This window comes from Pogona vitticeps, chromosome 6 (genome assembly GCF_051106095.1).
Source record: "Pogona vitticeps strain Pit_001003342236 chromosome 6, PviZW2.1, whole genome shotgun sequence".
Classification (NCBI taxonomy): domain Eukaryota; kingdom Metazoa; phylum Chordata; class Lepidosauria; order Squamata; family Agamidae; genus Pogona; species Pogona vitticeps.
In genome coordinates this window covers 90,131,098-90,271,913 of record NC_135788.1, presented here as the reverse complement: position 1 = coordinate 90,271,913, position 140,816 = coordinate 90,131,098, and the positions used below count along the sequence as shown (strand labels likewise).

Genomic DNA, 140,816 nt, shown 5'->3' with positions numbered 1-140,816 from the left:
TGGATCTTTAGTACAGCTTGCCATGGTACCGGCAACCTAGATAGCAAATGCAAACAAGAGGCTTAAATATCTGATACAGAAATAGGTTAATGTTTCAGGATTTGCACAAGTTACCAAGGGTATGGCAAGGGAGCTGAAATACAGGCATGGCAGCAAAAATTGGACACTTTCGTTTAGCTCTGGATATTTTAAAGTGTCAGGGTCCCTATCCAGAACTGGAGACAGGTGTCAACCACAAATTGCACAAATAGGTCAAAATGGTCCCAGGTTGTTAAAAGACAAGGTCAGTTACTCATAATGTCCTCCTGGACTGCCAGGTTCATAAATCCTAAATAAGACAAGGTGCCACAGGATGCCACTGTTTTATGGAAATTGCTGTGTAAAATTATTCTCTTATTTTAACTATATCAATGAAACAATTTATTTGGAGTTAGAGTATTTGTTTCCCCAAAGCCCCCAAGAAAAATTAAAAGATACACTTCTCTATATCTTGTACCCATGTGTTCAAAAAAAAAGTTCACTGACTGCAGTCTAGAAATATGGCTGGTATTTTCTAGTGCCATCTAGAGGTTAAAAGAGCATTGAGTAATTTCTAGAGCGCTTGAGGTCTTTCCCTTTCTTTCAGTCCTCATCTAGGAATGGAAAGGTAGACAAGAAAAGCTCAAATGGGGACTTTAGGTTTTGTTTTTATTTTGAGAAGGCTGAGTGAGCCATTAGAGAGCCTATGAAGTAAAAACAGTTTTTCTAGGGTTTTTTTTTTTAAATTTAAAATGGGGGGGATTTTTATTGGGGGTTTACATGTAACCTATGGGCCCCACTTAATTTTTGATCACAAATGTTCTGATATTGCTCCTTTCATTCTCTCATTTGCTGTATGGGTCCCCATGGTGCAATCCAGTGCCACTGGAGAGTAAGTGGGAGCATTTGAACCATGTGGGGAAACTAATTTTCCAGGATTCAGGTTTGCATTTCCTCCTGGTTTTTCCCCTGTCTTTCACCTTGCTAGGTAGGGCTGACTGCATGGCCATCCCCACCACAATGAAGTTGTGCACATGCCTCTATATTGCATAGTGAGGAAAACTGATATGCCTGCTCTTTGATCCCATACATAAAAAAATTGAGACCAAAGTGACAGAGCAGAAAAATAATCTGCATTATGAGGTTACCGAAACGTCAAGCATCATTCCCATCCTCCCAAAACCCCTTGCCAGTGTATTTATTCATAATGCCAATAAACCACAATTTCCTAACGTCTTTTTAGAATAACAGCTTTGCATAGGATGAAAGCTTGCCAAGTTCTTGGGTTTTTAGTGTTAATTCCCATTTCTGTTACACACATTTCTTTTAAATGCAGCAAGAAGACAAATCTATAAGCATGTCATATGGGGAAGTATAGATATGTATCACTACCTTCCTAGAAGGCTAAATAACCCTATAATCCAGCTACTTGCATAGGCAGATCCTTAGGAAGTTTGGACTTGAGAGAGCAGCGTTCATGTCTGCTGCAGCCTTTGAGTTTTTTCCAGCTTTAATCTGTGTGCACATCTTGGGCTTTGTACTGATGGCAGTGTAGCACATTCTCACTACCACACATGCACAGAACCTGGACGTAATTCTGTTTTCAGAAGCCTTTGAACTTAGAAGCTACAAAAGCACAATACTTGTTTTTAAGCTAAGACACCAAAAAGCCAAATATTCTCATTCCATTATTTCCATCTATTTTCATACATAATTTTAAACAAGAATCAACATTGGTTGTTGAGAATAGACTTTTCAAAGCTAGGACACCTATGTATTCTTGATGTTTAGGACAAGGGTAGGGCATAAAGATAATATTTTTAGGAAGTGATGTGAATAATAATTTTGGAATGTGTAGTAACCCTTTCATAGATAGCTGTTATAAATTGCACTATGTCATCAATCTGTCCTGTTCTCTGATAGGTTTCTTATGTTTGTGTGATTGCTACAGATCTGTGTGTGTGAAAGAGCGCAAGCTGCACGCACATTTTTGAAGATTATGAAAATGTAGTAGGTGTCCAGACTGCTGGGGCCAATGCATGAGTGAAAGTGTTGAGGAAGGATTTATTAACCATATTGGTAAATACTTGTTCCAAAAAACTGTGCCAAATTCATTATCAAAAGAAAAATTATGGTCCTCTGCCTCTTCAGGTTCCAGTTACAGGTGGGTTACTTGTGTACAAGTATTGTAATCCAAAGGCCATTGTGACTGATGTAATTTTCATAGAATCATAGAAAAGTGAAGATGGAAGGGGGCCTACAAGGCCGTCAAGTCCAACCCTCTGCTCAATGCAGGAATATATTTTATTTATTATATTCCCTCCTTTCCTATCTGCTTATTCAACTAGAAACTTAAAATCCCAGTTGTCAAACGGTAGCATCACCGCCAACTACTCTTGTGCTGGAATAGTATTAAGTTCTGCTACAATAGAAGCTGCATGTGTGTCAGTGTTCAGCCATATCTGGTCACATCATATGGAAAGTTAGGTCATTATCCATCAGCTAGTGCCTGCTTGTCTTGAGAGCGGAGTGAAGATGGTGTCAATGATGTTAGAAATACAGCCAAGCAGTCTGGAATAACCCCAGTCTTTTAAAAAAATGCTGAGGCAGCCATCTCATAGATTTTGAAGGTGCAATAACACAGCCATAAGTCATAGTTGTTAAACAGCACCTACAGTGGATGCATAGGTAATTTTGCACCATACTGTTAAAAACATATGTTAAGAACTCCATATTTCTTGTTTATTGAAATGTGAACATGGCAGGTCCATGGTACAGTGTGATTGGGATAGATGGTGGAAAAGGAGTCGTGTTCCTTAGCCAAAAAAAAAGGCCTGTTTCAAGAGGAAGGAACTGTAAGAGGCATCCTAGACTACCCTTAATCTGTGGGTTGTTACATGGCTAAGGTTTGGAACTTGAAGACAGAAACAAGTATATCAATGTATTAGATAGGCAAGAGAAGAGTTGCATTTTCTGACAGAATTGCAAAGGTGCCAGTATTTTTGGCCGTGACTATAGGCGGTCCCATTTAGTAAATTCCATCAGGAAACGCATGGCATCATGTTAATATGTATGAACACTTTTTATACAAAAAACTATTAGTGAAAGATTGATGGAGATCCCTTATATTACTTTTTCTGCTTTCCTGATTAGTTTAAAAAGCTACTTCAGATTAGTGGAGCACAGTTCTCTTGTTCTGTGTCATATTGGGTAGTTGTGGTCAAAACATTTTTTGGTAATGAGATTTCTAGAGTTTCCCCCACCCCACCCCAAAAAAAAACCCCAGTATATTGGAGACCCAAATTCAAACCATTCAGTCTCCTAACTATATACAGAGAAAGATCAGAGAAATATTTTAATAATTCTGTCCTTTTCCCCCTACTGGGCACTTTAGTGTGGATATAATGCCAAATCGCTAAAAGTAAAGTGCTCTGAGGGGGTGGAGAACCAACCTTTATTTCCTTGTCCATCTTATAATATTGTTGTAATCTTGGCAATGTTTGTACAGTATTGTGGAAAAAATAGTTTCAAAAAAGAAAAACATGTTTCCAAATCCTTGCTATTTTGTGGCTGGGAAGGGTAACACAATATGATTTTTTTGTGGAGGAGGAGGTGTATTACTTACATTTTTAAGGTAAGTCCACAGTCAGCATCTGAATTTCATCTTGCTGATGCATTTTATGATAATTAGTTCAAGACCAATTGGTTGTGTTCTTAGAAATGTGAAAAATGAACCAAAGCCATTATATAGTTGACAGGATATACAGGTGGCATGCTATAGAAGCATTAACTCTTGTAGGGATTTTATCTACAATCCTGCACCATAGTAATTTATGTTGGTGGCACATGAAATGATTTTGATGACTACAAGAAGCAGTATGTCACCACTTTAACATGCTATTGTCATAGGTGGACACTAAGATTAGAGTGGACATTGGGAATGTTATGTTTAAAAGACTGTATATTTACATATTCAGAAAACTATCTGTGTTCACACAGTGCAAATCTTGGTTCATTTCATACATATTTCAAGGTGTTAACTTTACAATGCTGTGTACAACAAGGCCTGTGGACTAAAAGATCATAATGGTCTGTATAGAGACCTTTGTGATGCTGTGATTTGTTTAAAAGACTGGGAGTGAGATTCAGCCAAGTTTGTTTGTGTAAATTCAGAAAGGTTTTACCAGAGTTTCCTTTGTGTGGGAATGGAAAGAGTTCTGTGGACTGCCAGAAGGTTCTGGATTACAAGCTTAAATGTTTTAAGAGATTACTGTGCACTAAACAGCCTTTCCTTCTCAGCCAAAGAAATAACACTTCATATGTGTTTGCACTAATACATTCTGTGTATCTGGCACAAAAATAAGACATTCTTGATTACTTTGTAATTATGTTGCTGATTCCCTGCAGTGCAGAAGGATTTAGACCACTTTTTTAAAACTTCCCAGCTGGTAACAGATGGCAGTAAGACACAGACATGTTTTAATACAAAAAGGCTTAGACAAATACAGTACAGCAACACCAAAATAAAAATATCTCTTTTTTTTTCTTTTAAGGTCGCAGTTAATACTAAAAGGTAAAAAGGAAGCGTTAATGCATATACATTTCTTAGGAAGAGACTTTTGAAAGCTAATTGGAAAGAAAATATTGTGTTTCTAGTCTGCAAATTATTTGCAGCTTAGGACTCAGTAACAGCATGATCCTGTACAGGTGTGTTCCAGGGTTCATCCCGAAACGTTGGAATGAGTGCCCCCTCTGCCCTGGTCACAAGTCATCTGTGGTATATTTTGAAGCAAACTTCGTTGGGTTCAGTGGGGCTTATACTTAAAGAAATGATTTAGCTACCTCTCTATAGCTTTCTCTCTTAAAACTAGCAAAATAATATCCACAGTTCTACAATCTGAGCTTGGAAGGCAAATGAAAGAAATGTTACTGTTATTTCTTTAGTGACTGGAGCAGTGACCTTGCTTTGTCCTGGAAGTTGGACTGCAGGTTGGAGAACTTTCAAGTGTTCAGGAAAGATATTGTTACACAGTTCCCCTTCTGCCAGGTGTGTGACCTTGGATTGCCCTGCTAGCTTCCAGCATACCTCAAGGAAATGTGATAGATCGTTCCAGGAAGACTGCTACCAAAACTTGTCAACTGTTGGTTGCAACTCTCAGCAGAAATTGAGTGTAATGGGTACCGCCACCCCTTCTCCCCAAAATAAAATGGTAGTTGAGGCTGTTGCATTCACCATACTTTGTCTTAGACGTCACCTGCTCTTTGGCAGGGATGGGCAGCTACACTCTTCCATTGGAAATGGTGGAGGTGCTCAAAGCAGAAGATGAAGAGGTTCTGAGTAAGTCCTGATGGTCACCACCATGCAGCAGCATCTATTGGACAGAAACTCAGGACTGAGGCAGACTGAATTTCTTCAGTGACTCATTACATAAGGCAGGAGGTGGGTGACACTTCTTTGACCCAGTGGTGAAACATGCCCCCAAGAGGCACCACTACTGGCATGTGTCCCCAGTATGAGTTCCTAGGCCCTGTTCACTAATGTAACACACACTCTGTACACAATACATTCTCATGTTGCCCTACTCTCTGTGGCAATTGGACTTTTTAAAAAAGACTCCACTAGTGTCAGTGGATGCTTCCTAAATGCCTGATTACAACAGCAGAGGGTGATTTATAATGGGTTGTTAGTCCCAAACAGCAACCCACCCTAGACTACAATGAGAGTTTTGAAAGCTTCATTACAAATTTCTTTATTGGTATAAGGTGCAACATATTCTAGTTGTTCTGTAAAGTTACTTTTTAAAGGTGTTTAGGATTTTTCAACTTCTATACCATTTTCTTATCAGTCCTAAGGGTTTTCACCTCTTAAAAGTAACCATAAATAATAGAAAAGTAACAAGCAGCCCAACAAGTAACATAAAGGGTTACTTTTCAAATGAACAGCATAATTTAATTATTTTTAAAAGTAATTTTCCAAGCTCTTTCATTCTCCAATGAGTAGAGGCTTTGCCTTTCCTTGTGTCAGTACCCCCTGGCAGGTCCCTCCCAACCAGGCTGACTGGAAATAGGCTTGGCTTTGGGGAGCATGATGAAGAGTTTGCAGGAGATACTCAGTCCAAAGGGTAAAGTAACTTTTCTGCCTTACTGATTGTCCTGCTTAAATGTACCTAGCATGTTCACATTAAACTAATGTGTAGTTCCAATTGTTGTGCCCTTACCAGTAGAGAATTTGAGAATTATACACAAATCCATTCTTTTTTTTTAAAGAGGGCTTGTAACCGTCTGTCGATACTTATTAATTTTAAAAAAGAAGTCAGGTTCCACATTCCAATAAAACCTATGTTTACAAACCAGCAACCTCTTTCACCCTATGCACTTCTGTCACAATATCTCTGGCTAGAGCTCTCACTTTGCAAAGTATCATCATGAGTGTGCCACTGCTCCTTCTGTCCTTCAATAGCTCTTTGGCAAGACTATTCACTCCACCCCACCCTGTAAATTTCACAGTAGAAAACTGCATGCAGCAGTTTAGTGCACTGCCAGTGCCTTCCTCCTGGCAGAAACCTGCTTGCTCCTTCAGTTCCAGATCTAGAAGAGTTTAGCCTTGGGAAATCTTGCACTCATTGGAATACAGTGATTTTCTGGGTTGCTTGTTTTTCATGCTTAGTATTATTGCACCTGCCTTTGAATCACTGATCCACACCTTCTTGCAGACCAGCAACACATCTTCTAGAAGGTCCAAGTCTTATTTTAGAACTAAGTGATAGCCTTCTGTGTTCTGCACTGTAAGGACACACAACAGAAGACAAAGGAGTCACTTTCAGTATCTTTGCTACTCCTACAAACTTACAGAATAATTTACACTGGATAGATCACAAAGAAAGAACCTGGAGCATCTTGAATTCTACCCAGGGCCAAACCCAACTCATTCAAACAGTCCTATTTCCCACTACCAGCGGTTACCAGTATAGTGCATATGGTGCAGGGCAAGCTGGGTGGTAGCTATTGCTCTCTTCAAGAAGAAGGCTGAAAAGAATGGCTGGAAAGTTGATGTCTCTGCTGCCTGAGACAGTTTTCTTATTATATCTAGTGGGAGGTGTAAGCCACTCCAAAAGAGGCCCAGAAGACATCGAACAGAAATCAGGTTTTTCTTGGTAATGGCTGTCCCACTCTTTTCCCATGGAGATGCAAATGACCCCCACCTCCTGAACTTTCAGAAGTAAATTAAAGCCTAGCTTTTTGTTCAGACCTTTACAAACCTCACCCCTTTGTGATAATAATTTAGTAGTAAGTTTGTGCTAGCCCATGGTTGGCTGTTCTGAGTTTTGGATTATTTGCTAGACTGGAATTTGATGATTTTTTGTTTTTATATGTTCATTTTTAAAATTTTGTTTGTTTCTTCTTGTTAATTGTTTGAAAGCTGACCAGAGTAGTGGCTAGTCCACTAAATGGGCAGGTAATAAGTCTAAACAAATAAAAAAGGAAGCCTCCTTTTACCATCAGAGGCTGCTTTATTAGACTAAGCTTGTGTCCTCCAATTTGCCAGAAGTCTTTATAAGTGCTTGGCTCAAACCAGACTACAGTATTTCAAGCCAGCTTTTGGATTTAATGAGGCCTTGTCTAAGAGGGCCACAGCAAACAGACCAAAGAAATGTCATCACTCTCCTTTATCAGCATTCAGCCAGTCCAGCTTACTCTTGCACACTCGCACTCTGAGTAAATCAGTTACTTTTTTCTCTTTAACCTTGTGGAGTTGAGGGTAGCATTTGCATGTCGCAATCTATAAAAAATCAACTCTGAAAACTTCTGGTGGGCGTTTCACCTAGATCTCAGTGCTACCTACCACAAATGGAAAAATGTTTTCTATTCCTGTTGGGAACTAGATCTGATGTATTTATTATAAATAGCTGTCCTCTTTTGCTCATCTCACACTCACAGATTTGGTCACCTGAGGACAAGCTTTTCAAGTGACACAAGACTGCTCATTATACTCGCAAGTTCACCTACCTTTTGTTACAGTTGCTACAAAGCATGTTTCGTCTGAGAGATTTCTGACCATCTGTGACAACCCAGAAAAGAACAACACAAGATTACATGTTGGCCTGACTTTTCAGATTTTTTAAAAAGAAAGTTAACTGGGAGTTATCAGGTTTGTTTTTTAAAAAAAAATCTTATTTTTTAATCCCCATTGAGTTCAGTGACAAAGAACAATGATGAATTACTAACTGTGGATGGGCAGAAGAGGTTGGAGGAGTCTACATTAGACTGTAGTATCCTCCAACAGTTCCTGATGTATGGTGTGGGGGGGATTTGAAGTGCAAAGTCAAATACATTAATCAGCCCCTCCCCCATCATCCACCTCCAACTTTTGTGCACTGAGCAGATACCCAGAAGGTGGAATCCGTGCTTTTTCAACTTAATGCACATACAGTCTTGCTGTGCAGCTGGGATCCCAAAGGATTCCTAAGCACAATCAGCCAATATGTTTTTCAGCCTTTCCACTCAATGCAGGGTCAGCAGGAACAGCAATGTTGGGGTGGATCAAATTGTAGATTTACCCTCACTCCACCTGGTTCCTGAATGCCCACAGAAGAATCATTTGTAAAGGGTGTTCTGGCTAGATAGAAAACAAGCTGTTACAGTATATACAGTGGTGCCTCGCACAACGATGTTAATTGGTTCCAAAAAATTCATCGCTGTGTGAAACATCGTTCTGCGAAACACCATTTCCCATAGAGATGCATTGAAAACCGGTTAATCCGTTCCAATTGGAACGGATTGCCATCGTTCAGTGAAAATCCCCATAGGAAACATCGTTGAGTGAAACAATGTTTCCTATACTGTATTGGAATGTATTGAAGCCGACTCAATACATTTCAATGGCATTCCGATGTCTCTTTTCCCTCATTTAAAAGTGCCTTAAACTGTTAGGAAACTGTTTTAAATGCTTGGCATCGATAGTCCAGCTTGTGAAAGGTATGCAAACTTAATTTGGTGTTGTTCTGAGTCTTCGTTCATTTTTGCTGATTTTTTTATTTTTCCTCATTGAAATGTATTGGACAGTCCGTCCAATACATTGCAATGGAGAAAACAAAAAATCAGCAAAAATGAACGAAGACTCAGAACAACACCAAATTAAGTTTGCATGCCTTTCACAAGCTGGACTATCGATGCCAAGCATTTAAAACAGTTTCCTAACAGTTTAAGACACTTTTAAATGAGGGAAAAGGGACATCAGAAAGAGCTTTAAAAGGGAAACGGAGATCAAAGAGCTGTTTCCGATCTCCATTTTCGCTCCTGTAAAAGTGTCTTAAACTGTTAGAAAACTGTTTTAAATGCTTGGCATCGATAGTCCAGCTTGTGAAAGGCATGCAAACTTAATTTGGTGTTGTTCTGAGTCTTCGTTCATTTTTGCTGATTTTTTGTTTTCTCCATTGCAATGTATTGGACGGACCGTCCAATACATTCCAATGAGGAAAAATAAAAAAATCAGCAAAAATGAACGAAGACTCAGAACAACACCAAATTAAGTTTGCATGCCTTTCACAAGCTGGACTATCGATGCCAAGCATTTAAAACAGTTTCCTAACAGTTTAAGACACTTTTAAATGAGGGGATAGGGACATCGTTATGTGAAAATCCCCCATAGGAAACATCGCTGTGTGAGGCAGCAACTTGATCAGAAAAAGACATCGTTATGTGAATTCATCGTTGTGTGAGGCACTCGTTGTGCGAGGCACCACTGTACTATACATAGTTTTTATATTAGCAAAGTTCTTGAATTTTGGGAATGCTCTGTGTAAATGTGAATTACAGCACTTACCCTGTCTTTGTGTTTGACTCCCACCCAGTGTGACCTGTCTGTTGCCCAAACCCCTTGATGCCATTCCCTGGGAAGTATCTCTTGTAGTCCACCTACTTTCTAATTAGAGCACTCTGTGGTCCTACTTGTATATATTGCTCAGATGAGTGGCTGATCTGCATGGTGCTGTGGGCTGAGCCCTGGACCAGGGCTATCTATGGTTATGAAGATTTCAAATTCCCACTCAACTAGAATCTTATTGGCTGAACTCAGCTAGGGAGTGCCTCAGTTTGACCTACTTCATGTGATTGCTGTGAGGATGAAGAAAAGAAGAGGACTGCACATCAACTTGCGTTTTTTGGAGAAAACACAACATCTAAACATAGAATAATAGGTAATTATTGCTGTCTGAATTCACATTTATATTATCAACAATTACAAGCTAGGCCTTCTGAGTAAGAGGGTCTGACATACGCTGTTGACCCCAGGCAGTCCCCTTGTAAGTTGTAGAATAATGCACAAGCCAAAAAATATAAGCTTGATTGGGTCTTCTGAACAAGTCACTCCCGGTTTGAAATCACTTCTCTGTCAAAAAGTCACCTCAGACAAGCTTTTTGAGAGCTCTTTGAGGCAGAAGCCTGGATCACCCAGCATTAGTTGCCATAGTAAAATGAAATGCATTAAAGAATGACTTCTAAGAAGGTGCTGTAATTCATTGGTGGTGGATATGTTTGAATCGTACTAAATTCAGTGTCATAAGGTGTACTAATGGTCTGACTGAACATAACTTCTTATTACATCTATCTGTTGTCTGGGAGATTCTGAGGCTTGTAGTCCAAGAAAGTAACTTTTCCCAGCTCAAGTTCTAAGTTTCAGACATTTTGTGCTGGAGAATTGCAAGGTCACAGAAATTAGACGATATTTAAACAAACATTTGCAGACAAGCATATTCACTTTGGATTTTTGGTGTCGAATCAAGATGACCAAGTGTCTGTGTTTTACAAGCTGTGCTGGCATGAGGATCCTGGGATTTATAATTTACCAAAGGAAGTTTTCCAATATCTCATTTTAGGCATTGCCTGGTGGTGTCATAAGGTTCATCCTTACCTGGTCACTGACAAGGATGTGAATTCCTGTAGGCCCCTGTCTAGAAACTTGCTGAATCTGATTGGCTGGAAGGCTAAGCAGTTCTGCCAGCTTATTGGTTAGCTCAGTGGCACTCAGTTCTTCCAGGTACAACTCCTGGTATATAGCTTCTGGAAATGGGGAAATAACAAATAGTATATGAATATTTACAGAGAAAATGGCAGATTTTAAAGTAATATTTAAATAGATGCCTTATATATAGGGGAAAAACATGTTTAATGATATGCCCATTCTCCTGTCACTATGAGAGAAGAAAATGAAAATTCTAATTCAGGTTCTCATGCTATGTCAAAAAAATTTTGCTCTCCTAAATGTTATATCCCATCTCTCAAAATAATCTTCCAAACTAGTTTACATTAAAATGAGTCAGCAACTGTGACATTGTTGGCCTGCAGTTCTGTGTGTCCATCACCATTGGCTCTGATGGCCAGGGTAGATGGGGGTTGTAGTCCACCCTGTGTTGAAAGAATCTTTGCACCACACAGTATGAGAAATTACACAAGAATCTGGAATCTCTTCTTAAGACACATCTTTGCTGACACCTCTTGGCAGGTGTACATAAAGTTAGGTTATCTCAGGTGAAAATCTCTCAGTGCTCAACCTGATAGAGTAATGTCCACTCACCAGATGCATTATTGGGGGAGCCATTTCTCCCACTCACTTCAGCCTCTTTGGACACATAAAGGATGAGTCGAGGGCGCACACATCTGTGTGAAGAAAGGGAAGTGAAGTAACGTTCTGTGGCTTATCTGGACTCGGTTTTGTGGCTAAGAAGACCCATTGGAAAGTTCCCCTCTCAAATCTCCTAACAATTGTAGTTCAGCTGATCTCTCAACCTAAGCCCTGCCATGTTGTCACAGGGAATAAAACTTATCTGATAACGAGGGTGGCCAGAAGGTACAGCCTGGCTTATAGTGAGGTGGGGGGTGAGGGGGTCTGACCCTCCAGGTATTGAAATGAGTTTCCATCAACTTGTGCTAGCCTAACCAGTAGTGAGAGAATTGGGAGTAGCAGTTTGTTAACATCTGCAGAGGGCTAGGTTTCACACTTGGGGGAATTGCAGTTGACGGATATGAATGCCTGAATTCCAGTGGTTAAAAGCATTACTCTCCTGCTCTAATCCACAAATTTGTTTGCTCAAATGAAGAAAACTTAGAATAATCAGGCATGTGGATTTTTGTATGGAATGACTGGGAACTCCATTTAGTGCTAGTACTCAAAACAAATTCCTGGGCTCAGAATTATTTGCCTTTGAGGAGCTGTTTTTGCACCTGACTCCTGTTGGTGGGTCCAGAGCTTCTAATAAGGAAAAAAAAACAAGGTAGACACTACCAAGCAAAACTAAAGCAAGGCTACCTGCCTTTCATTCATACAAGTGGCCCAATTAAAAATCAACCTAGCTGATCTCTGAAAGATTCCCCCATCTGCACTCTTTATACTATTTCACAATTGTTGTTTAGTTGTTAAGTTGTGATCAACTCTTCGTGACCCCATGGACCAGAGCACGCCAGGCCCTCCTGTCTTCCACTGCCTCCCGGAGTTTGGTCAGATTCACATTCGTAGCTTCAATGACACTATCCAACCATCTCGTCTTCTGTCGTCCCCTTCTTCTCTTGCCCTCACAACTTTCTCAACATCAGGGGCTTTTCCAGGGAGTCTTCTCTTCTCATGAGATGGCCAAAGTATTGGAGCCTCAGCTTCAGGATCTGTCCTTCCAGTGAGCAATACAGAAGGGGAAAGGAGCAGACCCTTCAAACCAAACCAAACTCTCACGAGGAGGTTCCAGAGCTGAGCTATTTGCAAATATTATGCTCAGGTATGTGGGAAATGAGTAAGGGTTGTCTAGAAAAAGGCATTGCTCTTAAGACTGGAGTGCTATGGAAAGCGGACTGGATAAGGATGAATGAATGTTTCTTTAAGGCAGAAGGGGAGTTGTTTCAGACAGTATGTTTACCTGGGTTTTATGAATGAAGGGAAGGAAGGTAATGATTTGGTGGGATGTGCCATGCCCTCATTTTCCCTTGTCCTTGGCTTTCTACCCACTCCCTGCTGCCCCACAACCACTTTGCCCCCCTACATTCACCCTCTCATTCTGGATGTCATCAGGAGCATGGAAAATGCAGCCCACACAAAACGAAAAAGTTCCATTTTTGGACCATAGCTCCCAAATGTAACTTTCTCCATCTCCCCCACTATTCCCTAATCTGTTTCTCGCTGTGAGGTTCAATTCTGACTGAAGTAGGGAATGGTAAAGAGAGAGGGCTGGGTAAAGAGAGCGAGGGCCTCATCCACCCTCATTCCCACCCTTTAGTCTCACTCTAGGCAACACAGAGAGAACTGGCCAAGTGGCTTCTGGATTTAGCTCATTGTGTTATCTGTGCCAGGCCTCCAGGGTGGGGCTTGCTCAAGGCATTATGCTCCCTGATGCAAATGGCACCCCCTACGCACATATCCAAGTCAAGGTGCATAGCATTCAAAGAGAGCAGTGTTATTTTGGCACACGAAAGAGAGAAACCCACTAAGCACCTTCCTCTGACTCCCTGCAATGCACATTTAGTAATAAAAGAAATGACTGATCATTTGCTGTCCTTTCATAATCCCCTAAATCTGCTGCCTGAGCTGGCCACCTGAATTTGCTTAACGACAGGACTGGCCCCTTTTACTGGGGTGAGTTGGAACACGCAAACACAACTCCTGCCTTTCAAAATGAGAGGTTCAGTTTGTTTATTTCAATGACAAACTGCGGTGCAATCTAATCCTAGAGTAATCCTGCAATGTGACAGTGTGCACCTCATCATCCTCACTCCTGTTTTTAATCTTGCATTCTGGGGTTGAGCATAGCACCATGGACATAAGGAGGAAAGATAGACTACAATGAGTCTCGCTGGCTCCTGTTGGTGCACAGGTCAAGGCAAGAGAGAGATGCACAGGTCAAGGCGAGAGAGAGAGAAGGCAGAAGCAAAGGATGGCTCTGTTTAGTTGCAGGAGACCGGTTCAGCTTTCTAACACAGAGTGCAGCGAAGCATTAAAATCCCAGAGTTGTAAAGTAGAATTGGGCATAACATTGGTATTATTATAAATCCTACTTTATAATGATATAAACAAAAATGCAACAGAGCTGAGCCATAAAGCACAACTGCAGTCAGTGTGCACTTTTTTGTTGTGTGGAAAGGAACAGGAACAGTCTTAGTAAGGAGAATGGGTGCAAGAAGAGGAAGTTTTGCTCCCTGCCACAGTCCTGGCAGAAGCTGCCTTGAGAAGCTAGTTGCTATTTGCATTTCAAGGAAAGTTCCTTGCAGCCTTTGAAGCAGGTGAACTTGAGGGCAAAACTACCAGAGAAATCTGCTCCTAAGAGGAGTGCTTGTTGAAGTGGTAAAAAAAGGTGTAATAGTGAAAACACATTTAAAAGTGGAAGCATGTGTGTCATCTGCATCAGCTCTGGCATGTAAACAGTGACTTCTTTTGCATGTATAACTTGAGAGTCACAAACAATAAAGCAGATCACATTGCTGGGAAGAAAATCAAAGAGCAGTGGAGATGCAATTCTTTGAACATGTCTTTTTTGCCCTCGGAAAAGGTGAATGACCTGCAAGCCTACTGTACCTTGTAGCAAACTAGAAGTTTCACTCTAGTTTTCCTAGTCCACTATACCAGGGAGGGGGAAAGATGTGGTGGTAAAAACTGTGCTGAACAAAAAATTCCCATCATTCTTCACCATTGCTTATGCTGCCTAAGGCTGATGTGAGTCATCCAGCAATGTCTGAAGGGTCATACCTTCTCCACCCCTGTGCCTCCTATCTACTACTGTATATACTTCTGGGTGGTACTGTATATCTTGCCCCGTGAATACTGAGATACAAAGTTATTCTGAAGGTCTGCAAGCACTTTCTTGTAGATGACCACTGGATCATCAGGAGATGGGTGCAGGACATGCAGGTCCCTAAAACAACCCCAGCATTGTAGGGCAAAGCAAAGTGATAAGAATCACCATTCTCATGGCAATTAGCCCAGTTTCACCCCAGCGCCCCCAGCTAAAAGGATTATGGGCATCTCTCAGCCAATCACAACCCCCGGGGGGGGGGTGACTAATGAATCTAAACGTATGTTGTGTATTCTGGTAAAATTTTCTCATGCTCCCTATCGCCACCTGGAGGCCAGAAAGGGCAAGGACAGAATTGCAGGAGAAAAGCAAGGCTTTAAGCTTTTCTGTTTCTCTACACTTAATCTAAAGAATAAATGATCTTTTTCTTCCTCTGTCCACTTCCCCCTCAGCCAGTCACAAACCCATTGGGCAGGGGGATGACTAGTGAATGTTTTCATGCTTGCCAAGGAATTCTGGGAGTTGTAGTTTTAAAAAATAACTTCATCTCTGTAGCTACATTTCCTGATCGTTTCCCTTCTATCTAGCTGTTAAGGATGCACAGTTAGATAGAAGGGAAAACATTAGGAAATGTAGCTACAGAGATGAAGTTATTTTAAAATAACTTCAACTTTAATATAACGGATATATAAGTCAGTTCTGCCATAGCTTTGTTTGTTTTTTAAACTAAGACCTTTCATAATAATCCATAAATCTTCTCCCTCTCTTTCTACTTTCATACCTGGCCTTTAGGGCATTTGAGAGTCGGATTCCATCTGCCGTTCCACAGATCTGTACTAGATCCGTACGGGAGAGCTTGAGCAGATCAGCTCCTGTAAGAGAAAGAAAGATGGTCAAAAGCAAGTGAAAAATTCAGAACGTGTTTTCATGGGTCTTTAATAAGAACAGAGTAACTTCGCTGGGTTCAAGAGCGAATGGGCCAAATTTTCATTCTGATATCTTATTCTGACCCAATGGGGTTAAAGGTTTGCAGCCTCAGTATGATTTGAAATTCCTTGGTCTCATCCCCAGTAGGAACAACACTTTTGAAAGTCTCGTCCCCAGTGCTTTGGAATTCCTCTCTTCATATATCTTGGATATCAACATCTGGTGTGTGTGTTTTATCATAATCTCTCTCATGTTCCTCAGCAACTGGCATTCAAAGACATAACTGCCTCTGTTTCTAGAAAACAGATGGACAGACACCTATCTTGTCTAGTAGCCATTGTTTACCTCCTCCTCCTCCTCCATGAATCCATCCAGTCCTCACTTAAAGGCAGCCATAGTGACTACTTGTGGTAGCAAATCTCAACATCTGACTATACTTCATGTGAAGAAGTACTTCTGTTTTCTGTGTCCTTAGTTTCCACCATATGGCTTCAGTGCAGGACCCTCAGCTTCTATAATTATGTGAGGAGAAAAGGAAACTGCCCACATGCATCACATTTATCTGCTTCTCCATACCATGCATAATTTCATGTATTCTTAAATGTTTTCTCAGAACTTTTTAAAATGGAAGTTAGAGTGAGAGAGGACCCAGGTTTGTTTGTTTTTTAAATTGTGAATGCTCCCCACCTAGCTAAAAGAGAATTGGTCTGGAGAAAATGCAAAATTGCAATAGGATGGTACATCTTTATGGACAACTTTCAGGGACAAAGAGTGACCTCACCTGTATAGCTGGAGAAAACCCGGGAGTAATTGGAGAACCTGTTTTTGTGCAACCACTGTTGAGTCTCCAAGATGGAGGCACTTGGGCTCAGGGTCTGGAAAGAACCAACCAATGGAGAAACCATCATCCTTAGTTACAACCTACAAACACTCTTGGAAGGAATCTTTGTGTGTAATAAATTCCAAGCCCAAGGGTAGTATATGAGTGGGAGTTCTAATCCTCTTATTTTTACTTCAGCTCCCATAGACAGATGCCTCATTTCAATTAAAAAAAAACAAAGCTAGTATTTTTACTTGCTCGCCTTTTCTGTGATTGCCTGTTTCAGTAGAAAAAAATGTAATTAGCTTTCTGGAACCGCAGGAGGAAAATCTTATTTAGCTTGTAAGGCACCTCGGGAATATCCAGTTATTTAGTACTTTTTTGTGTTTGGAATGTACATATTCGTCAATATGAATCGCATGTGTCTTTTTATTATTATTATTATTTTTAGTGCCAGACATCAAGGCCACTTTGCCACCAGGAGGCAACCTTGGACTGTTTTTGATCAGCTGGAGTGGCACCACAGAGCTACATACCATTTGTCCTCGTCTCAGCCAGCCTCTTATGGTGGATTGCATTTCATGAATCACATCTATTTTATCTCCCATTCTGCCACAATTCAAACCCAAAACAGACTGTAGCCTCGCTTTCCCTCATGCTGCTGCTCCTGCCATTACTTGCTTACTAATCCCTCTCCTAGAGCAAAGGTTTTCAGATCTGCTACCTTAAGAGAGCATTTTCCAAGGCGGCGTGTCAGCCCGAAAGGCTTAGCTTTTCAGTTCTGACTTATCCCACCTTGCTGCTGTGCAAACCTTGGATAACTTAATTTTTTGGGGGGGGAGGGTCTACAAATCCCGAGATCTACCAAACAGTATAACCAAGAGTCGAAGCTTTGCTTCAGTTCCTCCTTTGGATTAACAGCATGACCTAGAATGCTTTTTGATTTTCTTCTTCAGGATCAGCCCAAGAAATCTTACTTCCTAAGCCACAGGCACAAACCTTGGCCACCCGCTGTGGTCAAAGTCCATATCACCTACAGCCACCCAAGGACATGTGGCACACAAGACAGAAACTCTCACAAGCACTTGTTCTCACCCAGCACAACAGTAATACCTTTAAAAACTAGCAGGCTGTTGTCCTCTTATGAATCTGATGCACCAGATGGCCATCTCATCCTGACTCGTGGTACAAGTGGCCCTGCTCTTCTATGACTGACTATGGGAGAAACCAAATTCCATTGGGTTGGAATTCTTGGGCACCTCAGAGTTACGCACACATCCCAGAGAAAAGAACAAAGTTTGAAAACTGCTGAGTGGAATATTCAAAATATTTTGCTTTTAATTGCAGAAAAAGAATCTGCACAAATGCAGTGCATTAGAACAGTGGTCCCCAACCTTGAGTAACCCAGGTGTTCTTGGACAACAACTCCCAGAAATCCCAGCCAGCAGAGCTAGTGGGGAAGGCTTCTGGGAACTGCAGTCCAAGAACACCTGGGTTACACAGGATTGGAGACCACTGCATTCGAAGTTCCATTCTGGTTCGGTTTCCTCATCTGATGAACCAAGCAAGCGAGGACTTGCAACGCAGCCCTGCTAACCATTCATGGGTTTTAAAGGTGATCCCTTTTTCTTACCTCTGCTGTGCTTTCTGATGAGCTGTCCAAAGCATAGCCAGGTGAGGAACAGACCCTACCAAGGAAGAGTGACCAAGATGGTTATTCTGTTGGGCTGCCAAAGTTTCAGAAATGTGAGGATAGGCCTGGTGCAAAAGATGCTGAGCTTTCCCAACTGACCTTTCTGGTGTCTGAAGCTTGAAAGGGTGTGGAGAGACAAGACCAGGAGTGCTGGGAGGACTGTGAAGGCTGCTGGAAGCTTCTGGCCATGGAGCACACTGGGGGGAAAGGACAGGAAGAAATAGATGCCAGACTCCGGGAGTTGCATCTCACACTTTTACCAGTCATCAATAGCTATCTGGCTTCGAGTACAACATTTTGAACACTTAACTTTTTTTTTGTGGACGATCTACTTTTTTTTCCAGACGACAGCTCCCAGAAATCCTCAGCTGGCACAGCCATTGGCTATTATGGCTGGGATATTCTAGAAGCTGTAGTCCTCCCCAGAGATGAAAGCTGGGCTCATCCCAAATCACATGAACATCCACAGAAGAGCTGTGCATATGGCACCCCAAAATTAAAGCATGCTTTCAGGATTTTTTAAAACCACCCTTCTAGCCCTCATGGGTGTGAAGTTCAGCACAAACTTAGGTAGGTGATGCTAATGTTCCTCTTGCCATGGTGTCACAGGGAAGCAGAAACTCCTCATTGGATTACTCTGCTCTGAAACATGGTCAAAAAGCCTGCAGCTACTCCCCCTTTCCTGGCTTCTCCTTCTGAACATCTTGGGAGAAGAAAAGGAGAACCTCCAGATGTCTTCCTTCTTGACTCCTCCTTATTCTGTCATCTCCTACTGCAAAACACAAGCTTGCTTGGAGATATATTTAGCAACAGCTTGCTAAGTGCCGTACAAATTATAATTCTGGGAACAGACAACTTCAACTTAATGAGCCAAGGAGGGATGAGGGACACTAGGAACGGGTAAATTAGTAGCGTCGTGGAAATTTTGGGTCAAACTATACATGGCAGATAACAGGTTATTAGAAAGGGGATATCTGTATCTATCTCTGTCTGCCAATAAATGTCTGATTAATATGACACCTCCACTGTTTTACAAATTACTTCGCTTTGTTTTGTGATTGGTTATCACAGGTAAACACACAATTACTTTGCAAGTATGATTGATAAAACACAAACGTATGAACACCAGTGCACCTAATGATGTGCTATCTGCAATGTCTAGTTTGACCCTAAGTAGGAGCCGGGTGGGTTAAGGAAATGGGCCACACTTTACATCTTTCTATCTGTGTGCCCACACAAGTGTATGCAGATACATCAGAAATGTTTTTATATAAGTTGATGGGAAATGGGTTTATCATCACCAACATCATCACCACTGCTATATTCTAACGAGGAGCTCAGGTTAAAGTTAAAGCAGCTACATAGCCAAAACTGGGCTAGTGAGAAACAAGGCAGTGTTATAAGCTGGTTCAGGGAAACTGCAAGGTTTTGAGAAGTAGGCGAACATCTTTAGAATGGGAATTTAAATTGGGTGGAGGTTGATCCCACTAGAAAGCTATCTAGTGAGGATTTTTTTTCAGAGCAAAGTTAGTGGCCAAAAAACACTGACCAACAGTTGGAGGAGGAGGAACAACCAGGAAAGGGAAGCTGATAGGGAGTGGAAAAATGGGATGGGATATGAATTCCATTCCATATGGCTTCCTGGCAGGCAGACAACCTGAATACAATCTGTCATCACTGACAGCTATGTTGTGTACTACTTGTCAATGGCTATAAGCCAAGGCAGGGAAACCGAACCTTGTCTTGCAAGGGCAGTATCGGTGACGTAGTGGAACTAAAGCTCACAGAGGTCCTGGGACTTTCTGAGGAGCAAGGACCATCACATAGTATGCCACCCCTGTTAAGGTTCCCTGTGCTCTCTACATTTACAGTACCAGGGAGAGAAAGTGGATTTTCCGAGGAATAATATATTGTTGTAGACTATCCCTGTCATAATGCAAAGTCTTTGAAGGTGACATGGTCTTGAATTAGCAGTTAAGAGAGCCTTAAAGACAGACTGTTCTATATTTGTTAGCATGAATTCATGCAACTACCTGTATTTTTTATTTTTCTCCTAATGGGGGGGGTTTTCGTTACAGGGACTGAGCATCTGTACTTCCAGATTTATCACAATATCATTGGGCAGCAAAAAGATAGTAGTAAATTGGTTAAAAACATTTTTTAAAAATCTCATCAACAGCTGACCTGTAGAAGAAGGTTGGGTTTTCAAAACATGTTTCAGCTTTTCGCATTATGCAGGTGAATGCATTCCATCGGGAAAGTGATATGCTAAGGTTGCAAATAACATTCTGCTCTAAGGAAATTAGGGATAACATAATGCTTTAAATGTATTTCAAGCTCTGCTTTTCCTCCTATAAAGCAGTTACTGTTGTTTCCATGACCAGCTTCTGGTGTTGACAGATAATCAGAATGAAAGCAAGCTTTCAAGTTAAACAGAGCTCTTTGGCAACCAGGCAGCTGCAAATGAAGAGATGTCATTCATACCTCAGTCAGCATTGTGCTTTCATATGAAGACTGGTACTTCTCACGTTCCTGAAGGGATTGCTTCTCAATCTTTTCTCTGTCTGTTTTTTGCTTCCGGTCTGCTCCTTTTGGCTAAAAATATAAAAATTAAAATAGCAATTGAAAAATATATCAGATTTTCAAACACACTTGCACATGCACAAGAAGCAGATCTAGATTCTCTGCATTGCTCAAGTTTTCTACACTTGCCTTTATGCTGCAGCATTTTAGAGAGAACCTCTTATGTTGTTAAACCAGTTAAGAACGATGTATCACCCAGTTTCTCTGAACTTGATTATTACACACTAGGTAACAGGCAACTGAATGTGTGAAGTATAATAATAATCTCAGAAATCACACAGTCAGAGCTACAATAAATGGCAATATTAGGAACAGCATACATTCTGCACAGATCTTTAACAGATACTTAGGTTTCTGGTTAAAACTTGTATCTGTTTGTTATATAATACCAGTCAGTGTTTTTATAATGTTAACAGTGCCTGGTGTTTCACAATAATATTAATAGTAAATATATACGCCATCATGTCAATTCCAACTTGTGGCAACCATCCCAGGGTTTTCTAGGGGTGACGAATCAGAAATGGTTGGTCAGTTCTTCCCTGCGGTGGTGCAGCTTCCCCAAGGCCACACAGACGGCAGGGCTGGGAACCTCATGAGCAACACACATTACATTCCAGATTATTTCACCTGATCCCTCTCTTGGGAGTTATAGTGGAAATTTAACCTCCTGTTCCTTGGCTCCACAGTCAGGCATTCCAACTCACTGAGCTATACCAGTGAGTCTCCTGAAAAAAGGATGTGGGGTGTGTGTGTGTGTGTGTGTGTGTTCTGGGCATAAATAAAGGACAGGGAATTGTCACTTGTTAAACTTGCTTTTATGGTATCCTTATTGCCAGAGACAGAGAGATGAGCTTGTTTGATTCCCCACCCCCAACCCCAATGTGCCAGAACCAATGGCCTGGCTCTGTGTCCTGTGCCTCTTGCTCTGAGTCTTGTTAGGAGACCCATTTGCTGCTCTTGGGTCTGACGACACAATACTGAGTGATGATGCTGGGGAGGTGGGCTTGGTCTCTTGGTCCTGCAGCACAAAACAGTTGTTACCTTGAAGACTTTGATGAGGCAGCTGGCCGAGTGCAAATGCTCCACCTGTTCCTCCTTCTCACTGTGCCTGAACGTGTCTACCTGGATGCGGAAGGGAACTCCTTTCTCCCCACCATTCTTGCGTAGTGTGAACTCAGTACTGATGCAGTGGACCTGGTGCAGTAAGAAAGATGGGGTGGGGGGGGGAGAAGCTGAGCCACCTCCTCTGACCTAGCTTCTTCCATGCATTTTAAAACTACAACTCAGAGCACCACAGAGTCAGCACGAGCAGCAGACCAGCAGACCTGCTAGATTGAGGAAGACTGAGATGAAGCCATATCAGTTGGAAATAGTGGGCGCAGGGCAGAAACATCCATACGAAGAGCAGTGCTAGGTGAGACCTACAAGCCTATCCAACCTAATATATGGTGCCTACAGTGGCAAAAGGAAAACAACAGGCAGGACATCACACAAGAACACCCAATGCAGGTGTGTTCCCAAGCAACTGCTGTGCACAATCATACTGTCTCTGATACTGGAGGTAACATGCAGCCATCATCATGACTAGAAGTGACTGAGAGACCCATTATCCATGAATTTCTCACATCTTTTCTAAAGTAATATAAACTGTCCAGTATCACTACCTCTTGCAGTGGTGGATTTCTTTGTTAGAAGACAACAGTTTTTTCCCTGTTTCAGCTGATCCCCAAAAACTATTTATGTAACTGTGTTTACTTGTGTGCATGCATTGCTTAACTGGCATTCAGGTCTACTCAAAGCAGCCTATAATGCATCAGCCATGTCTATCACTGCTATAGTCTTTTCACACCAACTTTGCTCTTCCCACATTCAAAGCCAACTTCGATCTAATTCTCTTTCTTTCCTGTGTGGATCAGATTGCTTGTGCATCCAAAGAAACAGCAACCCTTAACCCCTGCAGCATCCACACAGAAAAGAGAGGCATCAGCACAATGTGAGTGCAACAAGACCACTATTCCCCAAAAAGCGGGGGGGGGGGGAAGAGATCCAATGCGAAGGAGAAGACCTTAAAACAAGCCAGTGGGGACACTGAACACATCCATAGGCCAAGGAATGGTGAGGTGCAGAGGAAGAAAGGGCTGGACTGTGTGCACCGCAACATTTTATTGCAGATCTGACTTCTACCACCACCACTGTGTTTACACACATTCAAGTAACTATATTAACATGACACCATTCACCTAATATACAGTTGCTAGAGGCACTAAATCTTCCCTCATTTAAAAGGAAATGGTGGTGGCCTTCCTTAGAAAACAAGGCAGGAAGCAACACCGCAGTTGTTGAGAGCCCTCCGCACAGGATCTTGCATGCCTACCTGGACAAAGACCGAAGTCCGCTTAGTTGGATCCCACAGGAATTCCACAGTGTTGAGCAAGGTGGGATGAATGTGGGGTTCGAGGATGCCTACAGACATGGGGATATCTACAGAGGGCCATAAAAAGGGAGAGGAAGTGCCATTTTATAACAGAAACAATCACTGCTGACAGGAAATCTATTTGGATCAGAACAACTCATGGTGTAGGCACAGAATTCTCTCTCTCTGCCTACCTATATCAGGCTCCAGTTCTCCAGAGATGTTGGACTAGACTCATCATCCCCATCCAATATGATGATGGCATTTACAGTGTAACACAACTGGAGCGTGCTGGATCACAGAAAACCAGTATTTACTGCCTTTTTCAAATCCCTTCTCTAAACCCCAGCTATTTTTTTCCAGGGAAACTTTGCCTTGATAAACCTTCACATCAAACAAACTGGACACCAAGCAACTTTCCTGGGGGGCTCACACCACCATATAACATTTAAAATGGAGAGGGGGAGTTCATTCAGAAAGTCCCCTTCTGCTATCTTTTCCTGCTGTTTTGAGGGCCCTTGAAACACCCATTTTAGCTTATTTTTGGCCACTAGAGGATGCAAGAGGGATTTTTAAGATTTTTAAAGAAAGACATTTTTGTAAGAGAAAAATTGGGGTAGAGTAGGGTGTCATAGAATTACATAATATGGACCTTCAAGGGCCTCTGTCTCAAATGCTGGAGGTTGCACCCACTTTGTATTTAAGACCTGATTCCCACTTGCAACCAAGATATAACTGCATGTCTCTGCAAGGTCCCACTATTTTTGCATTGCATATTTCACACATTGCAAGCTCTTTGCAGGCAAGGAGCTCTGTGTTTTTGCTTGTGAACCTTTCTCTATATCATTTAGCATGTCTAAATTGAAAAAGGGGGGTGGAATCATAAACTAAACAGAGATCATTGAGGCGTTGGAGAGGTAAAGGTTTGTTGTGGGAGGCCTAGGAAATTGGGTTCTCTGCAAGGGAGAACCAAAATATTTTCTCACCTGAAAGAACGTTTCACTTCCTCTCAGAAGTGATATTCAGGATTATTTTTTGTCCAGGTTGGATTTTTAAATTTTTATTTTTAAATGTGGGAGTTATCAGTCTGTTGGGGTCTGGAGTTATGTGTGCATGATGCGTTGTAAACATCATGATACGTTGTAAACAAATCAGGCATACTGAAATTTTTTATACATATTTATATTTGAAATCTTTTTTAAACTGTACTTTATTTTATGATACATAGACCAGAGCAATTTCTGAAATATAATTTTTTAAAAAATCTTTAAAAGCCACAGTAAAATACAACAAAAGAGGAAATTTCATAAACTAGATCGCGACATCAGCTTCATAAACAAATCTAATATGACCAGACAAATAAATAGGATTATACCTGGTACTGAAAAAAATAGATAATGTTGCCACTAAGTCACAGCTCCGTGGGAAGGGTGACCCAAAATTGGAGCGACACAACAGAGAAGGTACTCTCCTCTCTTGTTAACACACAGTGTGTTGGCATTTTTGCAGCCTCGCATGCTGCTGTTAGCAAGTTTGTCTGGGAGGGACCTTTCTGAGTTGGGGTGATTGTCAATCCACCCAGCACTAAACAATTGTTTCTTCCCTACTTCTGAAGAAAAAGAGAGCCCTGCCTCTCTGCTCTGCATCTCTTTTCCCTCTCTAGAATCCGTTGAAGTCTGTTTCTGAAAACAGTCATGTTTGTCAGTTTGCTGTTTGATCTCTTCAATTGTAAGTATCCTTTCTACTACTAATGTCACAGAGTGAGTTACTGAGACTATAAGTGCCAGTTAATGAGAAAAGGGGTAGACTAATCGGATGTCGAAACTATTCTGCTCTCTGAATCCCTGCACTTCGCAGCTAGAAGAGTTCAACCAAAAATTCAACACTCTGCAACATAAGGAACCTCCACTAGTCTCTTCAAAGTCCAAATGAAAAAGATATTCCTTCTAGGTTCAATACTGGTTAATTCCCCAATTACCAATATCCAAGATGCGATCACCAGGTCGGTTCCACCTCCATCCTTCCAGCTGCTGGTGTTCTGTATATTGCAATCTTCGGTCATGGAACACAACCCTGACCACACTCTGAAGGGCAAAAAGAGGAATCTCAAATTTCCCTGGGCCCATTTGAACTAGTAGTTCAAGTTTCACTTGCTAAATGCAAATATTCTATTTTTAAAATAATTTTCTCTTAAATAGCCTAAGTCCAAAAGCATTCGTAAGAATTAAGAATATTGAAAACATGTGGATAGAGGGAAGCTCTTTTCAGTCTCGCACAATATCAGAGCCGTCAGGATTTTGTTCTTTTGGTGAACAGGGAGTTAAATTTTAATACTGTAATGGAAGTGCAGAGTCACAAATGTAGAGTAAAAGCCAATGCAATGGCTAACAACATACAGATGTAACACGATGATGTAATGCTTGATTGTTAAGCAGGACCAGCTGTAAATGGTGAAATGTGATTGGTTGTTCTGGGTATAAATGTAACAGAGACAGAACAGATCTTTGCCATTCAGCAGTAAGTCTGGTGGTCATTTGTTTCTATGTTATTACTGTTCTGAATGTTGTTACGCTAAATGTATATTGCCATGTATATATGTGTAGCCATATCCAATATACTATATTGCAATCACAAAGAACTCTCTCATGTTGTTTTCACCCCACGTCTAAAGCTCTAAGTCTCTTACTTAGCTATATTTAAGTGGGAAGAATGGAAGCAGTTTGATAAGAGGCTCTGTATAACTAGTGTCCTTAGTTTTCAAGGCTTGTCTTTTAGATAGAGTGCTCTTGCCAACCTTCACATTCAACCGGACTCTAAGAAGTTTTCTTGAGGCCAGAGCCTTGTTAAGCCTCTGAAGTTTTGGCCCCATGCCAACAGGAACCCCTTGCCACAGGATGTGGTGATGACATCTGGCCTAGACACCTTTAAAAACGGATTGCTTAAACCTAGGGGTGGACAAAAATGCATTCTGTCGGCCATATGCAGCCCCCCCCCCATGCTCAAATGTGACACCCCGCCCGATCAAATATTCCAAAAAAGTTTTTTTAAAAACCACACCCCTTTTTAAAAATTGCTCATTGGGGGCCCTTCTGATCTTTAAGGGGTGTGGGGAGGTAATTTTCTCTCCCAGCATACACCCTAATATTTATTTATTTTTAACTGCCACTAGAGGGGGTCAGGGGTTGTTTCCAGTCGAAAAAGGTTGTGCTGGGAGCCAACAGAAAAGACAAAGACACAACCTTTAAAGGTCTGAGTATCAGCTTGCTCAGCCCTCTCATCCACTCCAGCAACTGCTCTGGACATTGCCCAATACTGCTTTGAACTGTTGTTTGTTAAGTTTCTCACAGGCCAAAATGTTCAGAGAATGAAGAGCAAGGAGAGGAGATTTCCCCCCTTCTTGTCCCACCCTGTCTTCTCCTCCTCCTTTTTTGAAGGAAACTTTCAGTTTTAATTTTTTAAAAAAACTAAAAGGCAGAGCACATCAGTGCTGCCTTACAGGGCTTTAAAACAACAACTTTGCTTCCTCTCCCTCCCCCTCCACAAAGGAGCGGGAGGAAGCTTTCAATTTCTCAATACCATCAAGTAGCTTAAGCACGGCAGCCGTAAGCCCTTGGCTGTGGTTCGATACCAGGAATTGCACATGCTGGGGAACTGAACCAGGATGGAGTGATCCTGCCCATACACAAAATAGCTCCTGGCAGGGACCCAAAAAAGATGCTTGTACAGGCTGGTTTGTGATGTCACAGATGTTGTGTGGTCACTCAGAAAAGGAATGAATCAGCTCATTGCCAGAGCAAATCAAACCCTAGTACAGATCTCCGTCCAGTTTCATCCTCATGCAGCAGAACCTAGAAAAGTTCCTTTTGGGGGGGTTAAAGTCCCAAGAAACCCTCATCCTGACTACAGAAGGAATGTGGAAGTTGCAGTCTGAAAAAAGAACGTTCTGAAGTTCTACACAAACCAAAGTGGTATTGAGAAAACACGAGAAAGCTGTAAGCTGTGAGGCTGACAGTTCAGACCCTACCTCACATACACATTCAGTAAATGGCTTTATGTGAGGGGATTCTGTTAAGAGTTTTTACAATCTCACATGCTGTCTTTAGCAGGTATGACTGGGATGACTGTCAATCTATCCAGCACTAACCAATCATTCCCTCCTACCTCTGAATTCAAAGAGAGCCCCATCTCTCTGCTCTGGTTCTTTTCCCCTCTCTTTAGTCTGTTGAAGCAGTCAGCTGTTGATTGTACTACTATTGTCTCAGTGTGATTTACTGAGATTGTAAGTGTTAGTTAATGAGAAAGGGGTGGACTACCTGGGGAACTTGATGCTATTCAGCTCTGACAACCTTTGCTCCTCCACAGCACAGCTAGAGGAATTTAACAACAAGTGCAAAACTCTGCAACAAATTATTCTTTAAACTTGCACATCCACATTAATGCACAAACACACACAAAGCCACTTACCATAGGACAATAATAGCAGCCTATATTATAAGCCTATAGTAAGGATAGCTGTGGTAACATTTGAAGTTATTTGAACCCTAATAGCACAATACAAACACTATTGTTCACTTTTATATTATCACTAGTAGCTACTCCTCCTTAACTGTGAGAGTCTTTAGGAGGTCAGATTAGTGTTTTACCATCCTTAGCTTTTATCCACAGATTCCATATGTAAAGCATGATCGTAATTTCTTTGTTCTGCTCATACCAGTCAGAGTTTTAATTCTTCAGCAGAAATAAACTATCCAGCTGGTAGTTGTGACTAGTGGTTGGATCCATAATCTATGTCATTATTGGATCAATTTTTGCCATATTCTGTGTCCATGCACTGTGTCCATACAGTGTGAGACAAAGCATCTTGGGTACCGCATATCTTTAAAAACATCCATCCCTTCTCCCTTCTGGTCCCTCACCTTCAGCAGCCTGCGCCCCTCTGAAAATTCTCCCATCTTGGGGTTACACAGCATGCGGATTTCATATGATTGCCCTGGGGGAAAAAGAAGACTGGGTCAGGAATGGGAGGCTGGTGAGTAAAAAGCATGTTGAAAATGCAAAATATCAAACCAAACTCTTCAGTTACATTTACATTAGCAGACTTTCTGAGCTTACTGCTATGATAGCAATTTTTCAAAAGCTGGAGCTCTGTGTGACACTATCCATAACCACATCCCCAAGGGGGATCCATCATCCATACTCCCAGAAGAGGAGACACATGAATGTAGAGGAGGAGAGTGTGCTAGATGTGTTTTTCTATTCCTGAAAGAGTGAGACACAGTCCACAAAAACCTATGCCAAGTAAAAGGTGTTCAACACGAAGGTGACACAAGACCTTTGTCGTCCATCCTTCCTTCAATGGAGGCACTAACAATCTATTTAAAACCTGTTTGAAAAAATATCCAACAACTAATAACTTCCCTCACATTTACAGAGCACGACTGTGCAGAATAGGTGGGAGTGAGTTCTACTGAACCCCCAAGGTGTTTGCTTCCTGGTATATCTAAGATCAACTGATCAAATATGTTGCCCTTTCACCAATCACCTTCCATCAGCTTAAATGCAATCTATGGCTTCTATTAAGATGAACAGTCTTCAAAAGAAGTGTTGGCATTTGAACAAGACTTCTCCATCCTGCTCTCCTAGAAAGTGTTGGGCTACAAACCCCATCATCCCCAGTCATTATGGCCAGATTGACTGAGGATGATGGTGCCATAGTCAAATGTATCTACAGGGCAGCAGGTCAGGGAAGACTGGTTCAAATGCTAACATATTAATTACTAACACCTTGGAAGCCTTGACTTGAAGCAAAACCAACCAAGAGTTCCATCGCACACAACAGACTCACTTTTGTGGACTATTTTTTTCATGCAGAGCCCAAAGGAAAATAATAATTATAACATTAAATAAAATAAAAAAGACAAAAATCTGTAGCACCTTAAAGACTAACTGTTATATTTCATTGTGAACTTTCATGAACAAGTCCACTCCTTCAGACATACAGTAAAATAGGGACTTCACAAGCAAAACATTCATGCCAGTTTTGAGAGTTGGTGGTGTACGGTTGCATCTCACATTTGCAGTAATTTATGACCTGTGTTTTCTGTTCAGCTCTTTTGCCGTCTGGTTTGTAAACATTCCCACAAGCAAAAGAAAACAGAATACAGGTCACGTGTGTTCTTATATTGTGGACTATAATCCAGTTAATCGGCAACTAGTTTTGCAAATGGCTGGCGTTAACAATGTACCTGTCACTGTTATTTTTCCCTGTCTTTAATTTCTCTGTAATCTCACTGCCTACAATCCCACCTCCTATGTACATATAGATATACATGCATACATAAAAATCTGGGTAACACTCAATGCATCTGATCACATGAGCTATAACCCACAAAGGTTTATGCTGTAATAAATGCGTTACTCCTTAAGGTGCTGAAGGATTCTTGTTATAATCATATTCCCTTGCCACAGAGCAGTGGGTTCATCTATCACTCTAGTACTTCATCAGATAATGTCATTGCTCCTACAGTGGAAAAAAAATGATGCCCTAGAGCTACACCCTCATTTGGTCTTCCTCTGTTACGCCACAGCATGAACTTTGCTGTACACGGTTCACTTACTGTAGTGTTAAGAGAAAAAGCTAGGAATGGCTCCATTCACATCTCATCCCAGCTCTTATGCCGACTTCTTGATTATACAAAAGCCATTCTCCTAAAGCAAACCCTCCCCCATTTGTAGTATGGGGGTTTTTATAGTTATAGCAAAGGTCAGGATTTCTGAGATCATGGGAAAGTTCTGTATGAATGCTAACGGTTATTACCTGGTGAAAATCTGTGGCGGGGGGAAAACTGTCTGAAATATTAGGAGTTGTTCTCAGAATTCTGGTGGGGGTATGTTTGCCCCCAAATTTCAGGTAACACTGCAACATAACTGTGCCAAACATGCCCTTTCTGTCTGGAACAGAAAATAATTAGGATGCAGAAATGTCATGCTTTGTTCACAAGGAACGCCTTTTGATAAACAGGTACTGTATTCTATAGTGCATTGGGGTACAACTTCCATGAGCCCCGCCAACACAGAAAGTGACAGTGGATCATGGGAAATATAATTCAACAATGGGTGGGAGCAACATGTTATCTAGTTCTGGCATAAGTTGTTATGTGCTACCACTGCTCCCATTTTTAGTCACATGAAGTGGTTTATCTAAGGAACAGTGTATATGTGTTCAAAAAGGAATAAGAGAGTGCACACAAAATAGCAGCATAAAATCATGAACATACTACCCCCCCAGCACTGACCCATGTTGCAGTTAGAGGAGGATCTTTCAGCCCATGATTTCAGAGCATGTTTTCTCTGCTGAGACCATGGGCCATTGCTCTGTGTTATATCATAATAAAAACCTCAAGAGGGACAATTGCTTCTTCTGCATTTATTAAACATCTTTATTCATTAAACAGCCTCATTAATTAAACTGTTTTTCATGGATTTATTGAATCACTTGATCTTAATTCCTTACAGTGAGAGTGGAATACCTCTAAACCTTCTGCTTTCCTGGTGGAAATATAAGTAAAATTCCAGATGAATTTAAAGTCCAAACAAGGAACTGATTTGCATTTCTAAACTCAATTGACAAGAAGAACTGTGTATTGAGCCGCAGATATTATTAGGCAAGAATGCAAAACTACAATTCTTGTAGGAATAAGAAAAGAAAAACCTAGATGGAAGTGCAAGGGAACACTTAAAATTGTAAAGGACAGGCAAGAAACAAAAGTAAAAGGTGACAGAAATAGGGTCAGAACTCTTTTCAGTGACTGTCACATAGAGACAAAAAGAGGTAATATTACAACCAGTGCAAAGAAAACAAGAAAAGAGTAAAACAGAGATCTCTTCCAGAAGGTCCATGAAACCAAAGAAAAATTTAAGTGTAGATGAGGAATGTTGAATGACCAACAGGGAAGCACACTATCCGACCAGGAGAAATTATAGAGACGATGGAAACAATATACTGAAAACTTGTAGATAACAGATAAAAAGATGACAGACTCTTTTGAAGAGGAATCCTAGGACAAAGAACCTACCACTCTAGAAAAATAAGTGAAAGCTGCTCTGAAAGAACTAGGAAGAAATAAATCATCAGGTTAGATGGAATACTGATAGAACTATTTCAAATCACAGAGACTGAATCTGTCAAAATCCTAATAAGAATATGCCAACAAATATAGAAAAGAAAACAATGGCTCACAGACTGGAAATTTTTAATATACATTCCTGTCTGCAAGAAAGGAGATGCCAAGAAGTGCAGTAACTATAGGACCATTACTTTAATTTCCCATGCAAGCAAAATGATGCTCAAGGGATTGCAACAAAGACTTTTATCTTATGCAGATTGAGAAATGCCTGATGTCCAAGCTGGATTCCAAAAGGGAAGAAGCACTTGAGATCATATTACAAATATCTGTTGGTTACTGGACTGTACCAAAGAATTTCAGAAGATCATCCTAGGTTTTATAGATTACAGCAAAGTCTTTTGACTGTGTGGCTCATGAAAAACTATGGATTGTTCTGAAAGAAATGTATGTGCCTCAGTACTTGATCGTCCCGATGTGTTGTTGTGGACAAGAAATTACTGTTAAGACAGAATATGGAGATACAGAATGATTTCTTATTGATGAAGGAGGCAGATAAGGGTGCATTTTATCCCCTTATATGTTCAATCTGTAGGATGTGTCCCTAGAAACGAAGGCCAAGTCCATCCACACTCATGCATTTATCATCACTATGTGTGGATGTGAAAGCTGGACAGTAAAAGCTGAGAGGGGAAAAACCTGAATCATTTGAAATGAAGTGCTGGATACTCTGGACTGCCAAAAAGATGAATAGGTGGGAGCTAGAGCAACTTAGGTCTGAACTATCTCTGGAGGCAAAAAAATTATGAAACTGAGGCTGTCCTACTTTGGGCATATTATGCGAAGGCAGGATTCTCTGGAAAAGACAATAATTCTGAGAAAGATTGAAGGTAGCAGGAAAAAAAGAAGACTAACTGTGAAATAGATTGACTTTCTAAAGGAAAGCACAGGTTTGAATTTACAGGAGTTGAGCAGAGCTGTTGAGGATAGCACATTTCAGAGATCATTTATCAGTTGCCATAAGCTAGAGACAACTTGATGGAACATAACAATAACAAGAAGATTTGTATCAGCTTACACTGTAAGTCATTTGTAGGGCTGCCTGAACAGCTGGTAGAAAGCAAGGAAGGAATTGAACTTTTATGAAATGGTTTGTTCATCAAATGAATAGAGCAAACAAACAGGTTATTGTGAAAGGAATGCTTGTACAGCATGATCTTAGGCATCTTTATGCAGATTTAAGGGACATGTGGTGAATGACAAAAAATAAGAATAAAAACAAGATAAGCAACGCAGTGTACAGATTAGCTGATTTATTTCAGTGTGAGCTTTTGAGGATCACAATCCACTTCTTCAGATAAAAGTTGGCAAAACTAACAAAGGTACTTCATTTGACACTCCCAAATAAGTATGAATCAAATTCCAGACTTAAATTACCACGTTTTCATTCTTTTTCTTTGAGTAAAAGAACATTAACATTAACAAAATAAATAGAGAAGGCCAATTATTTTGTTTGCTTTGCATAAAATGAGAACTGCTATCAGTATCTTTGGTATTCATTTTTGTCCCAGTAATTGAATATATCTAGATCAGTGATTCCCAACCCTGGGTCCCCATATGTTCTTGGACTACAAATCCCAGAAATCCTGATCAGTACAGCTAGTGGTGAAAGCTTCTGGGAATTTTAGTCCAAGAATATTTAGGGACCCGAGGTTCAGAACCATTGGTATCTATATCATCAATAGGGTGAATCCTATACTCAGTGACCTGGGAATAAGCCCTGTTCCAATTAACGGGACTTGAATATTAATGTAAAAAAATGTGGCGGTGGAATTGAGCATCAAATATCTGGATCAAATCTTGATACTGAACTCCAAGTGGCAATGTTTTTAGATATATGGAATTTCTCCTCCTTGAGAACCGCATTCACAGAACTCCATTTCCAAACCATGCCAACCGCTGTCTTAGAAGGCAGGTATATGAATGTCGCTAAACATCTAAAGCTATGTATTTACGGGGCAGGTGAGATAGAGGATGTTGTCCAGTATTTACTCTACTGTCAGCTCTATCAAAACCCCAGAGAAAAGCTCATAGGTAACATTTTGGCTGCTCTACAGGAGGAAAGGCCGCAGGTAAAGGTGGTCAGGTTACTTTTGGACTGTGACCCTTATGTTACATACAGAACAATGCTGTTTGCAAAAGCGGTCAGAAATATTAGAGCTAATTTCCTGAAAGCCATCGCGATCAATTGTGCAGGGGACTCCCCGATATGAAGGGTCTCTTATTATTTTATATGTCTGTGATTTTATCATGATTTTATTTGATCATATTTGTATTTTAAACAATTGTGATGGCTTTTACCTAATACAATAAACTTGAACTTGACTTGATATATGGAATTTTTAAATGTTTACTTCAGTTCTATTGTGATGCCTATTGAAATGTTAGGAAACGTCCACCCCTGAAACCTCTTGGCTTTTTTTCTGGGTACATGGCATCCTCCTGAACTGCACATGTTTGCCTAGGGTTTTCTTTTTAATCTTAATATTGTTACCATCTAAATGTGCATTTTGAAGAGTTTCCTGCTATGCAAGGACTGTGCCTTCTCAGACCTGCAAAGGCCGACGGAGAAACCTGCTCGTGGCAGATGCATGTTGCTGTCGTTGTTTCTCTCTTGTCCCCTCCCCAGTGCCAGCGATACCTGCATGACCACCAGACCCATCAAGCCCAACTTTCCAATTTGGGATTCCCAAACCTCACCCCACGCCGCTTCTCCATGGTTTGAAACACCGGGCCATAGATTTGGGCTTCCACGTCTTTTCTCTGCTCCCTTATGTTTGACTTAGAAGATTTCCATACTGCTCAAAAGTGTGGGATTTCATCCATTTACAGTTTATATACTAATAAAGGTCTTGTCCACCTGTAGATTTTGGCATTTGGATTTCGTGTTTCTCCTATGGGTCAACACAGCCTCACCTTTTTTGGAGACATGTTTTGAAGCCATAATACATCTAATTTATGCAGTCTAGCGAATATGCCTTATATGCACCACTAGGGGGTAATATGGAGGCAAGCCTTGATCCGTCTTCCTCCCTTACCTTGGTTGAGATAGGTGAGGGTCTCCTCATGCTGTTTCACAGCCGGAGAAGTAGCCGCACACAGGATGTACTGGAAAGATGGACAGTGTTGTTCAGCTGAGGTTGAAATACTGTTTGGTTCCTCTTGTTTCAGGAACGGCAATGCCAAGGGCTCCCTGCAGGTAGCAAGAGAAGGTGTGGACAGAGGAGACTGAGGCTGTGTTCCCAAGTGACACCTGGCTTAGGCACAAGTGAGGTTATAACATTCTTTTGCCCATCCATGAAGGAAGAGGCATGCAAATCGGCAGTTATCTATGGCAACTGAATTGCAACATGTAAGTTCATCAATATCATCACCACTGCCTTCACCACCATCATGACCACTACATATAAAGTGTCCAGGGTCTTCTAAATGCTAGACAGATATTGACAGACAGTCCCTGTTTTGCAGGTTCACAATCCAAGAGACACAATAAAAAAAAGGAGAAAGGAGTGAAGAGTGAAAAGGAAAGTAAACACGGGACCAGATGTTCCTTTACTGGTTGATGTTTGGGAGACTCAAAGGTTCTCTCAGTTGCCTTGATGTTCTTCCTGGGAGACAGGAGATGCTGTCTGCCGGCAGCCTTTGGTCCCTTGGATGCTGGATGATTATGCAAAACTATGCTGTCCAGTCTTAAGAGGCAAAGTATGAGAATATTCCTTCTTGGACTACAACTTCCAAAATCCCCCAGGCCGCTTGGCTACTGGCAGGAGCAATCCCTGGTCTTGGACATTTCATGTTAAAGTAGTTCTCATTCACTTTCTGTTCCACATCAAGAACATTCATGCCCACTTCACAAATAAATACGCAAATGTCACTAGACTGCAAAATGTATTATTTTGCCTGCCTGCTGCCAGGCTAAACCTACATGAGTTCTGAAGGAAAGGGTAGAGAGCCAGCTGTTTTTCAGATTAAGAAAGCTTACATGCCTGTTGCTCAAGAGGGAATTCCCATCACAATATGAGAGTCTGGAAAAAAGTTACTTTTGTGCGCTGTAGCTCCCAGAATTGCCTAGCCAGAATCTTCCTATCTAATGGAAGCACTGGTCGGGCTGGTTGGAGTATTCTGAGCGCTGTAGACTCAAAAAGCAAATTTTCCCAGCTCTGCACAAAATATCAGATAAATGCCAACACAGGACCTAGTTCACCCACCATTGCTGATTATAAAAAGACTCTTTAAACCCCATTATAAAAAGACACTACAAAAGAAGACCTTTGAAAACATCTTCTATATTTAGCCATATTGCGCACTCGATGGCTTTGGCAAGTCAATGCCTTGATGCCTCATGCACTTTACAAAAACAGCTCAGCCTCCCTGCATGTTGCATTGCTGACCTTCAACTCTCAATAATAAAATGGGCCATTTCACACACCAGGTTCTGCGGTAGCTGCACACCTGCCTTTCAAAAGCCTTGCTCAGGACTTCCCAAGTATATTCATGATAGAATCGTGCTGGTAGGGTGAACTGTGTACACTTCAAGGATTGTTTTGGTGCTTGAACGCGGGTGTTGAGAGGGAGACAAACTGGCGGAAAAAAGTGCTCCAGGCACAGCAAGCAGCAGGCAGAAGACAGAGATAAAGACCATGAAGAAGGATACAAAGGGGACTGTCAGTTCATGACACAAAGTGGGCCAAATGCAAAGAAGGACATCTGCTCCAATTGTAGCAAATGCAGGGTTCCCTGTCCTACAGACCCATTAAAGGTGTTGAAGCCACCATTAATACCCAAAGATGCTGGAGTGGAGAAAACAGGAGAGGCAAAAGAGAGAAATAAAACGTGAAGCTCTTCGAGTAACAGAAGAAATGTTACAGGTGAGAGACGTTCCTGAAAGAGGATGACTGGGTGGAACCAAGAAGGGAAGCATGGAAGACCCATCAGATCTTAAAGCATCCTAGCGCAGCTGGATCTCACTGTCATTCAATGCCACAGATTAATTTTCTTAATATATTCAGAGAACTTGATGTGACAAGGCAGAGTGATGATACAAGAAGACATGACTTTCAGTTGATGGTGCAAATTCTTTAAGGAGAAGTTTTGTGATGGGTTTCAACCAGGAAAACAAATTGGAGCATCCCTGTTCGAAAGCAATAAGAGCAGACCGGTGGACACACAAGTCTAGCCTATCACCATTATACTTTGCTTGTGAACCTCAAGAGTTGTCTCAAGTGGCTGCTGGTACAGAGCTTGAGAAAACAACTCTTTTGGACTACAACTCCCAAAAAAAGTTGGGGTGCTGTAATCCAAAAGGGTGACTTTTTCCAAACTCTTCATAGAAGAATCAGAATGCTAGACCTGATGAACCTTGTGCTGAGCCAGAAAGACACCGTTTATGTTCCAAGCAAGATATGTAGCCGCTGCTGGAAGAACTGGCGTATTGGTGCAATGCAGCTATAACATAAATATAATATTGGGAAGTTTCACTTGCTGAGTGCAATGTTGAAAACAACTTTTTTACAGCGACCCTCCCATCCAAATGTGATCCGATCCCAAATATTCAAGCCTGTTCCAAAAAAAGAGCAACCCTACTGCTCGATCAGAAAGGTCCAAACTGGTCACGGAATAGGGTTGGACTGGTTCACAATCTCATCTATATCATCTGGCCGCCGGCAAACAGAGGCAACTAAACCATGCCCTCAATGTTCTGAAACACCATTTCAAATTCAGATGCAAACAACCTTCTGATTGCACTCTTGTTCTATACATCCTTTCCCAAACAATGCTAGGCCTCTCTGGGAACCTGGCCTTTTTCCAAGTCTCTCTAATTTGCAGGAAGGGCAAGACATATATAAAAGAAGGCCTCTCACCTTAACAGATTGCTGCCAGAGCAAGGATACATTTCGCCTGGGCTTGGCCAGTAATGGTCAGGTTGGCTGTGCCAGAAAAGCATGATTGGTGAATCCAAAAAAAAAAGATGGATAGAATGGCAGAAGCACAAAGAGAGAAAGAAAGAAAGAAGGGAAAAAAGAGGTCTCTGTCCTGCAGAAGTCTGTTCCTGTTCTGGAGTGCAAGGGCCATCTCTTTCTTTTTATGGACCTGCTGGCCAGGTGGGTGTGTACAGGGTGTGGTGTCCTCCAATTGGCCGAGGCTGAGATGCTTTGGATAACAGCATTTTTACATTTTTGCCTTTGCACAGGTTGGCCAGGGGTGTGGAGAGCCCTTTTCACCACCTGCTTTTTCCCCCTCTGGGGCCAAGGAACCCAGCATAGATTTCTTTAGTCATAACATTGTTAAAAAGAGGTCCAGGTGGATGCCTTTGAGTGGGGGAGAGACACACATAAAAAAGCCCAGATAGGTAAAGGGACCTGATGGACTGATCCTAGCATCAGTCTGGAAGGAAAAAAAAACGGGGGGGGGGGCTGTTTGAGTCTGATAAATTACAACCACATCTACAGAGTCTCAGCAGTTCTCACTGCTTTAAGAAAAGGCCTGTCGCCAGAAATGTGAAGGTCCAATGAGTGCTGAAGAGGACGACAAAAGTGGAACCTTTTGTATGTATACACACTTGCATAGGGACACACACATATATACACAAACATGGATAAAGTAGATGTTACCCCCACATCTTCACATCTCTCTCCATTTATGTTATTGTTGTTATGTGCTATCAAGTCAGGACTTACAGCAACCCTAATAGGGCTTTCAAAATAAGTGAGATATTTTAAAGAGTGGTTCTACCAGTTTCACCTTTCCCCTGCCCGCTCCCAGCTTTCCACGGCCACTATAGTTTCCTGAGTCCCAGTCAGCCACTTCACTAAACCATACTGGGTATCTCTCCCTATTTATTTCTCTATTACAATTCAATTAAACAGACAGAAATAAGATTGTTTAAAATTGCTGAATAATTGTTATCAGGACAAGCAAAATAAATTCTGTTAAAACCAATTGGTTTTAGCATTAGTATGCTATTGATTGCTAGAGGAAAATGTGTTATAGTTTTTATTGTGAATAAAAATTCATTCCTTCACAAAATGTTCTCTATTTTCAGATACTGGTCATTTAGAAAAGCAAGGAGTGGCATGGACAGAGCATGCCTCTTATGTCAAACTGGAGCAGATTTATCAATCCACAATATTAAAAGGTTATGGTTCTCCACAGTGGTAGGATGATGGTGTGATATTTTTGTCTCTCAGTGCACATGCACACACATAGATACACATACATGTACACATAACAAAAGCTCCCCAAAATGTTGTTTATTTGCTTGTATATTTGTGTAACACACTTTTACCTCACTGTTTAACTGAAAACAATCCCAGAACAGTTCACAAATATCAGCAGAGATTAGGCCCTCAGGCTAAAAGTCTAAAAGACATGACTCATAAGGTATAGAGGAGGGGGGGAATAAATTTTAGGCAACAGATCTGAAATTTAATTTTTTCTAACTCATTTTTGGGATGGAAGCTACTCTGATGTGCGTCACCCTACATGTGCAAAAACAGAAACTGATTGTTGTGAGGAGAGTTTTGTGGATACCCTTGATTGTCAGAAAGTGGATCCTGGATCAAATCAAGCCTGAGCTATTCTGAAAGCAAAAATGTTGAAACTGAGGCACATCATGAGAAGACATAATTCTCTGGAAAAGACTATAATGCTGAGAAAGTCTGAAGGCAGCAGGAAATGAGGAAGGCCAAATATGAAATGAACTGGCTCCCTAAAGGGAGCCACAGGCTTGAGTTTAGAAGAACTGAGCAGAGCTGTTGAAGATGGGACATTTTGGAGATCACTTATTCATAGGGTCAGCGTGAGTCAAAAGGGCGACTTGAAGAACATAACAACAACAACAACTCCTTTTCTTGGCATCCCAAAAGCCCTATCAAAAAGTGTCTGGGATTGAACAGCGGCTAGCCATGTAGTCATCTTGCCCAAGGAGGCGATACTTGCCATGGACCAATGGTAACTGTAACCCAACCGTCACCAACCTGTTGTTTTGAACTACAACTCCCATCATCCTCACTTGTTGGCCAATTGCAGTTGGTGAAGACTGCATAATCTCTGGGGCACAGGAAAGACTTTTGCAGGAGTGGTTTCACAGTCATCTCTTCCAGGACAACTGTAAGAAACTTCTCTCACCAGGAAATATTTAGCGTGAGCTGGACCCAGCCAAATAGACCGTTTCTATCAAGTGCTCATGTGGATATATAACACACCTGATACTTCTCATGAGTTTTGTCCACTTGCACAGCCTATGGCTACTGCAATTCACCCCATGATCACAGCATAGTGCTCTGGGTGTGTCCCTTACCCAATCTGCACTAACTGTTGCACCCAGGCTCCAGATTTTATCCTCAAAGCAACGAGGAAATGTATTGCAGCATGGTTGGATTATAGGCCCTACCCTGAAACAGAGCGAGGTGATGGTCTCCGCTGGTTAGTTGCTTTGTATGTTGTTACTATATTTTTATCTCAGGTATAGCAGAAGTACTTGTAGAGTGTTCTGGCTCCAGAGCCAAAACAAGTTAGCTGGCTTCGGCTCCTGTGTGTTGAGTTTGGTGGGCTGTTCCACTTCAGACACCCAAATGTCTTGGACCAGCCATGAGATACTCTAAAGGTGAGAGGAAATGCTTCCCTCTACCCCTCACGAAGGGTAAAGCTGGTCCCATTTGGACAAAGCCCTTTTTATATTTAATATCTCATTTGATTGACAGATCTCTAACTGGTAAGAATAATGCTTACCATTATATAACACTTTTAGGGCACTTAGAGCACCTCACATATGTTACCTCAGTACAGGTGTCCCATAAAGTAAGCTCATGTTACCCTCATGTTATGCAGTATTTCGGGACCAAACTTCCTGTGTTAAATCCACGCACCCAATGTTATTACAATATATATTAAAACCATCCAGTAAAGCTGAGCATCTATTTCAAAGTAAGAGTGTGCAGACCACCTCTAAATCAGGATTATAAGATATATGGGCATTAACAAGGGTAATATTTTCATCCCATGATTCCCCCCTGAAATTCACATCCTTCATGTGGGAGGCCTGCACCCCTTTGCTGTCAATCGAGTTCTTTCTTCTTCCTATACACTTGCACAGAAACAAGGTCTGAATTGGGAGCGTTACATCTCACCCTGTCATCTCTAGATTTCCCACACACACACTCAAGATGGGATGGTACAATGACCACATTGATGGGGTTAATGTTGGGGAAGTGTTCTGGGGGGCACTAGGTTAGGAAGGGCTTCAATCAAAGGTGGAGGACATGTGAGTACAGTATCTAGATGTTAATTAACTTGTACATCCATCATTCCCAGCCACTAACCAGGTTGGTTGGGGCTAGTGGAAAATGGACTCGAGTAACAGAAGCACTTTGTATGTCCCCAGTCCTGACTTAAAACTCTGCCCAGTTCTGTCTTGTAAAATATGTTGTCTTCCTGTGCTAAGGGGAAGCTGGCTCAGAAGGGGTTAACTCATGAGGCAACGGTTGATATTAATGACTGTTGCATTGGAAAACACACAGTTGCTTGGAGTGTGTAGGAGGTCAAGGGAAAAGGAGAGAGAGAGAGAGAGGTCTGACGCAATTAGGAAAGGATGAATTATTTCTGTTCTTGCCCAATCTTGCTGGAAACATTTCCTTATTACGAAGAAGTGTTATAAATGTATCATTATATAAACCGTGGAGTTGGACAATCACCCTCGGAAAGAAAAAGGCAGCAGGTGGGAGGGGTGGGGGGATAGTTGCTACCTCCCCAGCTGTTGCCAGATGGTTTCCAATTGTGCTCCAGTTTGTACCGTCATCTTCAGCGCGTCAGAAGGAGCTCCCAGGACATGGTAGAGCCAGAGTGAGACAGCCAAATTGTACCTGTACATCTGACATCAAATCTGCAGGGGACATCACTCTGTGCTGCTTAACACATTCTTGACACAGCTAAGGATCCGGACTCAACCCTCCTCTGACCATCTCCAGGATCCTGGGAAGCATGAGAAGATGGCTGGAAGGCTGTCCCGGATATTTGGCAGCCTGAGACAGAGCAGCGAATGTGACACAGACATCTTGCCACTCCGGTGTGCATTGCACCCAATTAAGGTGTAATCATACTCAAAGCCAGCCAAGCTATTCCAGCACTGAAACTTCTGCAAAACACTTCTCCCTATGCCCAAATCCAACAATAGCAAACAAACAACTAAACATTCCATGCGCAGGTAGCTAGTGGATCAGGCAAAGGGGCAGCCTTATTCCTTCAGTGACAACCTGTCCATGCTTCCCTAATGTCCCATATCTCATATCTGATGCGAGAGTCATCCTTTTCCAATAACAGGACCGGACAGATTTTGCTGGAACCTTAGAATACCACTGCCATTCAGTAGAAACTGCAGCTTTGCTATGTTACATTTTTGGACTGCAGCCACCAGAACCTCCAGCCACATGGCCGTTGTAGTCCAAAAAGTAGTAATTCCAAGTTCTGGTGCAGATGAGGAGCAGACAAACTTCTGGTTCGCTGCGGGATCTATTCTGGTTGGTTAGTTGTTTTTTGCTAGATCTCTGAGATCCACCATCCACACAGAAATAACATCCACTTACAAGTAAAGAATTAAGAACCCATATAACGTCTTCTGAATAATAGCAGTAAACAGGGTTCACATTCCTTCCACATGAAAACTTTTGTTACCTGAAAGCTCTCTACATTTCAGCCACATTGGTCATGTTAAGCAGCTGAGCATATTAGACAGCCTTAGCAATCTACAACAGCTCCCATTAGCAGATCCCAGTCCATTGTTGTCCCATTAGAAGTCACACATTCTGCTACAGTGGTTCTCAGACCTGGAGCCCCAGTTGTCCTTGAACTATAATTTCCAAAGGTCCTAATCAGCACTACCTAAGGCCCCAGCTTCTGGTAGAACCTCTAGACCCCAAGTGTGAAGACTATTGGTCTATTGGAAATCATGTCACTAGGTCACCATTTATAATTAAACAAATAAATCCTTGCTAGAGATGCACCCAAAAATTCAGATCCAAATCTACACTTTCTGCCTATCTGTGGGATAATCAATGTGCAAAAATGTCTGATTTTGTTTAAGTCAACTTAGCATGTTCTGCACAGTGTATGAACAGATATGCCAAACATCTCCTTCTTGTGCAACTCCCTACCGAACCATGCATTGTTGTGGCACAGCAGATATGTTTTCTCCCTCTGCAATGGCTAAATCTTTAAAACTATTCAGAACTGGCATGTTCTATGAAACTCTAGTTCAAGTGTGGGCAGCTGGTTGTGTATCTCACCTCAAACCTGGAGTGGGGGGGAAGAAGCATCCCTCTGCTCAGACAGCTATGGATTTAAAGGAACTGAAATGTGATTTTTAAGTGACTTTTAACTTCCTAGAATTAGGAAAATTTGGGGTAATTTTTCTTCTCCACTTGTTGCTGCCAAAGTAATTTCACCATATCATGGTGCAGAAGGTTCTGGGTTGGTTGTTTGGTTTTCCTTTTGTAATAATGCGGGCCATAGAGTTTAGTTGACTGACTATTAACTAGTATCTAGAATCTGGTATAAGTTGGTAACTGGAAACAACTCTTTATTAAATCCAGTATCAGAGTGATCTCCTCCGAAGCACAATCAGTAGAATTGAGGTGAAGGAAAGGTAAAAGTAAAGGTTCCCCTTGACAATTTTTGTCCAGTCGTGTTCGACTCTAGGGGGCGGTGCTCATCCCCGTTTCCAAGCCATAGAGCCAGCGTTTTGTCCAAAGACAAATCTTCCGTGGTCACATGGCCAGTGCGACTTAGACACGGAACACTGTTACCTTCCCACCGAGGTGGTCCCTATTTATCTACTTGCATTTGCATGCTTTCGAACCGCTAGGTTGGCGGTGAAGGAAACATGGGCATAAAAGGGTCAGTTAGGCTTTGAGGATGAGATGAGCTTAGAAAAGTTATATTGTTAGTTGTTGATCAAGAAGTGGACTTTTGCAAGCTGTAGCTTAGAGACCAGGCGACCTTAGGAAAAATTAATTGTGTGGACTCGGAACCCGAGGAGTTTTCCAGTGCTGATGATGTGTTAAGAATGAAATCTGCAGCTCTTCTTCCTACGCAGTCCTTCTGACTAAGAAGGTGCAGCAAAGGCCAAGGGGATAAGAGAGCTTTGCGAGGTGTGAGTCATATAGGCTGCCATATAGAGTTTTGACAGCAACCAACTTTTCCTATTATTGTATTTGAGAAAAAAGAAAAGAAGAGCAAAAAAGAAAAAGAAGAAAAAAGCTGTGTTTCAAGTGCCAAATAAATAGAAAAGGTGATTCTTTCTTTTTTTTCCCCTCCCACTGATCTATGCATATTTAATTTGTTATTCTAAGATTTTGCATATGAGCAAATTGTTTTTTTAGGGGAAAATACTTAGGTCATTATGTTGAAGCTGTGATTTTGCATCCAGCAGTACTGGTGCTTGATTTTTAGATTTAAGCTTCTAGGACTCAGGCTGGAAAAGTTATCAAATGCAGCAGAACTGCTGTGCTTTTAATTTAGTCAAGTTTCTAAGCCTCATGATGTTAAACCATACCTCTGAAGCCATGGAAAATACCTACGCCCCAACCCTAAATCCCCTTACCCAAAATCCTACCTCCATTGAAAAGAATAAAAATTATATAGGAAAAAGAAAATGGCATCATTAGAAGACAAAATGTCAGATCTCTGTTTAGGCATTTCATGATTTCTAGATCCTCACTTGTTCTACTCTTTCCTCCCCTGTGATCACTATGCAATAAATAAATAAATAAATAAATAAATAAATAAATAAATAAATAAACGCACACGCACACACATATGCATAAACATTTATTCAGCTTAGACTTTTCTAAGAGCTCAGCGATTACATCAGATGTAAAGCTTTTCATACATTCCGTGAATCTGCATCAAAAGCTTAGGGGGTTATAGGTAAGGCAAAAGAACAGATATTAATTACCCCCAGAGGGACTCAGGTCTGCTCTTCCAGCAAGATCGGTTTGTATTCTGAGGGTGCCTCTACATATATTTACATGGCACCTTCCCATGCAGCTGACTGCACTTTTCAGCAAGAAAGACACTGAAAAAAACTAGGAAAGGGAACTTGGTTGGTTTTACGGCTCTTAGAGCAGAACTCTCAGGACAGACTAGGAAGGGTGCAATGAACAAACAGCCCCTACTCTCTTGATCTAGGGTGGCATTGCTTGCTTATAGGGGAGGTGAATTGATTTACACAGATTATGTACCATGTAAATTGAATCCTTCTAAGTTAGTTCAAGAGATCATCTGACAGTCCATTTGTAAAGAGCAATCAGTCAGCCAACAGTGTTCTCGGGAAACGTGCAAAGAGACTATGAAGGCAGCAGCGCCATCAGGGAAGGACTTATCAGCTCCTGTCCTTGCTTCCACTTTGAGATACAGTGGACCCTTGACTTACAGACGGCTTGACTTACAGACTTTTTGAGTTACAGACTTCTCTGGCCGCAAAATTTAGGTTTGACTTGCAGACTGAGATTTGACTTACAGACCAGAAAAAAACCAAAATGGAACAAAAACGGCCTGTTACGGGATTAATCGGTTTTCAATGCACTGTAAGTCAATGGAGACTTGACTTACAGACTTTTTGACTTGAGAACCGCCTTCCAATACGGATTAAGTTCTCAAGTCAAGACCCCACTGTAGTAAGTCAGAGAGCCCCCAAACACAGCAGCAGATCTGGCTTACTACATTTAAAAAAATAATAATTATTAATAAGTTACAATCCTCTGGTCACATAACAAAAAATTAAAAAGTAATAATTACCCATAAGTACAGTTACATTTCCAATATTTTTCTTATCTATACTATACTAATAATATATAAACGTTTATATATATTCCACTTTTAACCCTACAGTTATTAAAACTAACCAGCATTTCAGCCCATTTTCCAATTGATCTTCTGGCTTACTATATGCTGAAGTAAAAGCAATATTATATAATGTAATCTGAAGAGTATCTTCCCCTATAGTGCCATCACATATGGAGGTTAAAATGACCTACAGGTACTACTGTATTAAAGGGACAGTCCTCCTCCATCGTTTGTTTCTTAGCATCTAGTTTTCACCGATATACTGCCTACAAACATGGAGGCTCAATTGAACCATAATGGATATTAACTAGATCAGGATGACATCATCTGATTTGAAAATGAATGTGTCATTGGTAAAGTCTGCCTAAAAGCTCTGCCCTCCACATGGCGATTTTGCCCATCATCCTAATTTATGGAATTGTATCTCAAACATTTACCCCCAATTCATATTGTGAGGTGACCGGCATAATGTGCAGAGCTGGGTAAACATATTTTTAAATTTCAGGATCCCGTAGCTGGCATAACTAGTGACCACGCTGGCTGTTTTTATCATGCAAAGTCTTGTGTGTATGATGCTCAGATGCACGGTTATTTTTATTATTCTGTTACAATAGCTTAGAAATATTACTTACTTGGGCAACGATTTCCATAATCCACAGGCAGTTGAATTTTCATTGCAAAAATATGTCAGAACCAATCCCTGGCTATCTCTGGCTCTGGTTAAATATTTGGGTGTAACTGTGTTAATTAATTACTTTTCTGCTTACGTTTGATACTGGGGGCCACAACAGGCAACCCACAGAAAAATGGAATCCTTAGCTTTGTGATCCTGTGATAGTGTTTCTGTTCTCTTCTTCCACTGTAACCTTTTGCTTCCCTTTTTAAAAAATGAATTCAAAATGAGGAGAAGAAAAAGAAACAGCCTTTTCAGAAAATGATATGTGAAGAGAAAATTTGTCTATAACCAAACCAAGACAGATCGGCTTCTGCTTTACTGAAAGCACCCGAGAGACACCCTGGGGAAGCATTCCTCAGAAATATGAGACATGCTATTAATATTTATAGTCCAATGGGTGGCAGAGAAGGAGGCAAAGCTGTTGGCTTTCCGCCCACCACCAATAGAAAGGAAGAGCCTAGAAGTGGAGCCCCACATGCATCCACTCACAACATACCTCCAAGGTGCTTTAAATCGAACAGCAACAGCATGGGGCCTTGTCTAGGGAACGCTCTGTTTTTATTGATCTTGTGTCTTGACTGAGGCTTAAGTTGAGTCTATTTCAGTTTTGGAATTTTGTTTTATTGAAAAAGATCAGGAGAAGAATCTGGATTGGACGTTTTTACACAGGATGATGATGATGTGCTATCAAAGCAATTCCAATGGTATGACGACCTTATTTGGGGTTTTCTAGGTATAAAATACTCAGATGTTATTTACCATTCTCTCCTACTGGTGATGTTCTGGGACCACACAGCTTGCCCAGGGCTACACAGGTGGGAGATTTAACCTCCTCAGCAGAAACATCCAAAAGGTAATGCTTTGGCTAGCAGGGGCAGGGGCGGGGGGGGGCGGCTGAATTCCTGACTCTACAGCCAGATACTCTAACTCACTGAGCAACTCAGTCAGGAGAGTTTTATCCTGATGGGTGCCCTACATCAGTGGCTCTCAAATGAGGGTCCCCAGCTGTTATTTGGCTGCAACTCCCAGAAGCCTTCACCACTTGCTATGCTAACCAGAATTTCTGGGAGTTGCAATCCAAGAATATTTGGGGACCCAAGCTTGAGAACCACAGCCCTACATCATTGGTTCTTCACCAGTGGTACACATGCCACGGTGGAGACATAGAGTGGACCCTCGACTTACGGAATTAATCTGTATTAGAACGGTGGCTGCAGGTCGTAAAGTCCGTAGGTCGAGGCTCCATTGACCTGCAATGCATTGAAAACCGATTAATCCGTAATCGGCCGTTTTTGTTCCATTTTTTTTTCCCGGTCTGTAGGTCGATTCTCCGGCTGCAAGTTGAACCTAAATTTTGCGGCCAGAAAAGTCTGCAACTCGAAAAGTCTGTAAGTGGAGCCGTCTGTAAGTCGAGGGTCCCCTGTAGGTTTTCACAACAATTAGAATTCAGTCTCACTCAATTCCCATTGTGTGTGATCATACCACCTTCTACTGGTCCTATAGATCACTGGTTCTTAACCTTGGATTACTCAGGAGTTTTGGACTGCAACTCCCAGAAGCCTTCACCACCAGCTGTCCTGGCTGGGGTTTCTGGGAGTTGCAGTTCAAAAGCATCCGAGTAACAAAGGTTAAGAACCACTGCTATAGATGAGCCATGTGTGATCAGTTGACATGCGAGTAGTCACTGGGCACTTGGTGTTTCTCCTCATCTCCCTTGCTTATTAAATTATTGTCAATGATAAACAAAGCAATGCAATGCCTATAATCATATAACCATACTTTTTAGAAAGGGGGCAATGTTTCTGTGATTATGCAACCCGTATATTTTTCAGTAGTGTATCTGGTGGGACATGAAATGCTATAGGTTGAAAACACATGATTATGAATAACTTAAGGACTTACATTGGCCAGAAGCAAAAAGTATTAAAAAATTTAAGCTGGAAGCTTAACTCCAGTTTGAGGCAAGCTGTGGTTATTTAAGGCAGAGACCACGGCTTTTCCACTATACCTAATCTCTCCCCACTTCACCCCCTTCAACTCTTAGGAATTAACCTCTAACCTTGTCATTTCTCTACAAATAGAATATATCCCATCCCCCTGGTGAGATTTTATCTGTTTCCCCTCTTTCTGCAGGGGAGTTGCTGGCACGTTTCCATCTGCCTTTGGTGAAGTTTACCTGTAAACAAATAAGCAAAGAGTACCTGCGGTAGATCGCCTCCCCATGGCCTCACCCCACTGACTTCTACTTCTCTTGTTTATAATGTATACATCTCAGAGCCTCTCAGGCTGTCCTAGAAAACTGGCATGTATTTGATGTCAAAACACATGGAGATCAAAGGCAAAGGGGAGAGGGAGAGTACTGGAGGGAGGAGAATTCGGATCCCAAATCCAGATGCTTGGATTCAGGTAGCAGAGCAGATTCATAGAGGATGAGCCCTTTTTTAAAAAAAAGAGGGCCACTTGCATACTATTTGCATTTGCATACAGAGATTTGCAAGCTTGGAAAAAAATTACTTCATCTTAGGAAGCCGACTGTGTGTACAAGAAATCTTATACTATAATGTGGCAGAAGTCCTCTTGCATAACATAAGCAACATTTTAGGTTTCTGTCTGTTCTTCACTGTTAAATAAAGGGCTCTGCTGCATTTCTGGGGTGCACGTGTGTATATGGGCTTAGTGCCCCACAAACCCTAGCCAGGCAGTATAATCAATAGGGACCAAATAATAAAATATTGCCAATATGATATTTTTTAAAAGCCTGAATGGAGTTGAGCCTCTCTTGTAAGAATATTTCTGCACATTTCAGAAATGGGGTACACTGTAAAAAGGAACCTCCCTTTCCAGCTAATACTTTCTTTTCAGAAAGATAGAGGAGTTTAGTGAGAGAAAAGGAGAACTGGACCATATTCTACTTTTTGCATGGAAGGTTTTGAACAGTTTGTCTGTGAAAATTCTCAAGTTATCCAGGTTATCTGAAAATTGAGTATTCAGTGGCTTGAAATGTTTCACCTTAATAAGGAAGAAGTCCAGTTGTTTTGAGCAGTTGTATGAAGGGGAGGGGAAAGGGGGATACTTAACCCTAATGTCAGGATACACAATTAATGGCTGTAAGCTATGGACCTGTTAAAGCAAGAATTCTAAACTGAATTCTGCTCTGCATATGGAAGAAGCCAAAGTGGGAACTAAAAGGTTTAAAAGACAGGAAAATAATGTTGGGGTGGGTGTGTTTTCCTCTTCGTCTTTGTTTTCATTGTTGCACCTGATCTGTCATCTCCTCATTCTTTTTTCATTTGCTTTCCCAAAGATTTCAGTGGAAGACCAAGCTACCTTTCTGTTGCCTGCACCTTCTATGTCTGCCTTACAAACACATCCAACTTTCAGACAGATTGAGGAAGACATCTCCATTTTATATGCAAAAAATTTGTGCCCGTTAGTTGCTTTGATAGATTGCTGGTCTTGGCATGAAATTGTTTGGCCTGCTAACTTCCCCGCTAAAGAATTGTATGTGTGTATTCTGTGCCATCAAATCTGAACCAATTTACAGTGACCTTAATAGGGCTTTCAAGGTAAGTGAGACACTTCAGGAGTGGTTTTACCCGTTCAATACCCCCAGTTATGTTCCATGGCTGAGCGGGGATTTGAACCCTGCTCTCCAGAGTCCAAGTCCATCATTCTATCCACACCACACTAGGTGTCCCTCCAAAGGATTAGGCCAGTGAAATTTCCTAGTGAGAAGACAAAGTGTTCCTATTTTACAGGCAACTGCAAACAAGTACACAGACAGTCTAACAGCTACTTTTTAACTGTCAATTTTGCTTTCTTCTCCTTTCCTGTGACCTTTCTATGACCTGTAGAAGCTCCTCTAAAGAGAGTGCTATTTCTTTTACCAGTTCTCTCTCTCTCTCTCAGTGACCTTTTGGTGAACTGCACATAGTGTTCTCCTATGCAAAACAATGCCGCCAATGCAAACCATTTAGAAATGAATGAATGAAGAATTAATTAACACATTCCTGTTTCCTTTTCACAAGGTTCTCTCCCCATTTTATTTCTTACAGTTAAAACAAATGAACAGGTGAGACCTCAGTTTCTTTTCTTTTTTCTTTCTTTTTTGTTAATTAAGCAAATACATACTCCTACAAGTCACTATCTCACTGACCACCAAACATGCACTCCCTAGTGAGACCTAAATATGTGCCCCATAGTCATCATGCCTATGCCATGGGAGAGAGGGAAGTGGATACCTCAGACAAGAGGTGCTGGGGTGCCAGGGGACAGCAGAGAGAGAGAGAGAGAGAGAGAGAGAGAGCAAGCTGAGTACTCAATTTACTGACGTCGGAAGTATGGAAGGTTGAGTCAACCTTGATCAAAGCCCAGGATCAAACTCAGGTCATGAGTAGAGTATTGACTACAGTGGCGACCCGCATAGCGAGGTTAATCCGTTCCAGATTAACCTTTGCTATGGGGAAACATCGCTATACAGATCAAAAAAACCCATTGGGTTCTAAATGGGCCCAAAACTCACCGTTCTGCGATGTTTCCCCATGTTCCAGCGGCCATTTTGGGTGGTTCTGGCGGCCATTTCGGGTGTTCCAGCAGCCGTTTTGGGTGTTCCGGTGGCCATTTTGGGTGTTCCGGCGGCCATTTTCGAACCGCCGGACAGCTGTTTCCCCTCGCAATGTGAAGAAACATCAGTATGCGATCACATTAGCGATTGCAAAATCCACATCGGTATGCAGATTCATCGTTAAACGGTGCGCTTGTTATGCGAGGCACCACTGTACTGTACTACAGTTTAAGTACTGCCCCAGTAATCACCATGAAGCAATGTAAAAATGCCTGAATGTTCCAGGTCCAGCTTGGCTGTAGCATGACAGCTTACACACCATCAAAATAAAGATGCTGGTCTGCATAACATTTCATATGTCATTCTGTGTGTAAGGATGCAAAACCACAAATGAATTGAACAGAACTGCCACACAACACTTTGAGAGGGGAAGATGGGGGCCAAAGGGCCTATGTGCCTACTCTGTCTGCTGACCAGGTGCTAGCTGTGAGTGGGCGACTTGAAGGTCCTTGAGCTCCCTGCTGCTGATGTTTCAACTTTGAAACAAACTCAATTACACTCTTGAAATGGAGTCTTGTCTTCTGGCAGCCATTTAAAGCAGGGGTCTCTGGGCCACCTTGCCTTTTTATCTGGCCTAGTCAACAGGCTGAGGTCCATTCCCTTCCGCCCATCTGCATGAGGGTGGGTGCACACGGTCACATGTTCCTTTGGCCCTTGAAAATGTGGAACATATATGATGTGGCCCTCATGCTGAAAAGTTTGTAGACCCCTGATTTAAAAGGGGGGACTTTCTTAGAAGATCACATTGACAACATCATCATCACCATAGAACTGCAGAGCTGGTTCATTGACCTGTGATCTTCATTGACCTGTGATCTGAATTTATTGCTTTCCTGCTGTACGCTACAGACAGCATCTCTAGGGAAGACCCCTGACAGAGTGAGCTGGGAGAGAGTCAGTGAGCACGCAGGTGCACATATGGTTTTTCTCCCAGGGACCTGTGTGAGTCTCCTCCATTGATGAGCAGTCATGCTCCACTGCAATGCTTTCTGGAGTAGATGGCAAGCAGGAGCCAGGCAGATGGAGCAGACAGGGAGGGACTGGTGTGCAGGGCATTGTGCAACTTGTAGCCGACCCTTTGCCCTCAGGTTCATATGCTATTGGTAGGTCAGCTGATCCACAGGTCAAGACTGATGATGCATAAGTTGCCCTTTGCTGTGCCACTATATTCCATCATCTTTCTTGATGCCATGGTAGTCAGCTGCCAGAAGCCAAGTGAGACACTTGGGTTCTTCCTGGTCATCATTCTAATCCCTTTGAAGGCGGGAAAGGGGATGTAAGGCATGGCAAGCCAATGCTGCTCTTCTGCAGAGAGAGGCAGCTGCTTTAGGATAAGGAGGGCCACAAAGTGGAGAGAGCACGGTGTGACACACGCTCAGGTGCAGGGTAGAATGCTGTATTCCCACCACCCTTTAAATAAGATTTAATTGCTTTTGTATGTGGAGTGGAGGCGAGAGACGTGAGGCACTATCTTCTGCCATGCCTCAAGTGTAAAGGTTTTGATCAACCAATAAAAGGTCAAGGCCAACTTTAAATAGACATGGTTCTTTCATTGTTACACAGAGAGAGAGAGAGAGAGAGAAACAGAAACAGAGGGAGCACTGGAAAGCTGTATTTTGTGCTTAATGCTTATCCCCTGGGAATTGGAGTAAATGGGAGAGAATGAAGATGGATTTGGAGACACGAGAACCTCTTCTGATGGAAGAGGTACATCTTGAGGTCAGAAGAATAGATAAGGATGGCATAATAATGCTTTGTTCCAAAAATGAGAGACGGGGACTCTGATTGATTTAAATGTCACAATCTCTGGTTAACCGTGGTGGGAAAGGAATTCTGCACTCAAGAGAAAAACGCTTGACTGCGGAGGCTTGGCATTGCTGTCTGTGTTAGGTGTGTCCCTTTCCCCCAGAATGTGGGACATTCTGACAGCAAGAGCGCTTGAATCAGGTGGCCGCCTATGTATCATGGAAAAAGAGGGGAAGGAAGGCCACAGATTCACATAAAATGCACACCTTCTTATGTACAGGCACAGACGCAAATTTAGAATGCAGACCATAATTGAAAGAGAAACACAATAGAGTTCACCGGAGTGGGGAGACCTCTGGCCTGTGTGCTTACTCAGGCAGCTGCCCAGGTGCCTCCAGTTGAGAGGCAGCTTCAAAATTGCTACACTCTTTTCTTAGGATTCTTGATCTTTAAAACAAACGAGCGTTGGGCAGCCCTTCAAACAAAAGATACTTTCAAATAGTGAGCAGTCCTTGAAATATAGAACTGCCTTCCACAAAACAGAATGCGTGGCCACCCACATTTCTTTTCCTCTAGAGACTTACAGCATTTTGCCATATGCACAGTCCCTGATGCCGGTTAGGAGATTCTAGGAGTTTTATTCCACAAAGTATATTTTCTGAGTTCCAAGCAAAGTGTGGGATGGCTTAGCAATATACATATGCAAGATCTATGGCAGAACCGGTCCTGTCATGAGGCAGAGGGATGTGGTCACCTCATGGAGTGGATTTGGCATGTCACAAAATGGTTAATTGCTTATTTTACAATTGTTTTCTTTCTGTAGCAGGGATGGAGACTGAGACACCTTTGTGGGATTTTTCTGCCTCACATAGAAAAATCTGTGGGCCGGCTTTGGGCAGTATGCACCTCAACAGGGGTGACAGGGTGGCATTTGCTGTTCTGCCTCAGGCAGCAATGTAATCTGAGCTGGTCCCGAGCTTTTGTGTAGCGGGCTTTTGTTCGAATACTTACTCCTCAGCCAAAGCCCCAGCGCCACCCCTGGGCTTTCTCTGTTCCCTAAAATATTTAGAATAAAAAGTTGGCAACAGTAAATAGGAGAAAGGCGAGGGTGTGTGGTAGGTAATTGTGTCCCAATGCTGTTTTCTATATACACATGCCCAGGTCTTCCAGTCTGTTTCTAGTAAACACTCTTGCACACATGCACCGATGCTAGTAAAACTCCAAAGTCCAACCCTGCATGTTTGAGAGGCCAAGAAGTTTTATTAGCCAGATGCCTATGCTGGAGCATAGATTTTGTTTCCCCTTTGCTTTTTAAAATTTAACACTTTACTGACACGCTGTTCCAAGGAAGCGGAAGAGGTCCACTGCATCATAAGCAAGACGGGAGTATTTTTAAAATGTAAAAGTTAAGAAGATCCAGCATCCTCTGCCCTCCTTTCTGCTTGACAGTTAATTCAAACTGCAAAAGTGGAAAGCAGAGGAAGGGGAAAGATGCTGGATGTGTCAGCCAGAGTGAGGAGGCTCAACAATCCAGTCTGAAGAAATTGTAGTTGAGCTTGAAGTCTCTGGGCCATTAAGGAGAAACGAGGTGCAGTGTGATTCAGCATTGAGAAGTCTAATTGCTTTCTGTGGAATTTACTTTTCTAACTTCCTGTATGTTGAGGCCTGTGTTTGCAGCTACAGCTTAATCTAGATTCTGTTTGGCTGCAGACTAATCAAGGTCCATTAGCTTCCATACAGACTACTGGCTCTTTACAAAACACTATTGATTGCAATCTACCGTTTTTCAGTAGAATTATTAAAATTCAAAAGGCCACACCTAGCATGGTGTAGTGGGCAAAATGACAGACTATGACTCAGGAGACCTGGATTCAAATCTCTGCTCTGCCATGGTAATCTCATTTACCTGGAAAGTCCCATTATTACTGCTGTAAACCAGTTTATGGGACATAACAACACCCCCAAATACTTACATGTTTTATCTTCTAACAAAATGGGAGTCCTTGACATGCACCTCGAGATAAATCCCCCTGTCAAAAACACTGTTTACTGTTGGGAAAATGAATAGATATACAATGGCAGACTTCAGCCAAGAGGCCTCTCAAGCCAAGAGGCCTGCAGAGGTCCCCCATCTGGCCTACAGATTAAACACATATATAAACTACTGTGACATATATATAAACTACTGTGTTGATGCTCGAAACAGGAGCACCTGCAACACCCTCTGAGTCCATAGAATCTCTGCTTTTATCATCAATCACTGATTAGAGATAACATCAGAGTTTCAACTTTGTACACCACTTGTCCTCCTAATGTGATAAGTGGCATTCAAAGCAGCCGCCCAGATCAACTGGTGCTTGGAGGAACCACTCTTCCAAGTGGCACCTGATTCCCTACAACCACCCTGTTATATCTGATCATTGAAAGGATCCCTCTTCTATGCAGCTCACTGCCCAGTGGCTGGAGTTAATAGCAAAGTGTTGCTCTTGTCCATATGATAAGGGGACACTTTGTCTTGAATTAGAATATTGGCCAGTTGAGTATTTCACCCAGAACCCTCTGATTAGCTCCAGGCACTGTAGTCAGTGGTCAGGGACTGCAGTCCAAAACACTTGAATGGACCCATATTGGGGGAGGCCGGCTGGATCCTAAACTCGGAGAATCTGTCCTGCATCTCAGGAAAAGGATTTTCACAGCCTCATCACCTGTGATGCCTAAATAAGGGATACCAGGGATTGAACTGGGGAGCTTGTTCATGCAAATCAGATCCTTTACCAAAAAGATCTGGTTAATCTTTCCAGAAGACATCAGTGATTATTATTAGCCCAACTTGGATGGACATTTTTCCTGCCTTCTTAGATATAGAGAGACAGGTTTTCAGGTAGATCTCCAGATAGATAGGTAGACAGACAGATATCACTTTTCAAATACTTGAAAAGTAGTCATACAGAGGAGGGGTAGAATCTGTTCTTGATCATTTCAGAGTGCAGGACATGTAATAATGGTCTCAAGCTACAGGAAGCCAGATTTAGGGTGAGTATCAGGAAAAATCTTAAAAGATGACACTGTTAAGGTACTACACTCAATATGCCAGTAAGTTTGGAAAACTCAGCAGTGGCCAGAGGATTGGAAAAGATTAGTCTGCATCCCAATCCCAAAGAAGGGCAGTGCCAAAGAATGCTCCAACTACTGTACAACTGCACTCATTTCCCACGCTAGCAAGGTTATGCTCAAAATCCTACAAGGTAGGCTTCACCAGTATGTGGACCGAGAACTCCCAGAAATACAAGATGGATTACGAAGGGGCAGAGGAACTAGAGACCAAATTGCTAACATGCACTGGATTATGGAGAAAGTCAGAGAGCTCCAGAAAAACGTCTGCTTCTGCTTCATTGACTACACAAAAGCCTTTGACTGTGTGGACCACAGCAAACTATGGCAAGTTCTTAAAGAAATGGGAGTGCCTGACCACTTTATCTGTCTCCTGAGAAACCTATACAGTACGTGGGACAGGAAGCAACAGTTAGAACTGGATATGGAACAACTGATTGGTTCAAAATTGGGAAAGGAGTACGACAAGGCTGTATATTGTCCCTCAGCTTATTTAACTTATATGCAGAATACATCATGCGGAAGGCTGGACTGGATGAATCCCAAGCCAGAATTAAGATTGCCGGAAGAAATATCAACAACCTCCGATATGCAAATGATACCACTCTGATAGCAGAAAGTGAGGAGGAATTAAAAAACCTCTTAATGAGAGTGAAAGAGGAGAGCGCAAAAATGGTCTGAAGCTCAACATTAAAAAAAAAAAAAAAGATCATGGCCACTGGTCCCATCACCTCCTGGCAAATAGAAGGGGAAGATATGGAGGCAGTGACAGATTTTACTTTCTTGGGCCCCATGATCACTGCAGATGATGACAGCAGCCACAAAATTAAAAGATGGCTGCTTCTTGGGAGGAAAGCGATGACAAACCTAGACAGCATCTTTAAAAGCAGAGACATCACCTTGCCAACAAAGGTCTGCATAGTCAAAGCTATGGTTTTTCAGTACTGTATGGAAGTGAGAGCTGGACCATAAAGAAGGCTGACCGCCAAAGAATTAATGCTTTTGAATTGTGGTGCTGGAGGAGACTCTTGAGAGTTCCCTGGACTGCAAAGTGATCAGACCTATCCATTCTGAAGGAAATCAACCCTGAGTTCTCACTGGAAGGACAGATCCTGAAGTTGAGGCTTCAATACTTTGGCCATCTCATGAGAAGAGAAATCTCCCTAGAAAAGACCCTGATGTTGGGAGAGAGTGAAGGCAAGAGGAGAAGGGGACGACAGAGGATGAGATGGTTGGACAGTGTCATCAAAGCTACCAAGATGAATTTGACCAAACTCCGGGAGGCAATGGAAGACAGGAGGGTCTGGCATGCTCTGGTCTATGGGGTAACGAAGAGTCGGACATGACTTAATGACTAAACAACAACAACATCAGGAAAAAACTCTTAACTGTTAGAACAGTAGAACAATGGAACCAATTACTTCAGGATGTGGTGAATGCTCCACCACTGGAGGCATTCAAGAGAAACTTAGACAACCATCTGTCAGATCTGCTTTAATTCAGATTCCTGTATTGAGCAGAGAGTTGTTCCATGGCCTTATAGACCTCTTCCAATTCAAGTATTCTATGATTCTATGATAGATAAATAGACAGACAGATGGACATAACTGAGTGTAAATAGATCAACAAAGTAGTAGTACAGGACTCTCACTAAGCTCACAGAATCTAGCAAAGCCCATCTCCATACACAGTGTGGTGTAGTAAGTAGAGTGAACAGACTAGAACTCAAGAGAACTGGGTTTGAGTCCCTGCTCTCTCTCTCTCTCTCTCTCTCTCTCTCTCTCTCTCTCTCTCTCTCTCTCTCTCTCTCTCTCTCTGTGTGTGTGTGTGTGTGTGTGTGTGTGTGTGTGTGTGTGTGTGTGTGTTTAAATATCTCACTAATTATTAGGGTTCTATTAGGAAATCCTGTTATGAAATCTATTACAGTGGCTATAAGTTGGTTGAACCTGGTGTCACATAACATAACCTGAAACTAGAATCTTGCTTAGTTTCTCAGGAAAGGCCTTTAGAATAGAGACCAAGCATGTGTTTTATGTCTAGTGGGTTCTTTGTTCATCCCCTGAGATCTCCAGGCAGGGTTTAGAAAAACTCCTGTCTAAGCCAACATCGTTGAATCTGATAGACCAGTGTTCTGATGTCATGCAATTGTTGTTTTTAATTCAGCTGGGACTTTGATAAGATATTTCACATCTCTATTTTAAACCTATTTTTAATTGACCAAAGCCTTCAGGACAAGGTCTGGAGTCAGAGAATCAGTTTTGTAAAAATCATGCAATGTGTCCAGCCTTCTCATCCTGCAAAAAGAAAGGAAAGAAGGGAAATACTGTATAGTGGTTCCCCTGAAGCACTCCCTGAAGTGGGAACCACAGAGAAAGAGGACTTTTGGACAAAGGATCTCGCTTTTTGACAGTTAAACTACTTTCCAAGCAGCTAAAGGAAGATAGTGCCCCCTGCAGCTCAAGTGAAAAACAGCAAGGACATGCTTAATGTGTTCTAAGCTCTTTAAGCGCATTGTCATGTTGTAATTCAGCCCTTCCCCAAACCAGATCCCTTCAAAAGTGCTGGATTACAATTTCTATCATGCTTGCTGGAGCTGACGGAAGCTAGTATCTAAAATATTTAGAGGCACCTAGCTTAGGGAAAAAGAGAGAAACCCACTCCAAAAGACATGTGAGATAGATCAGTTTGGTGTGGATGGAGGAGAGGGAACAGTAGCTGTAAGATGTATTGCTCGCTTAATGCCACCTAGAAATGAGTTTGTATCAGATGCAATATTTTTAACGAGAGTGTTCCTCACTGGAGCTCTGTTTTTCAAGCAGTTTTCTACCCCAGGCAGTAAGTAATTCATGGATAAAGCACATGCTTTTGAGCGAACCCTCACAGGTTCAATCCGCTGGTCTCCAGGGAGGGCTAGGAAAGAAGCCTGCATGAAACTCTAAAGAGATGCTACCAGTCAGCAGCAACAATGTCTAAACACAGGGGCAGCTCATGGAATGGAATGCGTGTCTCACCCCAAAGTTTTAGGGGACCACCTCCCTGCCTTGGTCATGCACTACCCTTGGTTAAATAGGATCTGACTAAGCATATGATAGCTCCCCATGCTTCCTGGAAGTTCTCTTTGGACGTCGACACAGCCAGGAAAAAGGCATAATGAATACCGAGTAGGCCAACCCAGACCTACCATTCAGCAGAGTGAGGTAAACTGCCTTATGCAGCAGAGGTTCAAAGTCAGGCAGTAGAGAAAGCTGTATTGCACTCCTGCCCTTGCTTTCTGCCCTCAGGGATGGAAGAGGATTATATCCATGTTGTCCATTAATCAGTGTGGAAGTACATTTCAGCTTTCAATTTGTGTTGCCTTGACATTCAGAATGGGGAGAGTTGCCGTCTTGTCACCAAAATGTGTCAGGATGGCCCTGAGTGCAGTGTCAGGTTTGTCTCAGCCATGAAATCTTTTGATGTCTGTAGCCGGGGTTTCGCTCTCCCTCTCCTCACACCAGAAGGTAAAATATGGGCCCAGCCTCCTGTCCCATGTACTCACGACTCAACCTGCAACCTTCTCCTCTTCTATTGCACCACTCAGCCAAGACAGGCATACAAAGAGGGCTGTTCCACACCATTAGCTTCAGCCTAAAAACACTGGCAGAAAAATAATCAGAAATGGCAGGCCCCAGCTGGGCTATCCTTGTCTCTCCTAATGAGGCCACATTTAACAAAGGAAGAGGTTCAGGATGAGCGTGTGTCTTCTCTCCTCACCTTCCTTAGGCATTGCTTTTGCTACATCAAAGCTCAGACCCCAGAGCACCAATTAAAGGACCAGAATCCCCCAGCAAGGTTGGCTAATGGAGATTCTAAGCATTGTGCTCCAAGGCCTATCAGTAATTTTTATTATGTGTCATCAAGTGAATTCTGACTTATGTTGACCCTCCCTGTATTTTCTAGGTATCAAATACTCAGAAGCAGTTTACCAGTCCCTCCGTCTGATGGCACTCAGCTTGCTGAAGACCACACAGGTGGTAGGGTATGTCACCCCATCATGCCCTCCACTGTCCTCTCCTGGTGATCTTGGCTGACCACTCTCCCAAAAGGCGCAATGGCAATTCAAATGTCTGCCCCTGGAGTCCAGGTCTCAAACTCTATCAAGCTCTTATAGCTTTGGTTAGTTGCTGCTTTAATCCCATGCTGGCACCAACCCCCCAGGGTGACGGTCCGGTGGTACCACCATTTTCCTGTCCCTTCGCAGGGAGGCCAGTGTGGCTGCATCACAGTGCTTCCAGAAGTTAAGAGTCCAAAAAAGTAACTTTTACAAGTTCCATATGACATTAGGACACAAACAAGATGCCTTTTGCCACTATGGAGGGCAAGGAAGGCATTCGAGATCATGTGCCACCTGTTTAAAAATCCTTGTAGCACAAGCAACCACACATTCGACACAGCAATTACTTCATTTTAGCCTCAGGGATGATTAAATCAGAAAGTAGGGTCTGGGGACCAAGAGGAAAGGTCTAGGCAGGACCTCCTGCTGCCCTAGCCCATCCTTGGCCATTGGTCAGGCGTAGTCTGGCTTTGAGGCAGGGTAGCCCTTCGTTCATTCGTTTAGTCGTGTCCGACTCTTCATGACCCCATGGACCAGAGCACGCCAGGCCCTCCTATCTTCCACTGCCTCCCGGAGTTGGGTCAGATTCATGTTGGTAGCTTTGGTGACACTGCCCAACCATCTCATCCTCTGTCGTCCCCTTCTCCTCTTGCCTTCACACTTTCCCGACATTAAGGTCTTTTCCAGGGAGTCCTCTCTTCTCATGAGATGGCCAAAGTACTGGAGCTTCAGCTTCAGGATCTGTCCTTCCAGTGAGCACTCAGGGATGATTTCCTTTAGAATTGGGCCCCCTTTATGGAGGACTCTCCATTAGTGCAAGGTCTCTCAGAGGGAAGCCCTCTCTCTGTGTGAAGTGCAGTCTAATTAACATATGGTTTAAAGGTGACAAGCCCCATAACAAAGAAGAGCAGGAGAGGCCTTGAAGTGGCCCCGGCCCCATGTTGGCCCTGCACAGCCATCAGAGGAGGCACCGCCGTACTCTTAGTCACAGGCGTCCCCAATGTGGTAAGACAGTTTGCACTTGAATTATAGTAATTATTTCCATCTGCACATATGAATTAACATTTGGACATTTTAGGCGAACATGTATACTCCTTTGTCTTCTTCTCTTTTTTTGGCACTGTGCAAGCAGCCGGCCTCCTTGCATATTCTGCCAACCACTGCACACATCTTTTCTTACTCAGATCAAGGCTGCCCGAAACCCCCCCTCCTCTTTTTTTTAATGGCTGCCCACTCCAAATTGGGTTGAAAGAGGAAGAGAGCCCCCTCCACAGCACAGGCACCTGGACAGCAGACCTTCAAGTCACACAGGTCACCAAGTCATCTCACTAGGGAGAACTGTAAGGTATTTTTACTGGCACCACAATAATGTCTTCTAAACGTAGTTGTAGAAGAGGCAGACCTGTGCTAGCATTATAGGCAAAAACAAAATAAAAATAAATGAACAAATAAAAAAGACAAAAATGTGGGGGCACCTTAAAGACCAAAATATATTTTAATGTGAAATTTCATTGACAAGTCCATTTTTAATGATTATGTATGTAAACTATCCCATGTAAATATTATGCAGTCTGCTTATTTATTTATTTACAGAGGCATGCACGTGCTTTTTTGCCATTCTGACTGTGCATAAGTGATTACTCTCCTCCTCACCCCATCAAGACCTCACAGTTGTACCTTCCCAGCCTGGAAGCTTATAGGGCCAGATCTACTGTTAATCTTCAGCAAAGTAACAGGCTTGTGTATATTCAGCTCTTGTTGCTACTGCTAACATGACTGACAGTTGTTTTATGTGCCATCAAGTCTCCTCTGACTGATGGCCACTGTATGAATGAGTGCTCTCTAATATGTCCTGTCCACAACAGTCCTACTCAGCTCTTGCAAACATGACTTTAGGGAGTTAATCCATCTTGTGTTTGGTTCTTCCTCTTTTCCTGCTACTTTTAAACTTTCCCCAGTATTCTCGTTTCCAGAGAAACCTGTCTTCTCATGATATTCCCAAAGCAGGACACCCTCAGTTTCAACATTTTGGCCTCCAGAAAGAGTGCAAAAGACGCCGAGAGAGGCCCAGGAAAAAAGAACAAGAAACTGGCAGCCTCCCAACAGAAATCTGTCTGGCACCTTTGCTAGGTGTTTTTAAAAGCCATTTAAAAACTTGGCTCTTTCGGCAGGCCTTCCCTCCAGTCAATTAACTGGTCTTCATTCTTTATTTTCTAAATTATCTCATCTTGGCAATGATTTAAAGTAAGGGCTAAAATTATGATGTTTTAAATGATTTTATGATATCTGTTATATTATGATTTTTTTATGATGTGTGTAAGCCGCCCCGAGTAGACTTTGTCTAGGGGGGCAGGGTAAAAATCTAATAAAAGTTAAAAAACTTTTGATTTGCAATAGGATCCCACTTGTTTGTCTTTTTTTCCTGGCAGTCCAGGCATCTGCAAAGCTCTCCTCCAGCACTGCCTTTCAAATGAATCACTTTCTCCCCACCCCACTCTGCTTTCTTTACTGACCAGCTCTTACACCCCTGCATGGAGTGAGGATGGCCCTGGCCTTCGTCTCCAGTGATAAATCCTCACATTTGATTATCTTTTCTAGGTCCAACATTGCTGCTCTTCCCAGTTGCAGTCTTCTTCTGATTTCTTGGCCACAGTCTCCCCCTGGGTTGATGGCTGAACCAAAATCTTTAACTCATTCAGTTTTTATTCATTGTCAACATTAAAGTTGTGTGGTTTTTCTGTAGTCATGATCTTGGTCTTCATAATAACAGTAAGAAAAAGAAAACATGCTTTAAAACAAAGACTGTTCTTCAGTTTACACCCTAATGCTACTGTGGGTGCTTGCGTGGAATACAATTATAGCTAAGAGATTGGAAATACAGTATTACTTTTTTTTTTTTTTACTACAACTCCTAGAATGCATCAGTCACCAGAGCTTCTCAGTCTTGCCAGCTGGGAGATTTTGCAACTTGTGGCCCATATAAAAGTAACTTTTTCCAAACTTGTCCTGCCAGCCATTGACAGGGGTCTGAGCCAGGGGAGCCTCGAATCAAGAACCAAGACACATTAAACATCCTGAATCATCAGTTTGTCCCGGGATGATTGATCAAAGCGGCCTTGATTCCTTGCTCTCCATCTGAACCGCGGCCACCCCTGTGGAGCAGGCCGTTCGACAGCTGGGCTGGATTACGCGAGCTGTAAATACAAATACCCGGCAGAGTTCAGAAGGCATCCGCAGCCAGGCAGGGCGCTTAGATCTGGCAATTCGGCTCACTTTCCTTTTTATCGAAACCGATTGGCGGTTTTTTTCCCTCTCCTGAACACTCAACACGCTGCACGGAGGAAGGGGAGGGGGAGGAGAGAAGGTGCCTTTTTTCTCTGCCGCCTTCCCCCCCCCCCCCCCAGCAACTTTCATCGGTCGGTACGTGCAATACTTGTTCCTCCAACCTTGCATCCCGAAGCTCGCTGCATTGCAGTTTCTCAGCGGCGGGTAATAAATCCGTGCATGACAATCAGCCGCTAAATATAGCCACGGCGGGAATGTTTTTATACCCGGCCAGCCACACCTGCCCTGAGAGGGGAGGGAGGAGGAGTTACAAGGGTTGCGGACACGGCAGGACTGCTTCTTCAGCAAAACAGGCAGGCTCCCTGACCCAATTTCCTTTCCTTGTGTCTTCTCTCAGAGAATAATGTTGCAGAGTTATGAATTTTTGGTTAAGCAACTCTCTAGCTGCACAGCAGAAGTGCAGGGATGTAGAGTAGGGTTAGTTTCAAGTTTCCTCTTGAGCAGAACCACCATGTTTTGCTGTCTTCAACTGGGAGTTATCCATCTCAATAACTCACACTGAGACATTGGTAAGAGAAAGAATAAAAGGTTTCATTTACTCACAGCTGAATACTGTACAAGGATGAACAGGCCTTAACAGACTCATAGCTTGCTTCCAGCAGATGCCTATACACTACATTCTAACTGCACTCTAACAGCATTAACTGCATACTACCTGCCAGCAGACTGAAAAAAAAAAAAAGGGGGGGGAGACTCTCAAGCAGACAGTCCTGCTGTACTCTTCATGAGGCTGGGCCTTACAGATATTTGAGTGCACGAGTGCTGCCCTCCTCCCACCAAATACGGGGCCAGCAGGCAGTCCCTCATTCACCCCTTTATCCATGATCTCAAGACTGTTGAGCTTGTCCAAAATTGGGTTTATTAAACTAGGAACAGGGTTTACAACAACAACCCATCACTCTCTTAATCCCCTCAGAAAGCTGAGTTCAATTCAGTTCACTAGCCCTCCTTGGGGTTCAGTCTAAGTCAGGCCCCCAAGCTTACTGGGACTTGAAAGGCCGAAGTCTGAGCCTGAGATGGCTCCAAGGTGTCTCCTGGTTTGCTGGCTCTGAATAAGGTTTATAATACTGTACCTGGTCCCTGTCGCAATCTAGAAGTCCCCAGTTGCTGCTGTAGGAAGCACTGCTGCTGATCCTTCTGTCTCTTGCACCTCTAGGGCTGCCTCTGGGGCAGGGTGGGGCCAGTTGGCCCTCTAGTGCTTTGACACAGATACAGCTGGCAGGGGACCCAATCAAACACACCTCAGCCCCGAACCCCATTCCTAGGGGAATACAAACTATACTAGGATCCCAGTCCTCGGGTCTTCCGTGTACAGTAGGTGTAGTCTACAATCTCATATCCTCTCAGGGCCTCTCTGGATTCATCTTGTGCGTCTCCCTAGGCTCCATTCTCCACAATCATTATATGAAGGTGTCCCTCCTTTTCACCTAACAGACCTTCCCCAGCCTCTTTTGGAGCCTCCTTTATAGCTTCCAGCTGGTAGCTCAGGCCTGCCTCTTCTGCCTCAGCCAGGTGGCTCTCATGAGCCACTGTCTTTTCTGCCTTCTGGCTGGCCAGCCTGCTTCTGCACCCACCTGAGACCCAGTGGTAGCTACATCTGATGGGTCTGACAGGAGCCAGACAGCCCATCAGGGGCACCAGCAGTGACTGCCCCACAGGGTGGGGGGGGTAAGAAACAGAACAGTCCAGAAATCATCCTCCAGAGTTATAGTTTAGTAAAGACCCAAAATGGAGACTGCAGACTTGACAAATTCTCTTGAGGTGTGGTAGTGGCATTAGGTTCCATCCCAGGGAAGGTAGGAACAATTATTTCATCTTGATAGCTAAAGGAATTCCAGTCACCTCATGACTTTTCTGTTGGCTTTTGCTGAAGCACTCAGAAACATGGCAATTCTTACATCAAAAGTGTTAGAGGTTAAATTTAGGCTGAGCACTCAGCAATGGCAGTCAATAGAAGCCAAATTATGAGCATTATCTAGTGGCTGGAAGAAAGTTCAACACCACCCTTTTAATGAAGACTGGCAACCTATGTGTATTTACTTACAAGAAGTTCTGGCCGTGCCACTCGGAAGAAAAAGGCAACTGCTCCAGACAGCAGATATGGAGTGGTAAGCAGTGGTCAAAGTAAGCTCTTCCCCTTAAGACAATTGAACCCTCATAACCCTTATGTATCTTGAAATAAAATCCCACAGAATTAGGGGAAGTGCCAACTTGTTCCTTACCTCTGGCAGCAAAACATCTGAGGCTCCCCTGTCAATAATTAAGCACCACTATGTTCATTGGGTTTTATTGGCATTCACACGCATACTTCCTTGGAGTAACTGCCCACAAGCACATGCAGCGCTGGGACATCCATCCTTCTACATCCTGCATCATGACACTCTTGCTTGCCCTCTCTCTATTCTTGATCTCACTCTCCGGTCCTAGCCAAGATTGGTTTGAGCCTCTGTACCTTCACAGGGACGTGGTGGCGCTGCGGGCTAAACCGCACCACCACCACTCAGAAGCCTCTATGCTGCAAGGATTCGATCTTACGACAAGCAGTCATAAGATTGAATCCATGCGATGGAGTGAGCTCCTGTCGCTTGTCCGCAGTCCTGCCAACCTAGCAGTTCGAAAGCATATAAATGCGAGTAGATAAATAGGTACCACCATGGTGGGAAGGAAACGGCGTTCCGTGTCTAGTTGTGCTGGCCACATGACCACGTAAATGGTCTACAGACAAGCACTGGCTCTACAGCTTGGAGACGGGGATGAGCACCGCTCCCTAGAGTCGGACACAACTGGACTAAATGTAAAGGGGAACCTTTACTTTTACCTTTACCTTTACCTTCACCACAGGAGCCCAGATTCCTCTTCACCCTGCACTGCTGTTCTCCTTCCACATGACTGTGGTTTGCATGTCACTAACAAGTGCACTGGTCAGCTGGTATTGCACTGCAGAACAAGGGTGGCCCCATAATAAACCAAAGACCATAGTTAGTGGAAACAATGGCCAGTGTGGTCTTGCCTGGACTTGGAAGACTCAGGTTTTACTCCCCCACAGAACCATGGAAGTCACTCTATGACCTGAGGCCAGTCACTTATTCTTAGCCTGACTTATCTCACAGGACAACTCTGAGAATGACGTGAGGGAGGAGAGTCATCTCCACTGTCCGAGCTCATTCATGTGCATGTGCTGAAGCATGTATGCATGCACAGACACAGACTTTTCTTTCCTGGTTTGCTTCTCTCATTCTCTCTGTATGTGTGTTTTCATTCCTTCTGTCCACCTGCCAGTCTGCCTCCTCGCCTCCCTTACCTCCCATTGACCATCTGCCTGTCTTTTCTGTTGTCATTCCTTTTGTGTCGCTGTCTGTACTTGTCGATTCTCCTCAGTGCCCCTGTGCTGTCTCTTGTCAGTCTTAATTCCCCCCCCCATCTGCCTTTTACCTCTCTATCTTTCCCCATCCTGCTCCTCCGTTCTTCGCCTGGCCTGCCTATCAGCTCAGCCACCACCCGCACAGCTCGGAGGAAAGGAGAGAAACTGCGTCAGCCAGCTCATGCATATTAAATGAAAGAGCAGACTTCAGAAACAAAACAAGCCCAATCCAGCTGGTTTTTGTCTCTGGAATAAGAGTTTAGAGGCCTTGGAAGACCAGCCTTGGGAATAAAGCGAACAGAATCCTGCCCTTCTTCCACTTTCACCAACAAGCGTTCCAACTGAATACAAACCCTTTACTCAACCCAGCATTAATTCACTCTGACAATTATAAAGAAAAGAACATCTTTCTCTCTGACATCACAGTTATTTGCACATCACATAGCAGAGGTGTCTTTCTAACTGGCAAATGTCATCGTCGTCATATGCCATCAAATTAATTCTGACTTATGGCAACTTGGCAAAGGAGGTGCATGAAGTCACCTAGTATTTGATATAGTTAACTGGCAATAGCATGACTCCACAGACTTCATTTCCTGCTCTTTACAACAACCCTTTAAGGTAGGAAAGCCATATTATTTCTCCTTCAGGGCAGACAACAGGTATTATTATCCAAATTCCCCAACAGACGGTGGAGGGACAAAGTGAAAGTGGCAGCTTGGTTCACTGGTCATGGCTAAAAGAAAAACTGAATCAGAGTCTCCCAGATTCTCCCTGATGCATTTCCCTGCTGGGCTATATCAACCTTTATGCACCTCCTCGATTTACTCAGCTTGGTGATGGGATGGAGAAGGGAGAATAATCTTGATTCAGACAAGCTGGCAGTGCTAATGGTGGGTGTGCCAACTGGCAGCTTTGGACCAACCAGAGCCCTTATAAGCTTCACTGAGTCCTGTTGAGCATAGGAAGCTATTGGTACCTTAGCAGGTTTGTTGTACTGATGGCTGACCTAACTGGCAAATTCTAACATTTGCCAGTTAGAAAGGAAACATGCAGACACCTTACATTCTGGCAATTCCCTCCCTAAGTCTAGGTGGGTGTATATATAGTTCACTATATGGATGACTGCAATCCCCCTCACTTCTGTGGCAGAAAGGCAAGCCTAACCAGGGCACCCAGAAGAGTTTTATACCATCATCTCTCCAAGTTGAAACTGTCAGGGAGGAGTGGAAGACAATAAGCACCCACACAGAGGCAGGCAGACAGACAGACGGTAGGAAAGGGGATTTGTTACATGCCCCCCTGGATGTGCTGGATTGTTCAGTAACTTTGGTCCCTGGCTGTGGAACCAGAGGCTGGGAGTTCGATTTCTCACGGTTCCTCCTCGACGGGGGCCAGACTAGATGATCCATAGGGTCCCTTCCAGCTCTGCAGTTCTGAGATTATTATTATATAACTTCATTAGGTTAGCATGTTACCACCTTGATAAGCTACCTTGCTCTTACAACAGGGAGTTTTAAAATACAGGATGTCTCATACAGTTTCTTTTTATGCTAACGGCTCCCACTAAGCATGAAACCGTACTGTATATGGATGTGGTTTCTACAGCAGATTTCCAAATGTTGTACAGCTGTAATCCAATCCCAGTGAGCCATCTGATCAGTCCAGAAACTGGAGTGCTGCCCCCCCCCATTCTGGAAGGAGTTGCATTCTACATGATGGGAAACAGAAAAGCTTAGAAAAGTAAATGTTAGGGGCTTGAATCTAATTGTTCATCCCAGCTAGAGCAGACTCATCAAATCAATGGGATTTGCAAGTGGTTCAAGAACAAATTGAGTAGGTAGGTTGTGGAAAGGACTCACAACGGGATGTATGCCTTAGACTAGGAATGACATGTGGACTAAGATGGGTGGGTGCCTCATCCCCAAAGTTCAGGGGGTTGCCTCTTCCACAGTAACGAGCAACATTCCATCTGAGCTGCACAGGTGTGTGGCCGCAAAGTGATGTGTTGGTGTCACACATCCACAGCCAATGTTGCTGCTCATTTGGTTCCAGTTGTGGCTGGAACCTCATGTGTGGGGGACAGGGCCCCTACCTGGCATTTGTGCAAAATTAGAGAGAAGATTGATCATGAGCCATCACTGCCTTGGTTGATATAGCCAAGAAGGGAAACACATCAGGTAGACATGGACATGCTAGCTGGAGAATTCAGGAAGGTGTAGGCCCCAAAATGTAACTTTGCTAAGCTGTGTGGATCAGGTTAGGAATATTTCTGGACCCTGCTCAATTTCTGAAGACCCAGGAATGCCTTCCCTAAACTGTGGCTAGGCTCTAACACCACCCTTTGCCATTGCTACTTTGGTGAATTTTTAAGTGTATGTGATCATGACAGCTCTCATAGGCACAAATATAGGCTGCTGTTTTGATCTGTATCAGAAAATCAGGGCTTCTATCAGTTGTTTTTCTCCACTACCATCAGATCTTTTGTAGAGTCAATGGGTCTTAATGGCACATCCAAGAACAAGCCACCTCTAAATACTTTGCCAGAGGGATCACTCACAAGAGGAATATTATTGATGGGGGGGGGAATTCTCCAGCTACTCTGAGGATTGCAGATAAGTTGTAAAGGAATCATGGAGTGTGAGAGGGATAGCAGACAGTGCCCTTACCCATGTTGATCAGATGTTCCCAGCATTCCAACCCTATGATTTTTAATTCCCCTGTAGCATTGGCCACAAGCACAATTATGGAACCTGACCTGGCTCTCTTTACACACTTTATGTGAAGCTGACTTTAAAGGCTTTCCAAATAGTGCAATTAATTGCTTACAAAGTCTGCCTGCTTGTTAGTGAGAGTGACCTATATGCTGACACATCAGAAATACAGTACTGCGAAAGTACAAAGCAAAGCTTCCACTAGGAACCATGTTCTAAATCGATCAGGGACTGATTGGGGCCACAGGGCCACAAACACTAAGAAATACAGCCTTGGCCCTAGGCTACTTTGCAGGCAAATATGCCACCCTGCTGTAGTATAGTTCAGCCCATGCAAAACAGGAAGATGTAGCACTTCATGAAAGCTGTAGAATCATTACTGGATGCCTGAAGGCAACCCCTATTGAGAAAAATCAATTAGCTAACAGGTGTTGCACCCAGTGGCATACAGAGGGAGGAAGCAGCCAATAATGAAAGACTGAAAAGCATCAATATCAAATGTGTATCCAGCTGCCATCCCATTTCCCCCCCCAGGATGTCTGTGAATCATGAATGAAACATCAGAGAATGCCAGGAGTATAAGGTGGAAAAAATGAAATATGTACCCACCTCTTAAAATGGATGGAACCCCAGGAAAGTCTAGTCCCCAGTCACACAGAGAACTGGGTTAATTGGCAGTCACTTAACAGGTGATGGGCTGGAGTTGGCAGAACTAAGAAAATGCAGTTTTTGCATCGACACTGTTCTTTACAAGTACTGTATACAGAAGAAGTGGGAACTTTACACTTATATGAGTACACTCTGCTCCTCAACGTGTATCATGTAAGACTGGCTACTAGCTGTCATTGAATGCTCTTGATGTTGGCCATTATTGGATGAAGGTGATCTGCAATATTGTGGTGCTTCTGACATGAACAAAGGATGTGGGATTGAGCCATGGATACTTGATGGACAAGCTCAGAGTTTGGGATATCTTAGACTGCAACTCCCAGAAGCCCAGCAGGGGAAGTGAGCATGCTGGCCGGCCAATTCTAAACTAGCTTGTAATTCAAAAAAGTGTCTTTTCCGAACTCTATCAGGTAGTGGAGCACAAGATGTGGACAACTGAAGTCTCAGTGAGACTGTTTGCAGGCGTCTGCCATGAACACAACATCGAGCTCTGCTTCAGGCAGCAGAATTATTTGGACTGCACTAATGTCAGCTCAGGGAGGTTTCCATTGCTTTTGCTTATTTTTGAACTAAAATTTGATCCATGTTTTAATGGTTGCACATGTCACAGCTTTTGTCTTCTTTTTCTTGTTATGATTTAATTGTGATTTTTTAAAAAACTTGTTATAAGCTCCCCTGAGTGCTACAAATGGCATGGAAGACTGGAAAAATCAGATTTCTAAAACAAATAACCAGGAATAACTAGTTTTGTTATGTGATGGCTCTGAGCACATTTGGGTGTTGCCTGGGATGATGACCGTGCCCTGTCAGCTGGTAATTCCTCTCCAGAAGTACCACTGGATTGCTTCAGACATGAACGAAAAAGACTAGATTTAAAGAAAAAATCTTTAGAGTACAATTCTAAATACTGTACATTGGAGTGGATCCAGACTTAAAGGTGTGATCATACAGAGAAATTGGTGGTAATTTGGGCTTCTTCTGGAGCAATCCAGTGTAATTTATTTCCCAGTGATCACATGGTGCACAGGGGGTGTTATTTCCTACTTATCACATGATGCACATGGAGACCCTGATCCATGCCGAATCCAGGCTTCTGCTTTTGCGACGGGAGGAGGTGGCAGGCTGGAGCGATTCCTTAGCAGACAGAAAGGTTGCTTTTAAGGGAGATCGCTCCTGTTAAAGTGATCCTTTCCAATGCAATCAGGCACATGTTTTTGAAGCCATGTGATCACACTCTTGAGTTATATCTCAAAAAGATTCACTGAAATCTGTGAGTCTTGTTTTTTCTCAAAGTTCTTGATTTGTAGTGTCCATTCCAACCAGCCTAATTATTAAGGAAGTGTGTTTCATTTGACAACTTATTGAAACTAGCCGCAGAATCCTAGATCTCTGGGTGAACATGCATAGCCTTGTGTTTTCAATTCCTAAATTATCCAAGACTCCTTAGAAAACACTCTCTTCACATTTAGCCCTCCCTGTACCTTTTAGTCATCCAACAGGCCCTGCTCCAGGTGCATGCATGGCCTGCCACCATCAGAAAGTTAAGGGCTTCTTGGTGTTGCACTGGATTTCCAATACACAGTGACTTGATCACACAGCTTGAGAGTTTTTCTTCTTCTGGACTATAGCTTCCGGAATCCTCATCCAGTTGGCCAGGGATTCTGGGAGTTGTAGTCCTAAAGAATTAATACTTCTAAGCTCCTCTTTGCCAGTCTGCACAAGTCTTATATTTTTTCATGCTGCTCAACATTCTTAGGTCTTAGGGAAGCCCTCCAGCACTTTGCAAATATGGCTATGACTACTTTTAGTATACACAAGAGAAGCCTGGACAGAGTTGTGACTTTTTAAAAAATCTAATGAAGATATATTACAGGAAGACTGGGACTAAGTAGAAGCGTAAAATGTAATAAATAACTTTTATCCCTGTCTTCCAGTGTCTCAGTGCTTTATATGCCTTGCGGCCTTGTGTGGTTAAAACCAGCTCCTGACATTCAATACTGCCTGAGATGATTATTTCCACTCCAAGTTTGCATGTTTCACTTCTTCTGAGGGTGATAAATACAACTGTATAACTCTTTGATACTTCAGTATTACTGAGAACTGTGAACAACCTCCTCTGCAACATATCGGTAGAGATATTCCATTATAAATCCTTTCCCCTTTTAGATATATGTCATGTTACACTGCATTTCTGGTTTATGTTTAATAGTTTATGCATTGCTTTATTATCTTGCAAGCACTAGTTTCTCAGTGTCTATTGTAGTGCTTAATAATACATGGAGTCTCTGTTTTTTTGCAGTGTTAGAAAATATCACATTTTGCAGATAATAACAGAAAAAGGATTTTCCACCAATAATAGATTAGCAAGTTGGTCACAATATAATGATGCATAGTCTGAAATCTTCTTGCTTAGCTAAGTAAATTGCACTAGAGTAAGCTCATTGAATCAATAGGGATTTCCTGAATCAATTCCTTTATAAGTTGCATTGATTCAAATGGGCCTACAGTAATCTGGTTGTGACTCAGTGTTTAAGTCACAACTAGAGTAAGTTAAGCTACAAGTAGAGTAGGTCCATTTGAATCAGTGGAGCTTATAGAAAAATTTACTCACCAAATTCTCACTGATTCTATAGGTCTACTTTAGGGCAACTTACTCTGCTGAGCAACAGGATTTCACCCACCATCTCTTTAAAAAATGAAGATAGCATTGTAAATGATGGCGTTTGAGCCATATATTGCTATATTTAGAAGAGACCCACTGAAACAAATGGTCAAGTCAGTCACAACTAATTTCAGTCTCATTGGTTTCAATGGGTCTTTTCTAAACACTAATAAATCTGGATCCACCCAACCTATTTTAAAGATTTTAAAAGGACCAGCAATGGAAAAACATTTGTATTCTGGACTACCTTCCCCAGAATCGCAGCCATTCATGCATACCAGCTATGGCATTGGGAAATGTAGTCCAAGAAACAAAACATTTTCTTTGCCATCTCTGAAGATAACCAAAGCAGCTAGCTAAACTGAAATCTTCATAATCAGTCAAAGATGCCACAATGGAAAGTGTATGTATGTTTGTTCATGTGCATGGGGCGGGGATATCACTTCTTCCTATACTTGTTCTAGACTGCTATCCTTATTGTGATAAAACTGATTTCTTTTAAAACAGATTATCCAAGGAAGATCATACCATAGAATCTTGCAGCATGCTTGCTCCGTGGACGAACAGGTTCTAATACTTTCCAGTGAAACTCCTGCCACAGGAGAGCCATTGTGATGTACTGATCCAAGTCAGGGCCGGTATACATTGTCCCACTGCCTGAGACAAGGGAAGAGAGATACTGCCACCTTTCCTCCCCTCCATGTATGGGCTGGGAGGGAGAGAAGGTGGTCATCAACAGAGGTGAAGGCCTCCTTTTCCAAACTGCCACCACAACAGCATGACTTATTTTTTGCATGGCTATGTAAATAATGGCTTGCTCCGAGGTCATCAGCAAAGGGGATTCTTGTGTGTGGTGGGGAGGGAGTTACCCTTTCCAGAATGCTTTGGCCTCAAGAACTATAGCTCCCCCTTGCTGGCATGGCAATTGGCTTTAGAGCAGTGGTTCCCAGCCTTGGGTCCCCCTGATGTTATTGGACTAAAATTCCTAGAAGGCTTCACCCCTAACTGTGCTGGCAAAGATTTCTGGGAGATGTAGTCCAAGAATATCTGGGGGGGCCCAAGGTTGGAACCATTGCTTTAGAGGAAAGGCTGCTGACCATGATTCTGGCACATTCTAGGAGGTATAATTAAAAAAAAACCTTTCCCAATGACTTCAAATGCATGGATCTTGGTGTTAAGACTGAGAATGCAGTCTTAATACCCAGATCCTCTGGCTAGAGAGCATTAAGATAAGCTGGAAGCATCAGTGGTTGGTTTGATCAGGCCCCTTCTGAGGGCTCTACTCCCTCAGTGCAGCCCATCGACCCAAGACCTTTGGCTCTGCTCTTCCTCTTCACCATTGCAAGTTGTTCTCTCACCCTCATTCTTACTCTGGGCCAGATAAGTGTAAGAGTGAGATAATGGAGAATCACTAGACTCTCTGTCCTGCTGGTTCATAGGATCTCTGCTTTACAAGCAGCATGGATGAAGAGCATAAACAGTAACTGATAGTTGTGGTGGTGATGATGAGAAGGTAGTCTTTCGGACCAGTTTAGGGCAGTGGTTCCCAACCTTCAGGCCCAAATGTTCTTGGACTACAAGTCCCAGAAGCCTTAGCTAGCATAGTCAACGATAAGTTAGCTAAGGCTACTGGGAGCTGAAGTCTAAGAACATCTGGAGCCCTGAATTTGGAAACCATTGATTCAAGGTGTCTTGAGGGAGGCAATGTGATGATTTCTTATTTTGTTTGAACTTGGAAAAAGTTCTTTCAAAAGACTACAATTCCCAGAAGCTCCTAGCCAGAATTATGGGAGATGTAGTTTTTAAAAAAAGGGACTTTGCAGGCTCACTCTCTCACACACCATATACTATGTCAGGCAAAAAAAAAAAATCAGCTTCTTCCACTAGCTCTCTGGCCCACAAAAGCCCATTGCCATTCCACTGTGATTTTCCCATTTTTAGGATGCCATGTGAATGCAAATGCACTTAATTTCTCCTTTTCCAAGGGCACAGGATGGGCTTTCGCTGCATAGAAAGACAGATCTGAGACTAAGGCCTGAAAACCCTGACCTCCAAGAAGCTGTAATGCCATCACCTCTCCTGGATAAATTAGTTTTCTTCTATTGCCCCTAGAAAATTGCTGGAAGGCTTGCAGTTTTCCTACATTTTGTTTGTAATGCTTGCCATTTTCTTCCTTGGTTCCAGCCAGAAGTGGGTAGCCTTACTCTGTCTGCTTCGAAATCAAATTCTCCCAAGCTTTTCTGGACCTCCCGGTGTCCCTTTGCATAAAACACCAGCAGCTTGACACTGATTGATATGAAAAGTCACCTACAACTCAGGAAGCTCTTGGGAGTGTTATCACAGCCAGCCAGACTGTAGATGCAATCCACAAAAAGGATCATCATCCTCTGACTGAAGCTGGAAGGGATGGGTACCAAGAGCAGGGCACAGCATTCATTTGTTTCGAGAGCCACAGTGACAGTGCCCAGGGACACTAGTTGTTCAGACTACAACCCCCAGACTCCCCCACTCAGTGAGGCTTCTCAAGAATTTTCTCCCAGAATAATATTTTTTGCAAAATCTGAAATATACCCTGTGCATATGATGTTTGCCAGGTCAATATGCCAGCCAATACTACCATTAGGCCAGGGGCGGAGTGTGGCCTCCAGGTGTTATTTGTTTGCAGTCCATATGAATATTTTGTATTTATGCTAGCCGCAGTTTACCATGTTTCTCCAAAAATAAGACAGGGTCTTATATTAATTTTTGCTCCAAAAAACACATAAGGGATTATTTTCAGGAGATGTTTAATTTCTTTCATGTACAACAATCTACAGTTATTCAAATACAGTCATGTCGTCTTCTGGTTGCTGCACAATAGTGGAGGGCGGGGTTTCACTTAACTAGGGCTTATTTTGGGGGTAAGGCTTATATTACGAGCATCCTGAAAAATCATACTGGGGTTAGTTCTATTTTGGGGGAAACAGGCATGTAAGGCGATTAAATAGGTATACGTACTGCAGAAAAATGTGATTATGTCACAATACAAAACTTCTATTTTATACCTTCAGTCCAGGAGGGAACAGCTGTAAATATGGTAACAGAAACCACCAATGTGGGTGTTTATTCATAGGAATACACTGAGAACCATCATGCACTATATTTCTTTAACAAAGGAGAAGGAGAACCATGCAAACTTTCAGAAAGAAGGGAGACATGAAGCCAGAGTATAACAATCTGCAACTGGTTACTTAGAAATGACCACGGAGGGCAAGGTGCCCAAACTTACTTGTACATGAGTATTTATCTGTCTCTCACACAGAGAGAGCCTTCTGCATTTGTGTCTTGACTTATAATACAACCTGCAGCTGACCCTAGCCAGCAAAGCCAATACTGTACAGTGGTGCCTCGCAAGACAAACGCCTCGTGGGACGAAAAACTCGCAAGACAAACAGGTCTTGCAAGGCAGGTTTCCCATAGGAATGCATTGAAATTTAATTAATGCGTTCCTGGGGGGGGAGTCAGAAAAAAAGTCACTTACCAGGTAGTAAGACTGAGTAGACCGACCACATCGCTGCTGCCTCTCAAAATGGCTGCCATCTCTCCAAAATGGCTGCCACCTCTCTGCCGGTTCCTGTTGGTCAGCTGTTTGGTGCTCTGCTCACACAGAGTCCAGCTGTTCCGAAGCTACCAAGGAGGAGCAGGGCTTGGTCTATTCGGTCTTACTACCTCATAAGTGACTTTTTTCTGACTTTTCCCCCCATAGGAACGCATTAATTAAATTTCAATGGAGAAAACTCGCTTTGCAAAAATGAAATTTTCGCAAGACAGCATTAACTGTGGAATGGATGAATTTCGTTTTGCAAGGCACCACTGTAGGGAGGAATGCCAGGAGCTGCAATCTAAAAACCTCCAGAGGGGCACATGTACCCCATTCCTGCATGGGTGGTGTGCACACCCCTACAGTGCCACCCATCCTTGAGTTGGCTGGCTTGCTACTACTGGTCTGGTCACCTTCTCCCAAATGCCTCACAAACAGAATGACTACCAATGACATGTGGCCACATTTGCAAGGACCCAGGTAGGCCTCACATCCCAACAATGTGCCTTGCCATGCTGGGGTGCTCTGGTCCTGATTTGCAGCATTGATTGGAGCAGGAGGTGAACAAGCACCAGGAGGAACAGCAAACTGGCCAAGCAGAGAAGTGTGCCCATGTAGCCTCGGCATGCACTCCTCATGTGGCCCTGTTGCTGATAGGGAACGTGCTTGTGCCACCATCAGCTCCTGTATATGGAAGGCGGCAGGGGTGGGCATGGCCATCTAGTCTTTCCATACAGGCAGCAAAATGTCTTGGCTTAGCCTAGCTTGAAGAGCAAATTAAGTAACTCTGCTTAGGGTTGTTCTTTAGTGTGTAGTGACCCAGAATATATAGTACTCTGTCTTAGAAAACTGAAAGACTCATATCCTAGGTGGCCCAAACTCTATGGAGTCAAAAGTTGGATTATATAACTTCTATCAATAATGCAGGTTGAATGATTTTACATAATATTTTGTGTTTTTCATAAGTCATGCTGCAGTGTTGCATCATTTATTCAGGATTTGCTGGGCATGAGAGAAACAATGACCGGAACCTTTTGTACCCAAGCACAGAGTGGCTTCTTCAGCTTTCTCTCGGGCTTCTAATATTTTGACAAACAATTGTCTATCACGTATATCCACATAATCCTAAGGACTAGAAACTTACTTAGAAAAAAGTACAGTACGGTCGTCTGAGAGTCTCAGAAGCTCTCTGCCCACTATTACATTCTGCATTTCCCCCCTTTCTTTCTTACAGAAACCTGAAACCTGTTACATTTGTTACAATCTGGATGGTAACAAATGTGTTTTTGTTCTTTATTTTTACTGGCTGCCTATTATCACAGCTGAGTTGCTTCCATGCAAGTCCTTTGAAACTGGCATCCTTTGTATTACCCATGTTTGAAATGGATGTTCAGATAACTGTTCTTCCTCAATCCAGCATCCTCTCCTGCCCTCTACATTCTACTAGCGCTTCCAGGAAATAGCCCCAATTACCCCCTGGGAATGGTAATCCAAAGAAGTGACTTTGCCAAGCTATGCCACTGGTTGTGTTAATTATCAAGCTTAAGAAGAGAAAATGACTCACAGCAAACTACATTGCAGTTCAGCTCCTACAGAAGAAAAAGTGACAACCTTTCTAGGGAGGTGAGTTTGAAGTGTGCATCCATTTGAGCATCTCTGTCCCTCTCCATTCAACTCAAAAGCAGATTTAATCTTCCTCCAAGCCATATGTGGTGGCTTGGTACAATCAAAGCAAAGATTCCCTGCTGCTTTCTGCTTGTTGGTGCTTTCGGCTTGGGTTTTACAGATTGATGGGTTTTCATCTCTCCTCCTTTAACCTGGTTTTCTCAACAACCCGCTTGTATCTATTCTGGTATCAAGAAATGGGCTCCTTTTCTATCAATGATATCAGCATTTGTGATTTTTGCTCTCTGTTTGTGGGGTGTGTATGTGGGGGGTTATATTCCCTTTGAACAGCTGCTGTAATTTGCCAGGAGAGGGAGTTAAGGGGGAGGAGAGGGAAGAGGGTTGTATGGTGCTTCTTGCAAAGTTTTTGATACAGACAATGGCTCATTTCCTCCCCCCCCCCGCTTTTCATCTTCCCTTTTAAAAACACACTCACATCTCAAGAGAGAATGAAGATAATTTATGGCTTTCTTCCACCACAATTAAAACCAGAAATTATACTTTTGGCTGTTCCCGTCCCAGCCGCCTGATGACTTCACCCCACCTATTCATACGCTACCCACCACTTTTTACTCATAGAGCAGTGCCCCCCCCATGCATTATATGTGCCAGACATCCTTTCTTCTAGGCAGCACTCCCCCCCCACCTTACCCCTCCTCTCTCTGACCTTCATTCCTGCTCCTCCTATATCTAGCCAGATTTCCCAAGAGAACATCAGTTCCTGGTAGCCAAATGGGGTGGGTGGGTGGGAGGGAGGGAATGTGCTTTGGCAATATGAAACTCCCGAAAGCTAGGGTTAAACAGTGGCACACAGTCTCCTGGACACTTTCCTTTTAGTACCCCCAGTCCCAAGACCTAGGTGTTCCTACTCAGCCTATAACAAGCTCCACTTAGTGTTTCTCAACCTTTTCTTTTACATAAATACAGTGGGGTCTTGACTTGAGAACTTAATCCGTATTGGAAGGCGGTTCTCAAGTCAAAAAGTTCTCAGGTCAAATCTGCATTTCCCATAGGAATGCATTGAAAACCATTTGATCCGTATCTGCTCTTTTCCGTCCATAGAAACTAATGGGAAGCTGCTATTCCGCCTTTGACCACTAGAGGGGGATATTTTGTTTCTTTTTTTCTTAGGTCAAGAAAGGTTCAGGGAAGGCAGGGAAAATACAGTCCAGGCAGTCTGAAGACTCTCCCAATCCACTCTCTAAACGCTGGGAGGAGTGAGGAAGCAGACAGGCACCCTTTCCACTGGCCAACAGTTAACAGAAAGTTCAAATTTTGCACTTTCCCTGCCTCCCACGTGGTTTTTTTTTCAGTTCTTAACTCAAATCTAAGTACTTAAGTCAAGTCAATATTTTCCTATGAGAGTGGTTCTCAAGTCAAAATGTTCTTAACTCGAGCCGTTCTTAAGTCAAGACCCCACTGTAAATAAATAACCGGCTCGTTTTTTATCAGCATAAAATCTTGGAGCTCACTCTTTCCCTGCAAACCAGTTTATAACCACCACCACCCATAATATTATTTTCCTTCTAAAATACTGCAGCTGAGAACGAAGGAGGGGTAATATAGTGGTTAGTGTGCTGGCCTGGGACTCAGGGGAGATGGGTTCAATTCCCTTAGCCATGAAAATCACAAGGTAGTCTTGGGCTGTGATTCCCAGTGTGGTGCAGTGGAGAGAGTGGCGGACTCAGATCCCGGAGAACAGGGTTCAAATTCTTGCTCAGCCATGGAAACTCGCTGGGGTGTGCGGAACTGGTAAAATCACTCCTTAAATATGTCACTTACCTTGAAAGCCCCATTGAGGTTGCTATAAATTGGTTCTGACTTACAGCACAGAACACACATAGCCTTGGGCTACTCAGATTTTTTTCAAGCTGATCTGCCTCGCTGGGTGGTTGTGATAACTAAGCGGGGAGGAGACGGATCAGGTCTGCCACCTTGAGTTCATAGGAGGAAAGGAAAGATACAAATGAAATACACACATTTGTAAATTTAGAAGGTATGTGTGTTACTGCTCATTATAGGATGGTGTATATGCTTTGAACTAAGAAATCAAACTAATTCCACTACTCTCCTCTTCATTAAATAAATAAAAATGACTAAACTGCAGTACTGCAGTGAAGACTCTGCTCATGACTTCAGTTTGATCCTGACGGGCTCAAGTAGCCGGCTCAAGATTGATTCAGCCTTCCATCCTTCTAAGGTCAGTAAATTGAGTACCCAGCTTACTGGCGGTGGGGAAAATATGTAACCTCAGAGGTAACTTTAGCACCATGGGGTGGTATATAAGCAGTACACTTTATATCATGTCACTGATTTTTTTCCCCCAACACCTCCTCTGAAATCCTGATATGGCTCTCTCTCATATTAGTCTGTTGTAGCACAACCAATAAAAGCTCTGTGGTACCTTAAAGTTTTACACATTATTACATTATAATGGTCAGAATCCTACAGATGTTTGCATAAGATTTGTATAATTTCCCATGGCTAATTGCACCAAATTGATGAGGTGCTGGCATGAATCTCAGTTGTATGCATGGTCACATGCTCCAAAGTGCAAGTGAGACATGTCCTGACACCTCATAAATTAGCTACAATTAGTCTTGGCAGTCTGTATAATCATTATGCAAACACAAGTAGGACTCTGGCCAATAAATGTGTTAGTTTTTAAGGTGTCACGGGGTTTTATCATTTTTCCTGTTGCTGGCCTTTTATATTGTGGTATAACTGCAAAGAATAGTTAAATACTGTAGTTATCTTAAAGACTTACACATTTATTACATTATAATGGCCAGAACCCCACAGGTGTTTGCATAAGGTTTGTACAATTTCCCATGGCTTATTGCACCAAACTGATGAGATGCCAGGGTACATCTCAGTGTTATGTATGGTCACATGCCTTTTAAATTGTAGTAGAATTGCAAGAATAGTTACATTCTTTGCAGTTATAGCATGATCTGAAAGGCCAGCAACAGGAAAAGCAGTAACTCCATAAGTTTCAACTAGCATAAAATTTCACCTGGCATAAAACGTTGTGGCTACCGTTTCTCAGATTATACAGCTCCATGGTCCTCCAATTTCACTGCCTATTTCCAAGTCAGTTTCAAAATTCCGCCCATGATCTTTGAAGTTCTGAATGATTTAGGGCAAGGAAGGATGAAGGGCTGCCTCTTTCCACATCAGCCTTCTCGCCCACTCGGCTGACTGACGAAAGATCTCCTTCGCATCCTACCTCTGCCAGTCAGTAGGTGGGGGGTGGGGGTATAGGGCTACATACTCATAGCAGCGCTGTCCTTAGGAAAGTTACTTTTTTCATTTACAGTTCCCAGAAACTCTCAGCCAATGCATCTACCATCTGTGCTAGCTGGAAGATTCTGGAAATTGTAATCCAAAAAAACCCCAATATTTTCAAGCTCTGTTTTGATCAGTTGAATTGTTTCTTGGATATGGTATTAAAAACTGGTTCCCCACCCCTGACATGATGCCTGACGGAGCAGCCAGATGAGGCTTTTCCATGTGGTTGCCAACCTGAAATATTGGTGGAATTTTACCTGGAGGCCCAAAAGGTGGCTGCCTTCCATTTGTAACCCTTCTGTGTTTTTCCACAGCTCCTTCTGTGTGTTAGTTTTATGGCAAAGGGGGGGAGGGGGGATGTCTAGGGAGGAAAAGACAGAACAGCTGATTGTGCTTTTTGATTAGAATTATTACTCTCTCTCATAGGCATCCTTCAGTCTCGAGAGACCATGGTAACATTCTCTGGATTGAGGAGTGTCCTCTCCAGAGCATGAAGCCTGGGTAAAGTAATATGGAGGATAGGCTGTTACCCAAGCAGCAAATCCCCCCTCTCCACGTTGCTGAAATGGTCCAATGGAAAGGCAAGAGCCAATACAACTGGTTCCAGCAACGTCGCAGGAGTTGGCAGTGTGAAACGAACTGCCTTCGGGACTCCAGCTCCTACACATTATTATTCTCCTACACAGAATTATTACAGACCCGTGCAAAGTGCGGCCCGAGGGCCACATATGGCGTGCAAGCCGCTCCTGCGCAGCCCGCAGATAGTTTTGAACATCAAAACCATTTATAGCTTTTTGTCTAAAGTTGATCAGTAGCTTATCTTTAACATACCACAAAAACTCTTTAGTATTTGTGAAGATTAACAAGCTTAAAATAAAAAGAATCATAACATTACTGCTTCATGTTATTTTTAAGTAAAGTTGGTTCGGCCCCCGAACACAGTTCAGATTTTTCATGTGGCCCACCCTATAGAAATTAATTGCCCACCCCTGGATTACTAGAAGCCCACCCTTGAGAAGCAACTTTACTATACATGTTTCATAAATTGTATCTTTAAATTGTGCTTAATTATAGGCAGAAGCCTCTGTGCTGCAGGGTCAGAAGACCAGCAGTCGTAAGTTCAAATCCACGCGACGGAGTGAGCTCCCATCGCTTTGTCTCAGCTTCTCGCCAACCTAGCAGTTCGAAAGCATGCAAATGCGAGTAGATACAGAGGTACCACCACGGTGGGAAGGTAAAACAGCGTTCCCTAGTCACGCTGGCTACATGACAAACGCTGGCTCTACAGCCTGAAAAACAGGATGAGCACCGCCTCTTAGAGTCGGACATGACTGGACTAAAAATGTCAAGGGGAACCTTTATCTTTACCTATAGGCTGTCGGGCATTAGGGGTGGCCAGGAAGTAGATTATTATCTGCCTGTAGATTTCTAGGTAATTTCCAGAAGATTAGTAAGGGTGTCTGATTCGCTAAATGGTAGCAGCCACAAAACAATTTTTTCCCACCATAATTAAGTTTCTAAAATGAAGAAAATTTAAGATAAACAGAGGGGATTTGTGTGTGTAAGGAATGTAGTTCAGCTTGTTTTTATTCTGAAAGCAACATTTCTGGGTTCAGAATGTGTTCTGAGATACCTGATTATCTTAATAATAAGTTTACTGTCTGGATAGCTCAGTGAGTTAGGTAACTCCCTGTGAGCCAGAAATCGGAAGTTCAGTTCCTGGGAGAAGATCCAGCCTGTGTGGCCTTGGGAAAGCTGCACAGCCCCAGAGTGTCCTCAGAAGAAGAACTAGTAAACCACTTTGGAATACTTTTTATTTAGAAAACCATGAAAAGGGTTGCTGCAAGTTGGAACTGACTTGATGATACATATTATTTAGTTATATGACTTCTCATTGGGTGGATCTTGGGTGGATCTTTAAAAAAAACTTGCAAATGCCAACCATGGACGAGGAGAATGTAAAAGTACCACACCCCCATTCTGGGAGGCAGTTCCAGGCATGAGAAAGCATCAGGGAGAAGCCGTGGTCAAAGGAGACATCTTGACTGTATAGGGTGGCAGGCAACAGAACTCAGAACTGTATCAACTCAGGTTACTGCAAGTTGTGGTCCAAAATTTTAACATCTTCAAATTCTGGATGGCAGGGCTAAAGGAACAAAGACCTCTGACAAGGAGGCTCGATTATGGTGTAAGAGCAGGGACAAAGGCAGTTGGAAAGTATGCACACAACCACAAGAGGGGCAACATTAATTTGTGCATTCACAAAATTCACCCCCTGGGAACTTGAAGAGAGTACTCAAGCACACTTCTCCCCCCCTTTGCAAAGGAAACACATCCACACTTCTTGCTAAGAAAACAAGAAAGCCCTTGTTTAGTAGAGAAGCACATTTGCAATACAAAATGTGGAGGACATCCTAGTTCCTGAACAGTTGGGAGATGCCCGCTCCCTTTTGTCTCCTCAAGGACAAAGCAAGATGTCTCTTCCTTGAAAGAGCAAAATGTGAGGAGGAAAGAACCTCAACCTCAACCCCAAGACTAGTAGTCTAAGGTGGAAGGAGAGTCCCCCCAGGTCAAAGCATGTAAAGAAGACTCTAAGAAACCAGATGAGGTCTTCTCTCTGGTCCTCCCCATGCAAAGACACTCATCTTCTTGGGTGTAAGCTGAGTTGGGTACAGTCCTTTCCAACAAAAGGAAGTAAGGCCCTCAGATCTGTGAAGGGCAGGAAGTTTGTACTGGTTTGTGGACTGGAAGCCATCGCAAGGATTTAAGGAGGGATGTCAGGGGATCGGAACAAGGAATAACAGAGAACTAATTTGGGCCAGAGACTGCAGTCACTATAATGGCAGCAGTTTTTCAGAAGTATCATACCAGACGGATCTCAGGAAGAAAGAAATGGCACCTCAGATCTGGCTTGTCCCTGCATGCATCCAGGTGCTGGGTAATTTCTGAAATGTAGTAATATTGCATTGGCAAGAGATCAGTCCAAGACAGAATACCCAGTGCAGACTGCCAGTTAAAGACAGAGGAAAAAGGCAGGATATTCTCTCGCTTCAATGTGCAAAAGCCAACTGGCCTGACTGCTGGCTCTCACTTCATAAGAACATAAGAACAGCCCTGCTGGATCAGGCAAGGGCCCATCTAGTCCAGCTCCCTGTATCTCACAGTGGCCCCACCAGATGCCTCTGGGAGCACACGAGACAGCTAGATACCTGTCTCCTGATACTATTCCTTTGCATCTGGCATTTTGATGTACCTTCCTTTTTAAGCCTGGAGATTATACATCCCCATCATGGCTTGTCACCTGCGATGGATGTTTCCTCCAGAAATCTGTCCAATCCCTTTTTAAAGGCATCTAGGCCAGATGCCACCACCACATCATGTGGTAAGGAGTTCCACAGACTACCCGCATGCTGGGTAAATAAATATTTTCACTCTCCCAACACTCAATTTGAGTGGATGCTCCCTGGGGAGTGGGGGGAAAGCTTTACTGTTATCTACTTTATCCACCACCTGCATAATTTTATATGTCTCAATCACGTTCCTCTTCAGGCGCCTTTTCTCTAGACTGAAGCACAAGGGGATCAAACTCCCTCTTTTACTTGAGCTCAGAATGCTCAACCAGCATACCTGACAGGGGATTCTGGGTTTTGTAGTCCATAAAAGACCTCAGAGGCGCTCTGCTTCCACCCTACACGAGGACAGCAGGCTAGCTGACGCCGCGGGGCCCGCACGCAGACGGGTCCTTCGGCCACCGGCCACCACGCGCTGCCCTCTAGCATTTGCTGCCTGAGGCACTTCCCCCCCCCCCCCCGGTTCCTTCCTCGCCGCTGACGCTGAAAGGCGTTTGTATCTCTTTCTGCGCTGGGAACTGAGGGAAACGAACCCTCCACTATTTCCCCCCCCCCTTCCGCGCGCCTCTGCCTTCTCCCCCAAATACGTGTGTAACTTTTCCTCCGGGATCCACCCATTGGCGGAAGCATCCACTCCTCCGCCTAAAAGGCCAATGGGCGAGCAGGTTCCTTACGGCGCTTATTAGCATGTCAAAAGAGAAAGGCGAGGCTAACGAGTCTCTCGTAAAAGGGAGGGGGGGTGATGCGTATCTATATAAGTATACATAATAAAATGAAAGGGAGACGTTAGATCGCTCCTGGTCATCGAAGTTGGAAGAAGCGCGTTGAAGCGCGAGTGTTTCACACGACCTGGCCAATTTCTGCTTCGCAGGGTTTGTGGGGAGGAGGAGAAATATCAACAAAACTCCGTCAGGCTGCCAATTCCCTCGCTTTGCTCCGCTTCGCTTCGCATAAAAGGGGAGGTCTAAACGGCCAGCGAGACACCATCTGCTTCGCATTCAGAAGAGTTCCTGGGACTGGTGGCGGCGGGGGGGGGGAGTTGGTGGTGGTGTGGACTGAAATAAAGTAGGTCATTTCTTCCCTTCCTAAAAGGGAACTAAAGTGGGAGGAAGAACCCCAAATAATCCTCACCGCGGAGGAAGGGCGGGAAAGAGGGGGAAATTAAAGCCTCTAGCGGAGAGCGGGAGAAAGAGGAAGGGTGAGGAGAGAGCCTGGACCGATCCGGAAAGGTGCTGCTCTCATCAGTCCTTACTCCGGATCTCCATCCCAGTTCGGCTCACCATGACCGAGATCACCGAAAAGGAAAATGACCCCCAACACAATTCAGACGTGCAGCAGACTCCGGGCACTGGATCCAGCCTCCAGGAAACGAAGGTAACCCATCTTCCCCAGCCCCGTTTCTCCCGCATCCTTGCCGTGTGTCTTCCTTGTTGGTTCGCGATCCATGGATTGGTGTCACACTTTCTACTATTACTACGTTCCCCTCGCAGGACGCCCTTTCCTAGGGTATGCGGGGAGGGCGAGCGCCAGGACGTTGCGGGGTGGTCTCTAAAAAAAAAAAAAGGCAAACCGTGACATTTCCACTCCACCCATGCGCACCGCCTGGGTTTGCAAACAGTTCTCCGCTACAGACGCGAGGGTCGGTCGGTCTGTCTGGCTTCATCTCTCGTGATTCCACAGCCGCTCAGATTACCTGCCTCGCCCCCGCCCGGCTTGCAGTAGCGAGCACTCGCATCCCACCTATTTTGCTGTTGTTTGTGTGGGTTTTTTTTTTAAAAATAAATCACAACCGCAGTGTTTCAAATGGAAATACTGAACGGCGGCAAGCTCTCCCGCGCTCCCCTTCCTCTTTCCAATTGCCATCTTTATAGTCAGCTGGGCTTGTCTGGTATTCTTGGTCGTCCAGTGGGCCACCTGCTTTCCGCATGGGGCAAAACTGGTGGGGTGATGACGGCGTGGAGCTGGTCGGGATGATGTTGAGCTCTGCTGCATGGACCAAGCCATGGAAACGTGCTGCCAGATGGCCCATTGGGTTCCTCTTCCCGGTCTCTGAACTGATTTATGTTATCTTCATATTCTGGATGTGTCTCCCCTGAACCGTGTGCATATATCTATCTCTGGCATTTCAGTAATGACAGCTTATATGAACACCTAACATGGTCTACATCCATTCTATCTCCAGGCGTTACAGATCAAAGGTCAAATGAGAAGATGGGTGCCCCCCCCCCACAATGATATGCTGCACCTCTTCCTACAATACGGTTTGACCTTTTAAAATTTGAATTAACTGAGCATCCCTCCCCACCGCCATCATATATAACCAGGATCATAAGCTGCCCACGTGTCTTCCTTCGTGCCATTCTCTCCACACCCTTCCTTTTTCCCTTGACCTCAGTCTTTTAAAAGACAAATGTGAGTTTTAAACACCTTGCAAGGGTGTATGTACTGTATGTGGCCTTGGCAATCTGGGGTGCTTGAGTGCCAAACTGCTAAGCCTTGGATAAGCAGCAAAAAGGCAGATGTGTGTGTGTGTAGAGGGAATGAAGATAAATGACACAAGCACTTTCTGTACACGTGTGTATGTGCAAGAGGAGCGGAGAAGCGGTGAGGGAGGGAGTTGCAAAGGGTTACTAGCAGAGGGATCATAATAACATCTTAATTATGATGAGGGTGAAGGGAGGGCTTGGAAACCAGCAATTTAGCCTGGTGGGTCTGTGTGTGTGTGTGTGTCACTGCAGCAGTGTGACTTATTAGAACAGGCTTTAATTGCAGGCTTTGCTATTCTAATAGTTGTGTTCTTTAGCAGTCTGAAAGCCCAGAGGCAAGAGTACCTTGGGATTGTGCTTGAGAGGGGAGAGGTGGTGAAAGAGGGAGAGAATGATTTTGCTAAATGTAGATATTTATTTATATATTTATTTATAACAAATGAATGAACAAATGAAAGAAAAAGAACAGCTTGTGGCTGGATCAGCCTTCCATCGAAACTGCAGTCTAACAACCCCCAAGATCCCTCTGAGAAGCACTTCAGGGAATGCTTCCAGTCCTCAGAGCACCACTGCCCTTACAGCTGGAGGCTCCATTAGCTGCCATGGCAAACAGGCCTACCATCCATCCAGGAAGAGTGTGTCCACGTGTGTACTCATTAGACTTTTTTGAAGCCAAAAAGGTTTTTGAGTCAGTGAGATGGCACACACCCAACATATCCAAGTCGAAAGGAAAAGAACCAACTGGGTGTGTTTATTTGGAAGTTGTTGGCTCAGTTCTAGCAGCTGAATTTTCCAGCTCTGGCCTCTCACAGTCCAGATGTGTCAGACTACAATGCCAGTCATCCCAGTCAGTTCATGCTGACTGGGATGGTGGGAGTACAACACATCTGGGGAAGGATGTGTTGGTGAGGGCTGTTCTGACCCTTTCCCTCTTGTGGTTAGAGTGGAAAGATGCTCAGCCCACGGTCAAAGACCAATTTCCTCCCCTTTCTCTGGTACTTCACTCCTCAATTTTCACATTGAAAATTGAGTTTAGAGAGGGACTGCTTACACCCTGGAGGGTGAAAACTGAGATGGAGGCCTACGCCAAGAGTTCTTTAAAAGACAGGCTAGGAAGAAAGTCAGCACCTCCTAAAGGTTGACCTGTTCCACCCCAGATGACGAAGTGTGGCTTGTTATTACGGAAGTGGGCTCTGATGATGTCACTCTGCAAATGCAGTCTGGAACTCTGTGCTGTTTTTGTCAAAACTGGGTTCTGATGTAAGAAATCGCCCAGGAGGGGGGAGAAAGAAAAGGACCTTTTAAAAACACATACAAAATTAATGGGAATTCCGCCCCCTCTCCAAATGGGTACCAACCAACCCATGAGTCAAGGAAATGACAGACATCCTTTTCTCCCTGCTGATGTCAACTCTGTGACGTTGGCAGTGAGTGAATCTAATCTCTTAAGTGGGTTTGAAACCAAAAGGGAATGAGCCCCAGCTCCCCCACTGGCCCAGGGGTTCTGCAAACATTGCAGCTTGTGTGGGTGGCTCCATGCACAGGTGTGCAAACTTGTTTCACACAAACGCCACCCAGAATATGTTGAGATGTTTGGCCTGCAGTTCACACCTATTGGAAGCTCTATGTAGGGAGGAGGAGGAGAGAGATTCTAGGGATACCTGTAAGTGGCCCCAGAATCTGCACATTGGGTTGGTTGTTGCCCTCTCAGGTTACTCATCATCTGCCATTAATGTGTTGAGCTGTCACCCTTTAGTTGGGTGGAGGGGGGGGCTCCTGCTCTTGTTTAACTTGTGCAGATCAGTGTTCCCCCAAACCACCATCGCTTCATATGCATTGGACTACAACCTCCATCATCCCCAGCAAGAAGGGGGTGAGGATGGGCTCAGTTGTAGTCCAGTATATTTGAAAGGCACTAGGGTGAAAAAGACCAAAATTAAGAGGCACTTTATACCTTTATAGTAAACTTTGTTCCAGGCAAGCCCATTCCAGTCCAAGACTTTCTGCTGCCTGAGGAGAAGCAGTCAGAGAATTTGGTAATCAAGACTGCTCTGCAGCTGAAACAAGAATTTGCTTAACCCTCTATCCACTACCCTGCCAGCAAACAACTGATTATTGGCTGCCTTTTCAAGAGACTCCACATCAGCTGCCTAAGGCAGCTGCCTTACTCTGCCTAATGGCAAGGCTGGCCTTCACACAATTCAGGCTGTCACCAAGGGGGGGGGGGGAATGGAGCTGTTCTTTTTCTCATGGAGAAAAATCTGGAAATACCCCCAGTACACCTGTACATTTTCACCATGGGGGCAAGTAATGGCTTGGGAGGGGCCATTTCAAAATGGGGAAAGAGCATGCAGGCTGTGACGGTTGTTTAGGTCCTTCTCCTAGAGCCCATAGGCCCAGTTTAGGTTCCCCCCCCTTGCTATTCTCAGAGCTGTGTGTTTTCTTTGTTTTATTTTTGAGACTCACATGGCTCTATGGGGGCCAAGTTGCCCAGAGGCCAAGATTGGTGGTCTTGAGTAGCCTTGAACAAAACCTTTGAAGTTGCTGTATGTTTTTCCTCCAGCCCAAGTTATTTGTTTAAAGCACTGGTTCTTAACCTTGAGTTACTCAGGGGTTTTGGACTGTAACTCCCAGAAGCCTTCACCACCAGCTGTGCTGACTGGGTTTTCTGGGAGTTGTAGTTCAAAAGCATCCGAGTAACAAAGGTTAAGAACCACTGGTTTAAAGCACTGGTTCTCAACCTTGGCTTACTCAGGGGTTGTGACCTGCAACTCCCAGAAGCCTTCACCACCAACTGTGCTGGCTGGGGTTTCTGGGAGTTGCAGTTCAAAAACATCCGAGTAACAAAGGTTGGGAACCTAGGGTTTAAAGCACTCCACATGTTACACTCCTCAATCTCCTGTCAAAGCTAAGACTCTCCTGTCACCAGGGGAGAGGGCTGTGGGCATTGTGGGTTTTCTGTTTCTTCCCATAACTGCCCAGTAATTGATAAATATTCAGTGAATACGACAGCTGTGTTCATTGGGGAAGCCTTACGTTTACATTGCACCAGACAATGTGAACATTCTGTCTCTGGTGAGGTGATTCATCAGTGAGAGTGCGTTCACACATGCAGGTCATCTCATCCTCTTACAATCCATGAGCCACAAAGAAGCAGACATGAGTTGACTTTGAGACATTTTAAGGGTATGTCTAGAAAACTGGACTTTCCTTTTCCCCCCACCTCTCATGTCTGAAAGTGTCATGAAAGGAGAACCAGATTGCGGGGAGGGTCTATTTAGTTCTGTCCTGTATTCATAATACTGTACTGGGACTGAGAATATATGGAATACGACCTCTCTCAGTGGGTCTGCAACTCTTTTCAGCCCAACTCTCATCAGCATAGCCAGTGAGAAGAGACGGTGGGAACTGGAGTCCACCAACATGTAGAGGACTAAGTATTCCCCCATCTCAAATTCAGAAGTGATTCTTATAACAAGTGGAAATGCAGTACCTCTCACCCTGGAGATTGGGAAGGACTGAGTCTCATTAATTTATGTACATGCCTTTGTGGTTGGCTCTCTGGGGTTCACTGTAGATGAACAATTTCAGGTGGCTCTAACTAAAGTATTCTAAGAGTTGTCATCGGACTTATTTCTCTTGCTCTGACTGGGATATTCTGGAGGCTATAGTCCAAAAAAGCTCCTTTTCCCATCTCTGTTTCAAGGGTGCTACTTTCCTTCCTTTGCAGAGTCCTTGATTTTTCAGCTGGACTGAGACTGGACACCCCTTCAAAGACAAAGGGCCATTCAAATAGAGGACTGCCCTTCATCAAGTAGGACAAAAGGCTACCTGTGGTGTCCATCCCTCTGTGTTGCTTCTGGCACACCTATTTTGCCCCCCCCCCAATATTTATTTATATTTATTTTATTTATTTATTGGACTTATATACCGCCTCATAGCGCTACAAGCACTCTCCGGGCGGTTTACAATTTTTAATTATACAGGCTACACATTGCAAGCTGGGTACTCATTTTCCCGACCTCGGAAGGATGGATGGAAGGCTGAGTCAACCTTGAGCCGGCTACCTGGGATTTGAACCCCAGGTCGTGAGCACAGTTTTAGCTGCAGTACAGCGTTTTACAAATGATCCCTCGCCAGATCCTCTAATTAACTCGGACATTGTGCACTGGGAAGTATTCTACAAAGACCCTGTTGAAGCGAACGTAAACTAAGGGGAAGCCCTCCTGTACTTATGTGGTTCTCACTTCCAGGAGGTCAACTTGGAAAAAGAAGTTGCTTCTACTTTGTGCCTGAAAGTAAAATCACCGTCGGAGGTGGCTGCCTCACTTTGCCTCTTGGTAGAGCTGGCCCTGGACAGGCTCAACACTTTTTTGGGAGTGCCTCCCTCTACTACGCAGGAAATGGGTGTATCTAGGAGAAGGGCTCGGTCTAGATCTCTTTCCGAGGTGCAGCTTCTCTCTGGAGAAGTCTAGGGGAAGTCTGGTTTCATTTGCTGTTTCAGGGGGTTGTCAGGGAAGGAAATTTAAACAAGTAACCCTTCCGCCCCCATACATACACCTGCAGCTGGAATTGATACGGACCAGGAAAAGCTTTACCACTTGATCCTGGCAGACAACGGAGGACGGACAGGTGCTGTCCTGCGGCTGGCATAGCCTTGCATCAGAGGAAGTAGGCCCACGGTCCATGAAAGCATATGCCAAGTAAAACCGGTTAGTCTTAGAAGGTGCCACAAAGGTTTTTGTTATTTTGGGAGACCTTTTGACTTAGTGAAACAAAAATAGCAGCAGTGGCAGAGGGAGCTAGGGGTGAATCCAATAAAGAGGGGCAGCACCTGGCAGAAGTTTGAAAACATTCTTACATTGAAACCCGCCCCCCAGCAAAACCTCCTACTTGTCAAATGGGCAGAGGGAATTACAGCACAGCCTTCTCCCCAGTGGAGTGCTTTTGGTTTAGTTGATTGTGTGTGAGAAAGACGGGGGTGGGTGGGACGTACAACACATCCATCTGCAATGGCCACACTGTTATTGCGCAGCTTCTGCTTTATTTTCTGCACAGGAGAATCTGTGTTGCGCCTCCAAGAAAAAGCCAGGCCAGGATCATTGTTTTTGCATTCTGCTCCAGCAGCCACTTCATTTGAACCTCATCATGGTTCAAGTGAAGTGGCTGCTGCCACATTTCACAGACAGGAACTGTTGCAGAGTTTTGAATTTCTGGTAAAATTCCCTTCTGCTAAAGCATCGAAGTACATAGGCCCACAGAGAATACCTGCAATTCCCCAGTGTGTTCATCCCTTTCTCATTAACTGGCACTTAAACTCTCAGTACTTCGCTCTGAGATATTGGTTGGAGAAAGAATAAAAAATGTTTATTTACTTACAGTTGCTTGGAATTACAGACATAGGTATACTGCTTTTTTTACTGCACTCGTATTGACAACGGACCAAATAGATCAATAGCAACAAACAACTGCCACTAACCAAAGAAAAAGAGGGGAAAGCATCACTCAGCAGAGAGCTGAAATTAAAGGCTGGAAGGAATGATTGGTTTGTGCTGGATATACAATTGCCTCAGCCCAGAAAAAGTCCCTCCCAGCCACACAAACTGCAGACAGCATGCAAGGCGGTAAATAAAACTTCGACAGACACAGGGCATTTTTATGTTTTACAATGAGCCTGTTCTTACACTAATAGACGTTCATTGCCACCTCAGGTCTTTCTCCCATCTAAGCTGACACACTGCAGAAGGCTCTTTTGCTGCTTGCTGTGTTACATATTCATTTTGTTTACAATACCCTCTTCTGCCATGGCTCCTCAACCAGGATGACTGAGTCAATTGGCTGTGATTTTAACACAGGACACTAACAGCAAATGGGTTCTCGGAGATGGTTCCTCATGTAGCCAAAACGACACCACTCATGCAGTAAGGGGAAATATTGGCAGATTCAGGGAAAGATCACAGTTTCAGGCCAATAGGGACTGAGCACACTAGTTAGCCATAGAGTGCTGATTGACATCTGAGTTCGGGGGTGGGAAGAGGGGGGGCATGGCATATCCTCCCAAGAAAGCATGACTGGGTAGCTGACTGGAGACTTCAACAGGGAGGGCACTATATTTTGACTTTGTTGCAAATGTAATGTGTGATTTAATTATTTTTAAATTTAGATTTCCCCTCCCCCCTTTTTTGGTTCGTGAAGATAATGTTGTGGGAGTTTAAAAAACAAAACCAAAGACTTCATGCTGAATGGAATATTTATTCTCATAGTGGATCTGGTAATATTTATTATGGAACAGCTCCAAAGTCTGTGTGGTGTAGTTAGAGTGTGTTGTGCTAAGTCTTGAGGACTTGGGTTCAAAGCCATATTCTGTCATGCCGCTTAATGGGTGACCTTGGTCTGCAGCGCCCTCTCCCTCTCACCTTCTGTTTCCTCATCAACATAACCTGCCTTAATTATTGTTAACATACTATGGGAGGGGACTCCATATAACATCTAGATAGGCAGTTATAAGAGGGAAGGCATAAGATAGCTTGCTAGTGGGGTTACACTCGCATTTTGTTTCCACGTGTGAGTCCATTTATGTGGGTGTGGGGTAAAGCCAAAGTAGATCTCCCCACCTACCACAATTGCTAGAGATTTCACTTCTAGAGACTTGAGGAACAGAGCTGAATATATTGAAAAGGCATTTCCTTGATCTCACCCAAAGGGAAAGCAAGGATGAAATGGCAGGATGATTCCATGGATATCTCCCTGCACATGTCCCTAGGAAGTGGGACTGTTCAGTAAGATCGGACGCAACACATGAAACCAGTCTTGTCACCAAACTGATATATCAGGGGAAGCCAGAAAGTTGATTAGCATCTACTAGTAGATCCTTGGGTGATTACTAGCAATTGATCACTGAAGTTTTCTGATTCTAGTAGTTCTGTAGTGCCGGAAATATGTAATTTCCCCATCCTGGATTATGAAGCTGAAATGAAGAAAGCCTAAAAGAGGATTTTTGTGGGAAAGGATTGTAGTCTGAGCTGATTTCTGTACTAAAATTCTACAGCTCATTTTTAAAAATTGAAATATGATGATCTAAATAAAAAAGTAGTCAATGCTGTAAGTTTCTTTACCCCTGCAAAAAGTTGTTGTTGGGTTATTTTTTTTGGGGGGGGGGTTGTTTTGTTTTTGGCTTTTTGCCTTGCTCCATTAATGATCTGCACGAACAGTAATGAACCACAGATGCCTTTCCCCTCTTGTCTCTCCCTGTCTCCGTCATTTCTTTCCCTTTTTAAGACCTTTCCTTCACTAAGCTTGGGCACTGCACAGGCAGCCTGCCCTGGACTCAGGTTGCAACTCCTTCTAAGGGAGCCGTGTTGAGAAAAGATAGCCAAGCAGGCGAGCAAAGAGGAGGAGAAAGGGAGGCCATGATTCACTGTCCCAAAACACCAGACCCCTGAGAGGTTTCCAAAGCTTGTGCCATTCTGGAGGAAGCCTCTCTGCATGACCAATCTGAACAATGTTTTCTGTTAACAGGGTTAACCCATAACAGGATTTTACTATTATCTCCATTTTTTTTAAAAAAAATCTTCCTCTGGAAGGAAGGCAGGAAGGATTAATTGTTATTTCTTAAAATGGCAGGTTGAAAGAGAACCATCTTTTCCTCTTCTCCCCTTTTTCCGTGATCTATTTAAGGCCAAGGTGTCTTTTCAAGAAAATGTGCCATACGCCAGGTTCCCGCATGTTTATGATGCGTAAGGGATATCTTTCCGTGGCCTTTGCTGCAGCCCCTTGAGCAATACAAAGGATCAAACAAAACAAGCACAAGAGGCTTCTGCTGATTCACACTCTTTTTCTTCCTTCCCCCTCCACATACCAAGGGTGGATGTGGGTTTATAAAAGGAAACTTTTAACATTTGCAAGCCATCACTCTAGTTGGTTGCTTTTTTGTAGGGGCAGGAGGAGGACAGATGTTTGAGTTCTAAGCTAGACCAGAAGCACACTCCTTTCTTATACAATGGTGGGGAACATGGAGCACTCCAGATGTTTCTGGACTGTAATCCCCACAAGCCTAGTCAGCAAAGCCAGTGATGGGGGCAATTGTGGTCCAGCAACATAGAGAGTCACAGGCTCCCTTTTGCTGTACTCCAAAAAAAATTCACTCTCTGGGTCTTGGAGTCATTTCATCACTTAATGTGAACAGCTGTCCATTGGGCTCAAGCATAGACATCCTCTCTTACTACAAACATTTAAAAGTTGTCCTATACAGAACCAAAGACCATTGGTTCATTGAGCCAGGGCTGGCAGCAGTGTCTCTCCAAAACATGGATCAAGACATATGTTACATAACAGCACTGATGTTACCTGTCTGTCATGGGTTTGGAGGGAAAGTTCCATCCTATGGGGAGTGGAAGGCGGGACATCAGGAGGAGGGGCTGTACTGTATAAATATGTGATGCCTGTGTGGTGAAGAGTAGATGCTGAGACAGACACTGTGAGACACTGGGTGGTGACGAAGCAGCAGCTGGGGAAGAAGAAGCTGTTGTGGGAGTCTGGGTGTCAGACAGGGTACTACTGTGTGTCAGAGTACCAGCCTGAAAGGTTCAGGGGTCTGTTGGTTAGCCAGAACTGATGGGTTCAGGGTCTGTGCTTTAAGTTAAAGGTTCTAGGTGAACCAAACTGTATGCTTGTGTGTGTGGGAATAAGCCACGTTACTTTATTTTATTCACCTGATTGTTTTATTTACCCTGTTTGTATTTAAAATAAACCTTATTCTTTTGTTGTTTAAAAATCCATCCCTGGTCTGTGTGACTTATTATAGGGAATGGTTGGTGGCAGCTTAGTAACTGTGTGATAGATCCCAGTAGGTCTGGGTTTGTCACATTGATTGGTGTCCAGCGTGTGGGATACGACTGGTCCAGTTGTCCAGTGGTCCAGCAAAGCCTTGGCAAGTGTGCCCAGAGCAAGGGGGATCTAGTCAGGGACAGTCTGAGGCGCGTAGGTAATCTTCTAGGTGTACCTCACGGGGAGGTGCGCTAGTAGAAGAACGTGCCAACTGGGGAGACTTAGATTAAGGTGCTCTGAGGCAGCCTAGTTTTGGCGGGAAAACGCTGAGGCAAAACTGCGTAGCAACAGCGAGCTAGCTTGCCAGCTGAGAGGCCCAGCAGAGGGGGGTAGGCTCTGACTCGATACTGTTGCAAGTAGTGCTGAAGAACAGCAGCAATCTCTATAGGATAGCTGGTTCTGAGGCAAGCAGAAAAAAAAAAAGTGGTCGTTTTATTTTGAGGCTTGACTTTTTAAAGCAGCCTGTTCTGAGGGGGGATTATGCCCTTGACTCGAAGTCAAGTAACAGACATGGGTGAAGTGAAAGACCCCCAGATTGACCAAGGTTCTGAGGATGAATTTGGCTCAGTGCAAGGTGACAGCACGGGAGAACAAAACCCAGAACTCAGAAAAATACTCCTAGCCCAACAGCATGAACTGAGGGTGAGGGAAATGGAAATCAGAAGGAAAAGTATGAGGCTCAGGTCAGACAAAGTGAGCAAGATCTTGAAAAATATACTCAGCAAAAAGACATTAAATTAAAAGAAATCAGAGATAAGACTGAAGAAAAAGTAAAAGAGATAAAAGCTAGGGCTGAGGAAGAAATTTTACAGATCAGGGCTGAGTTTGAGGCCAAGCAAAAGGAGCTGGATTTGAGAATAAAAGGGAAAAGCCAGCAAGGGGGAGGGGCCCATGGTGAAGGGAAGCCCTCAGACATGAAACCAAGACCTCAGATTTTGGAGGGAAAACCAAAACAAGAGGAGAGAGAATCCAAAAACACTAGAAAATGCTATTTCTGTCAGGGAAAGGGTCATCTGATCTCAGAGTGTGAGAAATTGAAGCAGCTAAAAGGGATGGTGCCTCAGAATTCTAGTGGGACCAAGCCAAAAGCTGTGTTCTGTGTCCAGAAAGAGCAAGGCTCAGTCTCACTGAGGGAGCCTGTTGCCATGGCTACTCAGTCTGGAACAGCTACCTCTGCTGATCAGGCTGAGGAAAATGGTCCTCTTATAGAGGTAAAGCGCTGCTTGCTGGTAAAAACAGATTCTCAGTTGTTTGAGACAGCTGGGGTGGACGTAGGAATACTTGACCGTCAGTATAGGGGGCTGCGGGACACTTGTTCCCAGGTAACCCTGTGCCATCCCGATATCATTCCCCGGGAGTTTATAATCCCAAATGAGAGCATAAAGGTAGCAGGTATTGAGGGGCAGGTAATCTCTCTGCCAGTAGCAGAGGTACCTGTCAACTTTCAAGGCTGGAGGGGAGATTGGCGGATAGCGATTTCATCTACTCTGCCAGCAGCCGTGCTCGTGGGAAATGACCTGGCTGAACATGTGAAACGGGTGCTAGTGATTACACGCTCACAAGCCACCACAGGGACAGTTCAGGGGGGTAATGATGAGCCAGAGACGGAAGCAGGTGGGGGAAGTTCAGAAGCTGTGGTGGAAACCTTAACCACAGACAGCAGATTTGGACAGGAGCAAAAGGCAGACGCCACTCTCCAAAAGTGTTTTGAACAGGTGACTGACGCCCAGCTAACACCTGAAACCCCAGTGAGATTTCTGGAGAAAAAGGGGATTTTATATAGAGAAACCCTGAGGAATATCTCAAAAGGGGGAGATGGGATCAGAAGTCAGCTGGTGGTACCTGAAAAGTATCGCCCCATGATCTTACAAAGGGGTCACTCTGACATGTTTGCTGCACACTTAGGGGTGAAAGAGCCCCTTGATTTGATCAAACAAAATTGGGAGCAGATCACCCAGGATGACCCACAAGACGTTGTGACATACATAGACACCTTGATGAATGACCTAAGGAGAAATCTAGAGCTGGCAGCAGAAAACCTGCAAGCTCAGAAGGTCAGACAGAAAACATGGTATGACCACAAAGCTAGAGAGAGGCACTTTGACCCAGGGGAGGAAGTGCTTTGGCTTAGGCCCTGCAGAGAGAATAAACTGCAGCTCAAATGGGCAGGACCATATAGGGTCATTTCCAAGATGTCAGACCTGAACTACCTAATAGAGCAGGAGGAGAACCAAGCAAGGAGGGTGGTTCATGTGAATGCCCTAAAACCCTACTACAGAGGGGAACAGAGGGTTTTATTCGCGATAAAAGCAGCTGAGAGTGAGGAAGCTGAATTACCCTTCTGGGAGGGTAGAGGGGAAGTAAAATACAACCCAGAGGAGGTAAAGATCAGTCCTGCACTCACCCAAGGCCAGCAGCAAGAACTAAAAATGCTGCTTAGTAACTATCAACAGGTGTTTTCCAACAAGCCGGGGATAGTGAAGGGAGTGATGCATCGGATCCACACAGGGGATGCACCCCCGCAGGCAGTATCCCCATACCGGGTAACGGGACCCTATAGGGACAAGGTGCGGAAGGAGCTGGACGAGATGCTGAGGGAGAACATAATCGTCCCCTCTTCTAGTCCTTGGTCCTCTCCGATAGTCCTTGTGGACAAGCCTGATGGGAGCATTAGGTTTTGTGTCGATTACAGGAAATTAAACCGTGTAACCACTCCTGATGCCTACCCAATGCCCAGGCTAGACAACCTGATTGAAACCATAGGGGGTTGTCGGTTCATCTCATCATTGGACCTGGTAAAGGGATATTGGCAATTAAGAATTGATCCCAGGGATCAAGAGAAGACTGCCTTTTGCAGCCCTTTTGGTCTCTATGAGTTTCGAGTCCTGAGCTTTGGTCTCAGAAATGCACCAGCCACATTCCAAAGGCTGATGGACCAGACCTTGGCAGGGCTCAGTGACTTTACAGTGGCCTACATTGACGACATAGGGATCTTCAGTAATACCTGGGAAGATCACCTGATACACCTGGAGTTAGTGCTGCAGAGGTTAAGTGCAGCAGGGCTAACAGTAAAGGCCAGCAAATGTCAGCTGGGTAGCCCAGAAATAAAATACTTGGGTCACATGGTAGGGGGAGGAATGATAAAACCCCTGGAGGCCAAAATAGAAGCAGTTCGTGATTGGCCTAGACCCAACACCAAGAAAAAGGTCAAATCATTTCTTGGGTTGGTGGGCTACTACAGAAAGTTCATCCCGAGGTTTAGCGAGATTGCGGCTCCGCTGACCGATCTGACGAGGAAGAAGGCTGATGACCGCATCCCGTGGACCAGCGACTGTGAGGCGGCGTTCCAGAGGTTGAAGGAGGCGTTAATCAACTATCCTGTCCTGCGTGCTCCAGACTTCGACCGGGAGTTCATCATCTACACCGATGCGTCTAACAGCGGGGTAGGAGCAGTTCTGTGCCAGGAGGATGAGAATGGTGACCAGCATCCAGTGTCCTACCTGAGTAGGAAACTTCAAAAAGGTGAGAGACATTTGGCAACCGTGGAGAAGGAGTGTTTGGCCATAGTCTACGCGATCCAGAAGGCCAAGCCTTACATCTGGGGAAGACATTTTATTCTGTGTACTGACCATTCACCATTGCAATGGTTAAAGACAATGAAAACCCACAATAGCAAACTTATGAGGTGGGCTTTAAACCTACAGGACTATGACTTTGAAGTGAAGGTGGTCAGAGGGTCAGTGAACTGTGTTGCTGACGCCCTATCAAGAAGACCTGAAGACTGAAGACGGCGAAAGAACATGGACTATATGTATATAATGAAAACAAAAAGTTAAAATGTACCTGGTTTTAAATTGGTTTGTATTAATAAAGGTAAATTGATGTAATGTATATGGTAAATGTTTAAATGCCTATTTGAAATGTTTAACTTAGAATGTAAGTAAGTATAATATGGTAGGTATAATTGGTGTTGTGTGTTTTATACAGGTTGTTTTTTTGGTGAAAAGCACTTTTAGCTTTCCCCCTACAAAACAACTTTTAAAGAGGGGAGGTGTTACATAACAGCACTGATGTTACCTGTCTGTCATGGGTTTGGAGGGAAAGTTCCATCCTATGGGGAGTGGAAGGCGGGACATCAGGAGGAGGGGCTGTACTGTATAAATATGTGATGCCTGTGTGGTGAAGAGTAGATGCTGAGACAGACTGTGAGACACTGGGTTGGGACGAAGCAGCAGCTGGGGAAGAAGAAGCTGTTGTGGGAGTCTGGGTGTCTGACAGGGTACTACTGTGTGTCAGAGTACCAGCCTGAAAGGTTCAGGTGTCTGTGGGTTAGCCAGAACTGATGGGTTCAGGGTCTGTGCTTTAAGTTAAAGGTTCTAGGTGAACCAAACTGTATGCTTGTGTGTGTGGGAATAAGCCACGTTACTTTATTTTATTCACCTGATTGTTTTATTTACCCTGTTTGTATTTAAAATAAACCTTATTCTTTTGTTGTTTAAAAATCCATCCCTGGTCTGTGTGACTTATTATAGGGAATGGTTGGTGGCAGCTTAGTAACTGTGTGATAGATCCCAGTAGGTCTGGGTTTGTCACAACATATTTCCTAACTTTACATTTTAGGGCTTTGATAGGTTAATTGCTGGAGAGTGCTGGAAGTTCTAGTCCCAGACAATAACTTAAAAATAGCAAGCTCTGAAAGTAGATATGCCCAGTATTGGACTGGGGAGTTTTGCTATGCAAAGGATCTGCTCTAACATCATCATATAATAACATTCATTCATTCATTCATTCATTCATTCATTCATTCTAGGGTAGTGGTTCCCAACCTTGGGACCTCAGATGTTTTTGAACTAAAACTCATCAAATCCTTTCCCACTAGCTGTGCTGGACAGGATTTCTGGGAGTTGTATTCTAAAAGCATTGTGGCCACAAGGTTGGAAACAAATGTTCTAGGGCAACATTTTTTACATTCAAATCAGATTCTGGTGATAAGCTCTGGAGAGCGCTGCCTTAATTTAAAGCCTGATTGCAGGGCTTGAAAGAGAGTTAGGGAGCAATCAGATGATGAAAAAGGATTGCGTCTGATTGTGCTGAAAATGGTTGCTTTACTGAGAGCAATCGCCCTTACCGTCGGCCTTCCGTCTGTGTGCAAATTGCCCCGGCCTGACCCAAAAAATAAAGAGTAGCCCTGCCACTGGACCAAAACGGTCCTGTGCAGGCACACAGCAGGGTCTGGCTGGTTCACAATCTCCCCTGTGTCATCTGGTCTCCAGGAAATAGCTTGCACTGGATCCTGCCGAAAGAGGTTCAGGATGCAAGCTGTTTTCCCACCTGATTGTACCCTAGGCTCCTGCCATGCAAAATGCAGATCCCCAAGAAGTAATGTAGGCAGAATGCTTGAGTTGAGAATTGAGAAGTGTGTTGATTCTTAACAGAGTACTGTCAGGAGATGGTTGAACCATCTCAGCCCAAACCTTGGAAAAATATGGGGAAATTGTTTGTGTCCATTATTTATTTGCTGGCTTGTTTTTCCAGTCCTACCCAAGCTCCACCTCCTGTCCTTGCTGATCATTGGGCTGTGTCCCTTCACTTTTTCTGTCCCCCCCCCCTTAAGAAAATTTGCATCTACTTTGTTTTCGTGAACTGTGCATTGCGAGAAAAGCAGCTGACAATTAAAAAGTGATGGCAGAAAGAGAGGGGAGCTTAGAGGAACTTACACATGGGTGCAAATGGAAAACTAGTAATTTTGACAGAGATGGAGGTAGAGGCCAAAATGCCAAAGGAGGGGGGCCATTGGGCATGACAAGAAGAAGCTGGCGTTTTCAGGTGGAGCACTGAGGAGCCACACTTTCCAAGCACAGTCTGAGTTACCCGAAGCTAAAAGTTAGTTACCTTGAACAAAATGATGTGGCAATTGCTGAAGTAGCTCAGAAACAGCTGGTATCAGAGATGGTGGAGGACATTGACTCCTGAGATCTACAACAAAATGTTGCAGTGTATCCTCTCTCCTAACATGAATGCTCCCCTCATTTGTTGTAGCTATCCAACCATACATTCCCCTCCAGGAGAGCATCAACTGTAGAGGGATGGAGCAGATCAATGCCCACCCACCACCCATCCTTGATTTCTTCTCCCACCTCAGCTGTATAGGTTAGAGCCATTTGCATAGGAGGACTCGAGATCTGGGTTCAAATCTCCACTTGGCCAGGAAGTTCATGGGGTGACTTTGGGTCTGTCCTAGGGTCTCAGCCTAACTTCCTTCACAGGGCTGTAGTGAGGTTAAAGAGGGGAGAACTACCTACAGTGCCTTGGGCTCATTAGTGGGAAGGTGGGATTAGAAATGTGCTTTATTCCCTTCTGGTGGTTTATGAGACTGTTCAGTCTTCATTAGGTAGGGGATGTTGAGTTTTCCTCCCCACCTTGGATTTAAAAGAAATCTGTTTCTGTCTACCTCAAGTTTTCTCTTATTTCTTAATTGGCCCATTTAAACTCTAATCCCCTGGGCTTTAAGTTTGCTCAGTCTGCAAGCTAAGGAAACAAATGATCATGTAGACTGCAATTCAGCACAGTCTTAATGATGAGGGAAATAACTTTGATTAAAACTTTGTGCTTTTTGCATCCAGGGGACTTTGTCTACAAATGAAAGAAATTAGGGAAAGAACAGAAGGGCATTAACAAGTAACTACTTTGATCATTCAGAATAGATGGCTAGGGGCATGGACAGAACTTGGAAGTAACTAGCTTAATTTGATTAATGCTAGTTACATTAATTGTGGTTACATTAGTCACCTTAAACTGCATTAAATAATGTATTACCATTTAGCTCGTTGTATTACTTTACTTAGTTGCTTTGCATTGCTAACATTAAATACCAGCTACACTACTTGATATAATTCTTTTCTGCCATATGAGCTAGTCACTATAAATTCTTGCAATGAATTCATTCTGCAATGAGTTGTAGTTAATTTCTTGCAGTACCAAAGGCATACTTTCATTTTTAAAGAAGTAACCATGTTTGGCTGTGCAAGTATCTCAGACAAAAAAAAAACAACAACCAAAACAAAAACCAATAACAAGTAACAACGTTGCAGCACCAACATGGACTAACAACCAAAATTTAATGTGGGTTTTTGTGGATCAAGTCTACTTCCTCAGATAGAAGAATGAGACTATATGCCATATTTTCACCTGGCCCTGTGACAAGATGAGGATACAGATAACTGAGGAAGTGACTATCCATTAGCAATGGCATAATGTTAATTATCGGTCTACAAGGTCATAATAGCATACTTGGCATATGAGAGGCAAACTGTATGAATCAGTGTACAGTTTCATACTTTGCAATGACTGGCTGGAGAGCTTAGTGGTTCAGGTATACTAGGAATCCAATTCCCCACTAGGCCTCCTGAGAGAAAAGCCTGCCTATGTGGACCTAGGCAAGCTGCACAGACCCAGGGCACCCCAGAAGAAGAGAATGGTAAACCACTTCTGTGGATTCTGTACCAGGCAAATCCTGAAAAGAGCCATCATATGTCAGAATTCACTTGCCGGCATGCAATTATTTTTCTTAAGAAGCCTTGATTGATTTTTAGTCCTTTTCAGTGGGTCTCCAGATCATTCAGATAGTGTCCAGGGAGATTGAAATCTTCTGACACAGGTTTTTGTGTATTGTCATTCCTGATGTCAGATTTATGTCCAATCATTCTTTTGTGCAGAGACTGTCTTGTTTGTTCTGTGTAGAGCACAGAAGGGCATTATCGGCAAAGGTTAGCAGACATCACATTAGCAGAGGAACAGGTAAACATGTCCCTGATGTTATGTGTGATGTTGTTGGGGCCTGTAATTGTGTTGCCAGAGTACATGTGAGGGCAGAGCTGACATCTGGGTTTGTAGCAGGGTTTAATTCCCTTTCTCTGTACAGTGTTGTGTATATATATAAAAAGACGCCCAGAGAGATATGCATAATATATACATGTGCAAACCTATATGAATACATGTACCTAGAGAGAAACTGGAGCTTACTCTGTGCACCTCACCATAGTAGGGGAAACTGTGACCCCGTGACCTCTGCTGCCTTGCAGCAGGAAAATGGGCAATTTCAGGAATGAACAATTTGATCCCTGCGGGAGGAAATTTCATGTGAAGTGAAGACATAATAGAAAGAGAAAGATTGGGGTAAAGAGCAGTGCAATTTTCCTTCACGTCAGCATCTTTCCTACCTGAGAAAATTCATTGGTCTTTTCTTCGTTTGTGCAGAGCTAGGGAGAGGGCTTTCTTTTCTTTTTGCTTTGCTTTGCTGTGTGGTGGATAGGGAATAGGACTCTGAGAATCCCCAGGCAACATGGATGTGTCTCCCAAATTTCTTGTATAGCAGAGGGACATTCTACAAGAAATTCCAGCATTCAAGATGGAACAGACTTCTCAGGCCATCTGATTGGGATGAAGTCAGTTCTTGAGATATTTTGGTCTCAATAACATTTGGGGCTTTAAAGGTCAAAGCCACCGCCTTGAACTAAGCCTCAAAGCAAGGTGACAATCTACACAGCTGGCACAAGATCAGTGTAATGCGACTTGGCTCTGATAAAATGGGCTCTGTTCAAAAACCCGACAGGAGCATTATGAACCATTTAAAGGCCATCTCTAAGGACAGCATCTTTCAGTAATCTAGGATATACGCAATCATAGCATAGCTTTCTGGTCCACAACTTTGAGAATTCCCTAGACAATACAGCTAGTTCTAGGAGCTGTAGAGAAAGGAAAGGAAGATATTTTAAAATCCTGGGCATGAATGATCAAGGCCAAATCTGATTTCTCCAGCAAAGGACAGGGACAACAGATAAAGTGGAACTAGTAAAAGGTACTCCTAATCACTGATTTCACCTGACCATCCTGAGCAGGACCAGATTCAAGAGTGTTTGGGGATGAATACCCATGCCACTCAGGCAATGGTCTTTCCATGACAGTACTTCCATATTCTCTAGATCAGTGGTTCTTAACCTTTGTTACTCAGATGCTTTTGAACTGCAACTCCCAGAAACCCCAATCAGGACAGCTGGTGGTGAAGGCTTCTGGGAATTGCAGTCCAAAACTGAGTAACCCAAGGTTACGAACCAGTGCTCTAGATCAGTGCTTCTCAGTTCCCAGATGTTCTTGGACTACAACTCTCAGCAATCCTGGCCAGCACAACTAGTGGTAAATGCTTCTGGGAGTTTAAGTTGAAGAACATCTAAGGACCCAAAGCTGGGAACCACTAGTCTAGATTAAGCTTCAGCAAATCCGACCCAATCATTAGGCAGAGTGAGGTAGATGCCTAAGGAAGCAGAGTCTGGAAGATGACAGGAGACAGCTGTGCACCTTACAGCCTGTTGTGCTTCTTCTGTAAGCCAGCTTGCTGTATTTTGGTGCTGTGGAAGACAACATCCCATTATTATTATTGACAAAAAGGCTAATCTACCAGTCCATTTGGCTTTCAGGGTGGTTTTCATCTTGAGGTTTTTGTTTTTACTTCAGTTAATATAATTCCCAGAACCTGTTTCTGGTGGATTTCTGGCAGCTATACGCCAAAAAGAGTAAGTATGCCAAGCACAGGGTCATTATGGTAGCAGAAAATTGGGGAAGAATAGTTAAAGATAAACCCAAAGTTGTAAAAGCTACACTTGAAGTGTCTGCAGGAAACACAATGGGGGTGGGGGAGCAGCTGGGGGTATGGGCAGGATGCTTAACGTTCTGTACAGCTTCATAAATACAGGGGCGGAGGAGATTTTTTTTGGAAAAGCTGAAAGCTGAGTCGCCAATGAGACTTCTATTTGCCAAGCTGTTTTCACAGCAGTTTGGTTAAAAATAGCTCCTGGAGGCTGGAGCTGCATGTCAAAAAATATTAGATTTTTCCCGCTGTAGTGTCTTGGTTCCTACGATCATCACAGAGGGTGAAAAAGGGAGAACTTGGCAGCACGAACTACTCATATAGTTCAAGTGAGAGTCTAGAGACTGTTCTCTTGAGCATCCACTTAAAAATGGTTACAGGGTAAATTAATTTGAAAGGTTACAGGGAACATATAATTCTTCCATCACAGCTATCAGTTCTTTTCCAGGCTTAATTCAAAGTGCTGGTCATGACTGAGGGGTTCAAGTCATCTAAAAGAAGGCACCACCTCATATGAGCCTCATACAAGTCCAGGCTCCCAGCAGCGTCACCCAAGACAGGAGGTTGAGACACCAAATTATGGTACAACCAGCCTCTTCAGAAAGCAGTGGTCCCATCAGCAGATGCTACTACTAAAAATTTGGCTATCTGTGTCATTACTTGTTTCTCTTGGTCTGTGAGAAGAAAGGTAAAGGTAAAGGTTCCCCTTGACAATTTTTTGTCCAGTCGTGTAGCTCTACTGCTGTGCCAAAAAGGAACAGGACAGCTGTAAAAAGGGGCAGGATGAATCACTAAGTCAAAACGTATGTGGAGGCTGAGAAACAACCAGCACCAAAAGTGATCCAAATAGTGAGGTATTCTGCCAGTGCGGACATGCCCTCAGTTCCATGCAAACAGCAAAACTCCCCCCTGTGAAAAGGAATGTCTGTTGTGGAAGAACAGGCTTTCTTCTGAACTTCCGAGTTCACACATTAGTTGAATGAATGGGAGAGCTGTGGATGATGTTGGACCCAAAACTGACATAACTATATACATGTAACATAATTGTAACTGATTGTAAATAGATATAGGAGATTACCAGGGGATACAAATAGGAAGCTTGGCACCACAAGTGCTAGAATGGTCCGTTCCCTTCCTCCAGAACCAGCCCAGTCCACGCACTGGGCTCCTCACAACATAGACGTGTGTCAGCGGCAACATCGCACCAATCATGCATGTAGTCCTGCTGGTGCTTCCCTGCCTCTCCTCTCAGATCACCATTCTGGCGAAGGGGCAGGAAGATGAGTCTCCCCACTCCGTTTCTGAGTAGTGAGCTGAGGAGAGAGGTGGGCCAGCGCTGGCAGGACTACGTGCATGATTGACGTGATGTTGCCACCAACAGACTCATGTGCTGTGAGGAGCCTGGCAAATGGATTGTGCTGTTTCTGGGGGGCAGGAATGGACCACCCTGGTACCTGTGGTGCTGAGGTTCATATTTGTATCCAACAGGATATGAATACGAATCTCCCATGTGTAGTTGTAAACTATAATTCGTTGCTTTTGGGTGTCGAGCAAAGTAGTGAATAATTACAAAATTACTTTATGGGTGTAGCAAGAGATGGTTAAGTAACGTTTGTATAACAAGCAATTCCTAGTTGCTTTCTAGTTCATTTTATGCGGATGAACCAATAACTTTTTTAAAGAGGCATGTGAACTGATAATTTTTCAGGTTTTATGCCATTCTCTTAGCAGTCCTCTGTGGCAAGAGACGTATTCTTTGGTTTTATTTTTGTGGTTTTATAAATATCTCTAAAGTGGCAATATGGGAACGGACTACTAAAAAGAACCAGAACATATTTACAATGTATTTTTCTGTCTTGTTGATAATGATTACACAATGCATTAAGAATGTGCAGCATAGTAAATTACTTGGGCAGGCAAAGCAACCACGGTGATAATTGCAGTCTGGCTGGTGAGAAATAATAAGTGATGTAAAAGGTGTCTTTTAAAATGTCATGTTCCAAGCATTGTCCCTTCCCTGAAATTGCCTCTTCCTCTTTTCAGCAAAGCATTTACATGGTTTTCTTCTAGAAACCCATCCCTCAGTCAAAATAATAAAATTAAATGATTAAGGAAAAAAACAGTTTCCAATAATGATCATAGCCATGTTGGCTATGAGATTTTAGAAACTGTAGCCGAAAAGGTAATTCTTCCAAGCGGAGAGCCTATCTTTTTGCATACCTAATAGTGACACTGGGATTCTCAGTGTTGTGTAGTGGATAAACTCAGAATCTGAAGAACAGGGTTTGAATCCTGACTCACTGGGGGTGTAGAACTGGTAAAAAACATTCCTTAAATATCTCACTTACCTTGAAACCCTATAACGGTGGCTATACATCCGTTCCAGCTTGATAGCACAGAACACAATAGTGACACCTGTTGCTATATAAACTGTTCACAAGAATTTTCATTAATGTATACATTTATTTCTGCACTTGTCCTAATCTAGGCATACTTGTACTCATTTTCCACCTTGACTAGAGCTTGTTCATCTGCATGTTTCAATTGCACATATTTTTAGCCATTTATATTTCTTAAATGTGGCATGATTTCATACATACAAAGTGTGGCATAAGAATCACAAATATGTCACTTTCTAAGGAGTTTTCAAATAACTTCCATTCCTGTGTTAACGCACCATTGTCACTTTATATATTGGTAACCTCACCTGGTCATGGGGAGATGTCTATAGGGCCTTATTTGCATCCCTGTGTCTGAAGAAGTGGGTTTTGATCCACAAAAGCTGATAATAAAATAAATGTATTAATCTTTGAAGTGCTGTAATAATTTGGTTTTTTTGCCCTTTGGCCAGTTTTCTGAAAATTGATACTGTATAAGTTTGTTCCCCATGCTTCTCAGGAGTAAGAAATCATTTCACAGAGAATCTCAAAAGTATTGACATATTTTTCCCTCACTATTCAGCGGTATAGTGCCAATGAACATGGAGACTTTTTAGCCAAGAGCCATTAGTAGGCCTATTGCTGAGAATTTCAGTTGTGTGTGTATGTGGGTGTGTGCGTGCGTGCCATTTAAAGAAAGACTATTCCAAGATCTTGTGGCAGTGAGTTTCATACGTTCATTGTGCATATAAAGAAATACGTTCTGAAAGCGATCGTGCCCAGATCCACTTCACTATGCCTCACCCTGGCTGTCCCCTCCAATGTGGTCCACGTCTTCCTACCCCACCTGTCCCCATGATCAGGTCATGAGACTGACTTGGGAGTGGAACTTGCGCAGCCCCTGAGGTTGGAACTGGCCTCTAGAACCTACCCCAGTTGCAAATGTGTTTTGTTTTAGCTTTATGTGCAACAAAGTCACATCTCCAGGAACCTTTTGAACCAGTTGCAACCTACTGCCAACCATTATTTATTAGTTATTTATTTGTCTTATTTATCAGCTGCCTTTCTCCCAATAAGGGGACACAATATTAAAAACCTTCTAACATAAAAAAATTAGTATATTGATCAAACTGGATGTGGACTTCCAGCCACTGCTGGTTTTGTTCTTTTCAGGTTGTATTTTGTTCTGGGTTGGCAAATCAGCCTCCTGGAGCCCCAGAGCTTGTCCGCCTTGCACTAAACTGTTGGAATAATCACGCAACAGAATTGGCTGGTGCCTTCGTAGTCCATGCAAAGGCAAACAAATTCCAGGGTTCTGGCTCAGGTCCGAAATAGGCGCTGGCCCATGCCTTTTTTTTAGGTTACATCTCCCAGAATCAATCATGGCTAATACTCCGGAGAAGTAACCGTTTTCAGCCCTGGTCCTGGCTGCCATTTGCAAGGACCCTCACTGAGCTAGCAGGATCCCAATTCCCAGCCTTGTGAGGTGTCCTGGCTTCCATTAGTTTGTGAGGTCTCGGAACCTGGCACTGTCTCTCTCGCTCCAGTGGTTCCGGCAGCTCATCAGCAGTAAGTGGAGCTGAAAGCTTTTAAGCGCCAACGGCCAGGGCAGCTGGGTCCCCCGCTGAGGCAGCAAAAGTGGCGTGCACGCCTTCTCTCTCACCTTCAGCCTCCCGCTTCCTCCTGCTTTTCTTATTCACTTCAGCCCTGGAGACACTTTGAAGAGCCAGAAGCAGAGCCTGGAAAAATGGCTAGAGCTTGGGAAAACTCCCCCCCTTCCCCCCCCCCAATCTGGTTAAGCTTGTAGGGAGATTCTAGAAGTGATAATAATAATTTTAAAAGACTTTTCCAAAATCATGTCAATTTCAGAGACCCCAAAAAGTAAAAAAGGGAGCATCCCAAAGTTCTGGCCCAGACCCGGTGCAAAGTAGCTGCAACAATACAGAGTGCCTCTGAGAATAAACAGAATGAACACGATCATTTTGAAGGTTTCATTTTTCCCCAGCTCAGGTTAGAGACAACATTATTTTTATTTTGTTGCAACATTTCTATTGTGCTGCCCTATCCAAAGATCTAAGGGTGAAGTATGGGTAATAAAGCGGCTGTAATGCCGGTTGCAATCTCAAAACAGTTTAAACTACTGTATGGTACTTAAAACGATTCATTATACTGTAATTAATTATAGCTGTTTGTCTCAGCTAAACATGATATGGAGAATAGATTGCTGCTGAATATGTATATACCCACAACCCACTTTTGTCTCTGGCACATATCTTTTTTTTTTTTAAAGAAAAAATGAAAAGAAATTTTCTCACTCTGGCAGATTCTAGTTGTTATACAGTCTGTTTCATTCTGGTGGCAGTGGGGAGTGGTTAAGTAGAGAATAAAATAATCCTAGCTGGAGAACATATTCCAAATACTTGGTTGGTGATTGGCTTTGTGGTAAATGGATTCTTCCCCTCCCTGCGCACTGTGTCTGGATAAGATTCAAATGATATCTTAGGAAATTGCCTTGCCCTTCTTTTTAGCTATCTAAATCCATTCATATTTCTCTTCTATTTTTTTCTAATCTATGACTGAGCATGAATAGACCACAGGTGGGCAGATCTAAGAAGCCTAGGGTCTCTAGACTCCAGGATGATTATTCCTTTTCAGTAGTCACAAGTTCTTCACTGGGCCACTGCACTGTTCAAGTGTAAATGCCAAATATTCCTAACATGATTGTCCTGAACCTCATCTGCCGCCAGTGATACACCATCCTATCTTGATCTCATTGTCTGCTTCCAGTCTGTTAAAATGAGCATAATAGTAAGCAGCTTCCAAAAAAAGGACATGATGAAAATCATGATGATTGCAAACAGCTTTCAGAATTTAAAAAGTGCAGCAATTGCAGCTTGTAGTAAATTGCTCCATTTCGGGTTTTAACACTGTTAAGCTCCCCCTGCTTTCCCCAAGCAATGAGAAGCTCCAAGTGGACACTACGAGATTTAGCTGCCTTTGGCTGAAAGTGTACTGGAGTCTTAGGATGCTTTTGTAATATTTGCTTTATTTAGTATCAGCAAACACACTCCCTATTAGCTGCCAGAGTGGTTTCTAACCCTGCACTGGGACCTGAATCCCAGATCCAAAATCTCTTATTCTCTTTCCTTTTAACTTCAAAGCTTATTCCAAACTGTTTCAGCCCTCTCTCACTTTGAGATGGAGGGGGTCCCCTTTGCTAAACTCTGCTGGGCATATTGGAAAAGCTAAAGGGAGTTTTCCAACTATCAAGAGGTAATAATCTCCTGTCATTGTTTTGTCATTGATGGAGAATTGATCAGTGGATCATCTGAAACTAATAACAGGCTGCTAGCCTGAACAATAAAGGGTTCCTAATGACTCTAATATAACCCTAATAGAGACTTCTCTCTTCATGAACACTGGGGTTAGGGGCGCTGGACTCCTATGTAGTTTGAAATCTGTGTATAACTCTTATGCCCCCCCCCCCCAAACTTAACTACAAAGCATAAATAGTTGATTCATACAAGCAGATGCAGAGAAAGAGGATGGGAGGGGGAGAGAGAGAGAGAACCATTCTCTCTATGGAGGTTCCCTTTCACTGTGATGACAATCCTTTCCATACAGTACCATGTGTAATGAGTCTTAAAAGTCCTTATGACCCCCTGATCTAGAAGCTGAATTAGAGACATTCTGTTTGGGGGCAAGTAGACCACCTTGCTTCTTGGGAGGAAAGCGATGACAAACCTTGACAGCATCTTAAAAAGCAGAGACATCATCTTGCCAACAAAAGTCCGAATAGTCAAAGCTATGGTTTTTCCTGTAGTGATGTACAGGAGTGAGAGCTGGACCATAAAGAAGGCTGACCGCCGAAGAATTGATGCCTTTGAATTGTGGTGCTGGAGGAGGCTCTTGAGAGTCCCCTAGACTGCAAGGAGAACAAACCTATCAGTTCTAAAGGAAATCAACCCTGAGTGTTCACTGGAAGGAGAGATCCTGAAGCTGAGGCTCCAATACTTTGGCTCCAATACTTCATGAGAAGAGAAGACTCCCTGGAAAAGACCTTGATGTTAGGAAAGTGTGAAGGCAAGAGGAGAAGGGGACGACAGAGGATGAGATGGCTGGACAGTGTCTGCGAAGCAACCAACATGAAATTGACACAACTACGGGAGGCAGTGGAAGATAGGAGGGCCTGGCGTGCTCTGGTCCATGGGGTCACGAAGAGTCGGGCACAACTAAACGACTAGACGACGAATAGACCACCTTGACCCCTTGGGTGTTGAACTCATGAGGTCTTGGGTGGCCAGGGGCACAGTATTTCTGAACGTTTGTTTGTTTAAAAAAATCAGTGCATATCCAAACCCTTGTTTCTCAGACCTGTGCAATTTAAGAGATGCCAGTTTGCTCTTGAGCCTGTTTACTTAATTTGTGTCCTTATTACTTACCTCCTCTCACCCACCACACAGCCCAATTCACCCAAATGGTTCTGCACAAGCATATTCCAGTCTTCTCTTTGCATGTAAGTTAGTCTGAGAGATGGGACTGCCCTGAGGCCATGGTTTAGTGGGATTTGATCCTGCATCCCTGTGGTTTTGATGTGAGCCTTTGACCACTACGTACACTGTGCTGGTCTCCCTCATTCTCCTTTATCAGCACCAAAGCATTGGACAAAGCCATTGCATGCAAGTAGTTTGGGCAAGAAAAACAAATACCTCAGACAAAAGAAATCTACAGACACCCAAGCCAGTTTTGAAAGTATTAAGAAAGCAATTATTTCTCTTTTCTTTCTAAGAAATATCTACTATGTCTCCTCTTATCAAAAACAAACACACCTGACAATTAATGTTAATAGTGATTATTTAATAAATAACTGTGTGATGTTAGCCATATTTGTGTTCATTGTCAGGCGCTGGAATGAGTTGGCTACAGGATATTTTTCCCCAATAAATGGGAAACCTTATTTTTTGGACTACATCCCCCAGAATCCCCCAGCCATGCCAGTAACTTTTCTAATTTCTGTTATTCCACCACCCACTTGCAAGTTATAATGATCTTACCTCTTTAATTAGGGTTGCACTTGGTCTCTAGAATTTCAGGGCCAAAATTTCAAATCATGGGGCAGGTCCCTGTGATATCACAAGGGACTGAGTGGCAGCTAGAACTGCTATTGGGTCAGCTGATGGTGAAAATGGGTGCAAAGGGAATCTAAGTAAATGGGCCCAGAATCTAGATAATACGACAGTGCAGAGCTGGGAGGAAATGTACATAAGCAAGCAGGGATAGATACTCGAGTTATGAGACTCACTATCAAGTTGGACTTAAGTTGCACTGGTAACTCAACTCAGGTTGGTGTTTTTTTTCAATGACTCAGATGCAACTCAGAACTCACCCACCCCTCCCTTTTTTCTGGGGAAAAAAGCTAGTTTTTAATAGTGACTTGAACTTGAAGCTTGGGACTTGGTACCAAAGACTTGCCAAAATCCCTGTAGGAAAGTGAAAAATGCACTCAGGATGTGCAGTGGTTGCAGCTACTCTTACTAAGGGCTCACATCCCACATGGCCTTACTTACAGCGCACCTAGTACAATGTCTACTATAACTGGATGCCCATAGCCAGCCCATAGAAGCTTTATTTTCCATCCATGCCCTGCTGCTGGTTTGGCCAAGAAGGCTCGTGACGCTTGGTGCTGGTGCTCCATTTCTCCCCAGCTCCAAATGTGCCTGAGTGCAGGCACCTAACAGCTCTTCCCTAGTCTCCTCTCCATGCTCCTTGTCTTAAGTGCACTAATATTGCACAAGAACATAGACAGACACCTTCGTACTGAGCTAGCAAGCCCTGATGCCAGCAGGGAATGGAGGAGAAAGGATGTCTAGGCTTTAAAGCCATTTCTCACACAAAAAAGTATCTTTTTTATTCCTCTAGTGCAGCTCATGCAGAGACTTGACTTCCACTCTGGAGACTCCAAGAAGCACAGCAATTAGCGGAGACTTCTGCCAGTGCCTTGAGACCTGGCAATCCTAACAGAGATGGAATTAAAAAATCATCACTATCATCAATTTTAAAAGCCACATCAATTCTCACTAGAGGTTGATACTAAAATTTAAAAAATTAATAAACCTTAGTTACCCCCATCCTTTCTTCCACAAACAAAGTGCTCATATAATCTTAGGTCCCCTTATTCCCTTTTGCTGGCTCTAGACTCCACTGGGGTCACGAAGAGTCGGACACGACTAAACGACTAAACAATGACGACTCCACTGGTATATTTGCCGTATGCTGTACAGACTGGGCTGAGACAGTTTACCAGCTAAGCTGCTGAACTAGGCAATGATCCAGGGCAGCGAGTGGAGCCTAGGACTGTTTGAGAATGGCAGAAACCTACATTAAAACCAGGGAAACCTACATTAAAACTCTTCCCTATGGCAAAAGCAATGGGCCAATGCTAAACTCAGCTGGCCATTTTCCCCAAGGCACATGAGCTGCCCAAGTGTGGTTAATTGGTGTCTCTTGGCTGTGTCTTCCTTGTTTTTTTATTATTGTTATCTGCACAGTAAGGCAGGCAGAAAGAATACATATGTCAACCAAGCTAGTGTGTAACGTGTCTCTTTGCTTGTTCCACCATAATCTTTTCTCACTTGAAGTTATACATGAGTATATCACCCTTATAGGAAGCTACAGTGGGAGAATTGTATTTTATAGCAGACAAATGGGCCACAGTGCTACTCACCCCTTCATTCTTTGGCCTGGCCTCTTCTCCTACTTCTCTGAGATTCACACATTGGAAAACCCTGCAACTGGGTTGGGCACTTTGATTTTTCAAATGAGTCATCACAGGAAGCTAAGAGTGCAGCTGAATCAGACTAAGTATGTATCAAGTCCAGCATTTGGGAATAGGCAGAGGCCAACCAGGTGCCTGTGGAAAGCCTACAAGCAATAGTACCCTCTCACTTACGTATGTTCTCCAGCAACTGGCATGCATACTCATGCTGCCTCATGCAATCCTGTGTGCTCCTGTTGGACCCAAAAAGGGAATACTGCACCGCTAGAAAGTCAAATATTCAGCACCCAACCTATTGTCTTAAGTATTATTGCTTAAGTATTATTGCTTTAATTACACTTGAAGGTGTATTGTGTAGGTGCCAGCTTCAGTGGCATACACTTTCAGGACTTTATGATCAGATTATATCAATGTCTACAATTCTATCCAATATAGCCCATGATTACACTGAGTATATACATCGTAGCAACATCGTTGATGTCCTGGTTGGTTTTAATCTGGAAGAGCTGCAGTGTGGCTCTCACCAAGAAGAAGAACAGGTGGTATCTTGTTGTGGTTAACTACAAGCATTATGGATTAAAATGTGCCAGATCAGTATCTCTCCCCAGCTATGAATCATCTGCTTGACACTGGACAATTACCTCTCAGTCTTAGTTTTTTTTTTATCTCTGCAGTGGAAATTCTTACTGGCCTATCTTGTTAAAGATGATTTTAATGTATGTGGATTACTTTGCACCCTTTTTCTTTTATACATAGTTTTTTCTTTAAATCCTTGTTGCTGTTGTATCACAAGAAATCCTGTAACTCACAAAGAAAAGTTGACAGTGTTCATGGCTGCGCGGACGTTGCCTCTCTGCTTACAAGTACTCTTTATTTTAATCTTCTCTTTGCCTTGTCACCCTCCAGCTACAACGTTTCAAGCGCTCCCTCTCCCTGAAAACCATCCTGCGGAGCAAAAGCGTTGAGAATTTCTTCCTGCGCTCCAATAGTGAGTTCAAATTGCCCTCGGATGTGCTGCTCAGCCCCCCAGATTCTGTGCCACCTCTGTCTCCACCGCCTGCCCCCACTGAAGCTGAACACTCTCCCCGGGCAATTCACAAGTCTCTGGCACCCCTCAAGCCCATGAAAACTCACAGCTTCCAGGAGCATGTCTTCAAGAAACACAACCCGTGTGAAATCTGCCACCAGCTTATTGTAGGTAAGTAGTCTGAATGCAACTTTCTTCCCCATCTCAAACTTAATTCTGGCTAATGTTGTTGTTGTTTCAAATTACATACACTGCCCCAGAGTGCTAAAGCACTCTCAGGGAGTTTTAGAGAATAATTATGCCAACAACAATTTGCCTCCTCCCAGCAAGCTGGGGACTCATTTTAACAACATCAGAAAGAAGGAAGGCTGGGGAAACCTTGAGCCGGCTACCTGCATCCATCAAGGTAGAATTCGAGTCATGGACAGAGGCTTTGACTGCAGTACTGCAATTTAACCACTGCCCCATGGGGCTCACCCAAGCCTTTTTGAGTTCTATCGTTCTATAGCCGTTTATGGCATTGTCATGAGCTTTAAGTTAGGAAAGGTCGGTATAACACAGCGTTTCCTAGCCCTGTACCCTTCATGGGTCTTGGACTAGAGCTCTCTTGTCCCTGGACATTATGGATGGCACAATGGAAGCTGTAACCTTGCACAATGGAAGGGACCTGAATAGGGAAGGCGGATATAACGTAACGTCAGCCTCTTCCTTTCCATGAGGCTCTTCTGTCATAGGTGGTCCAGTGGCAGGTAGTGGCTTTAGTTTCAGGGGTGTTGTGAATCTACACTGGATTTTGGTCTGCCTTTTACAGGAGCTGAACAAGGTGCTGAACCTTTTCCCTAGAATAGACCCAGCAGGTTGGACACCTGGAGTAGGTTCACAGCTCCCTGGAATGCTGTTCTTCTCCCCCCCCTCTGCCCCCCCTCAAATTGCACATGCACCTATGCACACATCCACTGCTTCTGCAAAAGACTTTCTAGTTCTCTTGTGTTTTCTTTTTTTCACTTCATAGGAAACTCCAAGCAAGGCCTGCGATGCAAGACATGCAAAGTTAGTGTGCATCTGTGGTGTTCAGAAGAAGTTTCTCATCAGCAGTGTCCAGGCAAGACGGTAAGTGGCTGAGGAAATCAGAGCTTTGAAAATTGACTTACTACAACTCCCTGATGCTCCCAACCAGCATGATCAATGACACTGAACTGGTGCTTTAGCACAGTGGTTCTTAACCTTTGTTACTCGGATGCTTTTGAACTGCAACTCCCAGAAACCCCAGTCAGGACAGCTGGTGGTGAAGGCTTCTGGGAGTTGCAGTCCAAAACTCCTGAGTAACCCAAGGTTAAGAACCAGTGCTTTAGCAGAAGAGTCAAATGCATAATATAGTTGGGAAAAGAAACAAATTGGTTCTTGATAACCATCAAACAAAATGGAAAACATGCATTTTACGTATCTCCTTGGCCCTTCCAGTAGACAAGTCAGTGTGCTAAAAGCTTGTGGGCTCAGCATAACATGCATGAAATCGGTTCATGTTCTCATACTGGAAACCAGTTCACCTTCTTCCTCCTAACCTTCCCCAGCAGGCAACCTCCTTCCGAAGAAATCTCAGCTCTCCCATGCTACTGCATGAACCTCAGCCACAGCCAGCAGTGACCACCAAGGAGTCTCCCCCTGCAGGTGAGAATGGAACAATCCAGAGGAAAGCCAAAGATAACAGACATGTAGAAATCTGGAAAGTTGTTCAGCCATAAGAAAAGACCAGAGCTTGGGAGATTATTTTTTTAAGATACCTAGTTACTGTTATAGCTCCAAGGTCCGCAAATTAGTTAATCATTCTTATAGTTACAACTTTTAAAAAATTACTTTGCTTGTTTCTCAAAAGGAAATGGATAGGTAGTTTTAGTTACATTTTTAAACAGTCGAAATAATACAATATATTGAATTATGGCCCCAAAAATGCTGTCCTCACATCCACTTTATCCTTGTCACAAGGCTCACAATAGCACACAAGGTGGAAGCACAAAGCAACACTTTGAATCCTGTAGTTTTTCTTCTTGGCTAGCCTACATTCCTGGATTTATAAAAGGAATTTGCTAATTATTATGACACTGTAAAAATAATGAAGCTATCCCTTGTTAGTCGAAATGGAACTTAGCTACATCTTCACTTTTGGAGAAAGAGATTCAATGTGAATAACTATTTACTTCCAGAGTCTGGAAGAGGGGCTTTCAGAGACGAGCCATCCCAGATCCACCTCAGCAGACAAAGCTCCTGAGAATATAACAGTTGTAGGCATTTTTCAGGAGGGAGAACAGGAATTTGACTGTCAGGCTGTTCTAGCTAATTGTGAAAAGGGGTTGAGGTGTAGCTAGAGAGTGGGTAGTGAGTAACAGCTAGACGGCAGGAAATCTTTCTTGCTCCATGAACTATCTTGCAAATCTGCTTTTTTTAAAAAAAAAATTAATTAAAGTCAGCCAAGCTGCTTTCTTCAGATGATTTGGTTGGCTCTCGGTTGTGGAATATTTGTATAATAAAAGAGGCAGAATAATCCCACTCCTCCACTGAAAACCATGTAGTCCTTTGAACATCTGGGATTATGGAAAACTAGAGAAGATCTAGTTCAGGACTGGGGAATATTTGGCTCTGCAGATGTTGTAGGCCTGCAGTTTGCCTCCCCCTTGGCTAAGGTGGTGATAGCTGACGAAAGCTGCAATCCAACAGTATCAGGAAGAATACGCATCCTCTGTGCTGATGCCCCTTCAAGTGGCTCAGAGCTCTGCAGAATATTATTTTAGGAATTGTGCTGCCCAGGGGCAGAAATATAACCAGTTTTGAAGCTCTGGAATAGGATGAATTTTGTACTTAGGAATAATGCAGACAAATGCCCGGCATGTCCTGCATGTCTCCAGTTAAAAGGTTCCCGTCAGAGCTTGTTAATGTTAAAATTTATTTAAAAAATCAATTCATTGTGTTCATTGTCAGTAATGCATGACTTTTAATTACAGTATTTTATTTCAAATATTTAAAAGCTCAATAGCTTAACTTAATATTTTAAACATTAAAAAACTCAGGTGAATAAAAAACTGTGACCTTGAATGGTGCAAATGTTTCAGAAATTATTTCTCAAACATAATAGCTGCATCATGGAATGTTAAGCATTATTCATCCTGTTAACATTAACTGTTGTTGCACTGATTAAAATAATAACTTTTAAAGTCATTGTTTCAAAAGAAATTACAAATTAAGGGTAGGGAATAAATGTTTAATGAATCACTCTCAAGCTCTGGATCAAGTAGCAGAGTAAGGCAAGCAGATCTTTGCCTGCCTGAAAATGCATAGGGAGATGCTGCTGGACAGAGTGAATCACAGTGGACTGGGCTAAGCTGGTATAAAGCCATTTCCTGTGTTGCAACTCCATGTTGGAGGATCCAGCCGTGAATCCATCTTTCCTTCATCAGCAGGTCCCAGCGGAAAGGTGGATCCTGTTTATGAGACTCTGCGCTATGGCACTTCACTGGCTTATATGAATCGCTCCAGTTTCAGCAGCACGTCTGAATCCCCCACAAAGAGCCTGGTATGATTCTCTCTCAATGTTTATTTTAAATTTATTAATTATATCCCATTTTTCCAGTGAGCTCAAGGCATACAGGACCCTCCTTCTCTCCATTTTGTTTTCAGAGCAACACTTTGAGGTACATCATCCTGAGGGAGAATTGCAAGCCCGTACTCACCAGTGACGTTTATAGCTTAGCAGGGATTTGAACCTGAATCTCTCAAGTCCCAGTTCAGAATTTTAACCACTATACCATCTCTGTATAGTTTCCCTTTTGATAATCTAAACAGGTCCAGATGAAAGACCCAGTCTGGGATTTTGAGCATCCTTTCTACAAGATCCAGAGGAAAATTCTGACAGGAATTTGGTTGAATATGTGTGGAGGGGTGGGGTGTGGGGTCACTTGAAAGAAGAGTCACTAATGTGAAATTCTTGGGATTGTGTAATGGGCCCATGGGATGGATGTCTGGAAGAAATCAGGAAAAACAAAACAGGCTTATGTCGGTATAATGTTGGTATTTCAGAGAAGGATTTTGCATTAGCATTTTGGTGCCTGTAGGGGAAAACCGCAAAATGCTTGTAATGGAGAATTATTGAAACCTTGTCATTAAGAGCGTTTGGTGAGGGGCAAATGGTGGAACAGGAAGGAATTGTATTCACTTCAATCAGAAGTGTGCAGATTTCTGGTTTTTGTTTCTCTGAGGAATTCTGTGAGCTGTGGTCAAAAAAAAAAAGGCAAATCTGCACATCTCTAAATTTAATAATTCTGCTCTCTCAACAATGCTTTTAAATCCAATTTATGGACAGCATGTTATAAGCTTGAAAAGAGAGTGAATGAGTGGCTGTTTGGTACAAAACAGTTCCCTTTCTTATCATGATGATCATCCTTTCCAGGCTGGGCTTTCTGGAAAGACGGGAGGTATGTTGCCTAGACCACTTCTACAAGTTCATTATGAAAAATAATAGGTCCATAAAAGCTTCAGACATGTTCGGCACTGTGCAAAGATTAAAAAATCAAAGCAATCCATGCTGCAGGCTTACAAGTTAATTGACGTAATATAAAAGGGATTGATCAGAGAGGGGGGGGGATAGGAAATGTTCATGCCAACCCTTATGTAAAACTGTAGATGTATCCATGTGCAGTACAGTAGTTTCTAAGGGAGGCAGTTCTCAGAGAAGTTTGGAGCCCACTGCCTGAAACTGGTGTCCTCTAGGTGTTTTGGACTCTAGATCCCAACACCCCACAATTATGAAAGTTGTAGTCTCACACATCTGGAGGATATCAGAATAGGAGAGGCTAGGCTAGCCGAATTAATGGAGAGAACCAAATGCTGGGGAAGTTATTTTCCAAAAGGAATCATTTACAGTCAGGGGTCTAAAGCACCTTGAAGTACTGAATTACTCTCAGCCCTGCTGGTTTTATACTTCACATTTTTCATAAATAGTTAAACATGGCAAGAAAGCAAATGGAATGAGGCATAGATACAAGACACAGTATGAGCCAACACTTTAACTATACAATATTCTCTCTTCATCATTTAGTTACCCGAATAGCAATAAATAGGGGACGTAGTGGCGCTGTGGGTTAAACTGCAGAAAGCCTCTGGGCTGCAAGGTTGAAAGATCATGGAGTGACAACAGAAACTGTCTACGGACAAACGCTGGCTCTATGACTTGGAAATGGGGATGAGCACCGCCCCCTAGAGTTGGACACGACTGGACAAATTGTCAAGGGGAACCTTTACCTTAATAGCTATAAAAATAACTGAACCAGTTGTTCACATCACTCATTCAGTTACAGTATTAATATTAGTTCCATCTCAGTGAATACAAGAAAGGCGCTAACTCATCATTTTTGAGTAGTGAATTCCAAACTTTGCTAATGTATACCATTGTGCAACTAGACAAGGACAAAAAAATTCTTCCCTAGAATCAAGCATGTGAACTATAACTCTCCTGTTACTAAGGAGCCCATCTCTTCATGGCAGTCAGTGCTGTACGTTCACTTACCTCTTTGGACCCACACCACTGAGACAAAACAAAGTATAGATTGAAGCTTCTGCTCTGTGCTCCTGTCACTTCTCACTTCCTTAGAGGGGGGAAATGAACAAGCAGTGGCAGCAAGGAAGACGGAAAACGAGGCCAGATTAATCACCCTGATAGAGTGTAGCCATCAGCAGGTGCCCACGGATGGAAGCCTTTGACACCAATCTCAGTTCCCTGTAATTGTTTCAACATTGAACGCCTGTGCTTCCAGATTCTGCAAGCCATTAGAATCGCATGGGCCAAGAGTGCGACAAGCCACTGAAACAGGAGCTCGCACGCCACCAGCACTGGGACAAGTCCTCCTGCTGCCTGAAACAGGAAGAGAAATGTCACTGCATTCTCCCATTCCCTGCCATGATGCCACACCATGAGGACGAGGAGGGGAAGGGGTGGCAGCAACAGGCAGCCCTGTCCTCTTCCATTTTGGCCATTCTTTCACCTTGTCCCTGAGTACCCACCCACCCCGGGCCAAGCTATTGTGCAAACAGTGGGCTGAGAAGTGCCATGAATGCAAGGAAGAAGTGTCAGTGGCAGAGGCAGCTAGAGGCAAAGGCCAGGAGCATCAATGGATGGCTCAGGCGACAGAGAGTGAGAGGGAGGTAGTGGCAATTCTGCCACCACCTTCGGTTGTCAACTTCCTGAACCATTCCTCATTTTGATGAATTACCAGCCAGCTTTGCCCACCTCTTAGACTTTATTAATCTCAGACTAATTCCCCCCTGCTTAATTCTTCTTCTTGGGTGTGTTTCCATTTCCAGAATGAAAAGGATGATGTGGGTGAAGATACAGAAAGTGGTGGACAGACTGCAGAGGAAAACCAGGCTGATTGTAATGAGCAAGGTACCTCATTTGTTTTTCTTTATCGGGACTGCAGGAATACAAATATGTTTGAGTAAATCCATCTCATTAACTCTATGTGGAAGTTGCCCCAATAAATACAGTCAATGTTGGGTTGTATGGGGTAGTGAGGTCCCATGAGGTGGCCCTGCACCTTCAGGTTTTCTGCCTTTCCAGCATTTATATCTACAACATTTAGTACATTTCTTCCCTGGGAGCCTATACCTCCATCACTGTTTCTATGCCTCCCCAACAAACCTTTTCCAAATGCACAAGAGTAAAGATTGGCACTGAGTAAGGAGGGAAAGCCAGCATGCGTGGCCCCATTTTACCTATTCGTTATCTTGACAAGCAGTGGGGCATAACCTCAGTCTAAACAGGTTTGTTATTCATTAAGAACTTCAACAGGGATCTGTTTTCTTCTTCTTTTGATTTCCCTTGGGATAGAATTGAGAGTTATCCATGGGATGGGGAATAAAAACTCCAGATATTGTTGGACACCACCTTCCATCAGCAGTAGCTAGTCTATGCAGTGGTGAGGGATAATGGGATGAACAAGGCAACGAAAAATGGAGGACCACATGTTCACCTGGAATAGAACTCCAGTATTTCATAGTGGCTGCGTTTAACAAAATGTAACAATCTAGAAACAACAGTCACAGTAAAAACAGGGTTGGTTTTTTTTGCTCTTTCTAACTCAGGTATTATTTCACTTGAAATGTCTGGTGGTTTGCTTTGTTTTGAAGTTTATACATTTTGAACCTATACATGTCTATTCAAAAGTAGATCCCATTGTTTCCAGTGGAGAATGTTCCCAACCATGTAGGTGTAGAATTGGAGTAACACAGATTGTTCTAATAAAGCAGTTCCGATGTAGATTTAGTGATTTATCTCCATGTTGCACTTGGCGTGCTGTGGTTGAGCAAGAAAGATGTACAACGGTCCTGCAAAATAATCTGCTGTTGATGTTGAATGTTAGAAGGGCTGAAGCTGGGTTGGGATCCCAGCCAAGAATATCCCATGAAAAACAATCTTCAGATGACAACAAAAATCCACCTACGTAAAGTACTTCTTCAGGTCTCCTCCAGACCCTACAAAGTGCCTAATGCACATAGAATCATGTTTCATCTACTTGTGTGTAGCTACGTCGTGCTTTTAAATGCTTAAGCATTAAGCCAAATCAAAAATGAAAATTACTGCACAGAATAAGACACCAGTTAGCTAGAGTATGAATTCTTGTCTAAACAGTTACCATCTGGTCTTGGAGGTACTGTAATTGGTATGGGGTATGACATGCTTCCACAAAGCTATAGGAGCTCCATTAGAAATCTTGGACTTCTCCACTGATTTCTGTCAGCAGTTCTCATAAGAAGAAAGAGATGATAGAGAAACTAGAAAACAGACCCTGTATGTGAGTCTAGGTATTATGTGTCTTATGGGAACCACTGTCCCGTTGACTAAGAGGGCTAAGGAATCAGGACTGGCCCAAAATATTTGCTGCCTGAGGCAGAAGAGCAAATCCTGCCCCTCCCCAGTCACTGTGCACTGTGCTCCAAGCCAACCAATCTATCATCTACCTGACCAGAAAATTCTGTCAGCATCTTCCCTCATTCCCGGGTAGTGAAAAGACAGTGGGTTAGACCTAAACTTTGTGCTATACCAGCCAGGTCCAATGAAGTAAAGGTAAAGGTAAAGGTTCCCCTTGACAATTTTTGTCCAGTTGTGTTCGACTCTAGGGGGCGGTGCTCATCCCCGTTTCCAAGCCATAGAGCCAGCGTTTTGTCCGAAGACAATCTTCCGTGGTCACATGGCCAGTGCGACTTAGACACAGAACACTGTTACCTTCCCACCGAGGTGGTCCCTATTGATCTACTTGAATTTGCATGCTTTCGAACCGCTAGGTTGGCGGGAACTGGGACAAGTGACGGGAGCTCACTCCGTCGCGTTGATTCAATCTTACGACTGCTTGGTCTTCTGACCCTGCAGCACAGGCTTCTGCGGTTTAGCCCGCAGCGCCACCATGTCCCTCAGGTCCAATGAAACCAAGGAGAATAACTTAGTCTGAATCCAACCGAATAATAATAAATTAACAGTTTGCCATTTGCTGATGTCTTTCCATTACGCCCAGACTCTGCTACCTGAAATGGCTGTCTCACTCTACCCAGTAATAGGGCTGGCTCTGTAGGGAATCCCCCAGAGTACTTTACAATCTTCCTACCTAGACCTTATCCTTTCTGGGGAGGAGGTCTGTAAGAGGAGGGTTACATAGCCTGGCAACACTACTGTCTACACTTCTTGAGTTCCTGCAGTGCTTGATATTCTTTCTTTTGTTTGTTTCAGTTTTCTCACTGCCAGCGGAAGGTGAGGGCACCACTACATCAGAAGAGAAAAGCCCAGGAAAACAGGTGCCAGACTTACACACTTCATTCAGAAGCTTAGAAGGAAAAGAGATTTACTCAAACTATGACGAAGTTGGTCTTGTAATTCAAGGAGAACCTAGCCATAGTCAAGGGAGGTGAAAATATGGATAATATGCATATGAGGCAGGAGAGCATGCTAAACCCTTTCCCTCTATCTCTAGCTGCATTACATTTAGTCATGGAGGGCAATGGGTCACAAAAGAAGAAACTCCTGGATCCAGTGTTTTTCCAGAGTCTGAAATCAAGCAGAACCTTTCCAGTGGTAGTGAAGGTACCCTGGATTCAGGGTGTTGCCTATAGGAATGACAATGGAGGGGTGTGAGTCAATCCCTCTCCTTGTATTTGATTTGTATTATTCATACTTTCAGTGTGCCAGAACAGCATTAGCATTTCATGATATGGCTTCTCACTCAACCCAAGGCTGTTTCTTCAAATCTCTTCCACTTACATGGAAGTTAAGTCCCATTGACTCAAGTCCTGTCTGGATGCGTCATGAAGGTCTGAAAAGGTCTGTTTGCGTGTACCAATGGCACTCCCACATTCAGGTGCCCTGATGCATCAGGGCTTCTAATTGTAGATGTGGTGTCTAAACACATGCAGTCAATTGCACATGCAGCTACCTCTTTAGAGCTTCACGTTCAACACATGAAAAGCCAGTTGAAAATTAGGGGAGCAGAATATGTGACACATACATCTTGGTTAGCACTACTGTTGTAGCTGTCCTGACCTCCAGGCTATAATCCCACAATAGGGCTCCAGTGAGGTCTTACGTCTGATTACACAGGCCAGGGACTACTCTTGTAATTTCTTATTCCCCCAAGTAAAAAAAAGACGAATACAATATGAAGTATGTTTTAGAACTTTGATTCTGTATATCACTTAAGCAGCTGGGGTGTTTTCTTAAATAAATAAATGTAATTCTTACTTTAAAAAAAATCCAAATCAAACATTTCTAGCCCAGATTTTAAAATAGATTGCATGGAATAGCACACTGTACTTTTCTATTTTTAAGATGCCTGGTTCGATTACTGTCCTTTTCCTAGAGGGGTATTTAATGCAGCACCTCTTGAATAAAATGGGTTAGTGGATAAGATATTCACTCTGTAAATGTATGTTCATTTTCTAAGCTATCCACTTTAATGGTATCTCCCAGTAAGTTGCAAAGATAGTAGGACCTTTTGAATTCCCCCCACAACAGGTATTTTTAAAATTGTGGTAGACATTTTGACTGCCCTTGCCCAGTTCATAATGACTTCAGAAAATGCACACACAACCTTTGCTTTTTGAGAAAACTAAAAGATTCCCACTTCAGTTCTCTTCCCTCTACAGTAGCAACAGGCAGAGCTGTGACAACTGGGAGGGATTCATCCATTTCCCACCCATGCCAGCCCTCATACCAACCAGCTCCCTTTGAAAAAAAGAAATACCCATTTCAGGGGTGTGTGGGAAGGGCCAGGGGTGTTCAATTGCCTCCCACTTGCCTAGAGATCACAAGGGACTTCCTGAGTTCTTTTAAACTTGAACATTGGAGAGAGAGGCAAGGAGGCCCCTTGGATACAGGGGTGGAGCAGGAGCACTTTCAGCCATTTTGGAGACTCTTGTGCAGTTTGGGAACTGTCCGTAACCCTACTCCCGCTCTAGCAGAACTCCCAACACAACCCTAAAGTACAGCTTAAATAAATGAACTGACATCAACATGGGCAAAATGTCTGAGGAATGGTTCTCATCAACTCTGTATAGCTCTACTTCACACAAATACCAGCTTCCAAAATTTGTCCCACCCCATACCTGAGCTTTCTCTGTTCTGTTCCACCCTTTGCATGCTTAGCAAAACATGTTAAACATATTGAAAACACTGTATCTTATTCTTGTTAGTTCAGAGTTTGTTTATATGTTGTAAACCGCCCAGAGTGACCCCGGCTGCCACATGGGTGGTAGGTAGGTAGGTAGGTAGGTAGGTAGGTAGGTAGGTAGGTAGGTAGGTAGGTAGGTAGGTAGGTAGGTAGGTAGGTAGGTAGGTAGGTAGGTAGGTAGGTATCAACCAACCAACCAACCAACCAACCAACCAACCAACCAACCAACCAACCAACCAACCAACCAACCAACCAATCAAATAGATAGGTAGGTAGGTAGGTAGGTAGGTAGGTAGGTAGGTAGGTAGGTAGGTAGGTAGGTAGGTAGGTAGGTAGGTAGGTAGATAGATAGATAGATAGATAGATAGATAGATAGATAGATAGATAGATAGATAGATAGATAGATAGATAGATAGATAGATAGATAGATAGATAGATATCGATGATGGTGGTAGTAGAAGTAGTGGTGGTGGTAGCAGCAGCAGCAGCAGCAGCAGTACCCTGTTTCCCCGAAAATAAGACAGTACCTTAAATTAATTTTTGCTCCAAAAATGCATTAGGGCTTATTTTCAGGGAATGTCTCTTTTTTTCATGTACAGCAATATACTGTACATTGATTCAAATACAGTCCTGTTATCATCTTCTGGTTGCTGCACAATGGTGGAGGGCGGGGTTTCACTCAACTGGGGCTTATTTTTGGGGTAGGGCTTATATTACGAGCATCCTGAAAAATCATACTAGGGCTTATTTTTCAGGTTAGGTCTTATTTTTGGGGAAACAGGGTAATAGGCTGGAATGAAGTTTCTAAAGTCTTTCCCCCTTTTTTTCCTATTCCTAACAGTCAGCCCGGGGCTCCATCCGCAAGGAGATCTCACCCATGTATTCCTATGTAGCTCTCTACAAGTTTATGCCTCAAGAGAACAATGATCTACCCCTGAAGTAAGTGCACCCGATGCCCCATCTTGCCAAATCATTGCTTCAGAGCATGAGGTACAAGCTGGCAAATCCTTGGACGGTGTGCCCGCTCACCCTTGAGAATGTTCTGGTTACTCTGAAGGGAACTAATGTCTCTGATGCACGTGCAGAAACACCTAGAATTTGAAGATATTCATGAATTCTCGGCAGCCTCCCATGGTTGCTGTTAAGATGATTAAGAAGGCAATATAAGCATTGCTCAGGAAAAAGTTCAATTTCATTGCTAATTACTGAAGTGATGTGGGTTGGTGGGCATTCTTCTAGCTGGTGGGTGACAGTTACCCCCTCCTAACATCCTCTCCACCCCCTGCACCCAGTCTCCAAAATGCCAGTTGCAAACTGAGATAAATAAGACCTTCTCCATCCCTGTAGGCCTGGAGATCGAATTATGCTGGTGGATGACTCCAATGAAGACTGGTGGAAGGTGAGTGGAAACAGGACATTTTATTTGCTGCCTGAAGTGTTGATTTGCAAACCTGCTTTGAGACCTCTTTTGTGGAAAGCATATTATAAATTTCAAAAATATGTAGAGTCATAGAGTCAGAGAGTTGGAAGAGACCACTGAGGCCATCCAGTCCAACCCCCTGCAATACAGGAACATCCATCAAAGTACTCCCAACCGATGACCATCCAGCCTCTGCTTAAAAACCTCCAAAGAAGGAGACTCCACCACCCTTTGAGGCAGCCTATTCCACCGCTGGACAGCTCTGACTGTCAGGAAGTTCTTCCTAATGTTCAGATGGAATCTCTTTTCCTGTAGTTTGAAACCATTGCTCCGTGTCCTAGTCTCTGGAGCCCTGGAAAACAAACCAGTCCCTTCTTCAACATGACATCCTTTCAAATATTTAAACATGGCCATCATGTCCCCTCTTAACTTTGTTTTTGTAAGGCTAAACATTCCCAATTCCCTAAGCCGCTCCTCGTAGGACACTGCTTCCAGACCTTTAACCATTTTAGTTGCCCTCCTCTGGATACGTTCCAGGTTGTCAGCATCCTTTTTGAATTCAGGTGCCCGGAACTGGACACAATACTCCAGGTGAGGTCTGACCAAAGCAGAATAGAGTGCTACTATCACTTCCCTTGATCTAGACACTATACTCCTATTGATACAACCAAGAATTGCATTGGCTTTCTTGGCAGCCACATAACACTGCTGACTCATGTTCAGCTTGTGGTCTACCAAGACTCCTAGATAACTTTCACAGGTACTGTTGTCTAGCCAGGTGCCTTCCATCCTATATATGTGCAGTTCATTTTTTCTGCTTAGCTGTAGGACCTTACATTTCTTACTGTTGAAATTCATTTTGTTAGTTTTGGCCGAGGACTCTAATCTGTCACGGTCATTTTGAATTATAATCCTGTCCTCTGGGGAATTACCCTGTTTCCCCAAAAATAAGACAGGGTCTTATATTATTTTTTGCTCCAAAAAAGCATTAGGGCTTATTTTCAGGGAATGTCTTATTTTTTTTTATTTACAACAATCTATATTTATTCAAATACATTTATGTCATCTTCTTCTGGTTGCTGCACAATGGTGGAGGGCGGGGTTTCACTTAACTAGGGCTTAGTTTTGGGGTAGGGCTTATATCATGAGCATCCTGAAAAATCCTACTAGGGCTTATTTTCCGATTAGGTCTTATTTTAGGGGAAATGGGGTAGCAACCCCCGCCAATTTGGTAATCTGCCAATTTAATCAACATACTCTGTATTCCTTCATTCAAGTCATTTATAAAGATGTTGAATAACTTGGGACCCAGAACAGAACCTTGGGGCTCCCTACTAGTCACCTCTTTCCAGGATGAAGGGGAGCCATTTGTGATCACCCTTTGGGTTCGGTCAGTCAACCAATTACAGGTAGATAACATCCCAGAGAGATAGAGGTTGACTTTGTGACTCTTGGCCATCTTGGTGATGTTATGTCTTCTGAGCAAACCCTTTCTTGGCTTCTGGACCTGGTCACTTCCAGTCAGACATTCATGTCTTTGCATTATATGTTCGTTCCCATGCATTCTTATATTACCACCCATTATTTGGTGTCTTCTAGATGTGTTGGATCACTAACTCTTAGCCAGGTGAAAATTGTAGTCTAATATATCTGTAGTAAGGGAAGGTTATATACTAACGGGCCTACTACACCTGCACACAACACCATTCTCTTGCCTCGTTCATGTGTGCAAGTTACACTCTCCCCCTCTTCCATTTGGTATTCTTTCTCACACCTGTGCACTTTCATGCACACACCTAGATGCACATGCACAGACACACTCTGTCGGCCCTCAAGGAAAAAGCTTTGGCCTCTGAGCCAGTTAGTCACACATCTGGTTACTTGTCCCTGTTGCCATAGCAACGAGGCTGATTCCAAGAGCATCCTTCACAGTTCCAAAGCTTTCCGTCTGCCCAGAGAGACACATAAAGAGTCAGAGGACAGAGCAAATAAGACAGAACCTTGCACCTTGTTACCTTTTTTTTTGCCATTCCAAGATAAGCTCATGGAGGCATTTAATTTTCAACATTATCTGATGCTGCTCTTGCTTTTTAACACCAAGTGATGTTGGAAAGCAAAAGAGCTATTGTATTGTTGAGGATAGGAGGTGAAATGCTGGTATTTTGCTTGAAATGCTGAGTCTCAGCCTTGAAGTAATTGCGTAGGAGAATGTGCCTCTGATCATATGGAAGTTTCTTTTCCTTCAGCCCTGAGGCAACCCTAAGCAACCTATACACAGTTAGAAAGTGTAGGCTTGCAGGTTTGACTGGGTATTGTGCCTGGTTCCCGCCCCCCAAATTAAACATAAATAAATAGCAAGGGATAATAAAAAGCAATCTGAAAAGTATTTGTTTGAAAAGAAAGAACACATAGGTTCACATAACATCCATTTGTCTGGCTTTTGGAAATTAAGCATTATGCCTAAGGGGTCAGAGGTTGCAATAAAAAGCAAATTCCACTGAGGAATCCAGTCAGATATTTCCCTCCTTAAGAATATTACTGTCAGTCTACTCAAGACCATTTGCATCAATCTCAGTGCATCCAAACCACTAGCATCTGACTATGACAAAACCTCAGAAAATCTTCCTCTAAACAGAGGAATAACCTTATGAGGTTCAAAGGCAGAATTTTAAGGAGCACCTGCTCTAAGTTATCAAGGAGGTTTTCCTCTACTGTCTTTTGTTGTATAAAATCAAGTGTGAGAGGCAGCCGTCTTATTGTTTTATGAACATAGATGTGTATTCATAGCCTTTCAAGGGCCTCTCTCTAGGACTCCATTCAAACAATAACACACAATTTTAACACAATAAAAATGAGAACAGTAAAACCACTACAAACACAAAGTAAAGAAATAGCTGACAAAGTTAGTGTACAAATAAAATCTATCCAAAGTCTGGTGAAATAAAAATGGTCTTTCCTGCCCATCTAAAATATATCAACAAAGGTGTAATTAGTGACTGAAATCCTATTGTGCATCTCCACATGCCTACAACGGGCATGTGTCCCTGATTATAGACTTCCTTTGGTGATTTTGGGATGCATGTGACTTCACTGCATTTTGTATGAGTCATGTACACTCCAAAATTGCCTTTAACCAAGTGCAATTTCCCCCTAAGAATGAGGTCATCTCTGTTTTTCACACAGGGGGTACGCAACAGGATTTCAGCCAATGTGTGCACTTATATTCAAATGTGAGGCAGAGATGGCTAAAGTGCAGTCTGTGAATTATTTTTTAATGCTAAGCATCCAAGTTAGAATCCTGAACGTTATATACTTCCATATATAGATTTTCATTAGAAGAGTAATTTCTAGGGAAAGATGGTTGATCACACGGGCTTCTTTCCAGCCAATTTTGTGCAGCAAGTTTGTCCAGGTGAGAGAGTCCGGGGATGCTGCAGGACTTTTCATGGCAACCAGAAGAAAGAAGCAATTGAAAAATAGGATAGCAAAATACTTGTATATACAGAGTGTTGGTAGCCTTGCTGATGAATGTAGCTTTAACCTCCTGTCTTACTATAGGAATCATACATCTGGTTTTTTCCCTGATTAATCAGAACTTTAATGCGGCTTTTAAACTAACACCTTGGCATGTACTCCAAGAGGAAACTCATGGAGGCAGCCACCTAAGGTGACAGATGCTGAGAGGAAGTCTGGAAAGTGCCAGCCTTCCCAGCTGTTCCTGCTGAACCTCTTCATTATCTTTTTCTCTTAAAAGGACAGAGCTTTGTGTGCCATACAGCTTTGTCCTCATTTCCTAAATCATCCTGCTGGTGTCTGGCTGGATAGCTCAGTGGTTTAAGTATCTGGCTGTGGAGCTAGAGGTTGGGAGTTCAGTTCCCCACTGTGCCTCCTGCAATAAGAGCCAGCCTGTGTGGCCTTGGGCCATCTGCGCAGTCCCAGGACACCCCCAGAAGAAGGGAATGGTAGACCACGTATGTGTCTTCTGTACCTGGAAAACCCTGAAAAGGGTCACCATAACTCAGAATTGACTTGACAGTGCATCATCATCATCATCATCATCATCATCATCATCATCATTATTAGTATTAGTATTAGTATTAGTATTAGTATTAGTATTAGTATTATTAAAAATCATGACTGCTTTTTACTTCCCTGGCGATTTTAGGTGATATTTTTGAACTGTGGTTATTGTCACTTATTTTTTATAAGGAATTTTAATACTCTTAATGTGCAAACCACATTACGCTTAAAATTGTACACAGATGCAATTAATGAGGTGAACAATGGCTTGTTATTTTTTTTGTTTTAATTTTCTAGGGGAAGATGGGCGATCGCATGGGCTTCTTCCCAGCCAATTTTGTACAGCGGGTTCGTCCAGGTGAAACAGTCTGGAGATGTGGCAAGACTTTCTATGGCAATAAGGAGCAAGGGCAGCTCAGTCTTAAGGAAAACCAGGTAGGAGCCAACACCCCACATGGCAGGGGTGGGGCAGGGGTGGGCAACTCTAATCCACAACTCTATGGTTTTCAGCCAAAGATTAAAAGCCCCTGCTGTCAAACCGTTCAGACCTCTGGCGGAAACACCCTGTTTTTCCCTTTGCAGCTGCTGAGTAGAAGGAGTGTCAGAAAGAGAGAGATATTAAAAAATAGCATGACAGAAGAAGAAAGAAGAGATAGCCATGTCCACATTAATATATGGTTCAAAGGGCTATTAGTAAGGAAATATATGTACCCTCAAGAACAACATCAAATGTTCCTTATTTCTACTGTACATGTTCTCTGTGCCTTTAAGGAATTTATGCATTAGATAGCTGAAAATTCCAAGCATCACTTAAAAAAAAAATTAAAGTGAGTTTCTAGTTTTTGTTGTTTTAATTAAAATTCCCATGGATCTCATTTTCACTCTTAAGCATACTTTGTTGTACTTGAACTCCAGGAGGCAGTGGAAGACAGGAGGGCCTGGCATGCTCTGGTCCATGGGGTCACGAAGAGTCAGACACGACTAAATAACTAAACAACAACAACAACATGTGATCACTGTCTCCCAAGTCAGAGTCATATGACTAAATTGGCTTGGAAAGTGGTCTGTTTACATGATCTGATATGCTGGCTTGACAACACTATTTTCACATCTTTGGCTTGTACTCTGTTGCTAGCAAAGTACTGGTGTGGTTGCCTTGCTTGTTTTGAAAAGAGAGCATTACCATTCCATTCCATATTTATTTATTTGTTTCATTGTATTTAATTTTTCATTAGCATTTATTTTAAAGCCAAGCAAACAACAATATGAAGAATGCATCAGCTTAAACACAGTCAGTTGTAATTATTTCAAACTAGGCAACATGAGAGAACTGCTAGTGTATCACAGAACAAACAAACAAAGAACAAAGCAACCCCCCCCCCAAAAAAAAATTAAAACAAAGATCCTGTGCCTACTAACAGAAGAGGCCGTCTAATACCAACAGATCAGAAAAGTTGGCTTTTTGAGTACAGCTCTTGGAAGACCAGTATTCGCATGATCAGTGACAATGCTGATTGGGGTATTCTGCAATCATAGTATGAAAAAAGTGACTTTTCTTATCTCTGCCGATACATCTCTGGATGAATCACATCTGCCACCTTTACTCTTTCCAATAAGCCTCTGGGGCCATGTGTCCCCTGGCTTTGACTGGAATATTATTCACATCTAAGACCCCCAAACAATTACAGTCCCACAAATATATAGCAAAGCAAAGCGTGCTGCTTAGCCGCTCAGAGTGGTATAAATATACCAGATGGGCGGGATATAAATCAAATAAATAAATAAATAAATATACCGCCCCATAGTGCTTCAAGCACTCTCTGTGCAGTTTACAAGTTAATTATGCAGGCTACACATTGCCCCTCCCCCGCGAGCTGGGGGGTTCAATCCCAGGTAGCCGGCTCATGCTTGACTCAGCCTTCTATCCTTCCGAGGTCAGTAAAATGAATACCCAGCTCTCTGGGGGGGGGCAATGTGTAGCCTGCGTAATTAACTTGTAATGAATATCCAGCTCGCTGGGGGGGGGGTAATGCGTAGCCTGCATAATTAACTTGTAAACCGCCCAGAGAGTGCTCGAAGCACTATGGGGTGGTATATAAGCAGCACACTTTGCTTTTTTGCTTTTTATTCCTCTGGCTTTTCAGGGAGGGTAACACAACTTGGTGAAGTGATCCATCTCCTCACAGTGTACAGCATCATTAGTGACTTATATCCTGCCTCACAGACATATTAGTGCTATTGGCGATATCAGTTCATGTCCTTGTGGCACATAGGATACTTTCCCTTTCACCCTAGTCATGACATTAGAGCCGTCATTAAATCTGCTGCGGGAACCATGAACTGGATATTCATGTATTACACTCCCAACAGGAATTCACATCCTCAAGTGGTTATCACTGTAGCATTTGAATCTAACCCTCTGTGCATTCCAAGTTCCCTTCCCTCTTGGACTAACATAGACCCGCTAATGATTTACTGGGAGGCACTTGATTTGTCTGGCTGATACGCCAGCATCTGATCCCAGTGGGCCCTGTGCCAGCCGACATAATTCTTTCTGTGCATCTTAATACATTTCAAGCAAACAAATTTAAACTAATCTCAGGCACGTACGAGGCAGAATGTCTAGGCACAAATTTTAAAAAGGAAATGAGATCCAGTAAATTTGGATGCAAATCAGGAGAGGGGCACTTGGTGGATGGGTGAGGGGGAAACGGGGGGGAAGCAAAATTCATGAGCCTCCAGAGCTAGGTGACAGTCAGCCCTGCTATTTGGCAAAAGGAGGCAGGAACTGGGCTGCAGCTGATTTTTTCTTATTTTTTTTTTGGGCAGGCAAATGCTATCATTTAGTGATTTTCTAGTAAATCACCTAAATAATTTGATCAACCTTGGACTGCAGAGGAGTTTCTGGATGTATATAGTAAATGAGAAGGGACTTGTTCTGCCTCTATGCTACAGATGCTCATGTGACTAGAGTTTTTCTTTTGTGGTGGGTGTATCTTCGGATCTTTTTGGTAATGTTCTGCTCCTCATCTCCTGTTCCTCCCAGATCTGTGTTGGTGTGGGGAAGACCAATGAGAGCGATGGTTTCATCAAGGTGACAAGTGGCAAAAAGCGGGGGCTGGTGCCTGCTGACATACTCACAGAAATCTGAAGATAGACTAAAAAGAACTCAAGCAAGATGAAAAAGTAGAAAGAGAGATCAACAACAGGTGGGGGGCAGCCCTGCCTTAAGCTCTAGTCTATCCCATACCTGAGCATCTGGCTAGTTAATCACTCTTTCACGGAATCTTCTGGATGGATTGAGGATAGCATTGATTTGAAGGATGGAAGAAGGAAGAGGGGATCGGTTTGAGTACCATCTTCTTTGTGGTGCTCCTGGTTCTATCTAGTCAGGACTGGAAATTTACCTCCAGTCTGGGTTTTTTTCCACATCACTCCCTCTGAAGGTTTTCTTTTTGCTGACAGCTGTGTGGCATAAAGTGTGCGAGGGAGCTTTCCACATCGCTGTGATTCGCCCACACCCACTCTTGTCTTTGGGTCACGCTTCCACAGCAACAGATGCCAACTGATGTCAACCAGCCTTACCCTACAGGCCTTTCTTTATATCTTGGCATAGTGCGCTGTCCTCAGCCCGATGATAATTCTGTGTCGCATGCGTACCACGTGGAAATACGATGTCGTTTTCTGGCCAAAGAGGCCAAGCTGGTGTGTTGTGTCCTTCTGTCTGTGTATTAGAGTACCCTCGAGGTTCTCTCTGTGTCCGTATGTGTGTGTGTGTGTGTGGTTGTTGCTCAGGGTTGGTACAACCCCTTGCCAAAGACAAAAAGAGGCAAAACAACTGTTCATAGCTTCTAAGCCGTCGTTGACTAAGAATCTCATCATAGAGCCTGTTCCACAGTTAACTCCTAGAAAGCTAACCATTCTGTGATTTCTCTGTTTCCCGCCTCCTCCTTGATGCGAGATTCAGGCTCTTCCCTGATCACTATTTTGCCCTTCCTGCATGTGGTGGCTTACCACCACCACCACCACATAACTGACAGCAGTGTGGACATTTTCTCAGGGATCTTCCTCAGCCAGACAGATTTTGGGAACTAAGCTGAGATTGTTACTGTGTCACTCCCAAGAGGAACTGAAAGACCCTGCTCATCTCTCACCTGTTCTCACTTCCCTGGCATGCTTCCAGCATCTGTAGATATATTTTTATAGTGGGGAAAAAAAGAGTGAGACTTCAGCTTTGGAGGCAGGACTGTCGTCCGTGTATCAGCAGCATGAATGAGCTGGTATTTCCCTCAGTGGATTGGATGGTTAAGAAAAGGACATCCTTGCTGAGAACCGCACGTCCACAATGACATCAAACAGAAGACAAGACCTGCTGGATCTGACCAAAAGACTATTTAGTCCAGTACTCCAGTCCCACAGGGGTGAGCTCTCAGCTTGGACATGAATGTGGTATCAACCTCTCAGTGTATGCAGAGATTGACAGGGCCTGGAAATATGGCTAAAATCCTGTTGCCAGGTTGCACAAATGTTGTAACTTTTAGAGACAAATTAACGTAAGCTAAGAAATCTCCACAGAGTGTATTTGTGGCACGCAACTCAGGAGGGCAACAGAGAATGTCTTTGGAGATTCCTTAACTTATGAAAATTTACTTCCAGAGCTTGCGTAACTACACAACAGGATTTTTAGCCATTAAATTTTTGTATTACAGTTCTCAGAACCTCCTCACAAACAGGAGGATCCTGGGAGTTTTAACCCCCCCCCCAAAAGAAATTATTCCAAACTCTGGTTTGTACACAGCACAGGCATACATAAAGCATTTGCCTGAGTAAACATTGCATGTATGAAATATATTCAGTATGTGTGCTAGCCTATTCACACAATGAACCTTATCATAATTACACAAAAACTATACAGTATGCAAATGATCCAGTGCACATGGTAAGTGGAGTCAGCTGTGATAACTGTGCATGGGAAGTAAGTGAGCACTTTGCCTGCCTCCCACATGACATAAAGATCAGGCATTTTCCCCCCCATCTTACAGCCTGCCTGTTTCTTCAAGACAGGCATTTCTTTCCTTCCAGGAAATAAGGTGTTTTATTTTTTTAAAAGGCTCTTCCCTGTCATCAATGAGTCCCACAGGGAGCTAAAAAGACATTACAAGTTTTACGGTCTGAAACATAATTCATCAGTGAATTCAGAAAAGGGTTCTATTTGCATCAGCATCTTCTCTGTTTCAAAATTCATCACAACCTAGAAAGCAGGAAATGTTCAGCTACAGTTTATGTACAGCTCAGATTGTTACTGTCTTTGGCACTTCTGTAATGCGGACTACTTTAGAAGCTGCTGTGCATCGATCTGCAAAACAAGAGGTGTGTAAGCTGCCAAAGGCCACATGCTGAATCTGTGGCAAATGTGTGTGATACTGAATCTTCCAAGCTCATTGCTCTTGAACAGCCACTCTCAACAGGGGTTGGAGGGGGGGAAAGCTGGCACATTTGAAGGGAGCCACAGACTGGAAACAATCCTTCACACATCACCTTGTAAGGTTCATTATGCAACTTATACAATCCTGATTTGGTTTATATTTCTTTCATATTGTATTTATGTTTGTGGCCAAAAAAAAAAAAGGTTGAGATTGGCTGCTCTAGAGTCTAGTTTGTGGATCCAAATGGCACTATTCTTAAGAAAATATTTTGACTTTCCGGTTGATCCAATTTAATGTTGTCACATGATACTAGCTTCTTCCTCAGGCAAAAATAGTTAATTTCTTGTATGATAGCTGAAAAATAAGGTTTGCCCCTCTCACTATACAGAACAATTCCTAACTTCATATGGTGATAGCAGGCTTTTACGATGTATGTTCTGAAGTAGCCATTTGTGTACTGTGCTGTGGCCTCTCCCTGTTCCTTGAAGGCAGAGGAAAGGGCCATTTGAAGCATGTCTTGCTCATGTACATGTAGGGTATTCTGTTGTAAGTTTGCACAGGCAGCTTTTTCACCCATGTATTCCTAGAGCATATATGCTTGAATTCATTCTTTTAAGCCTGAAGAATCCACTAGCTTGATCCTTACGCACATCTTCCATATTGGATTTCTGGAAAACTAGATCATGGTCTGCAGATGTGATTGGGTTAACACAGATTAGGACTGGCATGTCATTTCAGGTGTAGTGCTTTTCAATGGGAATGAATTTGCCCATCGCTATTCAAATATAGTTAAATCAAATGAATATGTGAGCTAGCCCCTAGCTTGACACATTTATTTACTGTGCTGCGATTGGCTACGCTGTTAAAACAAATTAAACACACAGTAAGAACTTTTTCAAATGTTAGCATCACCAGACAATGGTATCTATGGGGCAGGAAGAAGGAGGGTAAATTTGACAGATAATTGCAGGGCACTAAACCACCATGAGTGGAATCTTCTCATTTAATATTGTGAGTAGATAAGTTCCCTTATGAAAGAGATCCCATAAACATGTAAGTATCTAAATGATGACTCAGCAGTATGAACAAAAAAGGAAAAATAGCTGTGTTGAACATGTAAGGGAAAAAAATCCCCCAAATCGTATTTGTGTAACAACTTTATGTTAAGGAACAAGGTACAATAATTTGTGCGAGCTTTAAGGATATCCAATTCTTGAAAGCTTGCACACATTTTAGTCCTCTTTCAATTCTCATTTAAGTATTATTATCAATTTTTCTTTTTGGTGCCCAGTCCATAATACATTGTCATAGCTGAATACTACTCTTGCAAGTAGGAGATCAAAACTAATCATGGTTCAGCATGCTTATGTTGATCTTTGAACCATGCTATACAGCAGGGTTTCTCAACCCCGTGGTCCTTGAAAGGACTGGGCTGCCAAGATATATTTTCGAAGGCCAAAGGAACGCACACACATGTATGCATGTGCACACACATACACACACACACAGATGACCGCCACCACCCCTTGGTCCTTGAGAGAATGGTCTTCAACTAAACCAGTCCCTGGTGTCAAAACGGTTGGGGACCACTGCCGTACGACTTACAAAGCAAAATAGAGCAATGTTTTGGTAAACCAAAACCTTAGAAAAATGATCTCAGGATGTGGTGAGATTTTGAATTATTTTCTTTTCATTCTGATATCAGTTTCTGGGAACTTAAGCATAGTCTTGGTGAACACATGTGTTCTCAAGACGTACAATACAACTCCATAACTCTCAGTATATCTGAGAGATGATGCTAACAGTAAGCTAGTGGCAATATTGAGATCTGTCAGTTTGCATAGGCTATAATACTTAATATCTATAACACACGAGCACTTCATGTTCATAATCTCATGAACAGTATAAACAATATGGTGGCTAGATTTTAGCAGAAAGCAGCGCTCAGCTAGCCTCTCCTTCATAAGGTGTATAATGGAACATTGTCTCCAATGAAAGAAGCCTTATTTTGTCCTCTCTCATGCTCATAACCACACTAAATCACATGTTGTTCCAGCTGCTATGCCTCCTGTAAGGTTTTGTTTATGCCTTTCCAAAGGCTTTCTCCAGAGGTGCATAGGAGTTAACTAGAACATACATAAGTGTATTGAAGGGTATGGTGTTTGTTTCACACCCAGAGAGCAATTAAGGACTACTGTATTAAAAACATGAGGAAAACAGTGAGGAGGACAAAGAGATACGCAAATGCTATTTGGCAAGGCATGTTCAATCAATCTATAAATATGGTAGGGTAGACATGGCTGGATCACACATCTGCCATATTAAGGAGAAGGAGAAGCCAAACTCTGAGTGGATAGAGGTGAAATGAGATGTAGACAGAAGGAAACATGATGAGAACTCAATTATCAGGAAATGACAGTCTTCCCCTCTGATAGAAATATTCCTCCTGGTGCATCACAATAACTTTCCCTTTTCCTTCTGCTTCCTCTTCTGAGTTTGGAGCAAGGGGCTGACCTGAGCTTATTGCTGGGTCTCCTGAGCTTGTCATGTCTGTTTGGAGCACACACACACACAAATTATATACAGTATATCCTGATACACTGAGGGCCTAGCACACAGGAATCTCATTTACTGAAGCAATAATGTCTGGGATCTTGCCAGCTCTACTGTTGGAAGGTGGCTTTGTAACACGCATTGTATATGTTGAAGAATGCATGAGATTTTATGAATTTAGATGGCCAAAGACCCCAACTGGAAACAAACATCTGGATTAAATATTATTACAATGCACTGAATATCTTGCTGTTGCGTCTTCCCTATCTTCTGTTTCTTTTTGTCTATATATATAAATATATGTTCTGTGTAAAATTGATTTAGCACAGAGTCTCAAACACAAGAGGTCAGCACCTTCGCCCTGGCTGTTCTTACCAAGCATTCTCTGTGTCTGAAGTTAGCACTTCAGATACTTGGATAAAATAACATATCATTAAAAAGTTGGCTGGATAGTTCAGGGAGCTGGAGCACCTGGATGTTGAGCCAAGGGTCAAGAGTTAAATTCCCCACTGTGACTTATAAGAGATGAATCAGCCTATGTGGTCTTGGGCAAGCCACCAATACAGTATATCCCCAGAAGAAGGGAATATACACTCTATACTTAGATAAACCAGGAAAAGGTTGCATAAGTTGGAATCAACTTGATGACACATAAGTATTAGAATAGTTCAGTGGTTCCTAACCTTGGGTGACCCAGGTGATCTTGGACGGCAGCTCCCAGAAATCCTGGCCAGCACAGCTAGTGGTGAAGGCTTTTGGGTGTTTTAGCTCAAGAACATCTCGGGACCCAAAGTTGGGAGCTACTGGTTTAGTGTATTTGTGTGAGAGACATACAGGCATAGGAAGTGGGAAGGTGTAACCTGACACATCTGAAGGGCATACGTTTGGGGAAATTATAATTTAATCCATGGGGTTTTCAGTTGCTAGGCTGTGACTCACAACTGGCTTTCGTCCTGACCTCAGATTGGTCCCCCCAGGGGCACTTTCACCATTTGCTTTTGGCTTGCTTATTTTTAAATGCTCTTCATAGGAATGGCCCCTGCTTCCTGTGCTAGAAATGGCTTTGAATGGAGAAAAAAAAAACCTTCCAGGCCATTAAAAGCCAGGACATTCATTCCCTACTCTGCAATCAACCTGGTTCTAGAATCCCACAGAGGAATTCAGATTCAGTATGAACTTTAAAGTTCCCAGGCCTCATGTGCTTCCTAAATCTGTGCAACCTATGTCAAAGGGGAGCCATGAGGGGAAATAAGCAATGGCAAGCAAGCAGGACTGTGAACTTTGGACAACATATTCCTCCAACCCAATGGAAATACTTTTAATTTGGCAGCAGTTGGCTTATTCAGTTTGTAAACTAAAATTTATCCAAATTACCCTGATATTGGGTTTGTTGCACTTCTGTGTACCTCTGTAGTGAAAAGGAGTGATGTG

General features: G+C 43.1%; 2 protein-coding genes across 6 annotated transcripts; one reads left to right on the top strand and one right to left on the bottom strand.

Annotated features, from left to right (window-relative positions):
- Positions 1-6,642: 6,642 nt before the first annotated feature.
- Positions 6,643-37,455, bottom strand: LOC110082037 (transcription factor CP2-like protein 1). Of its 2 annotated transcripts, XM_020799241.3 has the most exons (15): positions 37,267-37,455; positions 34,444-34,598; positions 28,139-28,212; positions 25,201-25,306; positions 23,184-23,290; positions 21,851-22,003; positions 20,711-20,821; positions 18,326-18,423; positions 18,167-18,221; positions 16,495-16,588; positions 15,568-15,658; positions 11,591-11,673; positions 10,928-11,076; positions 8,026-8,077; positions 6,643-6,801 (listed from the first exon to the last, which is right to left on the bottom strand). In XM_020799241.3, exons 1-15 carry the CDS (start codon positions 37,347-37,349, stop codon positions 6,764-6,766), a joined length of 1,449 nt encoding a protein of 482 aa, XP_020654900.3. In that variant the 5' UTR covers positions 37,350-37,455; the 3' UTR covers positions 6,643-6,763. The 2 variants fall into 2 exon arrangements, with proteins under 2 accessions (XP_020654900.3, XP_078233972.1); XM_078377846.1 differs by lacking the exon at positions 21,851-22,003.
- Positions 37,456-84,827: 47,372 nt separating this feature from the next.
- STAC2 (SH3 and cysteine rich domain 2) lies at positions 84,828-139,627 on the top strand. 4 transcript variants are annotated; one of them, XM_073004213.2, is made up of 11 exons: positions 84,828-85,505; positions 115,146-115,437; positions 116,279-116,376; positions 116,841-116,934; positions 118,719-118,831; positions 121,615-121,696; positions 124,034-124,098; positions 126,808-126,905; positions 127,314-127,365; positions 131,704-131,841; positions 134,453-139,627. In XM_073004213.2, the coding sequence occupies exons 1-11, from the start codon at positions 85,413-85,415 to the stop codon at positions 134,555-134,557; spliced, it is 1,230 nt and encodes a 409-aa protein (XP_072860314.2). In that variant the 5' UTR covers positions 84,828-85,412; the 3' UTR covers positions 134,558-139,627. The 4 variants fall into 4 exon arrangements, with proteins under 4 accessions (XP_072860314.2, XP_072860313.2, XP_072860312.2 ...); XM_073004212.2 differs by having other exon boundaries at positions 118,716-118,831; XM_073004211.2 differs by having other exon boundaries at positions 116,838-116,934.
- Positions 139,628-140,816: the final 1,189 nt, after the last annotated feature.

Coding starts and splice junctions, on each gene's coding strand:
- LOC110082037 (XM_020799241.3), bottom strand. CDS start 37,349: ATGCTTTTCTGGCACAGCCAACCTGACCATTACTGGCCAAGCCCAGGC. Junction 23,291..25,200: donor TGATCGCATCTTGGATATTG/GTAATTGGGGAA, acceptor GGCCCTCTGTAG/ATATCCCCATGTCTGTAGGC. Junction 15,659..16,494: donor GGTTTTCTCCAGCTATACAG/GTGAGGTCACTC, acceptor TTTCTCTTACAG/GAGCTGATCTGCTCAAGCTC.
- STAC2 (XM_073004210.2), top strand. CDS start 85,413: ATGACCGAGATCACCGAAAAGGAAAATGACCCCCAACACAATTCAGAC. Junction 126,906..127,313: donor AACAATGATCTACCCCTGAA/GTAAGTGCACCC, acceptor CCATCCCTGTAG/GCCTGGAGATCGAATTATGC. Junction 127,366..131,703: donor CCAATGAAGACTGGTGGAAG/GTGAGTGGAAAC, acceptor TTAATTTTCTAG/GGGAAGATGGGCGATCGCAT.